This window comes from Gavia stellata, chromosome 3, assembly GCF_030936135.1.
Source record: "Gavia stellata isolate bGavSte3 chromosome 3, bGavSte3.hap2, whole genome shotgun sequence".
Taxonomy (NCBI): domain Eukaryota; kingdom Metazoa; phylum Chordata; class Aves; order Gaviiformes; family Gaviidae; genus Gavia; species Gavia stellata.
Window position 1 is genome coordinate 26,467,843 of NC_082596.1, and position 144,179 is coordinate 26,612,021.

Below are 144,179 nucleotides of genomic sequence, written 5' to 3' on the forward strand. Positions count from 1 at the left end.
TGCGGGGCCAGAGGCGGTGGCGGGCGGGACTCAGCGCGGTGAGCCCCGCTCACCTCCGCTTTAGCTGGCGCGGGGGTCGCGGCTTGGCGCTGCCCACACCCCCGGGAGGGAACCTGGCGGAAGAACAGCCTGACCTTCTTCCGAAATCGGTGGGAGCGTGGGATGGTGCCACCTCCACCGTGGCGCTGGCTACCCTCGTCAGCGGCTCCCCTGATCAGCCCCAGCACCACCGCAGCCTTCCCTCCACCTGCGTGTCCACCCTGTCCCCACAGGGGCATCCCCTGTGAGCCCCGAGGCCCAGCCCCAGCTGAAGAGGTGGCGCTTACCACCCACCCTCACAACCGCAGCCCACAGGCCACGGGCTCGTAAATCCTCCCTTGCCTTGCCTCTCCCTCCTTCCCTTCCCCTGCTGCTGCTTAATGAAGTAATGGTAAATACATTTTTTAATTTGTGGTGACTAGCAGGTATCTAGAGAAGAGGGCAAGAAGGGAGTCACCCAAGTGACTAGTGACAGGACTAGAGGAAATGGCCTCAAGTTGCACCAGGGGAGGTTCAGGTTGGATATTAGGAAAAAGTTCTTTACTGAGAGAGTGGTGAAACATTGGAACAGGCTGCCCAGGGAGGTGGTAGAGTCACCCTCCCTGGAGATATTCAAGGAGCGTGTGGATGTGGCATTGTGGGATGTAGCTTGATGGACATGGTGCTGTGTGGTGTTGGGTGGGTTGTGGCTTGTTGTTGTTGTGTGGTGGGTTTTGGTGGGTTTTTTTTTTTTTTTCCCAGGTTGGACTTGATGATCTTACAGGTCTTTTCCAACCGTAGTGATTCTGTGATTCTGTGATTCTGAGTGCTGGGCCCTTCCAGTGGTCAGAGCGGTCTCCTGCAGCCCAGCCTAACGTAAAATGGCTAATCCTCCATCCTCCTCCTGCCCATGCACACCTTAATGCCTTAAGAAAAGGCAAAGAAATTAAGAGCTTTATCCATGAAGAAGGGCAGATTCAAATCAAGTGGCAGAAGCAGCTGCTTGCTTTCAGCAGTGACTTCCACTGGTACAAAGATGCCCACATTTACATAGTCTGTATCCATCTACGCCACTCTAAGCTGCAACTAGCCAGCAGCTGGTTCTCAAGCTTTTCAGATATCCCTGTTCCTAGGATGCCAATGTCTGGGGGAGAAGCAGGATGGCTAGCAGAAGCTTTTAACTATTTCAGTCATTTCACAGAGTCACAGAATCACAGAATCACTAAGGTTGGAAAAGACCTGTAAGATCATCAAGTCCAACCATTAAAAAAAAAAACCAAAAAAAACCCCCACACCACCATGCCCATCAAGCCACGTCCCACAATGCCACATCCACATGCTCCTTGAATACCTCCAGGGAGGGTGACTCCACCACCTCCCTGGGCAGCCTGTTCCATTGTGTTACCACTCTCTCAGTAAAGAAATTTTTCCTAATATCCAGCCTGAACCTCCCCTGGTGCAACTTGAGGCCATTTCCTCTTGTCCTGTCACTCGTCACTTGGGAGAAGAGACCAACACCCACCTCTCTGCAACCCCCTTTCAGGTAGTTGTAGAGAGCGATGAGGTCTCCCCTCAGCCTCCTCTTCTCCAGACTGAACAACCCCAGTTCCCTCAGCCGCTCCTCAGAAGACTTGTGCTCCAGACCCCTCACCAGCTTCGTTGCCCTTCTCTGGACGCACTCCAGCACCTCAATGTCCTTCTTGTAGTGAGGGGCCCAAAACTGAACACAGGATTCGAGGTGCGGCCTCACCAGTGCCGAGTACAGGGGCACGATCACCTCCCTGCTCCTGCTGGCCACACCATTTCTGATACAGGCCAGGATGCCGTTGGCCTTCTTGGCCACCTGGGCACACTGCTGGCTCATCTTCAGCCGGCTGTCGACCAACACCCCCAGGTCCTTTTCTGCGGGGCAGCTTTCCAGCCACTCTTCCCCAAGCCTGTAGCGTTGCATGGGGTTGTTGTGACCCAAGTGCAGGACCCGGCACTTGGCCTTGTTGAACATCATACAATTGGCCTGGGCCCATCGATCCAGCCTGTCCAGATCCCTCTGCAGAGACTTCCTGCCCTCAAGCAGATCAACACTCCCACCCAACTTGGTGTCATCTGCAAACTTGCTGAGGGTGCACTCGATCCCCTCATCCAGATCATCAATAAATATATTAAGCAAGACCAGCCCCAAAACTGAGGCCTGAGGGACACCCCTTGTGACCAGCCACCAATTGGATTTCACTCCATTCACGACTCTCTGGGCTCGGCCATCCAGCCAGTTCTTTACCCAGCGAAGAGTGCACCTGTCTGAGCCACGAGTCGCCAGCTTCTCCAGGAGAATACTGTGGGAGACAGTGTCAAAGGCTTTGCTGAAGTCCAGGTAGACAACATTGACAGCCTTTCCCTCATCCACTAGGTGGGTCACCTGGTCATAGAAGGAGATCAGGTTGGTCAGGCAGGACCTGCCCTTCATGAACCCGTGCTGGCTGGGCCTGGTCCCTTGGTTGTCCTGCACGTGCCCTGTGAACGCCCTCAAGATGAACCTCTCCATAATCTTCCCCGGCACCGAGGTCAGGCTGACAGGCCTGTAGTTCCCTGGATCCTCCTTCCGGCCCTTCTTGTAGATGGGCATCACGTTGGCAAACCTCCAGTCATCCGGGACCTCCCCTGTTAACCAGGACTGTTGATAAATGATGGAGAGCGGCTTGGCAAGCTCCTCTGCCAGCTCCCTCAGCACCCTTGGGTGGATGCCATCAGGCCCCATAGACTTGTGGGTGTCCAGGTGGCACAGCAGGTCATTAACTGCTTCCTCCTGGATCATGGGGAGTTTCTTTTGCTCTCCATCCTTGTCTTCCAGCTCAGGGAGCTGAATACCCTGAGGATACCTGGTCTGGCTATTAAAGACTGAGGTAAAGAAGGCATTAAGTACCTCAGCCTTTTCCTCATCCTTGGTGACGATGTTCCCTCCTGCATCCAGTAAAGGATGGAGATTCTCCTTGGCTCTCTTTTTGTTGTTAATGTATTTATAGAAGCATTTTTTGTTCTCCTTTACGACTATGGCCAGACTGAGCTCTAGCTGGGCTTTTGCCTTTCTAATTCCCTCTCTGCATGACCTAATGAAGTCCTTGTACTCTTCTTCAGTTCCCTGCCCCTTCTTCCAAAGGTGATAAATTCTCTTTTTTTCCCTGAGTCTCAGCAAAAGCTCCTTGTTCAGCCAGGCCGGTCGTCTTCCCTGCCGGCTCTTCTTATGGGACATGGGGACTGCCTGCTCCTGCGCCTTCAAGATTTCCTTCTTGAAGAAGGTCCAGCCTTCCTGGGCCCTTTTGCCCTTCAGGACCATCTCCCAAGGGACCCTCTCAACCAGTGTTCTGAACAGGCCCAAGTCTGCCCTCCAGAAGTCCATCATAGTGGTGTTGCTGACCCCCCTCCTTACTTGGCCAAGAATTGAGAATTCTATCATTTCATGGTCACTAAGCCCAAGACGGCCTCCGACCTTCACTTCTCCCACCAGACCCTCTCTGTTTGTAAACAGCAGGTCAAGCAGGGCACCTCCCCTGGTAGGCTCACTTACCAGCTGCGTCAGGAAGTTATCTTCCACACACTCCAGGAACCTCCGGGACTGTTTCCTATCTGCTGTGTTATATTTCCAGCAGACATCTGGTAAGTTGAAGTCCCCCACAAGAACAAGGGCTTGCGATTGCAAGACTTCTGCCAGTTGTTTGCAGAATGCTTCATCGGCTTCTTCGCCCTGGTTGGGTGGTCTATAACAGACCCCCAGCAGGATATCCGCCTTGTTTGCCTTCCCCCTCATCCTTACCCATAGGCATTCAACCCTGTCATCATAATCATCGAGCTCTATACAATCAAAACACTCCTTGACGTACAGAGCCACCCCACCGCCTCTCCTTCCTTGCCTATCCCTCCTGAAGAGTTTATAGCCCTCCATCGCAGCACTCCAGTCATGCAAGTCATCCCACCATGTTTCTGTGATGGCGACTACGTCATAGCTGTCCTGCTGCACAATGGCTTCCAGCTCCTCCTGTTTGCTGCAATTTGGCTGAATTTCTCAAATATTTTACCAAGAGTTCACAAAGGCTGCACAGCAAGTTTTCAATGTAGATATACAAGGCAAATCTCTTTTGCCCCAGTCATTGCTATAAGCGACTACGCGGTTTTTCCTTTCCTACAGGACTGCAACTCATCTACTCAACAGCCATAACTTCTGCAGCAAGCAAAACAGGGGATACTGCATCAAACTAGTGCCCGGTATGGCCCTTTCTCAAGTCTCAGTCCATCTAATTATGTAGCTAGACAGTGACCTGCCAGCCGTAAACATTCTGCATTTTGCTATAAGTGACCCAAGGAGGCAGAAGACCTTTCCTCTTTCTCATCTGCCATGAGGACAGAAGTCCTTTACATGTCCTGACTACAATGAAATTTGTTATCTTCTGTTGTCCGTGTTACTTTGTGTCTTCAGTTATTTGAGGAAAAAAACCAACCTGCTGCCTCAGCTTTCCTGGGTTATTATTTAATGCATCCATATGTAAAACATTCAGCTTCAGAAAATGAATTACAAAATAATCTTCTGGGAGATCATAGCTGGCCTGTTATTTGTAGCACATTGTTCAAATTATTCCATTTTGGAAGACACAGTTTATCAACAATTATGCTAAGCTTTACTTGATACCAAGTTCAGAAGAGGCAACTTAATAAAGAGCAATAAAAATGTATATGCACTTCATGAAAATGTTCTAAGAGTTCAAGACTCGGAACAGTCACCTTACTGAAGTTCTGGGGCTCAGCAGTTTTCATTTGCAGCAACAACATATGTAATATCCCCAGATGTAAGAGATTTTGTAGTTTCTTACCACGCCATCTATCTTTAGAAAGCAGGAAAAATTTACATTAAGCAAGGTGTGGCTATATGTTAATATAGCTACAATATTTATTTTTCATGACTTTGTAAGAACGATCAATGCCCAGCCATGTGAGACTGGCATGAAGGAGTGGCTCGTACTGACTCTTTGCTCCAAATCTCAGTAATGAATATTGCTATTTTAGTATCATTTATATAAATAATTTTACTGAATGAATGCAGATTGTTTTATTCAGTTCCCATGGTGTTTTCATTCGATCATTTTTCAGTGTAAATTATACTTGTTCTAATAGTATCAAAGTCTTCCTTCTAGGTACAAAACTAATTTACATTTGCATTTTTTACGCCAAGTAAAATGATGAATAGTGATGAAAGATCTAATTTTAAAACAGTATTTATAAATCAAAGGAAGCATCAAGACTTCAATGAAAACCAAACATTGAGTATCATATGGTACTGGTAATTAAAGAAACACTGAGTAGAAAGCAATTTAAAAAACTTTAGCACTTCAGGGCTTTCAAGCACCCTGTAAGCATCTATTAACATTCACACACAGCATTGGGAGCTGCCCCTATTTCAGAGAGGTAAGAGAGAAAGGGAAAGAACAAGGTGATTTACCCGTGGTCACAGAGGTTAGTATTCAAGTCAATGTTAGATTTCAGAAGCTCCTGACTCCCTTTCCATGCTCAAACCACAGTCCTTTTTTGGGGAGTGGGAGTAGAAGGAGGCAAAAGGGAACAGGGTAGGTTTCCCCCATGCTTTCTGTTTTGAGGATCCCAATTTTTACAATTACTGTCCTGACTGAGGAAGAGCTCAGTTTCAACTTTTGCCTGGATGCCCTTCTAGATTCTCTTCACACCTGCTATCAGCTCTTCTGTTTTCCAGCTGCAGACTTTGAAGAAGGGTTCCATGTGAAAAGCAAAGTTGGAAATAAAAGATTACTGAATAGAAACTTTTCCCAGGACTTACACCCGCTTTTAAGAGTGTAAAATTGTCACACCAGCAAAGTGTTATTCACAGCTAGGATCTTCCCACTCTTTCCCCCTCTTTACAGGTAATTAGAAAAAGGGTCAGGCAGAAAAAGTCTCACACGGTTGGGCAGCCTGTAATAGTGAGTGAGGTGGTGTGTGTGATGTCAAGGGAGATTACAGTTTAGGAGGATGAGACAAAAGCTGACAAGAAAACCATAAATTTAAAATGTTTTATATTTAACATTTGTAATAATTCTTTCACAGTCTACAATGAATGCAATTTAAAAAAATGCCCTACCCATCGCCACCCACCTGATAGGATTCATATTAATACTATGGAGAAAATAATTCAAGTTCTTGTATCCAGGATAATTCTAGTAAGTCACTGTGGTCTACACAAATAAAAAGGGATATTGTAATGCTATTCTATACAAATCCTACATTCCCAAGTTTTCAAGAAAATTCATGCTTTAAAAGTCTTTGCACTTCTACCATTAAATAACTGTTTGTAGAGTGCATATAAAAAGACCATTCAGATTATCACTCCTGGGAAAAGTGAGTGTATCATACTACTGTAACTAAAAACTTGCATCAAGTAAGTTACTTGATGTAACTTATATAAAAAAGGGCATTTTTAAAAGTAGTGTCCATATGTCATGGCAATGTGTCAAGTTCCTTTAACTCCAGTTACAGTTCATTTGAGATCTTATAAAGTCCTTTAAGCTTGTCAAACTTTGACCCCCACTCCTGGAGGCAATCATAATTTAGATCTTCATCACCACTAATGGAGTCTAAGGAACTAAGGCTCCCTGCTAGAGAGCATTGCCCTTCTAAGCAGTAAAAATGAACAGTGTCAGCTGGAAGACTCTGTAGATCGTTGTCTGCATCCCAGATGATTTGAGAAACATATTCCTTAAAGTCTGGGACACTGGTAACAGCTGCTGTTGATTGGTTTTGATGTGCATGTTTTGGGAGTGAGTCTCTTTTTGGGCCAGTGGGTATCCTGGAGTGTGGAGCAGCTGCCCTCATGGAGAAGTGGGGAATGGTATGGAGAGGTTTCTTCAGTTCATCTATATCGTAAGCATTCTGGAAAAAAAAGAATGCAAATATCAGAGAGAAACAACGCAAAAAGAAACAGGCTCCAAAAAATGTTTTAAAACTCAGTGCAACACAAAACTGGATTCTGTGAGTTTTCTACAAACTGAAGAAAAGAGAGGGCCTAGTTCAGAGGGCTAAGTTCATTACCAAATCCCTTTGCGTAATGATGGTCTTCAGCTAAAGCAAGGGTGCTGTGTCCAGAGCAGCCCCCTCAAAGGCGGCCACAGATGACCAGCATGGTGAAAGGTACAGATCAGGTTGAAATAGAAGCCTCCCACTCAAGAATACTTCAGGTTTAAAAAAAAAAAAAAAAAAAAAAAAAGCCAATTTTGGATAAGAACAATAACTTAAATAAAAGATCTGGGAAAGAAAGGTGAGGAACGTGAGAATAGGTTGGATTTGCAAAGACTGGATTGATGCTGCATCATACCTGGTCACGTTCTCCACCTCCTTCTTCATTATAATTGAAGACATTTTCTCTAACATCCTCCCAGCTTTCACGCTCTTCAGGAATGTGGTAAATTCCTCCTTTCCGAAACCCTGAACTTCCCCACTGACTCCACACCGTGTAGGAGACCAAGAGTGCTGGAAGAAATAAAGACATGTATTTGTTACATGACATATGGCAAAGTATGATGCATGATAAACAAGTAGTTATATGACTCCTGAGATATTAAATCAACTCTTAATTTGAGAACCAAATTCCCAGGTAAGAAACGTGTAATTGTTAATATATAAACAACTTGTATTCAGGAATGTAAAGAATCATCTATGTATATTACATCATAAACTTCATTAAAAGGGTATTTCACTTACCTAAAGAAATCCATTTAAATAGAAGGCATTTTGGCCAATCTCTGGCCTTTCACCAGTCCTGAGTAAATAAGATACCCAAAGTAAGTAAACACTGTTTTAATGAAGGTTACAAGTGTAATATAATCATGGAGTCTTCACTATTCTGAGATGTGTATGCGGTTTATCAATATGAAAGCAGTTTTACGCTGTTAGTAACTTTTCAGCCAAAGTGCACCTGAAACTGGACACACTGTGAACATCTCTTTCTGCCCCACACACTTAATGAGGATTGCCTGTTAAGATCATAAACTTTCTAGAGGAAGATCTCTTCCTTCCTGATATGTGAATAGCAGGTACTAGCTGTAGGTCCTACCTATTACAAATGTATAAGGGCTCAGGGCAGGTGGGGGTGTCAGATGGATGTGGCTGCTCACAGATTTGCACACATAGATGGAACGCTCTTACTTAAGAAGGATTGAAAATAAGTGATTCTGAAAGAGAGAAGTCCTAAATTTGCTTGAACAGGCTTCAAAGCAAGTAAACTGTAACTATGTGCTGATGCCTGTCTCTTAGGATCCTCAAATGAACTCCTAACTGGTGATCTCCAGAAAAAATGAAACACTGATCACAACATCCAAGGGTAAAGCAGACTTGTGTCAATGGAACAAGATCAAAATGACAAAAAAAAAGTATTTGCTTTCCTACCTAGGAAGACAAGGAGGCACATGCTGATTGCCAGAATAGAGCCAGAGCTGAGTCCAACGGGTCTTCCAGCCTTCACCTGGCTAATTTCACACCATCTTCCCTTGTAACCTTCGGGGCACTGGCAGATAGTCTTGTCTTGGGATTGAGCCACACATGTACCCCCGTTCCTACAGGTCCAGTGTCCACAAGGTGATGAGGTACAGTGTCTGAGCCCTGTAAGGTTGTCAGTCACTTCTACTTTCCCAGCTGGACACCTGAACAACAAAAGCAGAAGATATCTTTCAGGCAAGCAAAGCACCTGGAGTTGTATGTTGTTTTGTGCAAAGTTTGTTACTATTTTTTTAAAGCCTTTTCAAGCAAACCACAAATTCACATTCAGAGTATGAAATACATGTAAAGTCTAACATAGTGAGCTAGTAGGCTTACGAAAACTTGAACATATGTTCTGCTTTCCCTAACTAGAAGATACGCAGAAGAGCTTCACTCCTTCCTTAAAAAAGGGATCCATCAATTTCTGAACAGACTAACCCTTTTTGTACAGACGTGTTCAAAACCCCTAGAAGGAAATTGATAGCTGAGATCAATGGGAAAATGGCTAGCAAGCACTTAGTATAAGCTTTGTAATGTTCATTTGGACCTTTGGGAGAGATGTCATTGACCTCCTCAGAATAACCCATCTTGTCTTTTAGGACTGCAGAGAAAGTGATTTCTTCTGATATGGAATTGGAGAGGCCATGGAGGAATACTGTGAGGGCAGAGGCCTGCTTTCTGCAATCCAAAGAAGAAATACGAGTGAATAACGGGAAGAGCCTTCATATTGTTCTTTCACAAGTAGACTGAAGAAAGGAGTGTCCCAAGACACGCTTAAGACCATCTCACAGCCTCTTTCAGCAATGAATCACCAGGCCTCAGAAGTGCCAAATTTTGGCTGAATTGAAGGAATTCAAGCGGCTTCCTCTCCCAGTGCTGCATGTAAGTATGTTTGGTTTTTTTAACAGAAATGCCTGTATTTTGATTTGCATATTTTAATATATATTTTGAAAAATTTCTTTAGAGTGGATCTTCTCCAAGGAACTAACTGTGTAGGATACCAGCTGGTGGGCTTTAGTTCTGACCCTGGGCAGCCAATTTTAGACTCCAGTTTTGTGACAGTCTAATTTTGAAAGTCTCACTGTTTCATAAAAAGTACAATTAATTTCAACTTATTTACAGAAAATATATGTAAATATATATTGTATATGCAATATATATTTTATACATATATATACACAATAAATATATGCTGTATAAGAACATATATATTTTCACACAGAGAAGGAGAGACCAAAGCTTTTGCAATCCACCTTTTATCAAAGGCCATTTCACTTCCTCACTGGCCTGTGATCTTCTCACCGTGGAAAAAAATGGTGGAGTAAATAGGTTCCATATCAGACTTGCAGGAAAAGGCAAGTTTGGTCCATGATGGGAGATGAGATGGAGAGCAGGATTTGTCCTTGGGATGCCCCTCTCTGGCGAGCAGCAGCAGGGAATTTCACTGTTAGAAGCAAGTTGCCTGAACTAAGGTGGAAAGAAAGAGCTTCCCAACCACCCCTGAATGAAAACAAAAGCTTAATGTACCGGCATTCATATTTTCTCCACAGGTCTACACAAAGGAAAGGGCTGTAACAGGGCTGGCTGCTGCAGGCACTGGAATGGCATCCCATCGTGACACCTTGCCGCCTCAGAATTAAGCCAAACTCTGTGCTTTTGCCTTCCACGAGAAGCGGCTGACCATTCAGCTGGACATCACGCATACAACCTGTGTCAAAGCAGGGGAGTATACCGAGAAATACATTGAGTTAGCAACTTCACCTCAAGCCTTGCCCCCAACACATATGCAGGAGACCTTACAGCATTGTAGAAAACTTAAGACATTTTACAAAAAGGTCCTTAAACTGCTTATCAGTTTTATTTTACAGGAAGAGCTACAGGACATGTGCCTATGTCCTCTGGCCAATCTACAGATCAACAATACTTCTCCAGGACAGCGTGGTTGTACCAATGCAATGATTTAGCAGAAATGTGCTATGAACCTGAACAGCTCCACTAAATTAATCCAGATTTAAAATATAATCTTAAAACTGGGGCTGAACAAGAAGCAACAGAATGGAAAAAGCTGTCTTCTTGTTGAGCCACAATCCCGAAGTCCCAGCACTCCACCCCAGGAAATGGAAAGAGCACCATGAATTGCCTTGCAAATCCCTCTCCTCCTACCGGGAGGTGTTGTATCTGTTCCTCAAACCCTTCTGAGGCAAAAGGGGAGTGAAGATCACAGCATGAGTTCCCTGCTTGGGGCCTTTGGCATGGGAAATAAAAATCTGAAGTGCTATTTTTTAATATATACAGGAAATCTCACATCTTCACTAGGACCAGATACAATGGCAAATAGAGAGTTCAACATCGGCTCTGAATTCCCTAGTAGAGGAGGTGGGATTTCATGGGCATAGTAGTCTCCATGGGAATTCCTACCTGTGTTTTAGACTCTCCAATACACTCAAAGATGCCACTTCTAGGACTTAATTCCCTCCTTTTAGGAACCCATCATTATCACTTACCTTGGAAATCGCTCTCTGAATGATTGGGAAGGTGATTTCCTAGCACAATGCTTGACCAATCCATTTCGAACCATCTATTCGTACCCAAGACAGAGGTCACTTCTTGATCACCTCCACCACTGTTAACACGCAGGGTAAATTCATTGTTGTAGCGCTCCATGGTCAGAAGAACCCACTGGCCATTGTTTATACGTAATGTCCTCATTCTCAGAAAGTGATTTTTGTCCCCCAAGCTGAAGTTAACGCTAAAGAAACCCTCAACCACCTAGAGGAAGATGATAAAAACCTTTAATAACAGAAATGCACTTCTAAAAGTTATTACACAGTCCTGCCTCAAGAAATGGACCTGAGTTTTTAAAATTAAAATGGCAGTCTTGTTTTTAAGTGCTTTATGCCCAGATAAAAATTACCACAAGAAAACTGCAGGTCCAGGAATTATCAACTCTTTTCTTTACAGGCCACTCTTCTAACTCACATGAACCTTTTTATCAGCCTTCTCCCTACTGATGTCTACCTCTAAGTCTTCCCAGCTGACCCTCCTGTTATAATTGGAATAATTAGCCTCTGCCTAGCTCATATAATCCAGACAGCTTTTTTCAACAGCAACAAAAACGTAGAGACAAGTTTTATAGCCAGAGACAGAAAAGGGAAAAGGCAAACAGGACAAAACAATCTTCCCCATTCCCGTGTATCACATGCACTCACCTGTACATTTTGCAGGCAGTGAAACAACTAGAATCTATGCTATGGACGTGTAATACTGAGGAGGACAACAAAAATGAGAGTAGTTACCCTCATGTGGAAAATGCTTGCTCTTTACTACATTACAGAATAGGTGTCCTTAATCGGAAACTGCATCCTTTTCTCTTTTTAGGTAATCCATGACAAATTAAGAGCACTGAAACAGAGTGGCTTTTGGACTGCTCACCTCCAGTCGGATGTATCCATTCCCATCTGCAGAGGCCAAGCTGAGAAGGGTGCTGTGGGAGATACGGGTGCGCACCATCAGCTGGATCTGAGTACTATGACTGCTGAGGATGCTTCTCGGCTCATAATGGATCCAACTGTCCCTTCCAAAAGCCCATTCTGGAAGAACTAAGCACAACACACACAAAACCAAAGCAAAAATCTCAGAAATTACTGCTCCCTCAGATCTCTGCTGTTTGAGAATTAACCAGTTCTGAACGTCAGAGTTTTAGTTCTTAAGAAATTTTGGCAACGTAATGAAGCATCATGGAAAGCACTCCCCCACTGCCAAGGGAATTAAGAGAAAAAAAACAAATCAAAGATACAGAATTTAGGCAGGAAGGGGACAATTAGATACTGTCTCTAACATGCTGCCTGTCACAAGCTACACATTCTACCCAATCACTCCTACACTAAGCCAAATAACTTTTTTTTTTTTTTTTAGATCTGAAACACATCTTCCAGTAAAGTAGTTGGTATTGATCTGAAGACCAAAAAAAAGGAAAGCCTCAGGACAGGCACAGAGTCAAGTGTCATGTATCTGTTTTTAATTACAAAGAGAGACTAAGTCAGTGTTTATTATTTTAACTAGGGAAAATGCACTGAAATTAATTCTTTCCCCATCATCCTGGGGAATCCATCTGAGAGTCGTCCAGCAGAGTTTGATGAAGTTGTACTGCACACTTCTGTGGAAATCAAAAACCACAAAACCACCCAGATCCTGGTGCTCTTACACAGCAGGCACCCATTTCAATCTCACTCCCTGACAGCAATCCTAGATCTCCTTGTTCTGGGCACAGCTTAGTTGAAAAAAGAAGTTTCTTCTTACCAAATAAAGACACAGTCCAAGTTAGTTATTAGACAGGAAGAACGCTGGGTCACCAACAGCTAATCTGAGGTCAGTGTCATGCAAGTAGAAATCCAAAGAGTGCCCAGCTCATCCTGGGGTATTTAATCTGGTTCCCAGGACATGAAATATCAAATGATCAAGAGACTTCATTTCTGCACTCTATTTTCCTCTCACTGTTTCTCCTCTCTCTTTTCTTTCTTGAAGCGTGTTTTCTTTTCTCCTCTAGCTTATTCCCCTCATATTATTCCTCTTAACCCACTGTTCTCTCTTGCTCACTCTCTCTGCAGCTACAGGCTCTAGCTGATGAGCAGCGATGGGTTTTCTCAGGACACCACAGTGACTCCTGTCCTCAGCTGTCTTCTCCTTGCTGTGAGCATGGCTCAGCCATTCATAAAGCACCAGCTGAACACCAGCATTTTGCAGCCCAATATATTAGAAGAAGCTGGAACTAATCAAAGTTTTCCTATAACATCAAGATATGACTTACGGATTTCGAGTAATTACTTTCTGAGCACTTGGTTTGTCCCACAGTGGTGAGGGGTAGGAGCCGGTACAGCAGTTGGGCTTGTGAACCAGCATGCCAAGATAATGCAAAACAGAGTAAGATGTAAATCTAGGCAGATGTTTATAAACCAGTATCATCTGTCTGCAAAACATTAATACAAATAACTGAACTATAGTAACCATTTCCGTGGTCATTATAAACACTTTAAACAGTGAAGGCTCCAGGCCTGGAGTATGCCAATTATGATTCCAGTCCTCACCCCGTCGGACAGAGCTTCCGCTGAGTAATTTACTGTTACACCTTTCAAGTCTTGTGTGGCAGATGGAGAAAGGAAGAGAGGGTCTGGCTGCCTGAACAGGGTATTATTGTTTTGTATACAAGAAGGAAAAGTAAGTGCATTGAGCTAAAAGGATATGTGTTATACACCACCAATCCTGCCTATTAATCACGACACATTGATTCAACGCTAGCTTGCGTGTGCTCCTTTCCAGCTGCTCACTGCTGCTCATCCTCACCTGTAGCTCATTCAAACTACAGGACTGAGGGGGCTAATTCTCTTCCAACACTACACAAAGCCCCCAAAGTTATGGGGCACTGGTGCTCATTATAGACTGTTATGATCAACCCCATCATTTGTGCCTTGTACCTAGAGGGAGAAGGCAGACACAGGGCAGGTAAAGTCCCAATAAACACCTGTAACTCACTTATGATTTCTGCTTCAGAGCAATGGCTGCTGAAGGTATTGAGATAGGCATGACAGAGCCAACTTCAAGTGTGTATCCCCTGTACCCTGAACACGGCTGTGGGCTACTAGGTGATAAATAATTTTTTTCCTAAATTTTTTAATTCTGCTAAAATTTTGCACTTTCTTACAATGTCTCTGAGGTTTTCATTATCCACCCTTGCATGCTTTTTTTCTCTGAGACATATTTCATGCTGATTTTGTAGGGGATAGCACATTTGCTAGAGCCAGCCTGATATTATGTCCCCACATGCACTCACTGCTGTGGTCTAGGGGCATTGCACGACCTTCAATTCATTCCAATGACAGACGCAAGTGCAATTATCCCCATTTTATAGATGGAAAATTGGGCCTGAGGATAACTTGAGGGTTATGCCCCCAGGTTTCATAGGGAGAGCATACCAAGCTGGCAACCTCATCACTCTTATAACCACTGGAAGGTGACAAATAGTACCATGTTCATTAAACTACATTTTATGATCAGTATGATCAGAGGAAGAAGGCACAATGCAGAACATTTCATCTTTCACCACTGAGAAACAAGATGGTGTGATGAAAAGGACAAAACAACCCATCTGACCACTTGCGTCCCCTGCAAAGTAAAGTAGGTCTCAACAAGACCCTCATCTGTGACATTATCTATATTCAACGAGAGTTAGAAGGACCTTTATATCGCTGCAGATCTAAATCATTCCCAGAGTACAGCATAGTCTTATTATGCTACTCGGTTCAAAGTCGTGGCAAATTTAGAGCAGTATGTTTGATGCTGTTCCCACAGATCCTCACCACTAATTTCTTCCTAGAACTTGCAGTACCTTTTTCACACGCTGGTCCAGCATATCCTGGGGAACAGTCACAGCGAAGGAAATCCCAACCACCAACACACTTGCCGTGGGTGCCACAGGAGGCCATCCCACCGCTCTGACACATTTCGTCCGTAAGGACACAGCCAGGAGCACTGTTCAAGGACTCTGCAGGGTGCTCTAAATCATAGACCTGGAAAAGGACAAAAAGAACCATCACATCAGGTGTCTACAGTTAACAGCAGTAAACCCAAGACTGGTCTTAGTAGTCCTACCTTAGTATCAACAATGACATTGCGTATGCAGCCAACAAACCCTCTGAAGCGCCTTTGTGAATTGTGGTAAGGCAAAGTGTTCTTAACTCCACCCAGCTGCAGGGGCTGATGGCCACTGAAGACCTTACCCATGCTGAAGGGAAGGGAGGGAAAGAAAGAATTAGTGGGATGCAAAATACAGCAACTTGGCTGATTTTTTTTCTCCCCCTTTTTCCTTAGCTCTTTTGAGTAATTATGTTTCCAGTTCTTGTTGGATTTTTTTTACCTTTGAGATCCCACAGTCTCTCCAGAGGCTTCACAGGCAGACAGATCCATTTGGGAGATCTTCTTAATGACACTGTCACTGTCTCTAACTGAGACATTTACACAGTGGTCAAGAATCAGCTTCACTTTCTAGAGAAAAGCATTATTTAAAACAATTGCATCCAGAGACGCGTCTACATTTTAATTACACATTTTCTTTCACTTAGCAGAAGGGAGAATAGTAAATAGCAATTACAGTGCAGGAAACTTTATTAAAATAATAAAGCACTTCCACATACTAATCTGGAAGGTTATTGCACATGGCATATAACTAAGGAGCCACACAAGAGAAAGATCTGACTCTACCATGACCATGCCAAGTCACTGACACAGTAGAGGGAAGATGGGATTTTCTTGGAGTTTTCTGCCAAATCAGAACCCAGAGAGACAATCTAGCAGAGTAGACGGTCTGCCAGACTCCCCATCCCAGATCCTGACGTGCCCCCCAGCTTGTCTTATGCAGCAGAGGAAGGGGGAGCCTAGCAGATGCCTTCACCAGTGTTATATCAGCAAGATGTTCCCCTTACACAAAAGCATATCTATCTCCTTTGTGCTGCATGTCTAAAGTCACTTGCTGGGACAAGGTTTCCCACTCAGAGAAATTAAGGATATTTCACTCCATCAGTCAAGGAAGCATTTCGCCCCTGGATTATCACAGCTCTGTAGTCTAAGCGATAGATAGGATCACTAAACAAAGAAAATAGCAGGGCCAGTTTTAAAATTGGTCAGACTTCTCCAGGCCTTGTTTGGCTTCACTGCTTCAAGACTAAGGGGACATCTGAGCTGACAAACTTCAATCCCTGCTGTTGCAGAGATGATGAAAGACTGATTGATAAAAGAGCTCTACAGAAGGGAGGAAGGATTTGGAAGGAATAACTAGGTATATGAATTAGTGCTTTCACAGGATTGTCCGTATTTACACTTGCCTTTCCATCAGTTATAATTTTAATATTGTGCCAGCGTCGATCCGCAACATTAACTTTTCGTGACAGCTGCAGGAAAAGCTCACCAGAGCTGTGGCTCATGGTCAGCGATGGGATGCCACCAGTGAGCTCTGCAAAGGAAAGAATCTTATTGGATATGCACTAACCATGTTCCCACTCAAACTCAGTTGAAACGACTGTTTCAGTTAGACTTTAGTTGGAGGAGTTCTTTAGACAGCTTAAAAAAATCCAACTTCTAACACAGTGACACAGGATACAAACTGGACATACTGGCGAATTGTTCTGCATTATCCTTATTCTCCAAAAGTAACCTTCTGAACCCTTTTTTTAAAAAAAACCTATCAACTCTAAGTAGAATCTCACCTTCACACAAACACAAAGAACAAATACTCTTTAAGGTGCTAACCTAAAGCGAGGAAATCTTCCCGTTCTCCAGGCTGCCCTCGCGCCACTGGTCCGTGGTACAACAGAAGGCCATCGCCGACTTCGGTGATAAATTCTAAGGAGATGCGGCTCTCAAAGCAAGGCTTAAGAGGAGGGAACCAGGCATAACCATGGCCTCTGAAGCTGTGTTTTGTCTGCTGGCAGTCTGGTCCGTGAAAATTTGCAGAACATTTGCATCTATTAAAAAAATACATAAAGGCAAAAATCCACCATCCAAGCAGAAGTCGCAAAGGGCTCTTCCCACAGCAGGACTCTCCACTTCAAACACAGGAGCCCATGTTGCCTAGGCCATAGCACGGGTTAAGCACTAGCAAAACTCCCCTCATAAAACATTCCCTGTTGACTTGTTTGTACAAACACAGTTTAGCTTTAGTTCTAAATGATAATATGTCTATGCAAGAATGTTCTGTGAATAAACAATGGAGCCATTGTAATATACAAAGCACATGAAAACATCTAATCTCTTCAGAAAAAAAAAAGAAACACGCTTTTCACTAGGCTTAGTTATCAGCTTGTTTAAAGACTTTATAATGTTGACAGGGAAAGCAAAGGAATCACAGAATCATAGAATCACAGAATACCAGGTTGGAAGGAACCTCAAGGATCATCTGGTCCAACCTTTCTTGGCAAAAGCACCCTGTCCAGCTGAATCTTAAAAATGTCCAATGTTGGGGAATCCACCACTTCCCTGGGGAGATTATTCCAATGGCTAATTGTTCTCATTGTGAAAAATTCTCCTCTTGTGTCCAGTTGTAATCTCCCCGGAAGGGTGTGGGAAGGTAATATCAGCTAGAAAAAGTGAGAAGAGGTGTGATGGCCGTAGATCTTAACACCTTCACTCTTATGGCAAGCTGGTTTATTTCCTTTACACTATCAAAAACAGATGCTTAGTGTTCTTTCCTTCATACTCTGGGGATTCTGTAGAAAAGAGTAATCACAGCATGACAATAACAAAACCTGTAAGGGGGAAACCAAAGGAGCAACAGAAATGGGCAGGAGGACAGGGAGGGTGACCAGGTGGGCCCCTATTTCTTAGTTTCTGCTTCCCATAGATTGCTAGTACCTGCTGAGAGCAGAACGACAGGGGCAGGATGCAGAAAAAGATCACTCACAAAACTACTGAAAATGGAACAGAGGCAAAGAAACCTCAGAGTTGACCAAACGATGGGTGGCAGAGCCTACCAAGGGTTACTGGGCAGCAAAATTTCCCTGGTTGATTACATCTGAGCAGCAATGTCAGACTCAGATCTTTACCATGACGAGGGCTTCTGCAGCTTCAGTCTGAGTCCTGTCACCCCTATCAAGGGGGCTCAGAAGAAGCTGGCCAGTTGTTTCTGCTTTCCTGTGTCGGGATGACCATTTTTAAGCAAACACGCTTAAGGCTTGCCTTCTGGAAGGGGACCAGGCTCATTCTGAGCTAGTATAGTCCCATCATTTTTTTCATCTTTATATTATTTTATCTATGAGATGTCATTTTTGGAGAAAAAATGAGGCAAGAAATGTGGGGAAGAGGTTATTAAGTGACGTAAGTGATGCGATTAAGATGTTTAACAGCATTAAGGTAGGCTACACAAAATAAGAGCATTTTGCAGGGTGGCATTAATGGAACTGGTGCAGCCTGCAAACTTCCCAAGGTTTTCCCAGAGACTATGAAAACCTAAGTACCTACCTGAAAATAGACGTTTGCTTGCAAGACCTGTGTGTCAAGTATAACAAAACTCAGATCTGCCACAGTGAGAAGACATGCAATGATGCCTCCTCAAGCTTCCAGTCATCCTCCTTACAGACTGAACTAGAAGCATTTTGTTTGCACACCAAAGCTTTACCAACCTGTAGCCCAAATCAGCATCCACACATGTGCCACCATTGAGACAAGGGTTTGTCTGGTATGAGGAGCAGGAAAGATGAGGACTCTCCCGAGCTGCACAGCCACACAGGGCACGACTCAGGACTGTCACAGATACCAGTGAAACACTTCCAGCTGTGGTTATTGTTGGCACATGACTCTGTTCATGCTTGCTGATGCAGCCACTGCTATGAGTGCAGTTTGCAGTCACGCATTCATCAATGCCAATCTGGGTGATATTTATATCCAAGATGTTTTCCAGCTGTGGAGAACAATTAGTTGCATTCATCTGACTTTTCCACAGAAAGGAAACTCACAAATGACAGCAATGAAAAGCCCAAGTCTTATTTATTTTCAAAACTGATTGCTGTGCCGCTTCCTTCCAACATCCACCTCACCCTATCCAGCCAAAGGAAGGTCAGTCTGGCATCTGTTAAGGCCAAAGCCTTGGTATAAGTCAATTGTAGCATGAGTAAGCACAAAGAGGACAAAAATATCATCATATTCATCATAAGCTGAGTGGGTAAATCTTAATCACCGATGGTTCTGATGGATTATTTAGATAGCATCTGAGCTGTATTTTTAATTTGGACTTCTGTCTTAAAAATACTGGGAAGGGTGGACATGCATTGGGCAATGAAGAAATACCTTTTCTGGCAAGAGTGAGTTAGTACTGCAGCACAGGTTCAAACATAACTCTTATTTCAGCCTCTCTGTACCAACAGACACGTTTCCAACAGAGCAAGTCATATAACTCTTGCTGATACTTTTATTGCAAGAGGGGCAGGAACTTTACTAAATTGTCAATGCACATTTCCAACCTGGTTTTCCACTGGAGAGTGGTTATTTTACTGCTTTGCCCTCTTAACTCTGGAAGTTGGAACTTTTAACTGGTTTGTGAGTTTCAGCTACAGAACATTTCTGTGTAGAGGACTAAAAATTGAAACATTAAGACACCACGTAGAAAGGCAACAGCCAAGCACATCCTTTATACAGAGTTTTACAGTCTTTTAAATAGGAAAAGCATGTTCACATTCCTAAAAGCTCACTGTGTTTGGGTGACTTAATGTGTATCTATAGACTGGCTTTTGAAACATTCATATTTGAAACTTTTAATATAAGTGCTAAAAGCTTGTTTCACTTCACTGATCAAAACTATCCATTTTTCTCACACATTACTCGCTCAGTCATTCTAAGTATGCGTATTCACTAGGCAATGGATATTATCTGAATAGACACAATGAGAACATGCTGTGGTTTCATACGTAGTATGGATACTTACCCATGCTCTGGAGGCTGCTACATTGCCATTAAGTTTTTCTGCTTTATAATAAGGTGGACCATAAACTGCAAACCAAACATCAACCCCTTGAGTTTGACTTGGGCTATTTAATACACTGAAAATGTGAACATTTTCCAGTTGGACTGATAAAATTTCTGAAAGCAGCTGCTTCATCTGGTAGTATTTACTCTGTTTTTCAGGGGATTGTGATATGAACTCCTCTGGAGTGATATCTGTAATAGAAGTTAAAAACCTGACAAACACATATCTTGCAACTGTTGTAGCAATAAAAGAGAGGAGCACCACAGAATAAATATTAAGGTTGCAGAAAATGGACTCAACTGCAAATTCAGGAGTATTTTCATTTTTAGGCTCTGAAATTTTCCATGCTGGCTTCTGCTCAGGGTTTGTGTTCTGAGGCTTTTTGACGCTTACTAATGTCTTTTTTTTTTCTTTAAAATCAGAAACATGTTTAAGAAGATTTTACTTTTCCACAAAGATTGAAACAATTTGGTGAATTTCAGGCAGACGCTTGTCCAAATAAAGTTTTTTTTTCCAAAATATAAATTGCTGGTTTTTTTAAAAACTTGGTGTAGAAATCTTTAAATGTTTCATCTTTGTCTTCTGCATCAGACAAGCATTTCTTGCTGTCTTTTTTCTCCATAGATGCTTGTTCACATGCAGTGTCAGAGGACCATGCAAACAAAGATGCATTTTCAAACCCTTACGTAGAAAACTATTAACTTTCATCCCATGTCTAAGACCATAAGAATTCTAAGTAATACAGCAGTAACATTAAAGAGGTAGATTTCAGTATTATTATCCTAACATACTGCATCACATTGCTTACCTTTTATTCGTATAGAACCAGCATTATGGAGGGCATCATCTTTGATTTCCTTCACTATAACCTTTACAGTTGAGACAACATCTGGCCAGACTCCATCAATGACTCTAACTCTTATGTTATATGTTCCTGGTGGGGTTCCTTCTTTAATAGTCAGCAAACCTGAGTTATCATTAAGGATAAAGTACCTGTAATAAGAGTTAAGCCAAGGAACAAACTATGAGAAGTTCAAAAGCTAAGGAGTAATTATCATCACTGATGGTGTTTCTGATCCACTTTATTTTGGGAAAGCTATCAAAGAAAGCAGATGTGTTCCCTCATGAAGGGACAGGGCAGAACAGAACTTTTTTACATTGCCTTCTGTTGGCTCCTAATGACTCTTCACCAGTATATCAAGAAGGTTACTTCCTGCTTCTATGCCATAGAAACTGTGTAGGAAGACTCAGGTTACTATAGCCGTAACTTTGGAAACAGTGCAAACTTCTAGCTTAGATACATTCATTGAGAGTGACACCTCTGTCAAAATCCCTGTATGGCACATATATGTCTCAACCCCGGTCACAATCCAGACGCTTTGGTGTGAACACATCCAATACAAGTAAGGTCTTAAAACCAGTAGTGACACGGAAACACCAACTTTCCAGGAGCCTGGATGAAGGAGGATGGAATTTAGTGGGTATTTTTTCTGTAGTGGCTCACTGATACTGATTATGGGTATGACTGTGAACAGGAATTTAGAATGGTGTTCTAGCCCATCAGGCAATGGGAAGCGGACAGGTTTGGCATGCAGTGTTATTTACTGCAGCCTCATACTCAGAAGGGCTTTTGGAGAGCTACACACAAGCGTTTAACCAACAAAATGCTTTTACACCCTTGTTTTCAAAACAAAGGCAGTTTAAATATTTTTTATGGTTTTGTTTGTGGGCAAGTTTTCCATACATTTCACCCAACTCCCATTTTTCTCTCCAAATACCTTGATGTTTTCCCTTCAAATTGGTAGATTTTGTGATCCCAATCGTCATCATCAGGGGCACGGACCTGGCCCAGTACAGTCATGGGGAGGATACCTAAAAAAAAATAGCATATAAGTGGCACAGTCGGACCTCTCACACATACACAAACAGGTTGGCCATTCAAGTTTCACTGGTTTGCCTTAAGCCTAAAACCTCTACAAAAACAGTTGCGATTGTTCTCGACAGAAGATGTGCACCAGTTTGCAAATACCACATGGTGTCCTGCTTACTGGGTGTTTGCTGTATGGCTACATAGATTTAATTCAACAGGTGGCTGCAATGAAAAGCAACAGGAAGGAAAAAAGAAAAGCCACCTCTGAGGAAAGATGTAAGAGAGACTCAGAATTACTCTTTTTCACTATTTTGGCTGCAGTATCCAACCAACTTACAGAGTGGTTTAGACAGGGATTGGGGTTTGGCAGAATAAACAACCAAAATGCTGACTGGGTTATAAAGGGCGAAAGACAATAGCAATTTGGAGGAAATGACAGCAAGATAGAGACGATGTCCAAAATACAGTAACCAGGCTTATTTTGGGTAGATGGGGAGACTTTGGGGTGAGATGGAAAGCAGCATGTATTCTGTTGGTTTCACATCCTCTCAGCAAGGCTCAAAAACTGGTATTTTTTTGTCTTACAAAAGCTATTTCTGAAGGAAAGGTCCACAGGTATCTGAATTCATAGATCTACTGAGTAAAGAATCAAGGCTACGCAAAGAAGAGGAAAAAATGTGGGATTTCACCTTGTGAAAAGGAACAGCACAAACCCTGACAGCTGAGGGACTGTATGCAAAAAGGAGAGAAAAACTGTACTTCTCCTGCAACTGTGGCAACATTCATTGGATATTTTGCAGGAGACAGTATACAGGATGCCCTGGTGTTTGACTCCCACATTATATGAATGTAACATACAACATGATTCTAGCCTTTGGATTCTGTCTCTCCTTAATATTTTAAATAACCAAAGATATGAAGACTTGAATAGTCCCTCCCAGAAATTAACAGTACAGATTAGTTTAACCTTTAAAGAGGCAACTAAAAGGGAATTCAGGCTTAATGGTACTTAGGCTACAAGCAGAGTTTCTCAGCAAATAGCAACCAGACTTGGTTTCAACTTTACAATAAGCTGAACTTCAGACTGAGCACACAACAGGCAGAACAACGTTTCAGTACAAATAAATGGTCAACAGCATCTACACAGAAGTAGTTTCTAGTGGGCCCACGATAGACAATCTATTTAACGTGCTGTCAAACCATAGGATACACAGTGGAGTAGAAAAGGAAGGAATGACCTGAGCCTACATGGATGCAAGCAACCCAAAATCTTTCTACCTGCGTGGTTTATTTTGCTGATGGGCTTATTATGTGGGGACAGTGGACCACAAGAAAACTGCTAGCTAATTGCCAAAGCAAGAAGGGAAAGGGCTTCTCTCGCACTGCCTGCAGCCAACATTCACAGAAAATTCCCCCATAACAGCATTTGTCAGGCTTATACGAATGTCTCAGGCAGTTTATACATGAGTTCAAGCTTAAATGTATTCACTAAAACTCAATTCAGTCTGGAGGAGGAAAAACGTTTAAGGAGGAGGAAGAACGTTCTCAGCATTCAGACTCATCACTTCTCACCAACATCATGAATTTTGTTAATTTTTTTTGCCTGAAATGTTAATGGTGCTGGAAAACTGCATCTGAAAACAAGAGACCATTACTCAAGTTTGATAGAAACATGCATAGAATAGCAACCAGCTATGCTCCTCCTTCAAGGCTGGCTCAGTTTCTTTCACAAACCAAGTGGCCCAGAGTCCTGTGCCCCACACACCTACTGCTCTCTGGGGATGCTTAAGCAAACTTCAGTAGCACCTCTTCTAAGACCTTAGCTTATGTGAAACAGGACAGAGTCCTCTTGTGAATCTCACAGCTGCTCCTTTGGCCTTACTGTCACACTTGGAAGCAAGCATCAGGGAGTGATTTACCATCATAGCTGTAAATGAGACATTCCATGTAGCCAGCAGAATGCGGGTGGTCATTTTGGTCCCCGATATTCACAGTCAGTGTGTTGGTGGAGCTCATCGGCGGGATCCCGCTGTCTGTGATCAGGATGGGCAGGTAGAACACCTTGTGCACTTCCCTGTCAAAGGTACGCAGCGCGGTGAGCAAGGCACTTCCATTGTGGAAGTCCTGCAAGTTGAAGTTAGTCAGACTATCGAAATCACTGAGAAGGTGAAAGGAGAAAGGTGCTCCGTTAGCAGCAGTGTCTCGGTCCTTAGCATACAGCAAAGTAGAGGTCTCATTCATTTGGACGACCTGTGGAGAAGCCGTGTTTTCCCAGACCACTGGGTTATAATGAGCCTCAAACTCTGGCCCGTTGTCATTTACATCCTGCAGAGTCACTAAAACAGTGGCACTGCCTGTCAGAGGGGGCTGCCCCATATCAGTGGCAATGACAATGAGCCGGTACTGTGTCACTGCCTCATGATCCAACAGTCCTGCAACCACCACCCACCCATCACTAGCCACAGAGAACTGGCCACCTGGGTCAGACTTGTTTAGCAGGTGGAAAGAAAACCTTCCGTTCAGGCCAGAATCCAAGTCAACAGCAGAAACCTGAACAACTTTGGTGCCAACAGGCACATCTTCCCCCAGTGCAGCCACTTCATAGAACTGGGGGTAGAAGACAGGAGCATGGTCATTGGAGTCCTCCACATAGATCACGCAGTGAGCGATGCTGAAGAAATCCATGTCCTCTGCCTTCACAGTCAAATTGAACACCCTCTCATGAGGCTTCTCAAAGTCAATCCGCTTTCGCAGCCGGATAAACCCACAGTTGTTGACTTCATCTGTCTCTATGGAGAACTTGCGGTCGTTGTCCCCATCAAGGATGCTGAACGTCACCATGGCATTTTCTCCCTCATCTCTGTCCACAGCAGAGACCACTGCCACCTCAGTGTTAATACTTGCATTCTCAGAGACAAATGCCGTGTAGATCCTTTGCAGGAAGACTGGAGCATGATCATTTACATCAGTCACCAAAATAGTGGCGGTGCCAGTCCCAGTGAGCCCTCCTCCATCTCTGGCCTCAACCACTACTAGGTACTTGTCTTCCTTCTCCCGATCCAGGGACCCGAGCACTGTATAGATGGTGCCGCTAACTGAGTCAATTGAGAACAAGTTCAGATTAATTTCATTCTGGACATTCTGAATGATGCTGTATGTTAGTACAGCATTCGTACCAGCCTTTGGGTCATCGAGGTCCACTGCTGTAATTTCCATGACAGGAGTGTCTGCCGGAGAATCCTCGGGGACGTGGCCCATGAAACAGCTATCCAGCACACAGAGGAAAAGGGGTGCGTTGTCATTCACATCCCTCACGTCTATGATCACATCTGCAAAGCCAGTCAGTCCTTCTCCGCTCTCATCCGTTGCAAGAACAAGAAAGCGCCATGTTGATCGCTTCTCACGGTCTAACCTTTTATTTGCACTGATCTCACCTGTGTTCTCATTGATGCTGAATTCACTATCGACCCCCTGTCCGTGCAGGGAATAGTTAATGGCGTTTTGATCAGCCGCTTGGTCGGGGTCTGTTGCAGAAACCTGGAACAAGCCACAGCAGGTAAGTGTTTATGTAAAAGAAAAAGGGAAATCACTATTCTTTTATTGATGGCAGTTGATATTGTGCAGACTAAATAAATGGCATGCATTTTAACAGCAAAGATGTATTGGTTTGAGTCATTCAGGTCAAGTACTCTTTCAATAAACATCATGCACAGCCTAGAGAAACAAAAAGATCACGTTTAGACAGACTAATATATTGTGTATATTATCACACAATATTCACAGTGTATTTTGGAAAGAGGAAATAACTGCAGGAAGAACCAAGTGGAACTAATAACAGATCTGCTAAGCAAAAGTTTCTTATGAAACTCTTCGGAGCTGGAATACAAAGGCAAACAGGGGCTGTTTCTCTCCAAGTGAACAGCAGGCTGCAAAAACAGGGTGGCCGTACACCCAAGCTGATTATCAGCACAAGCCAGAGAGAACGTCCAGCTCCTGATTTGCATCCAGGGATCGTTTGGGAGACTGCTAGTTGGGCCAACCAAGCAGTCTTCATTCCAGGGACTGCTCTAGCAACAAAACAATGAAGATGATCGAGTTCCAGAGTCAAAGAACAATCCCTGGTAAGGTTTATTTGGTAGTATAAATATAGCCAAAGAGTCTGTGACGTCAGTGCATGAGGTACATGTACCAAACACGCTATGCTTATACAGTTACTCAAAATATGCTAACTCTGCTTTGTAAAGGAGAGCCATGACATTTTTCAACATTTAGAATCATGGAATCGTTTAGGTTGGAAAAGACCCTTAAGATCATCAAGTCCAACTGTTATTTATGCTGGTCAAGGGAGCAAGTCCATCACACAAATTGCATTAGGCTTTCTTTATTCTCTTCTTTACAGAAAGTTGCTAGCTAAATCATAATACCAGGGCTCACCCACCCTAAAGAAACTATCTTTTTTGATTTGTGTGAATGGATGGGATTGAGCTGAACAAAAAGTCAGGTTATGCCCTGCTTTGTGTAAACTGTTTTACCTTTAGGACAAGTACAGGCAGATCTGTGAGCTCCTCCAAGACACTGCCCTGATATTCGTTCTGAGTGAAGACTGGTGCTTCGTCATTCTTATTGATGACATTGATGATGATAAGAGTGTGGTTTTCCCATTTTCCATCAGAAGCTACAAGCCGGAGCTCATAACGTTGTTCTTGTTCGTAATCCAGAGGCTGAGCGATGAAGACAGTTCCAACCTCAGGTTCTACATCAAAAACTCCTTTCATATTTCCTGATGTGATCTGATACCTTAGTTTGGCATTTGCACCTACAAGAGAAAGCAAATGACCATTGCCTGTCCACTCTCTGAATGCTCAATCCAGCTATGTACAGTGGACACATCTCCAAGACAAACCTTATTTGCCTGGACCAGAGTAGGCTGTTACAGTGTGTGTGGGAGATAAAACATAGACACAGCCACAAACAGGATGATCCATGTATGTAATTTGAAGGGGTTGTGTATGGTAGATTGGGGGGTGGGTCTGCATTTATATTCACAAATATAATTTCCAGTCACAGACAAGCACCTGTTTATTGGTAACGAAGCAATTGTGCACCTGTAATCTATTGTGCATTCCTTTGCCAATAATAAAAAAGTAACACATTGTTAAAACACTAGAAGCTATTTTTGATTAATGTTTCCTAAATGTCCCATTTCAAATGCCAATATTCCTTAACTTTTTTTTTTAACCACTGGATGGTGCTAATATATAACAGAAGTCCTCTATTTTGAGCAAGAATTCACCTCAGAAGAACAGTCCACCTGTACAACAGCAGGTTGATTGCTGCAAAACATGTAGGAATAATAAAAAAAATTGTTTGGCACTTCATGCTTACTTATTTGAAAAGGAAAAAAAAATACATGCAGTCCAGGACAGAAAGTAACTTCCCAAATTTAATAGGTGAACTGCTAGGTGTAGACAGAGCATTCAGCATTTTAAGTTGTAAGTCAACTGTGGATGAGAAGACGAGAGCAATATGGATGGCAAGAAAGTGAAAAAGCTGTGCTCAACATTGTTTAGTGCTTGGAAGAGCACAGAGAGTGCTCTGCAGCCTGCCTTTCAGCATCACTTGCTAGCTGCTTTTGTCAAATCCTCTGTGCAGCAGTTGGGTTTAAATGACCTCTTCACTTCTCCATCACCGGCACCAAGAGGCACAGGCATTACAGCACTGCCACCGAAAGGAGTGGTCAACTCCCACCTGCTCCCAGCAACACGTTCCTCGGTGCTCGTTTGGGCTCTGTCACCAACACACCAGCTTGCTTTCTTTTTTACCCATGGGTTTGTTTTCCTCCAGCGAGTTGAGCTGGACCAACTCATGAAAGGAGCAAAAAAGCCCCAGCAGAAGCAAAAATGGGAACTGGCTGGTGGTGCATGCTGTTGGACTGGCTCAGCCCATCTGGTCTCACCACACTGCAGGGGCAATTTCACACCATCAGAACTAAGGTAACAGTGTGAGCCCCAAAAGAAGGTCTGGCTTTCCCTTTTTTTTCCTGCCTTATTCCTGCCTTCTCCCTGCCTGCATTGCTGGCCATGTCATTCCACATTTTCCACTCTGACAAATTCTTCCACAAGCCGATTCAACTCATTAATTCACTGAAAAGCACACAGGTTTGGTTTTCTTGCAATAGTAATAAGTAAAACTGTCTCACAGGCAGCTCTGGGAAAGCACAGGAGTCAGCACAAAGCAAGCACATGCTCAGGAGTGAGTTTTTATGTTACTTCTTGTGATGTTACAGTAGGGTTGTGACTCCAGGTGATTTCATTCTACCCCAAAGAGGTTGCCAGCTAGCTTAACATTTGCACCGTGAACCTAAGCACCTAATAAAAAAAAATGCTGCCGTGTGCCCAGAACTTGTCTCCTCATTTTTAAAAATGCTTAATCATCTCCTGAATGCAGAGATTTGTTTGCCCAAGAAGGAAGTAGCCCTACACACAGCACACAGTAATACTAAGGGGACTTAGAGAGAAAGCCATGCAGAGCAGGTCCACTCACCCTCATCTTCATCATCAGCCGTTGCTGTCACAACAGGACTTCCAACATCCCTGTCCTCATCTACGCTGACCTCATACACTGACCGAGGAAATGCTGGAGCGTTGTCATTCACATCACTGACAAAAATCCTTACGTAGGCTGTGTCTAAGGAGGAGATGCAAGAGGAACATGAAGATTAGAAATGGCAGAGGTGGAATACCTTGTCGTATTCCAGAAAGCTCACAGATCTCTGAAGTCTAGAAAAGTTAAGGAACCCAATCTCTGATATCTTTTACCCAATATATAATTCCTTACTAGTTTTACCTGTGTTGGGCTGCCCATGAACGCCAGGTCTAGCAGATTCTGAAGAGTCCTGAGACTGAACTTCAATCAAGTAAGAGGCTCTTTTCTCTCTGTCAAAAGATGCATGGGTGGAAATAATTCCTGTCTCAGGCTCAATGGTGAAGAACTGGTAATCCTCACTAGCATCTTTCAATATTAAGTAGTGAACCTAAAAAGGAAATAGTTAAGAGAGGTTGCATTTTCCACCTTCATCTGTATGTCCAAGTGCTGTGACCTCCCCCTTCCCCAGTAGCCTCCTGGGGCTGTCTGCAAAGTAGCAACAGTCTAAGGAAAGACAGTTCTAAGTCTTTCCTCATTTTTCTAAGTCTTTCACCCATTTTCATATAAAAAAACCAGAATTCTCAAACAGAAGAACATCTGTACCAGTGATATCAAGGCCCATCAAGCCCAGTATCTAATCTCCAACAGTGGCCAGTAGGAGCAGTTAAGAAAGATCATGAATAACAGAAGGACAGAGAATGTATGAAATGACATCTTCCCTGGTGTCTCCCCAGCTTCTAGCAACCCACTGTGCTTCTGATCTCAAAAAAAATGGGGCTGAGAGTTTGGGTTCCATTCAACAGGACCGAACAGATGAAAACCTCCACTGATGAAAGCTATCCAAATTTTTCCCTTTAAGAAAGGTTTGGCTTCCTCCTCTGAAAAAAAACATTTCCATCCCCACCCCCAAGTCATGCCCAGAGCACCTCCAGGCAGTTCCACCACACAGGTTGCTCTTCAGAAGTTGCAAAATGATAGTCACAGAACAGCAGATTTCTACTAGCCAGAGTTCCCTCCAGAAGAGCTAGTAGGATTTTTGGAAAAGGCTCAGGAAAATGCACAGAAAATGAGCAGTTTCCTTCATAACAGTGCTTTTTCCTAGGGTTGGGTCATTATGACAATGATGGTCAAATGTTGGTTTGATCAGCCATTTGACCAATGATGGTGAAATGAAATGTTATTTAACTGACTATATTTAAATGACCATGTTCAACTGACCGTAATCACTGATGGTCAATTAAGTAATGAGCTGAAGAGGCAAGAGTTTGGAAACATGTTCTGCAGCCACCTCCACTTGTCTTGTCATGTGAGCAACCCTGAGAATCACGCAGCAGTGCTTTGTCACGGTTGCTGGATCAGGATGAGCTGCTATGATGCAGCATCCCAAGATCATGAACAGCATCTTCTCTGCCTGCATCCCATATTATGCACATTAGGCATATGCTAGACAAATGCTTGACAAGTGCTGTAAGAAGTGTTTGTGGCCCATTACCCTGTCATCTGCTGCCTGTGCACGCTCAGTAATTACAATACTAAAACTTGCCTATTGGGAGGAAAAGAATTGGATGTAAGGTCAAACCTCTCCATGTAGGCCAGAATCCAAGTCCATAGCCAACACCTGAACCACAGATGTGCCAACATCAGCTCCTTCTGGCACAGACACCTCGTAGTTAGAAGACATGAAGAATGGAACATTATCATTGACATCTGCAAAAGGAGGTGATGGACACCATGGTGAGAAAATGTTTGAAGACTTTTTTTTACTGTATTTTTTTCCACAGTCATAATTTTGCTCGGAGAAAGAACTCACATTGTTCATAGTAAGAAGCAATCCTGCTTTGGGTCTTCCCATTTTCATGGCAGCTGTCAGGAAGTATTTTATACACATTGAGCAGTTTCTGGGAGACAGTGGCCTAATCTCAGCTAAGATACTAGCTAACAGTTTGACCACTGATCTTCTCATAGGAAGTCCATGAAGGCCAGGACCAGGAGGCCTTTCATTCACAGTCTGTAAAGAGCCAGTTATCTACAGCAGTAGTTAATTTCAGCATTTTATTAAGGGAACAAAGGAAATTAAAATTGCAGAGTCTATAGAGTTGACAAAGAAGGTGTAGAAGACAGTCTTGCTTGGCCTTTGCAGGGCAGTATAGCCAGAGTTATGTTAGGCTCTAAGACCTAATGATTATTTAGGACGCAGTTGCACATTAGCCTCCCCTCATCTAACTACTGGCCAATGTCCAAAGGAAGCATCTTCCCACTCTTCTCCTCCTCCGGCCACGGGATCCCCCTTCCCACAAGCTGGATCATGTGGCCCCGTGCCAAGAGCACTCATTTTGTTGCTCTGAGAGAAGACTGACTTTCTGGAGAGAATGGGGCTAGCTGATCTGCCATGCTCCGCAGCTGTGTAATCGCCAGATCCAATGCAAGGGACGTGGTGGGATTGTGCAGCTGAAGGAAAGGAAGGGCTGCCCCGGTAGCGGTCATCTGCAGTTGGGTCAGATTAGGCACAGGGCAAAGCCACATTAATCTTATATCAGTGCTGGTCTTGCTTGTCTTCCTTGCCTGACCCCTGTAGAGACCTAAACTGGAAAAAATATGTCCCGTTTCTGACACGTTTTCTCCCTGGAACTGCTGTGTAGGACCAGGTGAGCACAAGGGTCGGGCAGGATAACTATGGCAGCACTGACTCAGATCCGTTTAAACTGCTCTGGAATCACGTCCTCCTGCTCAACCCATGACAAATCAGGCCGGTCTTCCTCTTTGTAAGACGACTAAACTCAGAAATGCTGCACAGTCCCCTATATCTTTTTGCACTTTTCACAGTTTAACAGCCACATTTTAAGAAAGTCATTTTCCTGTGTTGTGGCACAGTGCCAAAACAGAGGAACTGCAATTACAGTTCCTTGGATCCATCTGTCTTTATGAAGAGCAGACAAAATTCTTAATATCTCATTCTGCAAACCCTTAAGCACACACTTAGTTTTACTACTGCCACATGACTCCATTGTTTCTGACACATAACTATTTGCAGGACCAATGTCTTAAATTACTTTTTTTTTTAAGTTGTCGGTGTGGAGTCCCATAAATCCCAATTTTCTTTCTCTCTTATATGCAAAATTGTCTGTGAAAACTTCTTTTCTAACAGGCTTTTTAAAAAATATTTTGTAGAAGAGAATATTTCTTGTTAGAGGTAAGTTTCAGCAAATTCACTGAGCAAGGTAAAGAAAATAAGATGCTATAAAAGAGTTCTGTGTGCTTATACATAAATAAAGGACAATTCTGCATATGAAACTTTCTGGCAATTATTTCTCTCTTAAAGGTGTTTAACTTGCTTTTTTCTCCCACTAATGCATACACCTGTGTGTAAACCTTTTTTTTGTATGAAATACTAAGTTATTGAAAAAGGATTTTTGCTCGTGAGTAAAAAGAAGTTTCTGACAAATTCTGATACCAATAACTGCACTGTAGGAAAAATCCTTTGGGACGGGGTCCATAATCTACAGCGAGGCTCAGCCCCTGACTTGAAGCACTTTTGCTCTACAAACCTGAAGGGTTTTTGCACTGGTGGACTGTGGAAGACAGGACAATGCTTTGATAAAGTGAAGCAGGGAAGTTGGGTTCCCATTCAAATTGCCACTTAGGTGTCCCATTTCCATGGTGGTGAGCGAGACAAATGTTTTTGCTGGAGACTTCACTTATTCATATTTTCATCTAAATGACTGCATATCAAAAGTAACTCCACTAATGCTTCAAAAAGCAGGGATTAAAATCAGATTTATAGTTTTACGTGGATCTATAGTAGAGCCTTACAAAAAGATCCTGCTATAAGGAGGGTTGGATCAAATCTTTGAAAACTGTACCTATTGTCAGGACCCTTGAATATTCGTTTCTACAGTTTTAACCTCAATGTCAAATAGAAAATTCTGAATGTAACAACAACCGCTAAACAGATTGGGCTTCTATTTGATATCTATCTGAGCTGTTTCTACAGCACAGAACATTTCTAGTAATACTCGTCTCCTTTCAATAGCTTGGGGACATTTACTAGATTTTTCCTCCTATCAAAAGAAAATCTTTGCAATTACACTTATAAAAGCAGGCACTAGCATTCCGTAAACATTCACACAGCCCATTTTTGCATTACCACATTTTCATATTTTATAGTTGCACTTAAAAATTGTCTGAAACGGACCTTTTTAAAGACTGCACAACTTCCTTTTACAGTGTAAAAACATACAAAGCATTCTTAGGTGGCTTGGCATTTCACGGATGTTACCTTAATTCATGGTGTTATACTAAAAATAACAAGAATATTGAGCTGTTCTAACAGCAGCACAGCTTACCTGTTACGTTCACACAAACAGTGGTAAAGGAAGCTAAAGGAGTCATTGCTACATTTTGTGCCCGGACTGTCAGGGTGAAAAACTTAGTTGTCTCAAAGTCAAGTGGTTCAGCGACTAGAAGAGAAGCAGATCCATCAGCTCTGTTTGGCTTCAGATAGAAACGAACTGGCATGTTAGTCTCTGGAACTTGACCCTCCTCCAGATTATACGTAACCCTGGGATCACCAAGAGGGGATGTGGCTTTGATGGTCTGAAGAAGAAAAGAGCCACCACATATGTTCATGAAGCACAGGGTTGCAAGTGTTAAATGGCAAGTGTTTGATGGCAAGAACATACATGCGTGCATGTTCTCCAAGAACATACGTGGCTGCATGACTTGGATAACAGACAAAAGAGAAACAGTTTACAGAGCTGAGTTTCATTTTACAACATTTAGGTTTGATGCAGGTTCTTTAATCAGCAGTAAATTTACCCGCCTGTAAATGTGCCAAGCAAGAACTGCATCAGTGGCTAAAGGAAATCCCTCCTCTCTCCTCCTTCCAAAACAAAAGCAATCCAAAAAGACACCGTTTCTCCACTGAGCGGTACATTTTACCAGGCAAGATACAGACCAAACCTAAATTGTTTGCAAGTGTTTGGATGTTACATGCAGGAGGATGAAGGCAGGAATTATCTGGCAATTTACAGAAGAGACTGTCCTTAAAGACTAAGTCTATACAGGTTAAAAAGGAATTGGTTTGGGTTAGAAGAGCCTAAAGCAAACTACAACTGTTCCATGCTGTAGTGCTAAACTGAGAAAAGCTGTAGGAAAGATGCAGACAGGTAGCACGGTCCACTGAGGATGGAGGGGTGAGGAGCTGGCCCTTGGTGGGAACACTCAAGGGTTTCTCACACAGGCAGGGCATGGGTCTTGCTTCTGCGGGAGCACACCCTGACAGCCGCTGGTGTAAGAAGTCACTGGGAAAACTGCTGCCAGCTGAAATGCCAGCCTATCCTGCAACAGGTACTTCTGACAAACACTAACGGGGTACACAGCTGTGAAGGCTGATAGGGAAACTGCACAACGCGGTAAGGTTGCAGAGTGGGCATCCACGTGCTTTTGACGTGGAGACAGAGCACAACACAGGAAGAAGTTGAAACAAAAAGAAGAGGGAGGGAAGTAATTGCACTTTTAACATACCACTATCTTGGTGTCACGAATGGTGTTTTCGGGGATGGTTACCCAGTATCTGCTCTGCTCCCACCGGGGTGGCTGGCTGAGTGCATTAGTGACAGTTACTGTCAGCTCCACAGCGCTGCTTCTGTTCCCTCCATCTGTCGCTACGATATAGCGACTAATGCGCGTTGTCTATGAAACGAAGAAGATCGAGGATATTTGCAAACCATTTTGTACAAATCGAGAGATTGCAATTAACCTTCTGCAATGGATTTTGAGGGGTTGGAGGTCGCTTTCTTCCAAGCAGAGTCGCTTTACCTGGGATAGTGGGCGGTTCACATATACCCAGCCTGTGCTGGGGTTGATCTGGAAGTATTCCAGCTCATCCTCTGACATGGAGTATGTGACAGCAGCATTCACACCTTGGTCACTGTCATGAGCTGCAACACGGAGAAAACTCATCCCCACAGGAGTGTCTTCGCTGAGGAAGTCTTTGAAAAGACAAAGGTATTGTCAGCAGGTCTTGCTCTGGTTTACCAGGCTGCGTGTAATAGAAATACGCCTGAAAAACCTCATAGTCCCCTTCATGGGAGATTAAATGTTTCTGTAATGAGGCAGGTTATAAACTACCATCGCTAACAGAGTGCCTACAGTCTTCTTTCAGCTTCCCCCTCCCTTTCCCCTGACAGGCTGGGTTGTTAAGCGAGCTGCTGGTGAAGTAGGTTTACTGACCACGCTGCGGCCGGCACTCCTGCCTCTCCATGGCAGCGCTGGCAAACCCTGCAGTCACCCGCACGCCCGCTGCTTCAGATCACAGCCCAGGCTGCTTGGCTCAGCTGCTGATAAAAGCAGGTTGGCATCAAAAGGAATTCTGTGTGAATTGAATTAACGCTGGATGTGAGTGGCGGCGGCAGCATTGCCAGCGGGAGGCAGCAGGTAATCACAAATCATGAAGGCTCAGGTCACAGTGAAGATGCCCCCAACACCCCAGTGTTCTGGAGAAGCTGCCCAGGGCAAGGGCAATGATCTTTTTATACATGCCCCGTTCCTTAGGTCTCACCCCCTGTTCCCAGCAATCCACCTGAGACAGAGGTTGTGTCTTTGTGCCCATAGTCCTAGACAGACCAATCCTTCTTTGAACCTGCTTTTATCATCTAAAAATCTGGTGGCAAAGAGTCACACAATTGAAGTACCCGTTGCACAGAAGAGTTAATAGTTTTGTCTTCCTAAAGCCTGATTCCCGGCAGGGACACCCAATAAAATTGTGGGAAATCATGAGCAGTCATTTCCTACTCCCCTCCTCTCTGCGAGGCACAGTTTTATATAAAGCTATCGCATCCCTGCTGGCTACCCCCCTTCCACACCCCAGTCTTTAGATTGCTCTCATCTGACTTTGGTCCTGCTCTTCCCACCATCCTCAGCCATACAGGGCCAGTTCCTCCTCCAAGTAGCCATGGGTGCTTGCCTGATCATGTTTTTGAGCCACTTCCATGCACGAAGACTCCATCAGCTCAGTATATTGAAATGGCCCTGGCAGTGGGAAGGCTGTCGCTGTTAGGTTTAGACAACCCAGTCAGTCTATTTAAGCACTTCTTGTTCAGAAACCATTTCGTATCTTTGATCTCTCTTGTATGTGTCTCCTTTAGCATTTCCGAGGTGGGACAATCAGAATTGCATATTATTTACAAAGTGGACTGGTGGTGTTTTCTGTTCTGGTTTTCTCCCTTAACATCTACAGTCTGTGGCAGAGGGGCAGTAAAACCTTAAACCACCACAACCACTTGCTCCATGATCAACAATCTGAGCTTTAATTAGCTTCCCTCATCCCCCAGGACATTTAATTGGCCCAGGATTCATGTCCCTGGTATGTCAGCAACAGCCAAAGCTACTCTCAGAAGAGATTTACTGGTACTAAAAGAGATTAATGAAAATGGAATTTATTGCTAAGAAACACTGTAAAATATCCTGTTTTGTGTTTAAATTTATGTTTTTATAGTCAATCCTTTTAAATCACATTGTAAGAAAAAATACAAAATTACTTGGAAGGGCCGTATTCTCTCATTTCGTGTACTTCTGCTTGCTGCTGGCATAACTCTAACACTTACTATACCATCCCTACCGCATGGAGTTAAGCATTTCTTTAATGTCTGTTTTGCAGGCAGATGATAAAATGCATGGCTTAAATCGGGGATTTGACCAACATCCTAGTGCAGAGGAATAAAGAACCAGCAGTTTCCAGGAAGAATAGAAACCTATGACTAATGGCGTTTGATCTTGTTAGAGAAGAAGCTATTTTTAATTCTGTGACGTGCAAACATTGATTACTTATGTATAGATGCTGGAAAAGTGCTACGCATAAAGTGACCTCATTATCTGCAGTTTCCACATCCCAAAGGGCTGCCTTTGCTGGTACCCTGTGTTCATGAAAAAAGAAAAAAATCTGCCCATTCCTCAGAAGTGCCAAAGTCACTATAATTACCAAATGCAAACTCTCAGCTTCACTACTTTTGAAAAAAATAATCCCGGGCAGTTTCACTTGAAAGACATGTTTGAAGGTAGAGTAGAAAGGTTCATCGTTGCACAAACACTACCTTTATATCAAGGACTTCTCTGCTCTGTCTGAAAATATTTCTCTCCAGTAAGATCACTCCCACCTGATTCCTCAGCGCTGCTTTGGCCAGGTTTGCAGGAACCACTTGTAGGAATGCAGAAACGACTATTCCCAATTTGCACATTTTAACCAATTTGCCACTTGGAGGTGGTCACTATAAGATACTCTAAAAGGTGTAACACAATTTTCTTTCTGTCCTTGGGCATAAGTCTGAAGTGTAGATGTATAGATTATTTCCTAGCAGGTCACTTCTCCTCCTTGTTAAAATCCTGCTGTGCAAGCACCCAACCTCTTTTTGAATCTTGCTAAAATGCTGGCCTCTGTGATCCTAAATACGACTTAAGTATGAGTCATCTTCATTTTAATAAGGCATTGGTCACTATTTTGCCCTACATGAGATTTCCATAGAACTGGCAAAACATCTCCAAAATGGAGTTGTTGTGACATGCATCACCAACCATTTTTTGCCGTTTTGAGGCAGTCACGCAAGGAAGGGCTTGTTCTAGTCCAGCAACTAGGGAGTATGCTCGTCACTTGTGGGTGACATCAAATGTAGAGGGTCCAAGTGTACTGAAGTGCAGGATTCTACTGGAGAAGCATCAAGTAAAATGAAATGAAAGACGGACGAAAAGCACATCATGTGAGGATGAAAAAGGGAATGGCATGAGGGCAAATGGGAAAAGCTAGCTCAGCAGCACAGTTACAGGAGCCATCGGGGCTCCCAGCCAAACGCAGGCTAGAAGCCAAGGATTTCGGGTTGTTTGACAAGAGATAAATACCACTCCAGCCTATTCAAACAGAGGCGCTATGTTAAAGAGACACAGATCACAACTGCTCTTCCAGTCAGGGTTGATGAATTCCCAGCTAGGATGTCATGTTTTGTTTTGGGACATCGAATAAAAACTCAGTGTGCAGAAAAGCTGGGCTGGGAAAAGCTGCAAAGGGAGGGGATCAGATCTGCCTCATCTGTAGGAGTGAAGACTGTCAGTGTTTTTAAGAGTATTGCAATGAATAAAGAAGACTGATCAATGCTGCATATTTCCACTGACGGTGGATTAAGCAGCAACTGGCTTAGTGGGCCGGAAAGGAAGACTGGTCACCTAAAAAGCTGACCACTGTTACAAAGAACTACTAACCAGGTTCATGTTGTGGTACTGGGACAGGTAGTTAAGAAACACTCACACTGATAGCGACTGTTCTCAAACTTGGGATCGTTGTCATTGACATCAGCAATAAGGACGGTGATCTGACACACGCTGATCAGCGGTTCCTGTGCCTGGTCGGTAGCAGTCACAGACAGCGTATACTCCCTCTGCTTCTCCCGGTCAAAACTCTGTGTGGTTGTGATGACTCCTGGGAACACAGACACATCCTGTTCTGCATGTCACAGCCTCGGGACTGTATTTGCAGAAAGGGACCTGCACATCTCCTGCACAAGAGGAAGCTCTGACCTCACGCAGCACAACCATAAAGCTTAATCCACACCAACCCTGCAATGTGTGTCTTGGACAAGACCAACTCCAATTTCCCTTTCTCTCCTCTCCTCACATGTCACGTGCTGCCAGCAGTCAACAGCTTTCTCTCCTGCTGCCCTGATATGGAGCTTCAGTCTGAGTACCTTGTTATCTCACTCCTCACGGAGCACAGAAGGGCTTTCTCCTCCTCATTGAGAGTCCTCTCTTAGGTTTACTCCAGTGATAGTCCAAGTAACTGAATATTTCAAAGACAGCTCATTATTAGTTTGGGGAAGAGTCACCCCACAGAAGGCACAAGTGATGTGATCAAAGTCATCTCTACTACTGGACCTGGAGGCTGCCTCATTGAACAGATTAAAATTGGGTAGAATCACGTAGCTCAGTTAACAAATTGAACAATTTTCTCCAAATCTTCAGTTTTTCCTCTCTAGTAACCAAGTCTCTCCCCATCTCAGCTCTATCCTTCTGGTTGGGAAACTTTAAACTGGCCTTCTTGAGGCCACTTCCAGACCTATGTCTCTACTATACTAGGGACCAGGATTCGGCTGCTCTGCTGTGGGCCCTCCCAGTCTCCTGCACAGTCCTGGACATGCAAATATACCATTCTCCTGTTTTGATTACAGAAATATCAACAACTTTTATAACTTTTTAATCTGAAATGCCTCAAGACTGTCTGTCACTGCCCGGTTCTGGTATGAGGGTTTTGCCTCTACACGCACTGCACTGGACACACTCATACAGTGGCATTCTCATTACAATACAATGGCATTTTCATTTTATCTCAGTTACCTGAAAGCTACTGACCTGTGTCTGGGTCAATGCTGAAGCCTAGGGAAGCTCCGTCTCGGTGCATGAGCCCATACTTCACCTCTCCGTTGACGCCAAGGTCTGCATCGTAGGCTTCTACCTGTAGCACGTACGTGCCTGGAGGCTGATTCTCCAGAATCCAGGTGCTGTCGCTGTAGTAAGCGCACTAAAAATACACCCAAACATCCAACCCTATATATTACACAGAGCCACATGAATTTGCTGCACAGTGTCAATATTTTTTCCAGCACGTCTGAGAAGAACTCAGAAGAAAATCACTGCTATTACTTATACTCACAAAGAAATCAAGCTCTAAGGGAGAGGAAGGAAAAAAGGAGAATATAGACTTTAGACTTTAAGTATGAAGAAAGCTGACTGCGTGTTCACTTACAGATTCATTCTGCTCTGCCAACCCAGTCCCTTCAGCCTGCTGGCCATCACCAGTAGCCAAGAGGGGTTTATAACCCCAGTTACGGATGGGAAGAGTATCTGCAGAAAGACATCCTACCTCTCTGAAGACAGGCTTGTTGTTATTAATGTCGTTAACTCCAACGATAACCTCAGCAAAACTGCTGAGAGGGGTGGGTCCCCCGGAGGCATTGTCATCTATCGCAGTGATGTTCAGTGTGTATCGTGGCCCTTTCAGGTTGGGTGGTGGGTTTCTGCGGAGTTTAATGATACCTAAATTTGGAAGCATAAAGTGTCATTTTATTTTACCATGTAAACAAACAAAATCAAGTGAGCATCACATTTCTCTGCTGTTGTATTATTGGTTCAGCTTGTATTTTGGTTGCAAAGCATAGGAATCAGTCATCTTAAACTGCACAGTCCTTGGACAGGATCCCAAGTTTTGGATTATATTTGGAGAATGACCATCATATCAAAGAGCTAATTCTCACTGATACAAATCATCCCCATTTGCAGATTATAAAAATATGGTGCTTTCTTCTGGTTTTTGACACACAGGTGAAGCAGAGTCAATACAGATTAGACAGTAAATAACTGTGTTCTAAAACCTTGTTCCTTACCTTTCTGACTATCCAGTTCAAAGTTGCCCTCCTCATTGCCTCCTGTAATCAGATACAGCAGCCCATCTCCATCAGGGTCCTTTGCCCTAACAGTAGCCACTAAGGTACTGGGACCAGCATCTTCCGAAAGGAAAGTTCTGTAACTGATGGACATAAGGGAGCAATGGCAGCACATTCAGTATCAGAACAGCCATCACCATGTTAACCATCAGCCAAGGATTTTAAATTCATTATGAATGTGATTTTTTCTAAGCTTTGGGCATGCAATCATGGAACCTTTAAATCACTTTAAGACAAGAATTTGACCATCTTTGTTTGGCACAGGGTATGTATTTTAGGATCGTAATCCTGCATTTTTGGTATACGTAATTTCCAAGGATCTTTTGGAAGACAGCAATATGCACCGTACTACATTGCACTACAAACCAGGATCACTTATCTCCTAAAGATGAGAAAAAGGACTAGTATCTGTCATGCAGTGTTTCTTATGTCCCTATATACTAATGGACAGCATCAGATACTGCAGAGATTAATGTAAAACAGTATTTCATTTTGTAAATAAATGTATGTACATTTTGTATTTAAAACACGTTCACACTCTAAACTTGTGCAAAAAATAGAAATTATATTCATTCAGGAAAGGAAAGAAGGCATTTTAAACAAGCAGGGCCTCATGAAATTAGCTTATAATACAATCTGCTGATGATAAAATTGAGTTTTAATGTTTGCTAACTACCATCTTTTTCTGTCATATATTTGTACACGGACAATCACTCTGAGACCTAGAAGTCAACACAGTCAAAATAATTCTCTATAGTTAGGTCTTCTATTCATTCTGTTCTTTCTCTATAAATAGAAGGTCAATAAGCTGGTGTCACAACTGGTGTAATTTTTTTGATACATTCTAGAAAAGAAAGGCTGACTTCTAAAGCCTTTCTTCATACAAATTACCCCTCAATTTCACTGGTACTTATAGTTGCACAAAACAACAAGTACCGTTTAGCCAAGTGTTATTACGGTTACACATACGAACAGCATCTGTGAAAACCAAAGCAGGCGTTCAAGCTGGCTTACACAGACTGGGAGAAGACAGGGGCCTCGTCATTCACGTTGGCCATTCGAATCCGCACAGACGCCGTCCCTGTCCGAGGGGGATGTCCTTTATCGACAGCTATCACCACAAACTCATACATATGGTTTACTCGCTCAAAGTTCAGCCTCTGGTTAGAATTGATGACCCCATGACGCGTGATGGAAAAATCAGTGCTTTGGATGAAGTAAGTGATCTCGGAGTTGGAGCCAGAGTCGCAGTCTGTTGCAAGCACTATTAGAGAACACATTTAACAGAACGGTCATGCTGCAGAAGAGGTTTGGTCATGCTATTTCCTACCAAGTCAACTTCAGATACTTGTTTTTTCTGAGAACAGACGTCACCTAAATCTGTTTTATCCATAAAAGCCTTATTTTTGTGGTAGGAGTCTGGGAACTCGGCAGGAGGGTGGGAGTAAAAAAGCAAAACAACTCTTCCCCCTGCTCCAGCCCAGCCTCAGTGATCGCAGCAAGGTGAATTTGCAAGACAGCTGTGATCCCAATACTACACAACATGCTTTATATAAATAGCAGTCAACACTGGTAATTACCACACAATCAATATGCCCGTTGGTGGAACATTATCAGTCATAAACTGTGTCCTCACTCTCTCCGGGGATGCCATTCAAATTTAATTAGCTCCCAGCTATGTTATAGCTAAAGTACTTTTTAATTACCTGGCACTTCAAGGTACAAAGAGTGATTAAACATTCCACCCCAGCAAGTGTTTATTCAGTATGTTGGGTATCCCATCTGCTCAGAAGCAGCAAATCAGCAGAACAAAGAGCTACATCTCACAGCGTAGTATCAAAAGTGATTTTTAAGAGCAGGAGCTCACCTCTTTAATTACCCTGCCATTTTTCTAGCCAAACAATGAGGCTTCACATCATACCCACACTGGTATTAAACAAAATCCTTATTCTACCAGGAGGATACAGATGCAGCCATTGTGGTAGCACACAGCCTTTTGGAAGTGATTTCAGTGCCCATGACAAGCATGTGGACACCCTGGCAGACAGCTACAGCATCATCCAAAAATGAGATGAAGAAACAACGACCTGTCACTATCAGCATATTAACTCACAACAGGAAACGGGAAGAGAAAGATTTCAAAAAGCACAATGAAGTGCTGTGCTACTTAGCGGCAAAAAACTACCTCTGCCTGTGGAAAGTTACTCATCTCGGTTTAAAAGGACATTTAGGGTGGTTGTAACATTTTGTTTAACATCTCTCAAAATCCTGCTCTGAATAGATATTTGGGTGTGTTACAGGCTACAAAAGCAAGAGCTTTAGAGTTAATCACTCTCTTGCTGTACTGAAAGATGAAATATATTAAAAACTCAAGAAAGATTGAAATGACAGTGACATAAAACTATTAAATTTAGCGGTCAGTTATTGTTTTCAGAAAGACATGTAGAAAGTGATAAACATATTTGATTTGAAAAGTTCTGATTTAAACTAAAGTCATTACCAAGACATTGTAACCATTCACAAAAATACATTTTATGTGCTTAACAATAATTTTTTTTTTTCCCCAGATATTTTCTGGCAAATAGGGAACGTGACACCTACTTGTATGTGACAAAGACATGCCTTACTTCCCAATAGCAACTGGGAATTCCATTCCCCTTCCATTTCATTCCATCCTGCAAACTGATCTGCATTGCAAAGGTATTTCAAGGAGCATAGAGCAACCACAAGCAGCTCTATGCTAGTTCTACCCATGCTCTAAGCTAGCTTACTGCAAGCTAACTCCAGTTCAAAGCCTCGTATGTTAGCTAAAGGAGTACACTAACGCCTGCTGAAAGCATCCCTCCATGCTTTTCAGATCATAGCTTATTTGCAGCCAGACATCTTAAAGCACATGCAGCGAGTATAAAGCTGCCTGTAATGACTAAGTAGACAGACTGACTCAGCTAGTGTAGCACCAGCCCTACAAACGAGATACAAGCCAGACTTTGAGTATGTTAAAATAAAAATGGTTGATGACTAAAACCTACATTTACATCATGCACAGTTTTAACAAATGGCATGTATCACACTATCTTTTTCACTACCATCGATAGCAACCCGGTCTGTCACAGAATGGCAAAGGTTTTCTTGAATTTGCATTTCTTTTCTTTTTGTTTGTGGGACATCCAGAGGTTGCAAACTTCCCACCTCTCAAGGAGCTATAGCCAGGCAGCTGTAAAAAGAGCTGCTTTTCCCCCCCGCCCCGAGATGATACTTGCTTTGGCAGTCAGAGTTAGTGGCACAGCACCCATCCAGCACAGGGTGACTGCACATACCACTTCCTTGCAGCCACTACCAATGCTGCTCAGCCCTCCAACACCAAGTGAGCGTTCACCCACCCATTTTCACTGACTGTCACTATACCTCCACCTCACATTTCCTTTTTGCAGAGGGCTCTTTCTCTTGAAATGTACCCCACATGGCGAGACAACCAAACAGGATGCACTTGCAAACCACACAGCACAGCTTTGCTGTTCTGCTTGCTTTGGACATGGGGCATACTTTTCTTCCCCACAACTGGGTGAGTTTTGGTCAGCTTTACAAGTCTCCTGGAGACAAGAGCATTCATATTTTTAAGGAAAATCACATGCTGAGGAATTTTTAGGAGTTGATCATTCCAATCAACTTATTTCTTCCCAAGAGCCATTAAACCAAAAAATGAGCCACAGCAAGCTCTGAACTCTCTTGATAAGTGTTTAAAGAAAGCAGACCCTGCAGCCCTGTTATCAGCATGTGGCTATGCAAGGGAAGCTAAGCTTCTTATCGCCACTGTGTCCTGCATGCGTTCAGCTTCAAATTTGGGGAATTTACATCGTTGTCTTCAAAAGACTCGTCTTAGGCATGTCAATTTTTGCTAAGTCTTGCCTTGGCACTAACCCATTTCTCACATGGTTCATAACCCCTCTGAGGTCTCAGCCCATGTTCCCCTTACTACCCCAGTACCTGCCCCTACTTAGAGTTTGAATACTGACAGCGAGCCTGTAAGCATTCTCCTAGTTTTAGACAGAACACTTCTGTGGCATGTATCACATCATGACTGACTACATCAGATCTCGAGACATCTTTGCAGGCATTTAACTGACACCAGTAAAACAGGTTGGAGAATGGACTTTAATTCCTTGTCTGTTGGACTCCGTAGACTGAGACAAAAGATGCAGCATCATCCAAGTTCAATCCTTATTTATGCAACCACAGTATTTTGGGAGTGACCTTGAAGTTTTGCTTGGAATTTGGGGCTTAAAATTATTTGCAACAGCTCTAATCTTTCAACAGGATACTATTCAAGCCTCTAAAAATGTCATCTGTGCGCTCAGGGTTTATGGGCAAGTGATATCTGGCCATCTTAAACACAATAAACTTGGAACAATGACTGGTAAGCCACAACCATAAATATAAAAGTTCACAGGCTTTCCAAAGGTTTCTCCTTTAGCACTTTGTAAGTCAATCATACAGCGTTAATACCTATTTGAAAAAAACTAGCTGCCCATTTAAAAAAATGGGATTTTTTCCTAACACATTAAGAAAAGAAAAACTAGTTGCAGTTGCTTGCAGGACACAAAAAGATGACCAAGCTGAGTTAAAAGACAGCCACAAGATTTAAAAGAAACAAGTTATGGCAATGCAGTAAGTCACTGCCTGTCTCAGCTGCCTTAAGTGCTGTTGGGATACCACAGGATCCCTCTTTGGGCACAGCTGTGTGACCCAGCGTGGTGGTCCTCACCTGAAGACACTCCCAATTCTACTTCCAGGATACCTACAAGCCATCTATAGCTCTCCAGGAAGGGGACCATCCACATCTTGTAAAGGCAGTGCTCGCTGTGGAAGAGACAGCACTTCCTCATGGTAAGAACATGAACATGTAACACAAACTAGCTGGTCCATGGCAAGACTGAAACAAAAGGTACTAGGATGGTCCTCACCCTGCAGTAGAGACGTGCCGACAGGAATGGTTTCGGGAATGCTGTCTCTGCTGTAAATGGAGTGCTGGAATTCGGGAGAACAGTCGTTTTCGTCGGTGATATGGACAATGACCTGAGACAAAAAGACATGCTGAGAGGAGATTTTAGTTTCTACACTTAGGGAAATGGGAACCTCTTTCTGGACACTGCCTGGGCAGTCACTGCTTTTGCTGCTGTCCTGTCCTTACACCTCTGATGCTAAACTTTTTCTCACACTACTCCTGTAACACATAGAAGTATTATCTCCTCCGCTTCCAAGCAGATGGGAGGCAAAGCCTCAGAGAAATAACAAGAGGTATTTTGCAGAGCCTAAACCTGAGCCCAGATCAGAGCCCAGCCTTCTGCCTGCACCATAAGGCCTCCTCCCTCCTGAGCACCTTCACAAGTTTTCTAGGCTATCCCTGTGCATAACTGGCCCCGCTGACGAGGTAATGAAGATTGCAGGGACAGTGGGTAGGAAGCAAAGTGATCCACGTACCTCAGTCACGCTGCTAAGAGTGCTCTCAACTTCCATGGCTTTCAGTAAGACATGATAGAGGTGGTGCTCGCTCTCGTAGTCCACGGGGTGGGTCAGGCTGAGCTCTCCGCTCTCCTGCCTCACCCTGAAGAGCCCACTGGGGTTCGTCAGCAGAGTGTATGAAAGAGGTTGGCTCTGGAAAGAAACAGCCTCAACAACGGCTACTCTGTAAAGAATGAGAGAATAACGCTTTGCTTCAAAACAACAACAACAAAAGCTGTCTCCTGAGCACCTAGAAGAGGAAGATGAAGATGACGAAAGGTGAATTGCTCACTTTGTCAATGCTGGGCTCAGCTTCGTATTCAGACTGGAAATCCCTGTGCTACAGGCAGCCCACCCACCCTCTCTTCTCTCACCAAACTGATCCCCTGATATAGCAGGGCTGGGACAACAACCCATTTCAACCCCCTACTAACATGAAAACACCTTTTTCTTCCCTTTTGTACCCTTCCAAATACTTGACAGCAGTTAATGGATTAGCTTCAGTTACAGAGAAAACTGAGCTACTATACTTTTGACTTTCTTTGAAGCTGTACATCCAGAAAAGGAACGGGTTCAGAGATGGACGGGGAACCCACAAAGCACAGGACCTTTCCAGACCCCGCTGTCCCACTTGTCAGGACATGAAATGAACGTTTGCCTCCCTACCGTGACTTATGCTTTGAAGCTCCATCTCCCACAGCAGTCTCTGGCCAGCGTGACAATATACTTTAAGCCCATCTCAGTGAAAGCTCCAGGGAGGGAGACAAATTGCCTTCCTCCTCCTCATTCAGTCTCTTTTAAGGAGTAAGTGGCACATCTCCAGCAATTTTTCCTACTTCTCCAGCTTATTTTGAGGTTTCCTACTCCTTAGAGGCTCTATGGCACTGCTCCACCTGCTACTTGATGCCTTAAAAGCCCATGCTGCTCTCAAGCAGCTGAACAGTGACAATAAAACCAGAGCCAGCTCGGCAGCATCTCCCCACTGTGGCTTAGCTTAGCTGCTCTTCACACGATGGCAGAGCCCCTCAGAGACTTAGCTGTATCTATTTGTGCTTCACACGGGCATTGTTATCTCAAGAGTCTGGCAACGACTTGCCTTTCTAAAAATTGAAATATAAGTCAAACGGGATACAAGCAACTCCAAATCTGGTTAATTAAAAGACAGTATTTTTCAAGCACTCATTTATATCTGAAGTGTTCCAGAAGATGCATAGCCAGGAGTCTGGCTGTTTTAATTCACGATGCAATGCAATAAGACCCAAGAGCGTTAAAATAATAATTTCAGCAGCATTCCAGAATCCCAGACACTACACCATGTGCCACACTGGAGACTCTCAAACACCAGAAAAGGCATAATTTCTTTCAGAAAACACAATGTTATTTTTAAAGTGTAATAGGCAAACACATATGCATAGCCCTGAGAAGCAACAACACAAAAATTTCAGTTCATTGTGCTCTGTGAAGTTCCTCTCAGACTGCAGGGAGGGAGCTCACCTAACAAAGCACAACTTACTTTTCTCCTGCTGGAGTATTTTCAGGGACAAACACACTGTAGGACATGTTAGTGAACTGCGGAGGTCGGGAGCCCGCCAGGATGGAAATGGAGGCGTAGGGGCTTTTGTTGCCATACTCATCGGTGGCTTCCACAGTAACCACGTACTCCTTGTTCCACATCAAAGGCAAGCCAGTTGTCATGATAATGCCAGTATCCTTATCCACTCGGAATCGCTCTTCACCACCTACCAATATATGCACAAAGCTGGTCTGAAAATGCCCCACAGCAAGAACGTTTGCATCTTCACTATTTCAAGGCAAGCTATCCTCAAATCATCTACCTATGTCCTTGAATGCACTTCTTTTTTCCTCTCCAGTTGTGCACCTTATCTTTCACTCACACCGTGCTCTGTTGACTAGTGCAGCGTAAAAGAGATGAGAACAGGGGAGAAATGGAGCTTTAAGCTAACGGTAAGGCTGCAATTGATTTAAAAATAGAAGTAAAGCAAAGAAAGTGGCAGGAAGAAAGATTCCCATCCACATAACTGTTTCACTTAAAGCACCTCCAGCTTCTACTTGCTGTACCTGCTGTATCTTTAAGGATTCCCCAAGGGAAAAATCTATCAACAAAATGATAAAATGGGAAATTGTTAAGAAAAATCTGCAACTTAACAGAATTTTACCCTTTTTTTCAGAATAGACCTACCTGCAATGAGTGCGTAAGTTATCCCAGCACTGGTGTTTTCATTGTTACCGTAATATGCGAGAAGCTGGTAGATGACAGTGCCTTTTCGGGCGTCTGGATCGACACGTGCAAGGTAGGGGTATGGGTGCATGCCCCAGGACAGAAGTTCCTCTTCTGGGGCAAGGAGTGTCACATGGCAGAGGTACCAGTCGTTATCTGCAAAAGATGCACAGATTTCTAGACAGCTTGCTCACAAACTTTAGTTGGGAATGTTTAAGATCTTACACAAGCTGAATTGCCCATCACATTCATCCTATTGCACGCACAAAAAATTGAGTACAGATGCGGACTTTGGCAGTTGGATGTGCATTAAGTGTGCATTAACAACTAATTAAAAATACTTTCAATAATAGCTTTTAATCACTTAGATACGCTTATTAAATACTATGCCAGTTACACCACTTGCCATGACACAGTTTTAAGTGTGTACTTATCCAAACTCGGGTGAAATTTGGCCTTTTTATTTTCAACAAATTCAGCATAAATCTTGCCAGTTTTACCAAATCAGGCTTAGGGCTTATTAAAATATTTATCTTAAAAATCAGTGGAAGTGGTAAGCAAGCAAAACTCCCTAAAATTCTTCCTGCTCCAACTAATCTGTTTAGTTTTCTCAAACCACTGGATATTCAAGGAAATATTCCCCTCCTGCTCCCAGCATCCCATCTGCTTGCATCTCAGGTGAGTGAAACGCCAGCTTCGAAATGGAACCCCCACAAAGCAAAGTGCTGGGCTTTGCTTCTGCAGGGAGAGCGCAAGCCCTATGTACTGGCAGGGGAAGCACAGCACAAACTGCTCTCCACCGGGCATGGAGGATCTGGGGTTGGGAGCAAGCACCTCTACCTGAATCTCTGGAGAAAAATGGCACATACATTGACTGCGCCTGTATTGTTTGTGGCTAAGAAGTGAACTCCGATACCTAAAACAATGGGTGCAGATAATTGCATCTGCCCAACTTGGGGCTGTCAGACTTGGGAGCAGCCTGGAAGGACGCACACCACTGAGTGTCTGACCTAGATCCCCTCTGATCTCCAACCGGTGCGTTCAGGTAGCGGGGTTGACTATTAGCAGGACAACTCCTGGGATCACCCCAGATCTGCTCCCAGGGTGGCTGTGCCACCACTAGTGCCAGCCCAAGAAAAGGGGTGAACCCCTGATGTGCAGAAGGGCTGTCCACAGAGAGAAAAGGGAAGGAACCTTCTACTGCAAAGAACCCGTAGAGGTGTAATCATAGTGTTTTTACCTCTTGGTAGACCTAAATTCAAACCTTTTGAACTCAAAGCAACTTGCTAACAAATGCTAAAGGTACATATGAGCTTCTTGAAGAAATTTTCCTAAGCACATTCGTGTTCCAGAGATGGCCTTGAGATTGACTTCAAATCAAAACAAATATATTATTGAATATATAAAATAAGTTCAAATAAAAAAAAAAAAGAAACTAAATGTAGAAAGGGGGGGAAGTAGAAAAGTACGTATGAGAAATGTACATTGTCTGCCTGATAAAGTATGATCGCATACTTGAACAAACTGCACTGAGGTTGCAGGTCTGTTAAGGGCTACACCACTATCAAAAGACACACCCACCTGGGTGTACGTATGTCTCATACAGGAAACCCTTGATCTCTGCCTTCAGGAAGACCACATTTCACATAGGATGGAAGAGGACAGCAGCATGTGGGCAAACAAGCACCAAAGGCAAGAAGTAAGCTAGAAATTCCAAATAAATTTTAACCGTAGACCTCAGGGATCCGATACTAAATAAAAGACTACCCACAGATAGAGACATCCATTGACACAAAAGACCTGTATTTTTGAGCAGCCTTACCCCACAGTAAAAATATGTGCTGGACAGATTTACCAGAGGTAATCATTCCCAGGAGGGAAAAGACTTCATTGAAGTTTTGTGGGTTTTTTAAAGTATTTAACATCATTTAAGACAGGTCTTTAGCTAGAGGAAATTCTTAGATTACATGGTTTCTGGTTTTCTAATGTACCAACATTGCATACACGGGAACATTTATTACACACGCTCCTCTAAGAATTTTTTTCTCTGTATTGCTCGGTGTAACACAAGGCACAACCCTCAGCCACTAGCTTGTTAGCGGCTCACAAGAGCAACTGTAGTGGTCAGTATTTTATCCATAACAAAGAGGGAGGGCTGAGAAACACACATCTCAATTAACCCAGCTATAGACAGTGTCATTTTGCTAGGGCCAAGTAAGAGAATGAAAACTTGTAGGCACAGGGCATTAAAAAATATTTTTGTTCATTCATTGGTCTAATTCAGGCAGTTCTAATACCTGCACAGATGAATATCTAGTCGAGCATTTTTCCCATTTAGTGAAACCTAGAGAATGATTCCATAGAATTATAATTATGCAGCTTATTCCTTAATATTGTCCCATGTAGGTGATCCAAGTGTTAAATATCGATCAGTAAAGAAGTCCTAATCCTGCTGTAAGAATTTTAAAAACCACCACCATGTCAAAATGTCAGCCCTAAACCAGAGCTTTAAGCTTTAAAAGAGACAGACAAGGGAATAAATTTCACGGAGTTCAGGACATCATATCAGGGGAAATATCTGTGTTGTTCAAATTAACGATATTTTTCTGGACTTTTACGAAAACTTCACCTCCCTCCTCTCTGAAACACGTAATTAAATAGACTTGTAGAATCATAGAATCATTTAGGTTGGAAAGGACCTTTAAGATCATCGACTCCAACTGTTAACCTACCACTGCCAAGTCCACCACTAAACCATGACCTCCTCCAGGGATGGTGACTCAGCCACTTCCCTGGGCAGCCTGTTCCAGTGCTTGACAAACTTTTGGCGAGGAAGTGTTTCCTAATATCCAATCTAAACCTCCCCTGATGCAACTTGAGGCCATTTTCTCTCATCCTATCACTTGTTACTTGGGAAAAGAGACCGACATGCACCTCTCTACAACCTCCTTTCAGGTAATTGTAGAGAGCGATAAGGTCTCCCCTCAGCCTCTCCAGACTGAACAACCCCAGTTCCCTCAGCCGCTCCTCATAAGACTTGTGCTCCAGACCCCTCACCAGCTTCGTCGCCCTTCTCTGGACACGCTCCAGCACCTCAATGTCCTTCTTGGAGTGAGGGGCCCAAAACTCAACACAGGATTCGAGGTGCGGCCTCACCAGCGCCGAGTACAGGGGCACGATCACCTCCCTACTCCTGCTGGCCACACTATTTCTGATACAAGCCAGGATGCCGTTGGCCTTCTTGGCCACCTGGGCACACTGCTGGCTCATCTTCAGCCCTCACTGAACCTTGGTAAAATTATGACACTAGCAAAGCCTCAAATCACAGACTCGCAGGATGGTTGAGGTTGGCAGGGACCTCTGGAGGCCATCTGGTCCAACCACCCTGCTCAAGCAGGTCTACCTAGAGCGGCTTGCTCAGGACCCTGTCCACATGGCTTTTGAATATCTCCAAGGAGGGAGGCTCCACAACCTCCCTGGGTAACCTGTTCCAGTGAAGTAAAGTTCTGGGAACTGGATTTCAAGAAAGATGCGGACCAGCTGGCAAGTGTCCAGATAAGAGCAAAGAACACAACCAGAAAACACGGCCTGTCAAGAAAGGTGGAAAGACCTGAAGATTTTCAGGAGACTGCAAGGGACATACTAACAGTGCTATAATCACAGAATCACAGAATTATTAAGGTTGGAAAAGACCTATAAGACCATCAAGGCCAACCATCAACCCAACACCACCATGCCCACTAAACCATGTCCCGCAATGCCACGTCTACGTTTTTTTTGAACATCTCCAGTGATGGTGACTCCACCACCTTGCTAGGCAGCCTGTTCCAATGTTTGACCACTCTCTCAGTAAAGAAATGTTTCCTAATATCCAGCCTAAACCTCCCTTGGTGCAACTTGAGGCCATGTCCTCTTGTCCTATCAAAGATGCCGAAGGACTGATGTATGCAGTCAGTCAGCTGTTCCCTATGCCACAAAAGTAACAAACTCTCATTCCCAAGGAAAAAAATTGTGTTAGATGTTGGGGGTGGAATCCCCCAGCAATTTTTTAATTATAAGGATAATGGAGCACTTGATAGCAGCTGGAGGGGTGAAAGATCATCCATCAATGAGATCTTTAAGACCTGACTAGACAAATATCTGCCAGTAATCACTTTGTTATAGCAAAGCCTGCCTCTAGGCAGGGACACAGCACCAGCAAGACTGTTAAATCCTTTCCATCATACTTTAATCCCCCCGCCCTTCAGCTTTTGCATCTCATTGATTTCTGAAGCTTACATATTCACATCTCACTCGTTCCCCAGCAGCCTGAGGGAATTTCTATCACAAACATTCTTTGGACCTTGTGTTTTTCTTTGCTGTTTGCATAAAGGTAAGATGTGAGGGAAGGAGTGAACACCACTCTAGAAACAGACAGCACCACGCATGAAAGGAAAAACACAGGATGAGGCCAAACCTGGAGGGCCGTGATACAGCAGCAGGTGGTAATAAACTTCAGGTATCAGGTGGAACGTCCTTCTGCAACTGAGACCTGGCTCATGCCTTCAGCCCCTCAGCATTTATTTCTGTTTTTAAGGCTTGAAGGAGCAGAGCTGTTCTCTCTGTGCCAGTAAACAAAACTTAAACTGAAGCAACCTGCAAGCATGCTGAGAAAACAGCCCAGGTTATCTGCATACAGAGATCAGAGCTCTAATTCTGGCAGGGATTGAATGGAAGTAGTGAGGTGGATGTCAGTATCTTCTTCCAAATAACAAGTGATAGGATGAGAGAAAATGGCCTCCAGTTGCACCAGGGGAGGTTTAGATTGGATATTAGGAAAAATTTCTTCACCAAAAGGGTTGTCAAGCACTGGAATGGGCTGCTCAGGGAAGTGGTGGAGTCACCATCCCTGGAGGTATTTAAAAGACGTGTAGATGTGGTGCTTAGGGACGTGGTTTAGTGGTGGACTTGGCAGTGATAGGTTAACAGTTGTACTCAATGATCTTAAGGGTCTTTTCCAACCTAAATGATTCTATGATTCTGTGAAGAAAAGAATGTTATAAAGGTCAGGTCTAAGTTAGAGCAAGTCCCAAACTCTAAAAAAAGCAGTGTTGAACAGGCACGGGAGACTAACTGGAGGCCAGTCAAACAGCACTACTCTGCCCTGTCATTTAGAAAAAGCTGCTCAGAAGCACCACTTTGAGCCTTCGTTACTCAGGAGCACAAACATTTCTGTTCTGGTAGCTGTCTCCTCTTTGCACAGACACCAGGCGTGAGAAATTCAAGGATTTTAAGGTGTTACAGACACATGGCAATCAAATACTGTGGAAAATTATGGCATTGACTTGAAACAAGTCAGTGAAACAAAAAGAGTCTTGATAAAGTAGGGTTTTTTTTCCAGCAATGCATTGGTTTTTCAACTGTCATAACTGCAAAGGCATTAACAGATCAAGCCTCTGAAATCAATAATGTTTTATTTTGTTCCACTGACACAACCGCAGCATCCTATTAAATCAAAATGCAACATCACCCAGTGATGTTGCAGCTCACCCATTTTGTCAATATGAATCATCCACTGAAAGGAAGGAAATAATCCGGAAACCAGGCTCTATAGCCTGTGAAACGACTATCAACAGTATAAAAGACCTGGCCTCTGCACCACGCATTTGAAAGAGTCTTGGTGTGGTCAACCAAGAAGAGAATATTAAGGGGCTGGTTTTGCTTGAGATACCAGTATATGCCCAAGGCTTCAGCTCTACCCCTTGTTTGCACATAAGAAAGGTATGTCAGGGATGGCACAAAAGGGATCTCAACCACCAGCCAAGAGGAGCCTAAGTAAAAGGGTTAGGACGTAGCAAGTGCAAAGATGGGGGAACTCACCACGTGGCCATCCATGCAATCAAGAGCTGATAACTTTCTGTCTTTGAGGGCTAAACACACTTCAACGGATCAGAGCAGATATACCTGCGCCATCCTTGGACAAGAGCATGAAAGCAAAGAAAGAACTGGGAAAGGATTTTAAACTGCAAGTGGCTATTCTTGCAAGCTTGTATCAATTCTGTCTTCCTTTAATCATTTATTTTCCTCCCTCAATGGAAGGAAGAAATGTGATAGAAGTAATTTTCTTTTCCCAAGGTGAGAATTAGAGCTGCACTGACTGATGTGGGTTTGATAGGACTAATGTTGGGAAGCTGAGAAGTAAAAAATTTGCATAAAAAATGGTAGTTTGTGTTTCGCTTATATCCCCTCTAGCAAAATGAATCATTTGAATGTGAAAGAGACAGCATGGTATGCGAAGACATTTCTGAAGTACCCAGCTTGAAATAGGACATCAAGGCGGGATGCCTACACAGCCCCTCATTGTGCTGCCAAGCCACACTGTTACCCCTCAGTGGCAGGGCAAGACAACAGGACCTTTGGCTTGCTACTGAACCCTCACCAGGAAATCCGCACCTGAGAAATGGTTGCTATCACAGCTAAGAAACCCTTGTCATCTTCAGGACTGAAACACAAAATTATTTTCAAATGACCTGTATTTCCTCAAATTAAAAAGAATGTAATTGCCAGAAAACACCTGATGCACTGAATAAGTTAATAAGTTAATAAATTTCTATCTCAAATATCATCCAAAATTATATTTGAGATAGAAAATATCTTGTTTATATATATATGTATAAATATAACTTGTCCTAGAAGTCCTATAAATGCTTGTCCTATAAATTTGCAATTTTCCTTAAAAATTACGATTTTCGAGAGTAATTTTCTTTAAATGCAATCGGATATATGCAAGACTATGAAAAGTGTGTTTCTGTAGAAGCAAAAAGAAAAAAAAAGGACTAATTTGTTTAGGCTTAAGTTGCCTTCAGGCCCCAGAGCCCCTGCAGACAGGGCAGGTTTGGAGGCAGCAGGGTAAAATGCTTCGCAGGCAGCAGCTTGCACAAAACATGACAGCAGGCAGCAACCATCCCAATGAACACCACCGACGTGATGTGTTCCCATGTTAACACGGCACTTTAGTGTGAAGATGGGGGAACCATCACCTCTGTCTGAGATCTATAGCAGAGACCAGACTCTCTGCTTGCCACAAGAAATGTTTTTCATTTTTTTTACATTTAATGTTACAGTCACCAGGGGTTACAATGTGCAGCTCACGCTCCAGTCTCCCAAACATATGACAGATCTGAGGAGCCTCGGGAAAGATCAAGGGAAGGAAAACAAAGGGGATTTGTGCAGGAAGATGAGAGAAAACACAAGAGTAATCAGAAACTGTACTCCTTGGAGTTTAAGGATACTACACCTCACACTCCTCCCCAACAGAGCGCGATTTAAAGATAAGCCACTGACAGTGATGAATACGTCCCTTCCCTTCCCTTCGGTAGCAGCCCCATCCCCTTGAGGCTCCAGCGAAGAGGGCAGGGAGACAAGGCTGCCTGCTCTTCTGGGGGAGCAGAGAAAAAGCCCTGGCTGTCATCACTGACATCTGTGCAAGTCAACAGGGCTAGAACAGGGGTGAAACCACCCGGCTGAGTTATTTAAACCACAGGTGCGATGGCCGAAGCACTGAGAAGCAGCTTTTATGCCCCTCTCAAAAGCTATAGACAACAAGTTCTCCCTACTGTCATCTAATACTGGCATAATATTACATGAAAATGTCACCTTGTTTTGGTTGTTTTTTCTTGGGGTTTTAGTTTTGGTTTGTTCGTTTTTTTCTTTCAAGCACTGTACACTTCTCTCACTTGGATTTTGTAAGACAGCTTCCCATAAACCACCTTGCAGATCATAGACGTCAGTTCATCAGCCTTTTTCATAACTAGATGCTCTATGATTGCAAGACGCACTGGTGCCCCAGTTTCTAACCCTCATCCTTGACTAACAACACATATTTTTAAAATTCAAGCTGCTTTTGAACATTCCAATCTTTATTTTGTAGTTATGGTCAGTCACATACTCCAGCACTACCTGAGGATCAAACAAGACTGGGTCACTGTGTTAAACTCATAAACTAACTCTAAAATAACCCTGTCCTCAAAGCACCTGCAATCCAGTCCTCATCCACTACACGGTATCCTACAAACACTTAAGTATTGAATCTGAAAAAAAATTAAAATACATATGGACATGCCTCATGAAAACTCTTCCACGTGTATTTTTGTGCCTTTCAGAAATTTCCCCAAAACTAAAGTATACGTAGGAATAACCTACTTAAGAGTATTTAAACTTCTAACAAAATGTCTTATAGCAGTAATTAATCTTTAACCAGAGTTCATCATCACTGTTAGAAGTGCCTTTTAGCCTAAAGAACTGATATTTACACAGTCATGCTGTCCGCTGTGCCCCCTCTCTCCTGCCCAAGTGGCTTTTGAGTCTGGTGGCCAGTTTATTCCTACAAGCTTTATGGAAGTCAGCAGCTGGCCAGAAGATGGGGGTCCCAAATAAGGGTGCCCACTGAGGGAAAGGAAAAAGGAAAGCAGCTTTTGCTTGGTCTCGATGAGCAGACCGGTCAGCAATGCCTACAACGCTCATGCATCTGCCCCAGCTACCGCACGTGCCGTCATCCCTCCTGGGAGAAGCGTTGGGGCGAGGAGGAGCTCTCACAGTGGGGAGAGCCTTCATGGCACAGGTCACCCCTTCAGAACTAAAGCCTTAATTTTCTGCATTTCTTTTCTCCAACTCCCTTAAGAAATGTGGTACAGGGCAGCTTTGGTACAGCTAGTTTGCTGTCATGAAAATGATGGGTCAGATCCAGCCCAAACACTGATGAGAGATTCCTGAGGGTGAAGTTTCTGTTAATTAACAGATTCGGTTTCTCAAAAATACTCCTAAGGTTTGGATACAATGCTCAGTGGTATCACATCCCCTTGTAACACACTACTGTACCAGCTGGACTCTGCTAGACTAAGTAGAGGCGGCCATGTCTTGAAGGCAGGGTAATATCCTCACTATCCCAGTTACAGAAATAGGTCTCTTCACTCCCTCGAAAGCCCACAAACCACTACATTAGTTTGTGGATGAACAGCCCACAGCCACAGAACAGCTGGCTGTGCAATGCAACTGTACCAACTGTCTGACCTAAAGCTATGTCAGCAGGTTTCAATTTTCCCTCCGTGGTTAACCACAGCCAGCAAGCTCGCCAGATCAGCCTGCAGAGATCCCTTTGCATTATTTTCATGACATATTTCTTCATATACACCAGCACTTGGACATGCTTTCTACTCATACACCACCTCTCCAATTTTAGGAGGCAAGGTCTTGCTCACCTCAATACTACCTGTAGACTTACCCAGTGGGACCATCAGAGCTAAAAGGCAAGTGCAGGTGCTACTGCACACACAGGCAGCAAAGACAAATCTTCAGCCAATTTTTCACTTTTTGTGGGAATGCAAAGCTACAGCGGGTACCTCCACCGCACTGGGTATCTGAGACAGCTACGGCATTTGTTGGGCAGCAAAGACATCTCCACAGGCAGATGTCCGTGCATCACAGGAAAAGCTGCAGGCAGGTGCAGGAACAGGACTGCAAAATCCATCGTATGTTTTCTGCTACCACATCATCCCACCCTAGCCTTTAAAGCTTGACTGTGGTGTCATCCTCTAGTTTTTAAAATGTTTCAATTTTTTTGTTTGTTTCCAGAGGAAGGCCCTGAAGCACTGTTAGATCTGTGATTACAGAAGCAGCATCTTTGCCTCCACCATTAAATCTACTGTATCTGCCAACAGCTGTCCATTACCACCCAACCACGAGGATTAGAAAACCTTCACAGCACCGCAGAAGAGGTGGGAAGTACAGGATCTCAAAAGCTTCCAGATGACAGGACTCTTCATAAAACAAGTTTTTTACTACAGCTTGCCACGTTAACAGCCTGCTAATCACCATTAAAAGATGCTATTAAATACTATACAATCCATAATTATTTGCAGGCACGTCAGCTGGTGAGGAAGTCAGACCATAGCTGAGGAGTCAGCAGCACAGAGGACATTTGGGGGATTTTTTAATCTTTTTTCTTTACAGAAGGAAAGTGCTGTAAGACACAGCTGCAATCTTGGCATTTAAAAGTTGCTTCTCTTTGCAGATCATTCAGCTTTTACTGATGATAGGAAGGAGAGGCACGTTCTTTGGGTTTGTTTCCATCCCTCACAACTTCATCTTCCACCCTCTGGTCAATATTTCACAAAGCAAGGGAAACGATACAGACAAAATAGACATTTGTGTGGTACAGCACACTCCAAGACTGTACTTACGCCACTGAAGTGAAATTACCTGCAAGGTCTCTTGTCCGCCAACAAAAAAAGAGGCTTAAAATGTATAGTTACAAATTCTAGGAAGATTCTTCAACATTTTTGTAAGGGCAGCATCATTAAAGAAAGCCAACATCCTTCGAGGAGCCTACAACCGGACAAGCTCCCATCGCCACCTCTGCCTTCACGCCATCCCACGGAACACAGCACCTACTCTTCCTCATTAAAGTGGCACTTATTAAGTATAAAGTACTTTGTGTGGGGCATAAGAGACCCTCTTCCTGAGAGGCAGAATTTGATTGCTGCAGTGGTTAGGAATCACCTCACTTCCAGTCCCAGTCTTCCTGCAGAAAAGCTACGGGCATTTGTTCTTGTGTCAACATTGCCCTTTAACATAAGTAAGTCTCTTCTTGAGGCTTGTTCAAATGGTTTTAAAATAAAAAGTTGCTTGCTGAGGCTTTATGCAATAAGAGCTGTTCCTGTGACCATACTGACCATAAGCAGAAGTGTATTAACTTATTTCCAAACACTTAAAAAGTTATCGTCACCAGAAAAATACCAGGGGTTTTTTTCAGCAGCAATAGTGTGTTTTATCCGTATAAAGAGATGCCAAAAAAAGTTGTAGCAATATTTCCTGTTAACACCATTGGAGGCAACTGTAAGAGATGCACCTCAAACCCAGCAGCACATGCACCTTTGGTAAAGGTGGACAGGGGCATTTAGAGGTGCGTTTGGATTAACCAGAGCAGCAGCCTCCAAAGGAGCAGTGTGCCAGTTCCTGTGCTGTGTCCTAAGAAATGAAAAGGTAGTCAATAGCCCACCTTCCACTTCTCCTTATATACTGAATTTCTGAACAGATCCTCTTCCCCTTCCATAGACATATCCCTCACCACTTCGCTACCGCTCTCTCATGAAGCAGACGTCTATTCCATATGTATAGCGTTTGTTTACTCACTCAAAAGCTCAGCCAACCCATCTGACATAAAGCAAGTGCATCCGTAGTCGTATGCGCAAACCACTCCTTCCTCTGCTGTCACCAAGCACTGCTTTTAGGTCCTTCCATCAACAACGCGCAAGACAGGGAAAAGCGTATAGTTACGGAGGCAGAATCCCAAGTCCTTTCCATCAAGGAAAGGTCAAGCATTTAAAGGCTTTTCTTAAACTTTCTGCTTAAATTTCTCTTAAATTTGGAACGGTTTCCCCTAGCACACCAACCCCTCTGCCCAGGCTAAAACTCCAGTCCTGTTGTGATACGCCTTAGTCAGGGTCTGACTGCTTTAGCAACAAAACACTAATGCCAGCACCGAAATGCCTGCTGAGAAGCCACCACCACTCTCCAGCAAGGACAGCTTTTAAAGCCCATTGGAGACATATGAACAGGAACAAGTTCAATTCCACTTCAGAGTCGTATTCCCAAACGAGAAGGCTACGTGCACGCCTGCCTAGGGATGCTTATATGAACAAACTGCTTGTGCAAACATGGTATGAGTGAATTTTGGGCCTCCCATGTATAATGCAGGTGTGAAAAGGCAGCCACAGAGCAGCCAGCTCTTGCCTGTACACAAAAATTAAACCCTGCCGCACACCACACAGTGCTTTTGGAGTGTGAGACAGCACTGGGAGCATGCCATGGTGCAGCTTTGATCTGGGTCTAAACCAGATTTTTAAATGCCTTCCTGCTGTTGTAATGTAATGAAAACTCAGAAATATGAAATCATAGGCTGTATAAAAGGATTTAAGATGTTAACATTAAGAATAAAGGGCTGAATATTCTATTTTGAAGGTCTCCCGTTGCTTTTCTCTTCAACCTGTTACAATAAAGGCTTTCTCATCATTTAAATAGCTTCTTATGTACCTTACTAAGAATACTTGTTACATAAACCTTACATTTACCTCTTCAGTTTTTAAGCTTTTTGTTGGTTTCTCAGCTATAGACTTTATCAGACATTCTTACCACTTATTTATTGCCTCTGGGTCATTACATATTTTTACATCAATTTTTTTTACAGTAAGATTCTTCTAAAGAAACATACAGACATGGTAACACAATAACCTTCATCCTGGAGCTTGTTGTTTCGTCTAATGATCTCTGGCCACTAAAATGGTTTCACGGTTTAAGTGAAGCAAGCTTTTTCTCTGTTGGCACCTGAATTTGAAGGCATAGCAATGGTATCCACAGATGGTTTTAATCAGTCTGACACCAGGAGGAAAAAAAAAAAGCAGCATATAGCATGACCTCCAAACCTGATTGCCAGGTCAGATTTCTGTTTCTGGAGTCCGATTTATTTTCTTCGAAAAATATCAGGGGGTGCCGGGCCATTTCTGGCTCCATTAAAAAAAAGACAACCCTAAGCTATACCTTGATTTGAAATCATAACCAGCAACATATACGGATTACTTGTTAATTTTTACAGAAGCTGTATTATGTGGCTTGAAATGCTTTCCTCAGTAGGCATACTGGTGGAAGTTTTTAAAAAAGTGCTAGGGACTCAAACCACGTAATTTTTCCAGGTGCAGTCTAGGCTGTATTTTCAGGAATTTCAAGATTTGACAGATGCCTTTTTAAAATGTAGTTTGCTTCCAGTGAGTCATAAGGGTTCAATACTGATCATAGTCTACCGTAAGACACTATACCCGAGGAACAGCATTATGCTACAGCCTCCTCAGTTAGATTTAAGATCTATCTCCTTGGAATTCCGTTACAGTAGTAAATAGTTGTTATCCCCCTTGAAGAGAACAGGGGACGAGAGATCCATCTCAATTCCAAAACATGGAAATACTGAACAGCCTTACAACTGTTTTACTCATTTCAGTCGTAAACTAACTGCTGTTTACCTCACTTCAATGTCTTGAGGCATCCCAGATTTAAAGGGTTGCTAGCCTCAAGCCTACTCTTCAGAGCACTGCAGACCTGCTGGAGGGGGAAGAGATTTGTCTTGCTGGGCTTTCGAGTCTCCCTTGCTGTTAAAGAAAAATAACCTTTGTAGATTATGGAGTGACTTCTTACCACGGGTGTTTTCAGTCTGATAGCATGCGGGCTGGATCTGCGGTGTCAGCGTGTGCAGGAGCACGGAAATCACCCGGTGGGTCTCACTATTGCAAGCCAATGCAGCGTCTGCTCTATAAGCCCTTTGTGGTAGGCTCTTAAAATTAAAAAAACGAAACACAGCTGAAAGTCTGCTAGAGTCAAAGCACAGGGTAAGAAATTGTGTTCCTTCACTTTTTGAAACACGATAGACAAAGTCCTAAACATAAAGCTTCTATGCAGGGTGCACCAGTACGTACTCCCAGCTACAGAAAGGACAGCCATCGGTGGAGGAAGAGGAAACAGTTGTGTAACTGCACGTGTCCCACCCTGTGTAAGTCGGTAACAAGTATGAGAACCTACATAGGTACTTGCAGGTGTGGGCAGGTGCGCATGAACAGAGGCAGACTTGGAAGGGAAAGGGCGCTACAGCCCTTTCAACCCTCCCTCACCATCCCCAGCCCTTCCACGCTGAGGCTATGTGCTGTTCCTCTGCCTTCTGATGGCAAAGTCAGTGTTTCCAGGATGTTAAATGTCCCAGAAGAAAATGTGGATGAGGAAAGGGCAGGTTGGTAGCTCCTATCTTTGTGTAAGAGTCTTGTCTGAACTCCAGGTCCCAATCCCACAACTACACTCATGCAGAGCCCAGAACAGTAAGGCTTTGAGAGATGGAGGCAACCTGCCAGATTCCTAAAGAAGATGCTAACTGCTTCGTGTAGGTAAATAAGACTACACAGAGGCTAAGCAAACCTCTTTGCAATGCACAGTCCATGTACCAAGTGTATATTCAATGGGAGAAGAACTGTATTTTCACAGTTCCAGCTGAGGATCGGCAAAGAACAGACAGCAGCCCCATATACAGCCCTGCTACAAGTACAACTGAGCAACAGGTAGGATTCAGAGAGTTATCGTACTCTATGCTCAGTTTATTTCAGTATTTCAACCATGTACATGAATACCTTGTCTTCCTAGGACTACAGCTGCAAGAAACAGTGCTCTAAGTTACTATCTGACCTCTTTTTTTTTTTTTTTTTTTGAAGTGCCAGAAAAGCTTTGCTTTTCTTGAAGGAAAAAAAAAACAAAACAAAACCCCAAGACGCACACTTCACTGGAGAAGCAGCACCTGTGAAACGCCCAAGTCCATTCATGACTTTTACATAAGAGATGGCAATTAATAAGGGTCCAATAGTTTTGGTTTTCAATTAATGAGAGGATTAAAAGTTTGGCACATGTTCCATAATATTGATTACTATGTGACCCACTGTTAATTATATTTAGTAAGAGGCACAAGGAGAAATGAGGAGCAAACCAAAGTTAATTCTGTTCGGCTTTAGACAGTTCACCAGGTTTCTTCAGACAAAAAAAATGGATGCTCAAAGCCCACCACTGCTTCATCATCTTCCTGTAAAATAAGTAGCTAGAAAAAGATCCCAAGTTTGTTACTGTACAAAGTTTTGATTTTGATTTTAAAAGTAGCTTAAAGGAGTGTCTGAATGACCTTGTCCCACTTCATCATCGAATTCCTTTCTCCCTGAGGCTCGTCTCTTGTCAATACATTATCAGTGTATAGACAGTGGTAAAAACATGTTGTACAGCACCAGATTGGAGAGGACAACATGATTAATCGTTTATACAACACTGCTCACAAGGTTGTTTGCTTTCATTATAAATAAGCAAGACAGTCAAGCAACACGTCACCTTTCCAACTCCATCTTTAGCTTGAATGAGAAGTTCTGCTTTCAGTGTCGGGTGATTAAAGTTAATACCTAGAAATACTGTGCAGCATTTTTATTACGCTAAATGTTTCTCACTTGCGTAACACAGCCCATTCCTGCAAGAATAAGTCTCTCAGGCGACTCTGGAGTTCTCAGACTGCACACAGTGCAGGATGGTAAAGGAGATCACAGGCCCCAGTATGCTTCAACACATTTGTTTTCCTCCCAGCTCTATGTTTCGCATTTCCTGAGCATTAGGCTATAAAAATCATTTACAGAAAACTGTAAATATTCTGCCTGCAATGAAGGTGCAAACATCTAAGAAAAAACCAAAACCAACAAAATACAAGCAAATGATAACCAGCAACATTATCGGAGACCTGAGCTACAGTTACAAAGACACTATCAAACCTAATCTGAATGAGATGAAAGTAACGCATGGAAAGGTGGCTTTAGCAGCCATAACGTACCTCAAGCTTAACGTGGTTTAAGAAGTTTAACACGTCTAGCCATTCTCTTTGCTGGTATTAGGAGAAGCACATAGAGTATACAAGCTGTTGATGCATTGAGGATTTACACAGTGGTATAACGGTATCTCCACTTTGTTCTCTACACCGACTCCTATGATTCCAGATTCAGGGATTTTTTTTTATTTTTTGCTTGTCCTAAGCCCACTGACATCTATTGCACAACAGCTTCTTTCCCCTCCCGTGCACTGCCATTGCTGTAGCTGACTTCCAGCGTCACTTCAGCGGGGTTCAGCAAACTTTCGCAGAAGGATCTCCAAGCGCAGCGGGCTGTAGCTGTAAGCCCACATCCCCAGGGCAACGTCACCTCTCCCTTCCCAGGTCACGAAGGACGACAGTGAACTGAAGAGGTTCTCTAGTAACTCCATGACTCTATGAACTCGCCCCGCTACAAGACAAGCTGTCTGTTGTGGTGTGCCCCCTTTTTTAACAAGCTTTAACCCACGAACAGACCCCTCTGCTCCGACAAAAGTGAACCTGCAGTGACAGGAATTCCTCACAAGACAACATGACCAAAACACCGTTACCCACGTTTTCATCTATTCCTTCAAAGACAGGAGAGGAAGTCTGTGCAGGCGGTTCCAGAGAAGAGCCGGCACGTCCGCACGTCACCAAACCCAGCCTGGGGGGCAGCTCCCACAGCCGCCCGCGGCTCCCCGCACCCCACGGAGGCCAGCATCAGCGCGGCCGCATCTCCTCGGGTGACAAGTGCCCCTCACGGCCGTGCCCGCTCAGCGTCCCCCCTGCCGCGGGGCGACCCTCCATCCCCTCCCGGCCCTCCGGCGGCCGTCCCGTCCCGCCCCAGCCGGGGCAGCGCCCCGCGGGGATGCGCCCCCAGCCGTCCCCGCCGCCCGGCCCGGCCCGGCCCGGCCCCCTACCTCGTCCGCCGCCGCGGTGCACCTTGACCAGCACCTCCGCCCGGCCGCCCGCTCGCAGCTCCCGCCGGAGGTAGAGCCGCCCCGACGCCCTGTCGACCCCCACGGGGGTGGTGCCGGGAGACGCCAGCTCGAACCAGCCGCCCGCCGCCCGCTCGCGGCTCGGCGGGACGGTGAAGACGGTGTCGCCCACCCGCGCCCCGGGGGGCAGGCGGGCCGTGTAGCGCCGGGAGCCGCGTCCCGGCGGCCGCTCGGGCGGCGGCAGCGAGCGCGCCCGCCGCCGCCTCCCCGCGCCGGCCGCCGCCCGCCGGCCGCGCACGGCCAGGCGCAGGCACCGCGCGGGGCTGCGCAGCGGCCGCGGCCGGCCGTGGTCGTGAGCCGCGACGCAGAGGCGGAGCCGGCGCCGCCCCAGCAGCGAGCCCACGGTCAGCACCTGCCCGCTGCGGGGCACCACGAAGAGCAGGCGGCTGCGGGCGCCCGGCGGCCAGGGGCGGTAGGTGAGACGCGCGTTGGCGCCCTCGTCGCCGTCCGAGGCGCGGAGCCGGGCCACCTCCGTGCCCAGCGGGGCCAGCTCGTCCACCTCCAGCGGCCGCGCCGGCGGCAGGCGCGGCCGGTGGTCGTTGCGGTCCAGGACCCGGACCCGCAGCAGCGCCTCCCGGGGGGCCCCTCCCGCCCGCCGCCGCCGCAGCCGGAGCCCGTACTCGGGCTGCGCCTCCCGGTCCAGGCGCTGGGCCGTGCGGAGCAGCAGCAGCCCCCGCCCGCCTCCCGCCCGCCGCTGGAGGGAGAAGCGGGAGGCGCCGTCGCCCTCCAGCGCCCACTCCCCGGCCGGCTCCCCGGGGCCCAGCAGCCTCCGCAGCGGCACCCGCAAGCCCCGCACCCGCGTCCCCGCCGGGCTGTTCTCGGGCACCTGCCCGGAGAAACGGAGCAGGCGGGGAGCGCCGCCGCGCCCCGGCCCCGCCGCCCCGCACAGCAGGGAGAGCAGCGGGAGCAGAGACAGCAGGGCCGGGAGCCGCCCGCAGCCGCTCCGCCGCGCCCGGCCCATCCCGCCGAGCGGAGCGGAGCGGAGAGCAGCCGAGCACCCCACGGAGCGGCACTGCACCGCACTCCCGCCGCGCACACCCGCGCCACGTGAAGACCCGGCCCGCCCCCGCCGCCGCGGCCACTCAGAGCCAGGGGCGGGCACGGGGCGCGCCCGCTTCCCCGTGGGGGGGCGCGGAGCCCCGTCCGCGGCACAGTGTGTAGCAATTCCGGGCAAATTCCTAATTTTCCCCACTTCCAGAGCTTTCTTTCCGGGCTCCTCTGCCGCTTGCGTGTAACGTGTCTCGATGCTCCCTCCCGCTCCTCCGCAAGGGAGGCGGACACAGGAGGAGGAGCAGTGCTTCCCGGGGGGGTGACTTGGGGAAAACGGGCAACCTCCTGCTTTCCTGAGCGCGTGTGACAAACTCCAGCCAAGCTAAAAGAGCAATCAGTAAAAGAAACAGATGAGAAAACACCATTGCATAAAGGAGATCGGGCCTTGGGATACCTGAATCGTTGAAATACAGTTGTGACCAAGCAGACGTATTTTTCTGATGTGAGCTGGGCTTGTCTTGGAAGCGTGGCCTCTCGGGAGTGCACATACAGGTGGCTGCTCCTTCAGGGAAGATGCATTTTTGGCAGAAGGGGGAAGAGCAAAACGTGTCTCAGCATATTACATGAACAATAGCACCAATTATCACATTTAAAATATTTTTGTGTGTGCTGCTCTTGAGAGCAACACTGAAATGGTCCTTCTGAATTAGGCAAGTAAATGCATCAGTCTTGCTAAACATGCGTAAAATAATCTGGGCATGGGAATGATTGCACTGGCTATAACGTGATCAATGGAAGCATGAATCCAAGCCAGACCACTCCAATGCCAATCACTCCCCACTACGCGTCAAACCAAACATTACTCATTTTCTCATTGCTCCAAGCACAAGTCCCAGCATCTTCCATGCCTGCTAATAAACAAGAACAACAATACATCCCTTCACATAGTGCCGGTAACAGCTTAGGAACAGCCTTTTGCCGAGCCTCTGCACCCAGCTGGCCAAACCATGTTAATATTTTTCCATGAGAAATGCTCCCTTTTGCTGTTTTGAACACAGGTTTGCTAGTTTTAGTGGAAGGCTGTTAGCAAGGCAGGGGTGTTTGTTGCCAGCTGCGTTGTAACTTCAGTGGTAACGTATCTAGGCTGGAAGCTTTGCTCAAGAAAGCCAGAAACCATTTCAATCAGCTTTAGTCAAATATTACGGGCAACAGTCAAAGGTGACAACCAACTGCTAGATCTGCACCTCTGCCACCTGGGGAGTTGCCAGTTTTAAGGAGAGATGATCACTGGGTGATCACGTTATTACAAGCTGTCAGGCTTTATTTTTACCCTAGGAAGGTGAAGGGATGATCGTTTCTAAAAACCACCATGATGTGAGACCTCAGATTGAGAAGGCAAAAAGTAAACCCAACTATTTTTAAGGAATGGTTTACCAGTAACAACAGGAAAGTCACCATCAAGATCCATCCATGGTTAACATGCTGTAGCAAGCTTTGAGTGTGTTATCTTTACTCTTTGTGCCATACACACAAATAAAATGTGAATAATTCCCTGCCTCAGAAAGGCACTAGAAAGCTTATTAACTTACAGCACTTAATGAGCCAGCCCAACCACCTGAACGAGCATTCAGTTTAGGACAAGTTTAGATCAGTACTGAGACAGAGCGCAACATACCCTCTTCTGAAATGCGTTGCATCCTACTGGCCTTACACAAACTCTCAACAAGCAAATTAAATTCTCTCAATATCAAGTGCTCAATTTTAACCTACGTTACCAGATGCGCTACCCTTTCTATTCTCTTATATTCACACACACGCATTTAGAAACATCTGGTTTTCTCTACAGCCTGTCAAGACACGAGCTGGATTTTATTCACAGTACTCCCTCACACATAGGAACCCACGTATTATTAACATGCTCGTTAACACATCGTTTTGGTGATGTAAATTTAGGTTGCTGCTGCACATCACTCCCATTGACAGCATTCAGTGCCCACCTTACAGCGACAACCTTGCCACTGTGCATACTGACCATAGCACAACTGCGTTACTGTCAACATCCAATTGCACAAAACCTGCGCTGTGACAAAACAAATATATTCTCTAGGTCCACCTGCTCTGGCAGGGGGGTTGGACTAGACGATCTCCAGAGATCCCTTCCAACCCCTATCATTCTGTGTGATTCTGTGATATCTGTATATATTTGTGGACACACATCCCACCCTACAGTTTAAAGAGACTGGAACACAGTTGAGGTATGTCTGACTGTGATTACCAGCTCTAAAATTACATGACTGCATCTCAGCCAGGCACAGCTGAAATACTGCTCTCACTGGTGTCTGGCAGTTGTATATGCATTAAATAAATCTTTTGAAATAGTAAAAGTTATTTATAATGGGCTGTTCAGATGTTTTTTCAAGCTGCAACAAAAGGACCAAACTGCATTATTTTGTGGGAAGTACAAAAGTATTGATGAAAAGACTAAACATCTCAATCAGTCTTTTCAATGAAAACCATTTTTCTTCTGGAATTGAGGGTGAGGAGGGAGCTCCAGTTCAGCTGACGGGGATTTGGGAAGTTATAGCACAGGCTTGTGTTTGGGTCTCCATAGGGTCAGCAGGTGATATTCTGTCCTAGTAACTACTTTGCAAACCAGGAAAAAAATTTTCCACTGTTCACAGTTGACTCTACATGCTCATCAGGGATCAACAGGCAGCTAAACATTTTAAGGAATGGTAAGCAATTCTCAAAAGCTGTATTACGTATGTATACGTATACAGTAAATATTGAAATGCTCCAAGACTGACCATTCCAGAGCAACCTCACTTCCTTCTCAGGACACTGCCAAGAAAATGGTATGGCTCTTCCCATGTAGCCATATTTTCCAAAGGAACTTGACTCTTCCTGTGAAACTGAAGCAGAAACCACAGAGAGGCTGATACAGTGTTCATCTAAGAGACAACCTAAGTAAGGATAGCAGAGATGGCTCTTGGCTCTGATAGGAAACAACAGAGAAGAAATAAATAAAAATTAATTAAATAAGCTCCTTAGGTATCTTCAGGACACTGACAGCTTCTATTGTCAAAGGACCATAGTGAAATTTATTTTTAGGATTCTTCTCCAGCAAACCTTATTTGGTGAACTGAGGACTGTGAATTGCAACCACTAAATCTAGGAATTGCTATTCTGAGGCCAAACCGTCAGCAAGCCCAACAGCCTTCCTCTGGCGCTCTCTCGCAGCTGGGACAAGTCCCTAGAATGCAACCAGCAGTTCAGACTACAGCTCAGATCATCATAAAATGGGCCAAATTGGGAGGAGAAAAAAAAGAAGGAAAAAAAAAAAAGCAGCAGCATTTATCCAGGTGTTTATAATGCAGAAATAGATGCAAATTACGCTGTTAGTGTGTGTTTCAGAAATAAGTTTTCATGATGAAATGAAAACAAGACTTGATTTTAATGTACCTTTCTAAAATTGCATAAACAGGACAATCGCTTCTGCAGCAATGATTTTTCTATCATTATCCAGAGCTCAAGTTAGATCAACCAAGGAAACCACACACACTCTTTCCAGCATCCAACAATTACTCCGGGGAGACCACAGCTTCTGTGCTCAGGGTCTCACAGACAGCGCAACACAACGCAGTGAAGAGAAGGCGTCTGCATTCTTGCCCATCCTTTGTCAAATTTCTTCAGAGGGGAGAATGGCTTAGGGCGTCATTTTATAGTCACCCTCATCTTACAGAATCTGCTAGTATTTATTGCCACCATGTAAAAAAAAAAAAAAGTCAGTGTTAACATGTTTTTGGTCCTTCTATAACCAGTCAGCATAGTACCATCAGGAGTCAAGGCTTGACAGCAGACATTACAGTCAAAACTTTGAAACAAGCAGAAATTCCAAAGCATTGAGAAACTGCTCAAATTTCTGAAGGTAAATATATATACTGCTGGTCTGTTATAACGTACTGAATAGTTCAGTATTACTCTATATTGCTTTATGTTTGTATATTTGGTATATGCAATTTAATTCAGAATGAGATGCAACTCTTCTCATTACTATTAAAAAATGTCTATCACATTTGTTACCTAAGCAATCTGAAAGCATACAGGAACTGAAGTATGCTAGTCTGGGTCACAGCAAAAATTGGAAAATCTGGGAAACTAGGTCCTAGAAACAGATTACAGAGCTACTATTTAGGGGGGAAAAAAAGCCCCAAACCAACAGTAATTTTATGTAAGACCTCTCAAACATTGATTATAATCAGAATATATATTTTATACAGAGATATATACACACATAAAATACATATACACATTTTTCTATACCTATTTATATACACACATAACAATAAATTCTATTATATATAATAGAATATTCTGTATTTCACAGCTGGTAACCATCCTCTCAGTTTTGGATAAAGACATGGAAGAGTACACAAACACCAACATATATTTCATGGTGCCAGGAAGCTCAATTCCCATTTCAGCAAAAATCACAAAGCCTGGGTCCTTGAAGAATTCATGGAGAAACTTGAATGCTCCAACATTGCTGCATTTCATCTTTCTAAAATTAAGCTTGTTTCCTGACTGGTGTAGAAGGAAGCAGTTTGATGAATTGCTCAAACCCATTAAGAATTAAAAATGTAAGTACATATTTTTTAGGTGCTGTATGATTGATTTTTGGAGAAGCACTTTATTGGATATTTCTAACATCTTTAGAATTTAACTAAAATAATGCCAAGGTTTTCATATCATTATATGGTGAATTATTACAAAAGTAGTCTGCATTCAAAGATTTCACTCCTACTAATAATATTTTGTAAAATGATAGAAGGCTCCAATAAATGTAATCATAATCTGTAAAAATTCAAAACAGATGATACATTAGCTAATTAAAAAAAATAATCAGTAAGCATTTGATGTTGCATAGCAATTTATTTCTAGGTAACATGCTTGCTGTAGGAGTACCTTTAGGGAGAAAGCTGGAATTCAGTAATTCCCTATGAAGCACCTCATATTTTGCTGCTCATCCTCATACCAGTATGTCTCAACAGGTAGTCACAGTCAGCGTGACATATGGAACCAGTCTGAGCAAGCTGCTAATCCTCAAGAGCTGTAGGGGTATTTATGATGCCTTGTCAAGACAGATATTTGAGCTATGCTGTACAGTCCTCACTTGACTGAAAATTGCATATGCAAATAATACAACAGAATACAAAAATAATTTTATTACTGCCACAAAGGAAGGAGGTTAATTCATTATGAACAACATGTTTCTTGTGAAAGGGTATCAGACTTCTCAAAAGAAAGTATAAAATTGTTTGTGCCCCAAACAATCCATATTTGCTGGACTTGGCTTTTATTACAATTTTATTTTTTTTTTTTTCACATAAAAAGTTTGTCACAAGAGAAAAATATTTACTGTGTATACATTATTTTGATAAAAAACTGTCCAAGACAACAAACAGGATAATAGGAATTGGATTCCTTAGATCTGTTATTAAATACCTGCACATAGGTATGTCCATACGCCATAAACACTACTGCTAAATGTCACTGTTAACAAGTAAAGCACCACCAGTAATTCTTCTGCATTACTGAAGTAACAAAGTTTGAAACTTTGAAAGGCATTAAACACCCACCTCTTTTCCATCAAATAAATAGGTAACCTTAAACATCACTTGAAAGGCAGAATGACATACGGTTAACTGCGCTGAAGTCGAAAACATTGCCAGATTAATTATGCATTTAAACATCCAGTTGAAGTACCAAACAATTCAGAAGACCTTTAGGCATTGCTAGCCCTGCATTTGGCATAGTAAGAGTGCAGCCATATAATGGTGATATTTTCTTTTAGCTGTACGGATGATGTAGAAATGATTACTAAAATAGCACACACTGCACGTTTCAGAATTTTCACTTCCCCCCCAAAGTTAAGTTTTAAAAAGAGTACTAAAGGCATGATTATACAGATTTATGTTGAGGTATTTTTTTCTCATGAAATATTGCTTGTGTTGGAATAAAATCAGCTTTTCTTTCATCTCTAATACCATAGTACTCTAAAGTCCACCTGCCTGTCAATATTTAGGAGATTTATAGATTCAACCACCATTAGCAATAATAGAAGTTACTCATTACATCTCCAAATTACAATAGTAGAACAGACACCTCTAAATGCAAATACAACACGCATGCCCACGCATTCACACAAACAGCCTACGCTTTCTCCTGTTAGACTTTTGGTTAAAGGATAGGTTATATTGGTTAAAGGATAAGTTATATGTAGTTAACAGCAGTCATTAAGAAGTGTTTCAATGACAGCTTACAATCCCTACGACCTGATCTTGCAGCTCCTATTCATGTGAATTGCATGGGAAAGCTGATGAAGGGTCACAAGATTTGGACATTTGCAGATGACTTAGTAAAATTAAGGTGGTAAGAACAAGATTTGGTCCTTAACCTTCTACCTTCCAGTAAATGGTAATGCTAGCAGAGCCAATACTTCGAAGAATTTTCAATGCCTGTTAATCTTTGTGGTTGTCTTTCATCCATATTCGTGCATCTCCTCCTTACCCGCCCCCCCCCGCCCCCCCCCCCCCCCCCCCATGGAAATTGTATTTAAGATTGTATTGCATTTCCATTTACTTTGGAAGAAATAAAACCAGTATTTGTTTAAATAATATGAATAGAACCTTATGTTCTGAAATGCCTTTACTTAATCAGTCTCAAATATCTCCTGGCAAATCTATCAACTGAGTTCAAGTATATGGTAATTCAGGAAGTGAAAGAGCGTTTTTTTAAGATTAAGACAAAACTGTACATGTCAGTTTAGCTGTGACTTGATTAAACTTTAATCCACAAGTCTAATGGTAACAGGTGAGTGCCTGTTATAATACTATACTCAATTTATTCTTTCACGGTAACTTTTTTGCATTTACTAAGATCAAGTATATCAGAAATTTGAAATGTGAAGGAGGAAATAAGCCAGCAAAATAGCAACTTAAATTGCTATGCAAATTCTTATTCTTCCCAGTGAACAGCTATTAATTAGATGGCTGGCAGACATCCTAGCTGCAACACTTACTACACAAGCATCCTCAGAGGCTGGGGTATTAAGACACAATGGAAGTGCTAGAATTCAGACGGGCAGGAATTTTAAAAAAAAAATTGTCACAAAAAGAAACACCAATTGAATTTTTTGTTTGTTTAATAAAAGCTTGCAAGGCACATGTTTCAACTGAATTGCAACACCTACAGCAAAGCAGATCAAAATTTGCAAAACATTCCTGCAGCCCTTTCAGGGAGTTAAACCTGTGACCTGGTTGGAAACCAAGCTAGGGTTGCGTGTACAAGTCCGATGTAATTATGCCCTATTGTTGTCCTGCTGAGGGATATCATGAAACTTACTGTTTCTTTTTCACAAAAGGTGGAGATTAGAATAGACAATAATATTTTTGCTAATCCATAGCTGGGTAATAAATTCAAGCTTACAATTTGCTTTGCAAGATATCATTCTTCCAGTCACGCATTTTAAAAATGATGCCTTTTTACTGGAACAAGAACAATGTTCCTCCCACATAAAAGGCTCTTTCTACTACTTAAGGCTGCTGTGTCAATGGTGCTGCAATACAATTTTCTCTAATATAAAAAGCAAGGTAAAAATCTTAAGTGATTCTCCTAAAGCAGAATCAATCGAAGTATCAAGAATACATCTTAAAAACTATGACAAAACTAATAATAACAACTGTGTCACAGTTCAAATAAAGTTCAACATGTTTGTTTAAACATGTATAAAGGTCAACGTGCTACAAGATAGTTTTCTTTAGATGTACGGATGGCCTCGTTTGTGTTTTTCTTAACGTGTGCTTTTCATGTAAGCATTCAAAACTATGTTTTATGTGTTACAGCATTGAGGTAAAACAGAACAGGCAGTCAAGGATAGTTAAATATTGCATCTTGGCTTGGCAGTCTAAGGCATGAAGCCGTAAGCTGTGCAACTTCATCCACACAAGTGCAGTTGTAACCCTGAAGTTTGCTACCCGGAATGCCTTATTGCTGAAATGGTATTCATGAATTATTAACTTCAAGCGAGTAAATAACTGACACACAGACATGTTAACTCCTTGACAGTGATTCAAACAAATTTAAATTGTTAATAAAGGAACTCTAAACTTACTTCTAAATATCACATCTAAATCCATACTAGCACATACAGAGAAGGTTCCTGCAGGCCTGCCATAGCTCAGATGAATACACTGTTATATGGTAATTGAAAACTCTGAAACAGCCCAGTACAGTAAAACACATGCATTTGTGCATAAGCAAATAAATGCAGACTGCATTTGACCAGAGACGCACATATGCGCTATCCTCAACACTGTATCCCCAGAAAGGATATTTACTTTTAACTTGTAACTCAGATGTACTGATAAATGTTTTGCTCGAGGATCACATCCAGTATATTCGATGGATTTATCTGAACATTGGTTTCAACTAAAATGGATAATTTAACATCTTGTCAAGACTCATAGGCCTAAAAATATAACTGAAAGTAAAAAATAGATTACAGACATGTTGACTTTTACAACAACAAAGCTTTTTTCTTTTAAATCACTCCAATAGTGATAACAGGTTTTAAAAAAATCTCAGCACTACCTGTTAGTGTAAAGTAAGCAAATGTATCTGCATAGAGCAGATAGGAATCACACATATGCACCAACATGCTGCAGTTCCTAATAATTTCAGAGTTAAAATCTCTGAATTTGCATCTTATCAACAAGTGTGGTAAGGATCGTTTTGCAGCTTTCATTTGCAGAATGGTTTGCAGATTTTTCAGTTGCACGTTCATTCTATTATGCCAGATCCTTCACGAAAGAATCTGGGCTCCAAAGAATCATTCCCACACGCCTGATAGACTGGTCTCTGGGCCAGGTGTTACAAGAATCCGTAACTGCAGGTAACTCCTAATTGGTGAATAACCTCTTCCAAAACTTACATCCTGGCTTTTTGTCCAGCTACATCTATATAAGCAAAGTTACCATTACCTTTTATTGCATTTTCCATTCACACCACCAGCATTAGGCCCAGAGTTGGAATTAAAGCATCATTCATTCTCTTGAAAGTATATCAGCCAGCAACAAACAGGATGAACAGATGATTTGTTAAGAAAAATAGTTGTAGAGGCAAAGGGGGTCATACAAGGAAGACAAATTTTAGAGGGAAGCAATATTGCAGAGTACTTTCCCAATTTTTCAAAGAATCTCAGTGCAGTTGCATAATTAATATAAAAATAGCTATGAACAACTGTACCATTATTTATTAATGGTGGTGACTGTAGTGCTTTAAATTACAGTTATGGCACTATCTTAATATAACTATTACATAATAAGTTGAATGAAATGAGTATCACCCATCCCTCCCCATACACACACACATATATATACCAGCACGCACACAGAGGGAGTGAAACAGAAGTGCAGAAGTCTCAGTAGCAAACCTAGTTGTCCTCCTACACTTGTCTAAAAACAAGTATGGCATACTCTTGTATACTGGCCCATCCTGATGGCTGCTAAGACACACATATGCATACATACGTACACATTTAAGCATTGAAAAATCCTAAAGACAAGTTCTTTCCAAACTGAAGATCTGACCTTGTCAACTCCTACTACTAGGTCTAAGTCCAAACATTTTCACCAACATGTCTCCAACAATGTAGAGATCAGTGCCTTCATCTATGGAAGTGTTTAAATAAAATTTTCCTTATTTGATTTTTACAAACTATAGCTACACATAAGATGTATGAATGTGTGTTTGATAAACATGGAAATGTTTATAGTGGAAGACAGGAAGAATTAAAACAACAGAAAACCAAAAAACCCAAACACTTGAAAAGACTCAGGATACCGATTGCTTTCTTGCTAGAAAAACACAAGCTATACAACGTAAATGAGCTCTCTAATTAATTTTCCACATTTACTGAAGTCTACCCACATCAGCTCTCTAACACTAAAGTTAGAAATCTCATTTACATGAAGATTAAGATGATTTATAATGGGAAGAAAATTGGAAAACCAAGGAAGACTGTCATACTTTGTAGAGACTGTAAAATCGACAAATTTTCCCATTTCCTTCAAGGATGGTATCTGTGTTTGTTGATCTGTAGTTCAAAGAATTCCAGTTTGGTAAAATAAAAGTTGTCAATACACTGCTTGTGCGCACAGGTATCTCCAAAAATAACTTCCTTGATCAAAAGGAACTTTCCCAACTGAATTTCATTCACAATCAATCCTCAGATAGAAGCTTGTATGCTTTTTCATGACTGGAAGGATATCACAGTGTTGATTCTATATACAAAGTAGGATCTATTCCAGTATACCCGAGTAAAATAATTCACATATGGAGAATAGTTCATTTTGATTTCATGACAAAATCGTCCATATTTTGAGTAGGCATAACTGTCGCCTTCCTCACAAACCACCTGTTAGAAAAGAAGAAGATCTAATTAAAATACCAAAGATAAGTGGTTACAGAACGTAATTCTGTACATTTAATTTACTTCTGTATTCCGTAAATTTCATTCACAATAGGCATTTAATTTCCGTACTCTACGATTCCAATAAGCTGAAAACATATTCCCCTATAATTTGTTTAACCATCTAAAATAGCCTTTGTGAATTAATACCTTTGTCAGGATAGCAGACATTAAACCCAGTGTATTTTACTCATCCAATAAAGAGAAACAGCAGTGGAAATTATCTACATGCCCCGTTTACCCAGCACTTCAAACCTGACCTGCACATAGTATACCACCTATGTAGAGAAGGAAATTCTCAATTACCTTTTCCAGGCCAAGTAAGTTTGATTTACCTAATAAAGACTGAAGACACACACACGTAACACCCTATAAATTCCAACCAATTGACTTGGAAGCAAATTGCTTGTGCATTTTAGCATCTACTATCTGATATCCTTGAAGAAATCCCTTCGCTAGTCCTTCTGATGACACAAGCTTACATGAGTTTAAAAAAGGTGTTAGGACAAATTCATGGAGAAAAATCTATCGGTGGCTACCAAACACAAAGATATTTCCCCTGAGCTACAGTCCTTCAGCAACAGACTGCTGTTTCGCCATTTCAATAATCATATGCTCTCAGCCAGTGTTAGAAACAAGATATCGGACTAGGAATATACGACGTAGTCCAAGCTAGAAAGTAGTACTTATCTTCTTAAACACAGCAATTTGGAAAACACATCCATAGACCTGTCAACAGCATAACAGCTTGTCCACTGTCTCACTTACTTTGGGAGTAAGTAAATGCTGTAGCTTCCATGAGTTTGGAAATATGACTTAGACAATTTTTGTTAGCAAGCAAACAGAGTTTTGTTTCAAAGCTTCCTAAGACAACACACTATATAAACTTTCAGGAACAAACTAAGTCAACTTTCTGAAAAAATACTTTATTCCTGTTGGCCGTTCCAATATTTTTTCTACAACTATCATTTTTAGCATCCAACCCAGTATGGACTCAGCCACAGACAGGAAGCATAAGTGATGTTCATTACTAGCCAACCAATCTTTTTCTAAAAATATTGAACACTCAGTTGTCTGCATTTAAATGTATATACCAGTTGTTTTGTCACAGATTTACATTACAGACATTCAGCAGAACAGATTTTAACTGAAACTCTTGTCATGAACCTTCTTTTCCCCTTCTTGATCTCTCCACTATAAATAGGATAACCCTTATCACTTCGACAATCCTAATTACACAAAAATAGTAAATGACTGGTTTTGTGTACTGACAGTGCTGTGTATGGCATTTATCAAAGACAAGCTCCTCACATTGGATACTGTCTTTTGATGTTTTTTTCCCCCCTTTGACTGAAATTATCATTGCAAGCAAGAGCCGCTCTGAAAATTACTGGGAAGTGTTCCTGGGAACTGCTGAATAACTGAGTGTTAGGAATTAAAGGAGGAAGAAACTCATTCTGATGTATGTATCAAACGAAAACTTAAAAACCTGACAGTAAAACCATGCTGCTGAAGTTAGGATGAGATCAGGATTACGTGTGAGAGAGAAGCATGCAGGAAGCATGGAGATAAGACATGAAGGAGTATGAGGGAATGGAATCCTGAAATTGTGGTTATTTGTTCCAGCTGACATCCTACGTGTGAAGAAGGAACAGGAACTTACTCATGCGAAAACAGATCTGAGAAGAAACTGAGAGATAACATGTGCTGATTATCAATGATGGAGGTTATTCATACACACACACTCTGTTATGGTATAGTATATTAGTTACAACATGGAATAATCATGGCATACATGATTTTAGCAGCAAGGCAAAGAAAGGAAAAGGATGGATTTCAGCAGTGGTAAGGAAGTTAATAGAAAAACAGAGACAATATCCCCCATGGATAAACTGGCCAGGAAACCCACAAGTGAAACTGACACCAGTCGTAGATTCCTGGGGAAATCAAAGAGCAAGCCCCTAAAAACATATCACCCCTATAATTATTACAGAAATAAAATGCTTGCATTGCAAGTTCTTTTGAAATGTGTGTCATCGAAAGTAGAGCTTATAAAATACCTAACACAGATGAACAGCTTGGATTTTTTTCCCCAAGAATGGAATATAAGACTATATACAAGAAACATAGGTATATTATTATGATTCCGTTAAAACAAAACAAAAAAACCCCCACATTCAGACCAAGGGTTAACTTAGTATAGTTAATATACAACAGGCTGTAATGTCCAACAGATGCTTAAGTTCTTTTTCTTAGTCAGGAAACAAACTAAATTAAGCTAACCTGTGATTGCTTAGGAGTAACTGGTGACTCCCTCTCTCCTGTTGACCTGAGAATAAGCAACCAGACCCTAAGTAAGTTTACAGCCACTCCTGCCTTTATAAAGTCAAAACTTTTGCTGGATTCCCAGGAAGCAAGCGATCAAGTGGTAATGAGATCACTTTATAAACCCCATCCCATTCCCTACTTCAGCAGCAAGAGCAGCACTATCAGCATTCAGAGCAGACACAGCATGACAATGGCTGAAATAGCATTCATGGATATCTTCACAACTCTACAGTTTATTCAACTAATCTTTCTACACGCTGTGGCTTAAACTATCTATTGGGGTGCTAACCTGTCTGCAAGACTGAACCGAATAGACTTGTAACCTCATCAGTACCAAACAGGCTGTACTGAACTGAATGCAGGCTGGTCCTCATCCCAGGCAGAGTTTTAGAAGAACTGAGTTTATTAATTTCAAAATTTCATCTTTAAAGCTAGTAAAGAATGCCCTCTGGGGTCTTTAATGATTGGCAGAAAAGCAGCACAGCTAGATACTAATGTATTAGGAGGGATTAGGGCTGTTAAAGAATAGTATGGGGTAAGATTACAGGTATATAAGAAACAGACAAACCAAAACTTAATGGATCACTTTTAAAATTTCTAAGTCTTTGCCTACATGTGAATTACAATCAGAAAAATAAGATCAGCATTATAAGAAGATTTCTTCTTAATGAATTATTTTTGCATTCAAACATTTATTTTTTCTTACTGTTACTTACATGACCATTAGCAATATCCAATAGATCTTTAACTCTACATCCTCTTACAGGTCCCACTTCATTGCAAATTGAATCTTCAATAATGAGAAAATTGGCTTTGTAAGATGTGAGTATCTTATAAATATCCTCTGCTGACCTCTTTGAATAGATCTGATAAATCTATAAATTAAGAAAACACAATCATGCAATGCAAAAATCAGTGATAAATTAAATACTTGGGGGGGGCAGTATTTGGAATGCCACTAACACGTAGTGGGAGCGGCACCAAACAAATAATTTGCATTGCCAGGTGACCTGGGGGTCACAGAAGAGCAACGCAAATGTGTTTGTCATGAGGAATGTTACAAGGTCATCTTCTCTGGAGCATTAACATTTACAGTACTCCCACACATCTCAATCAGGCACTTCAGTCTTACATGACGGAACAGTCTATAAATCACCGATAATACACACACATTTATTGAATTGGATACTCACATTTTCATTTCTTCTTAGAAGATCATCATCATTATATAAAGGCAAGCTCGACACCATCCATCCAGTACAAAGCTTAATCACACCCATTAACTGTGGGCTGCCTGCAAACACAGCAGCCACAGGAGCCTGTCGTCTGCAAAAGCAACATCAACACACTCGTCTGAGTACAGGATGCATTTCTCAAAACAATGTTTTTAATTTTAAACACTTTGTGAATCTTTTAAGGTGCTAAGGTATGAATTGGAGTGCATGAAGGTATCACAGAATCATTAAGATTGGAAAAGACCTGTAAGATCATCAAGGCCAACCATCAACCCAACACCACCATGCCCACTAAACCATGTCCCACAGTGCCACGTCTGCATGTTTTTTGAACACCTCCAGGGATGGTGACTCCACCACCTCCCTGGGCAGCCTGTTCCAATGCTTCACCACTCTCTCAGTAAAGAAATTTTTCCTAATATGCACTCTAAACCTCCCCTGGTGCAACTTGAGGCCATTTCGTCTCAGTCTATCGCTAGTTACATGGGAGAAGAGACCAACACCCACCTCACTACAACCCCCTTTCAGGTAGTTGTAGAGAGTGATGAGGTCTCCCCTCAGCCTCCTCTTCCCCAGACTGAACAACCCCAGTTCCCTCAGCTGCTCCTTATAAGGCTTGTGCTCCAGACCCCTCACCAGCTTTGTTGCCCTTCTCTGGACACACTTCAGCAACTCAGTGTCCTTCTTGTAGTGAGGGGCCCAAAACTGAACACAGGATTCGAGGTGCCACCTCACCAGCGCCAAGTACAGGGGCACAATCACCTCCCTACTCCTGCTGGCCACACTGTTTCTGATACAGGCCAGGATGCTGTTGGCCTTCTTGGCCACCTGGGCACACTGCTGGCTCATACTCAGCCAGCTGTCAACCAGCACCCCCAGGTCCTTTTCCACCATCATTGGGGGTCTAATTACAATTGGTGTTAATGCTGCACTGGCAGTAGTTTCCTTGTCAGGAAAAGCTCAGATCTGCAGCAACAGGGAGTTTGCAAGGAAGGCCTCCTGCAAGGGCTGATGGCTGTTCTCCTTGGAATCCATGAAGCATCATTCAGAGTGGTCCTGGAATGGATCAAACTATTGCTTTTCTGAATGGTTGCTAACTTATGACAAAACAAGCTTCGGAGGGAGGGTAGGTAGAAGGAGAAACAACATGATGTTATCTTGTAAGGAAAAGATTTGTGATTATTTTCACTTGATCTCTAGCAGCATGTATTTCATCATCTATGAGTAAATAGTGTCATGATACAGAATAATGCCTACAGTAATTATGTTTCTGCGTTTGGTTTAATCTTTTGACTATTCGTATTCCTGCATTAGTGAAAGAAAACAATCATTGTCATATTTTATTACAGACTTTGGGCAACTTTTCCTGCAGAGAAAATTCAAAATAAATTCATTTTTTCAGAGAGAAAATTTAAAGAAAATATACTACAATAATGACATTCAATTAAAATTCCAATATGGCTATCTAAGTATATCTTTAAGAATAATAAAACCCCCCAACTTAGTTTCATTAAAAATATGAACAGCTGCTACAAATAAGGGTAGTTAAATTGCTCTTAGCTGAGTGACTCTCAATGCAATTCACCATGATTAATTATGTACTTGAAGTGTACTATATGCAGACTAATGTAAAAGCCATTAGGTACTTGGCGTTATTCCACTTGCTGCCTTGAAGAGCTACAGCAGTTACAAACAACATACACTACTATTAACAGAAAGAAGAATTTGCTGGAACACCATAATTGCCAGCCTTGTCTTTTTTGAAGATGAACAGGTTGACATTAAAGCCTACATAAATACAGAAAATAATATTCTAAAAAAAAAAAAATACAGTTAAAAGTAAGTAAGTTATCTGAACACAGGAGATCTAATTTTCAGAGAAGTGCAGTTCCTAACGACGTAGTTCAAAGTTAGATTGAACAAGGCCAGAATCCAGTTCTGAAACTTTTGGTGAGAAGAAAAATACATCTGTGAAAATAACTTGACTCAGTATTAGCTATGTATATGGCTCAGTATGAACTATGTAACATAGCTCAGTATTTGCTATGCCCTGCCTAGCCAGATAGATAAGAACCTTTCCAGCCTTCTGGTCAAAGGGGAAGTTTGAATCATACATGTTGCACTGCATGTTTTTTGACTGAAGTCTCTAAATCCTTATATTCAGGTATTTCATTTTACTGGCTCATGCACACAAGAATTTCAGTGTTTCTGTCCCCTGTGGAATTACCATCAACATGAATCCTCTAACCTCCTGAAAAGTTCGTGCACAAGGGACCAAGTACTAAGATGTCCACCTTTATTTGCAAATTAGGTCTAGTAATGATATTAAACATGATTTGCTTGCGTGTTTCAGGATCTTCTCCTCTTATAATCAACAATAAATTCCTGCTCCTTTCCATAGGAGTAATACCAAACATAAAATACACATTTCTCCTCGCATCTCCCTCTACATGACATATGACTTGGCAAGGGAAAACTCAGATTAATAGAGGTAGCTCCACAAAATGCTGAGATAAAAATACTCTGATGTAAAGAAGGAAAATAGAAACGTAGGACTTCATACTTACTTTATCCATGTCATGAGTTCTACTGTATCAGGATCATAGAATTCTTGTAGTTCTGAAAGCTCTGTCATTATCCTAGGGAAAAACTGATGGAAACACATTTTTGGTTACTTACAGTTAAAAAAAGGAATCTATAGAGCATCTCATTGTATTAAGGCCTTAAATAACACAAAAGAAATGTGTTTCATCTGAGTTTTCCCTCCTGATTGGTATTTTTGTTTGAACATTTTGTGAAACACGCTGCTTATACTTACCTGACAGCAGGAGACCTTCGCCAAAATATGTATGTTAAACACAAGTTCTCATCTCTAATCCTATTTTATTAGAATACTTATAAAAAAAAAAATTAAAAAACCCCAAGAAACTATGTGGCAACAACATTAATCAACTTCAACTGGCCTTAAACGCATCAAAACCATAGTTCGCATTTGCATATGCAAATACATATAAATAAGGGCACTGAACCAAGAAGTTGAGAAATCTCTCATGGTAAACTTGCTTGAACAGGGCGGGGTTGGACTGTTGTGACTTGATGGAAAGGTGCTATGCAAGCAGGAGAGACGAAATTTCCTAGAAGAGCATTATATGGGTAATCTGCCCTGGACTTTCCTCTGACTTTTACCTCAATTACTGCAGTGAAGGAAATTACACTATATTGTAGGAAGTAGAATATCTCAGTTTATGCTCTTGAAAAACATTTTGGGAGCCATTTTGAGCATTTATCTGAAGAAGGTATGGCTAGAAGCTGGCCAGCGCTGAGGGGCTGGAGCATGCTGTTGTAAATAGTAAGTGAAAGCTACTGGCTGCCAGCTCTGGAAAGGATAAAGTTTACGGGTTATGCCAGACTAAAGGGACAAGTTTGGGACAACTTTGGGACAGCCATAGCGGACAGACAGCTGGAAATGGGAGCCTGCTTTTAACTGAGGAGTTTCCACCCCCATTACCTGGACAATTCAGCTGACAAGTGATAGCAGTCTACAGCCAGAGATATTAGGGTAGCACAAGAACAGCTGCCATATGTTCATATCAGGGCTGAAAGCTGTAGCAGTGCTGTTATACATATACCTGAACCGTCCCCAGAACAACAGACAGACAGAAAGAGAAACCGCTACTGCCACCCCAAGGAGAACCAGCTTCTCTTATCAATCAGAGCCCTCAGAAAAATCTCATTAGATGAAGGACTATGCCAGACTGAGTCAGAAGGCAGCCAAGCAGAAAGATGCTGAGCTGTACACTCAGCCATTTATAGCCACGATAACAGATGAAGAGCTTCAAGGCATTTGCACTGTCCCATTACTATTATTCAAAGTTTCCAAGCTTAGGGACGAGTTATGAACCTGGAGAGCAAACTGTTCACCACTGCTTCAAAGCAAAAGCTGGATCTGCAATGGATGAAGCCCTCTAGAGTCCAACCCCCCACACTGCTTTTATTAAAAGAATCTGAAAAACAGTTCTTTGGTCTACTAACCTAGCTTCCTCTATTGTAGCAGATTTCATAACTCTTTTGAGCAACTTTAGCTTTTTTTCAGGAGAGTATCTATTGCTCTGGCAGAAATGTGTGAAGAGTCGGATTACATTGCAACCAAAATTTCTATTACAAGGTAGATGTTACAAAATCTGTTAAAATACTGTTGGTCAAGACTGGCTTTTATATTTGAATGCTTTTAAAAAAAGTAATTATTTGAATTCTTATAAAACCATTTTGAAGCTATGTCGTTATAGTAGAGGGTTACACTTTATGGGATATTTCCCATATTTTTTGCACTTGTGGAAGTTTAAAAAATAATTTCCAAATAGTCTTCCTCCCAGCCTGTCTGTGACTTGCAATAAAGAATTATTTATTTTAAACATGGAAACATCTGTAGCTTTTCTTCCCTGTACTGTAGTATATACATAACCTCTACACACTGCTCTGCATGAAGGATTTGACTCCATTATAATCTGATGGGAGCTTTTCAGACTATTTGCATATGGCCTCCCGTAATTTTACTTCCATCTAACCTCACTCCCTCTCACTAAAACCAAGATTGAGGCAACACAGTTTTCAATATCCCGAGTTTTCATTTGGCAATATTTTCTTTGTTGAGTCAGTTTATATATTCAAAGCATAATAACTGAATATAATGAAGTCTTCATTTAAATTTAAACACTTCTTAATTACAATAAGCAATCATTAACAAATTAGATTGTCAAATACCTCATACTGAAAAATGTAAACAGTTTTGTTTAAACAAAACACATTTTCAGTAGATGACAGCTTTTATTTCATCATATATATTTCATTTCACCAAGTATATTTCATTGTATTCACTCATCATTCTGATTGATATTGTGCCTACATACAAAACAAAACACACAAAGGTACTTTCTTACCTCTTTCCACAAACTGAATCCAATTATCGTGGGAACTGCCATACTCAGAGTAAGAGCCTAGAAAATATGTGTTAGAAGAAATGGATTATGGACCGTTCTCCATTCTTCAGCCTTGGACTATCTGTTGATTCTGCTCATATAGTAGGCTACATTTATGCCTGAAACCTTGGAGTGACAGTAGGTGAAACTTTGTGGTTCTCTACCAGTCAAAAAACTCCCCGCAAACAAGAATTTGCCTAATTTAGCACCGAAGAACTTATTTGACCCATAGTAACTTTACCACCAATATTAGGGATGGTTAATTACTGCTCCAATAACAATGATGCAATGTGCACATGATGTAGGGAACAGAAGAAAAGTAAACACTTCTCACATACAAATGAAAATGAGATAATCTGAGAAAGGGAAAAAAAGTACAAAACAAGCATTTCAAACCTCTGAGCTTGTTGATACTTTTGTTCAGATTAACAATATTGATACGCAAAACCCAGAAACCCATTCTTCAGCACACCATCACTCTAGCTGATATAATTTTCACTTGGCGAAAAGGAGAAAATAGCTTGCGTGGTACAGGAAACATTTGGTAAGGAGTGCACACAAGGCATCCTCTTGATAATAAGGTATTAACACATCTACTGTGTTAATAGCAATAAAGCAGGTCTATATAGAAGAAAACATGAGATATATAAAGGAATGTGTTTACCATGTACATGAACATATTGTTACTCCTTGATTGGAAGAACATTGTCAATGTTTCCAATGTATCAGTGTACAGCATTTTCACAATATAGTGAATCTCTGTTTAAGTATAAAATGTTTATTCCCACAAGCGTCTTGAAATTAAGGTAAGTAATATCATATCCTTATTTTATTAATAAAACAAATACAGAAAGCTGCCAAAAATTGCACAAAGCAACTCTTGGCATATTAAGAATAAAGCTACAGTTGGAAGTGGGGGAGTTGTTTGCACTGTAGCACAAGCTCATCTTCAGTCACAACACTTCCCTGTAATGGCCACACATGAACAAATCTTATGCAAAGGAATTCCACATACCATTTCTTATGAAGCAGTTTTACTCTCAGCAATTAAATACACCTAACTACTACATTTTTAGCCCCGTTTCCTAGTGAAACGAGGCTTACATCAATGCTTGCCTGCATGCCTGTACTTTTTCTCCTGCACTCCTCCTACAGAGCGCTTGACCTTCTTGATCAATCTCAACTAAATACGACAGAGGGCTTGAGGTCTCTAAGATTTGTTAAAAGAAATTAAACAGATGAGCAAAAGAGAGAGAGATGAAGACAGCTCTGCTTCTTATGAGGAAAGGCTGTAGTGTGAACACAACTTTATCGCCAGGTACCAGAGAACATGTGAAAGTGTGACATTAAGAATGAAAGACACAGAAAAAGCAGACTATATGAGATCCACTGTTCACAGAACTACATGTTCTTTTAATGGGTTGTTCTATAGGTCTTAGGTCATTGTTGTTTGAAAAGTTATATGCTTTCTAGCTGTAATTCCCGAGACATTGACAACAGCAACTCACCAGCAATATCGGGTGCACAGCTTTCAGTCGAAGCCACTTGAAAAGTGTCATCCAAAGTTCGGGAGAGCACACACCAAATGCAGCAAGCATGCAAACATAAGGTGTCCATAGATATTTCATTCTGAAAAACAGTGCAATAACTTAGTTGGGACTCTGCACATGCCTCTGTTTTCAAGCTATTTATAAAAACATTCAGATTTTTTTCATCTGTCAAACTGGTCTGGATGTTCAAGCAATCTGAGATCAAATTTGATGGCACTGAAGGGTAAACCAAGGAAATCTCTAGCAGAAGAGCAGGCACTTGATTATCTGCTGCAAGATGTAGGAGCAAGATCCAAGGTCAATGATGACAAAATCCTCCACAGAGTTCAGGGGAGGATGAAAGAAAAACAAAGAGACTAGTAAAGTCACTTGGCTGTTGTGGTTTTCCAGCCAAGCAAGGATAAAAAGCAGCTATTCAGCAAAGCTGTACAGATACTGTACTATAAAGGAGTTCCTGAAGAAAGGAAAGGAAAATATTTAATAAACAATTTACAATTTGCTGGTATTGTCTGCCTCTTAAGGGTAGACAAGTCAAGACAACTACATGGTAACACAACAGTCTGCTCACTTTAAGAATTTGTGAATATTCAGATTTTAGGATGATGAGCATAATACAAACACAGGTCTACCACTTTCAAGCTGATTTAGCTGAGAGCCTAGATTAGAAGAACAACATCTTCCCAACATTAGCTTCTGTAGTTCTAAAGACTAACACAATATCTTTGAAAACAGCTTTGCTACTGCTTTAGCATATCAAGCAAAGGTATACTTCATGCTAGTCTAGACACAAGAAGATGGACAAGAAATCTTCCACGTCTCAATATTCCCGAACATACACTGTTCATGAAAACACTATGCAAGATCTCACTAGAATACAATATTAAAAGAATTACAGTGCAGTTCTACACTTAAATACCATAAATAAAGTAATTAAAATTTGCTTCAATTAATGTCTCAGATTTTGGCTGCATTAAAGCTTGGAAAACATGTTAAAGAAACCAAGCACAGTTCATCATACACCTGTATCCAATTTATAGTTAAAATTATCTTTGCTATCTCCCCTACTAACTAGTACCACTATATGCCAAATACATTTCTGAAAAGGGGTGAATTTCAAAGAGTGAATGGTGTATCATGTCCAGTTAGGAACTCTCTGTTGCTTTCAAAAAAGATACATCAAAATCAGACTTACCCTTCCAAACACATCGCTAGACAACCAAGTAAAATTGTGTGAATTACATGATAAACTATTTCTGGCCTCTCTCCAATTCGACCATCCTCAAGTTTAACTGTCTCTTTCAGTGGTTCACCACTGCAGTTGGAGAAAATGAGACATCACTTAATTCAGACATTATCTCAGGCAAAGGTGCCAATAAAAATACTTTTATGATTGTTAAGTCAGCAGTACACTGAGATCATTCCTTGTCATATTATACAATATTGTTGCACTGCTTTGTTTTTTTTTTTTTTTTGTACTTCATCAATGATCTATCAGTACCCGCTGTCCCTTGTTTTAGACTGTAACCTCTCTGGAGCAATGGCTGTGAATTAATACAATGGAATCACTGCCTATGACTGTAAATCCTATTTTAAGGTAATTCAGCAACAAGAGACAGTCTAATTTAAAAAACTGCACACTCTGCAAGCATTTAGATGAATCATGTGGTACATGCATTCTAACTAAGTTTCTTCATATCACTAGCTTGGTGAAGAATTATGGAATCTGTAGGACAATAATTGTGTATGGAATGTGTATACCATTTTATGACAAAGTAAGACACCAAAACCAGCTTTTAGTCACATTATCATAGATTCCAGTAATATATTATAAATGAAAATCATAACCAAATTCTTAAAACAAATGTTTTTCTACAAACAAGATAGCAAGGCACACAATAGATGACATTTTCTTCTACCATGATATGATTTTCCTCACGACAAATGGAAAAATATTTGAGATTTTTTTTTTAATTTTGAAATGGTTAATAATTGAGAGGGTAGAAGGTTTATTTTAAACTTTTCTTTAAAAAGCTGTTGGACATACTGGAGTCACTGCTCATTACAAAGTAGTAAACAGCTATTTCAACACTAGCAAAAAATTAAGAGTTTGTTTCATTGTTTTGAATATACTATCATACATCCACCCTGACGAACATTTTCATTTATAGCAGTATAATCTTTATCTGTTAGAAGTCTTAGCCCTTGAAAAAAATCTATTAATTTTTGCTGCAGACAAGTGAGAAATTTGCCCTAATACCTGAGCAGTTACACCATTCGTTTTCTACCAGGAAGAGATAATTTCCTAGCCATTGAGTTTCCAAGACAAGTTACGCTAGGATCTACAGTCTTGCTATTTTTAGTCTGTAAGCAGAGAGCTCCACTACCCCTTCTCTCAAGGGAACTGTGAAACTAAACATGATTGAGTCAGTTTTACTTCAGCTCTGTTCTGAGCAGCAAAGGCTGATTGACCTTACCACAGTAAAAAAGAATTGGGGGGAAAAAAAAAAAAACCAAAACCACAGTGAAGCATTAGAAATCTGAAATTCTCTCAACTCCACCCATCTCATCCTTCACAGTTTGTAAACTTGGAAAAAAAACCCAACCAACCAACCAACCACCCAAAACAGAGAAACAAATCCTGTAGCAACAATCAGATAACCTTGCTGTTGGAAGGGGAAAACACACAAAATTTCTTTCTCCCTTGCAATGGAGAGAAACATAAACATATCACAAAACACTAGCCAGAGCTCTGCAGGGATTGCACCTATGGGAAAACAAAGTAATGACAACTCCCTGTCTTGACTGGAGGGATGCTCAAGAAGCTCGTCACTAAAGGTCTTTCTTTAGGAGCCTCTGGTGGGCCTTTCCACTGGTGCTCACACCCTCGCAAGCTCAATGGTGCAACAAACTTTGGAGCAACAAACATGATGACCATTCACTTAGACATCCATGAACCTCTTATTTTTAACTTTTTATTTTTCAGTATAAGTTACTTACCAAATTCTCCTAAAAATGACCTGAGTTACAGAAAAAAGGCAGATAATTAATACTAAAATATAGAAAGGCAACAGTGATGACTGTGTTAGTCGCAAAAAAAAGTCTTGGGAGGGTGCCTGAAGAGATTCTTGACAAAGGAGCCAATTCATGGTAAAATTCCTAGTAAGGCAAAAACATCCCATTAAAAACAATAACAATGCCCCACAGATTAGAAAAAAGCCCAGCACACAACCAATCACAGTTTAACCTATTCATGTCATAGGAAACTATTTGAAATTCGTCTTTGAAAACTTATCATGTTATCATTTGAAATTGCTTTGCAAGTACTCTTTAGAGTAACTGTCAAAAGCTTATCTTCCAAAAAAGAATCTGTGATCTGAAGAGACCAGACAACTCTTATTAAATCACAAAAACCCAGCCTCCCATATAACTCCATTATGGGGACCACAAGGCACTTTGTTGTCACAGTGGATTAATATTTTAGAGATATTGATGCAAGAAGGTATGCTTGTCCTCATTCCAAACAGGGAGATGAAGAAAGGAAAGTGGTCATCTGAGATCACAAACAAGCCTGAGGCACTGCCAAGAATAGAATCCTTAATGCTGAAATTCTAGTTCTGTAGCTGAACCCACTCAATCATTCTTCTTTCTCAATTAATGAGCAGAACGATTATATACTCTGCCAAGCAGCACTATCAATGTGTATTCTCAACTGGAATTGGTGCAGCATGTGATGCCATGAATGCATTCTTGTCTTATTTCATTTCGCTTTCCTCCCTCTTTTCTTTTCCCCAAAGGGAAGACTAGAAAACTGAACCACTTTCAATTAGACAGAATCAGTTTAAAGATTAACAGCTGGGCATGTCCAAACTGGCCTTAAAAGACAGATCTTGAAGCTGTTGTGCCGCAAACCATAATTCCAACCCACAGTTACACAATTTTCTAGGCGTAGTTGCACCTAGTTTGCCTCAATCACTGGCTTCATCGCAGAGTTTGACAGCCTGGAAAGTAACATGTAGCAAGTCCCCGGGGGAAAAAAAAAATAAAATCCGTAATACCTGGTAGCTGAATAAACCGAAATCCTGACCAGAAACAGTCCTTTCTTTTCTTGCAAAACACTTAAGAACGTGCATGTATGTATGTTAAACAATGCATCTTAGTCAATGTCATTACAGCTTGTCTTCCAAAAATTCCCCAACAATTTCAATTATGTGTGATGTCATTTTCCACTTCTTCCCCTGAAAGGCTGTGAAGTAGTTTTGTAAGAGATACAGTTCCCAGGAGAGAGTCCCAATTCCTGCACAGAACTGCAAGTCTTGGCCTGGGTCCAGGAGGTGTCTCAGTCCTTACCAATACTCCATTCAAAGTTTTCCAGAAAAACTATGGCCATGATGTCTTCTTCTTGTAGACCAACATTCAACTCTTTTACAGATGCAAACAGTTTTTCTTAGAATCACAACAATTCCCTCCGACTTTTAAGTTGTTTCTTGTCCTAATTTCTTCCAAAACATTCAGGTGGTTTTTGGGGGGTCTTACTCTTACAAAACTAAAAATAAAACGCCACAACCCAACCCTGTTTTGATAGTTCGTGACTCTTTTTGGAGCCCTTTCTTTTCCAGGCTATAAAAAGTTAGTACCACCACCTTTACCCTATTACATTTGCTTTCAAGTCTTATTAGAAACACTAGGCAGGGTACAGAAAGTTTTTGCTCTTCAACATCAAAAGAAAACAAAAATCTATGAAACGCTTTCACCCCAAGCCATGAAAAATATTGAGGTGCCTCGGAAACCTCAAAATCCTAAGTAAATTCTGTATATGCATCCTTTTTTTAATTCAATCTTAAAACCAGGCGACAAACAGAAAGTGTTTCCTTAACTCCTCTATAAAATTCTCACAAGCCACTGAAATTTTATACTTCTCAGAGCAGTTTCAGAAGTTCGGCTATCTTAGAAGGTGTAAAGAGATTAAAAACTTACTTAGTTGTGTTTAAGCCAAGTTTTACTTCAATGAACTTCAGCAAATGCTCGTTTTCTTTATGAGGAACAAACATCTGAAAATTAATTTAGCAGAGAAAAATCTTTACCAAGTGCTGGAAGCAGCTTTCACATAGTCAATTCATTCAGATTACAAAATGGCAGGGAACAATCAAGTATTCAAGATCTAGTTAAAACTAACAAATTGGATTAAGTGTGCCAATTAAGGTACTGGTATAGTATTGTAAATCTTCACTTAAATAAATCTATCTTTAGGGTTTCCTTGAGAATATAATTCCCTTCATTTCATTCATGTATGCCAACAGGAGGGCAAGTGAAAAGCTGTCAATAAGTTGTCAAAAGACTACCGAGCGGTGTAAAAAGGATCGTGAAAAACAGACATTGACTTACCCCCAAGCAAGCCAAAGAACATTGCGTTTGGCTCCACTAAACAATAGGACTGAAGCCTAGCAAAAGTTATGAGCATTTGTAATTTTCACATAAATTGTTTGAGCAGCCAAAAGTTGTGTGTACTCTCTATGTAACTTAACTCGTATTTTTCAAGGTTAGGTTTTATTTTCCTGGAGATACAGCAAGGCTAGCCAGTGTGAATGGCACAACAAAACAATCAGATCTGAGCATTGTCTCAAACTTTTTAGGGTTCACTAGCTTTTTATTTTTAAGTCGACACTGTTAATTAAGACAACCAGGGTTGAGACATAGAGGAAAAGCACAATAAATTATGTAAAAGACTAGAGCCAGCAAGAGGGAGTTGCTAATCAAAATATAAGACCAGCCTAAAATCCCATTGTGTAATCTCAACTCCTAGTTGACTCCTACACTAACTGAAGGTCTCTGTTCCCATGTTCTAGTTGAAATTTAACTGAAAATTAACATCTACCTTGAGACTACTCATACCTGTTCCGGGCTACCAGGTCTTCTCCATGCACAAGAATATTGTTTTAATATTCAGACCAGTTTGTAGATGCCATCCAAGTTATAACAAAAACCACATTTATGAAACAGCTAAAGTGTGATTTAGAGAGTATTTCTATACTATGCTTTAACCTCAACCCAAAAGACCAAAACCCCAACAAAAACCAGCTGCTTGAGTTGTTAAAGACTTTTTATATAGATACAAAATGACTCAATTTTTAGTACTCCAATTTGTTATGAATTAAGCTATGAACTCTCAGATCAATAAGATAAGCAACACTTCAAAAGCTTTTTCCAAGATACATTTGCAACTTTCCATTTAGATTTTGACAATTAAAATAATTTTTTACAGAGGAATCTTACCTTTAGTAAGAAGTTTAGTGTCACTGTTATTGTAAGTACCAAATAAATGTACATTATTTTCAGCAATCTTGACATAAATGTACCTTTTTTCATATTCATCTGCAAAAATATTTTAAGAATGCCGTATCATTTGGAGTTCAGTTTAAATAGTAATAACTACACTCAGAGTCAGAGGAGAGTCTAGTTACCTGAAGGCATTTAGAGAGCATTAAAGCTGCTACAAGACTCAGTAATGGTGACACTAGTAAGGCTGAATTTTCAAACTGCAAAAGGTACCCCAAGAAGAGAGAAAACAAGTAGATTTTGTATACTTCATGCACCTGTTGAAGAAACAAAATAAAACACAATAAAATAAAATTACTGTGGATATATGTCTTGCTTTTTAAAGCAGTAGATAGCTCACTCCATTCCTCTGTTACTCAGGGGATTAATGGATCTCTATTCTCCAAATCATGAATCTAGCAGAGTCCCATTTGTCTCTGGAAAGTATTTCACATCAAAATGATCCTGGTCAGCCTCAGTAACTAGTGCACAATTACTTCACAAGAATTCTGTAAAAATGCCAAAAGTAGTAGTATTTTGCAAGCTCTCCCCATTCTGTAACACCTCACTGTGACGCAGCATGAAGCAGTAACCACAATGCAACAGTATGAAAACACACAATTTGTGTGAGAGCTGACTACTGTAAACATGCGCTTTCCTTGCCCTCACAATAACTTGTTCATTTAACCTATCTCAGGAATACATAGACTGTTACTGTTACTTTCTGTTATTTACTAATTGATAAGCATATCTTGTAAACCCTGATTCTTTATTCTTTAGACTTCTACTAAAACACTAATCTTCTCCCTTATATTTTAAGGGCCTTGCTTTCAACTAAAATAGATCAAACATTTCCCACTGCTGAGGAACAGGAAAAAATGCAATTGAAAGAGGAGGTGATGGATTAGTATTACATGCAGTTTGAAACAGAAGTTACATCTAATAAAACTAGAAGGCACACATGTACAAAGTAGCATACATACCATTGCAACAGGCAGAGTAAAAATGCCTTGTTATTGCAACATTTCTAAGAACCATTTTGCAGAATAAATTCAAATGCTTTCTTGTATTGAAAAATCAATTGGCTTTCAGCATCTGTCTAGCCTATTTATTGACTAAATCAGTACTGGGTGGGCACTCAGAGTGAAAATGAGCCCCTTAACTGCACAGAGCCAACAGAGCAGTTTTTTGGTCAGCCCCACCCTGCTGTGAATAGGGAAAGGAAATGAAGTGGCAGCTAGGCCAAAAAGGATGCATGACTGAGTATCATTCATCACTCTTTCAACTCTCCAAGGATGTTTCAGGTCTCACAAGCTTCATTTAGCTTCTGACCCTTTTGTCAGGAGCGCTGTTCCAAACACAGTAGTCCAAAAGAGAATGAGTTTAAAGCTATTTTATTCTTCCGATGGACATGACATGCACCTCAGCTGGACCCAGGCTGCAAGACACTCAAGTCATCACTCAGTCTGTGCCCTTTGGAGCTTCTAAGCAGCATGTATGGCAGGCACTTCTGAGGCTGTATTTAAGTCCCCAACTATCAGTAGGTTGAAGAGTTTAATACCTTCTCTGTCTGTGCCAGAGCAAAGCTGTCTAGCAGAAAAAGAGAAACAGCCTGGACAAACAGGAGATAATGACTGTATTCCCACATCATCATGAAGGTATATGTCGAAGCACTCACCAAAAGGTAACAAAACTTCTAGAGAAAAAAAAAAACAAAAAAAGCATTAATTTCATACCTACGCATCTCTATCACTAGTAACTGAGGGGTCATTAAAACAGAAACTATGGAAACTAATTATTATTTTAGGAAATAATTAAAACATGGACTTCAGTCGTATTTAATATGTTCTCAGATGGAAGAAAGTAATTACTGAAACATTCAAAAACATTTAAAGCCAATCAGAAGAAACATCTTTGACAGACAGGGAAAGGAAGTTACCACCATCTTCTCCGAGCAACAGGAAGAGTGACAAAATAGTTTACATAGTGAGAAAAATTCTGCATCAGTTTATTTTAAAAAGACAGCACACAGCTCATTATGACACTGTTCTCTCTGAACCCTCATGGGGGCATAACAGGGCAGGGCACGAGTCACTTAGCAAAAACTGCACATGCCTAGGTGAAATCCAAGTGGTTGTTTTGAAAAGAGCAACAAAACATCTACTGTTTTCTTCCTAGCAGGGCAATAGTGACAGAGGTAACTACTCTAGAGCACAATTCTACCAGCAACCCTTTATTAAGAAATTAATTTTGCTTTACCTCAGCAGAACAATTTAGGGTTTTTTTTAAATAGCCTGTGAGAGCTGCTACTTGACATGCAAAATATGGCAAAGCCCAATTTTCCCTTGATGGTATGGAGTAATCAATTCTTGTTGTATCTGTCCTAGAATAAAGTACAGACAAACAAAATCATTAAAAGATTTATGGAACAAAAATATCAAGGAACGCCTAAATGTCACTTCTAGTTATCAGTGTGGCCTTGCAAGCAAACTATTCCTGTATTAGGTGTAAAGTAACACTGACACAATTTCGCTGCTGATACAGGTCACAAATTTAATAACAGCATAGAAGGTCCAAATCTTTACTCACTTGTTCAGCGGGTCTCCTTACTAGGTGGCATTTAAAGGACTGAAGCCAAAAAGCATCTGCCTCCAGCCTTTTCTAACCCACCACAACACTGTGTGAGCCAGACTCATCACACACTGCTTCTGCCAACCTGCACGGTGATAACGCAGCCTTCTTCGTCCACAAGCAGTGCTAAATGGTCTTATGTCCATAGGCAGGATACCACTGCCATAACAGCAGCTTTTCACATTACGATGAAAATTAGCTCATAGCTGCGAGAAAAGACTCCTTTCAGTTCTCAATCAATATGTTTTAAATAAGTTATTTAGGTGGTCGAGCACAACATACTTAGAATCCAAAGTAGTGCTCCCTCATAGCAACAGCACCAGCAGATCCTCTGTCTACAGGGAAAATTCTGCCCAACAAAACAAGAGATTAAAGACAGATGGGGAGCATGGGCCAAAACAGCAGCAGGGCCTTCTCATGGAATGACTTGAAAGTATCTGCACAATTAGAGCTGTAGGATAAAGTTTTAAGAAGTGCCAAGTGACTTAGCAGCACAAGTCACACTTTCAAATGAGATCAAAGGCATGAGTTTCAGAGGTACATAGTCGTCTTTGTGTCTACTATGCTTTTGAAAAGAAGCCTCAATCTCCTTTATCATTCAGATATTTGAAAGCATCACCTTTCATTTTTGCCTCTGAAGCCTCTTACAGAGGCGTATTTGGAGCTTTTTTACCTACTGGACCTTTCAATTTGTTGACGTTTAATCTTCTTTGCTGTTGAAAAAAAATACAGATTTATCCAGCATTTTTCCTACCTTCCACCGTTCAGACCAGCTTGATGAACAGTATTTTTAGCTACTAATCATAGATTCAGTCATGATGACTTCACACTCCTAAAAGATGCTTCCCAACAGTTCAACTTTAAAGGTGTATCTCTAACATTTTGCTCCTCCATAGCTCTTTTCTTTCAAGTGCTCTCAAGTTCACAGAAAGCCCCAGAGCTACTTGGTGACAAACCAGGAACCTGAACACAAGTTCTCATTGCCCAAATGAGGCTCCCTACTATTGGGGTGTTTCATAAAGGGAAGGGACAATATCCTGCAAGTGAAACGTTTTTAAATAAAAAAATCTTGATATAGGATCATCTAAGAAGATGCCACTTCACACAAAAACCCACTGCAAAAAGCAAATTAAAAAAAAAAAAAAATCAAAGACTCTTTACAAGAAAGACTCTTTACAAGAAAAATGCACTTGGTCATTTCCTTCTAAGCATCACAATATTTAGAGCTGGCTACAGAAAGCAATTCTGTTTACAGCAACTTCAGATATTTGTTTTCATTCCTCACTAGCACAAAACCAAAACCTTCCAAGGAACGTTTCTGCAAAATGGAGTTGTGTGAGAATACTCCTGTATTCACACTCATACATAAAATCAGTTCAGCTGGCAGTGTGGATGGTTTGGACAACAGGAGGCCTTTCCTTTAATAAAGCATCATGAGAATCAGTGCATCTCTGGAAGATGTTTTGTATTCAGCATAAGAGCTTGCTCTCACAATGAGAACACCAAGTTTAATAGAAAGCATTTCAATCCACTCTAATATTTTAAAATGCTTTATTGACAAACTAGATTGTATAAAGATGTTTTTCTTACCTGTTAATAATGAACCATGCTACAGTCAGCATTCCTGCCAGCCAAGTCCCACTCATAACCCAACTGGTTACAAACAATGCAGTCACATAAATTCCCTGCAGTCCAAAAACTATACCAATGTAGAAATACACTGGTTCAATAACTTCCTGAAATTACAAATAAAAATGAAGAGACATAGCGGCAACTGAGCTGAAGCTGGAAACGATTACTATTTACTATTTGCATACTGCTAACAGTGTGCTAGGTGCTTTACAAACAGGTAAGAGATGGACCCTATTCAGAAAAGTGTTGAGCATGCTTTTATTTTGGGCTCAAGGAGAATAAAGCAGTGTGAATTAAGAGCACACTTCAGGACTCAGCTTACTAGTGCCATGATTTTTGTATTTGCTTTAGCATGAACATTGTATGTGTCAGATTTAATAAGTCTACACTGCATTGAGATATAAAGCTTACAGGACTACTGGAAGAAGTTATGCAGGGGAGGAACTTGGAGTGGTAAAGATGTGGCAAAAAAGGTTCCAAACACAGATAAGCATATATAAAATAAAATAAATAACAAAAAAAGAAAGATAAATGAGAAAGGACACAAGTATGCAGCGTAAGCAGAACAAAGCCCAAGTAGGGCAGAAAGAGACAAAAGGTTTATCTACGGAAGTGTTTTCCCCTTTTATCTATACAGGAATGGGTAGAGACAGGTACCACTGTAACAGGCTTCTGTACTCTGAAGGAGCTAACTTTCCTGTTTTTAATGGATAGCACAGATACTCTCCACATTTTAAGTGGTTTGTAGAAGTAAAGAATAACAGCCAGAAAAGTTTAGTGCATATAAACCCCAAAATCCCATGCCAGAGACTGATCAGAATTGAGGAGAACCTGGACCTGGTAAGAGGCTTAGCTCAATTCATTCAACAAAAATTGCATGTATTTATTGTATACAGCATATAAAGTCTCATACACACACATACACAACCATAATAAAAGCACAAAAAGTAGGAGAAGTGCACATACTTCGCTACCAGATGCTTGATATAAAACACTAGCAATCAACTCTGGGTACAAAGTCATTTGCTGGACTGCATTTATCATCTTCAGTGATACTGTCTTGTTGTTGTGTGTCAACTCATAAACACCTATAGACAAAAAAATGTATTATTCTTGCAATCACTTACTATTGCTGTTCTTAAAAGAGGTGAAAGTGTACTCAAAGGCAGGGGGAAAACACATTTGATCATTAAAGCTACTGACTGATTCACCACTCCTAATTTTAAAGGAAGGAGAAATTTCTGAGCCAGATGCCATTGTACCCTACTGATTTAGCAACAAAGTTGTTATCATTTTTTGATCTAGTCTTTAAATAGAAGGCCCAAAACTAACCAGCTGAAGCGTAGTCTTTTCAGTAACATACTGATGCAGCCCTGGAACCAGCCACCTACAGATCACCTTCACAGGACAAAGATCTAACAGGTATGAGCAGGATGTATTAAACCTCTCTCCACAAAAAGGTCAGATATGATGGCCTCGTCACCCTTTTCAGCCTTGAGCTTCTGAGACTTCTAAGAATCACTCACTTAACACAATATGCCTTTGTATGGGATTGAGATGAAACTGAAGCTGGCATACTTGGAGGATACGTCATTCTGAGATATTATAATTTTAAAAAGTGACGTCATTACTTAGGACAATAGAGGGAAGAAGAAAAATAACCCGAATTAGAGAAAGAAAAAAAAAAGAACAAAAACCCCAACAACAATGCAACAGCCAACCAAGATTACTGTTTCCAGCTCTCAGCATATCTTGGTGTGTGGTCTGCAACTGGTTTTCTCCAGGCCAAACCAGGTCTTGCAGGACTTATAACTGGGTTCAGCACAGCTATGATAGACCTTTGAAAACTGTGTGCCCCCATAATACCTAGTAGACACATGAATCTTTCTGTTTGCAGAGGCAGCATGCCTGAATGAGGCAGTCCATCTATCCACAGCATGGGTAATCTCCCCAGAAATAATGAGGAACTGACTGTACCAAAGACCTGTTATATATTGCTGAAGAGCTACACATCAGCTGGGAAACTGTTCAACCAATAAAACTATACCTACAAAGTTTAACTGGCTATGGATGAGGTTTCACAAGGGGACTCAATTAGTTCAACAGCAAGACAGGGCTGTTCACTCCCTCTTCTCTCCTGGAGTTCTCGCCTTTTCCCCATGCTAGCCCAGGCAGCCTTCTGAATTCACTAAATGAGCACAAAAGTGTTCCACCTTCTTTTCATTGCTTTAGCTTTCTGCTGGTTTAGGGACCTGGGGTCAGTGAGCTCCAGAGCCAGTGCAGGATAAAGAGCAGGAGCGCAAAGGGAGGAGAGACCATTGCCACCCAGCTTCTTCTCCTTCCTATTGGTTCCTGTCCCCATTGCTCAATGCTCGACATCTATTCATCATAGCTGACAGGAGTAGAAACCTCCAGCAGGGACAAGATCAACTCTTGATAAAAACTGTTCCATCTTCTGACAAAGTATGGAAAACAGTCATTTCCATCCCCCATTCCCAAATTAAAGATCAATTATGCATATATGGCAAAAAATCCCCTATGTAGCACACGCAAACCTAATGATAACCTCCATATGGGACAATATGAGAGTACTATTAATCCTATTCCAGAGTATTGATTAAAGGCAATCCGCTGGAATACAGGATAGTTAAATACTGTTTTTTAAAAGGCACTGAAAAGCTAGGTCAGCATGCAGTTTTTAATTAATCTGACTGATATACCTATATAAGAGCATAAGATCAGTCTCCCTAGTCTGCAGGAGATTTTTACCGTCTCCAAAAGGAACGGGACTTTTCAAGGTTAATAAAACAAACAGGTTTTGTACCTCTTTCAAACGAAGGAGCCTTTAGCAGTTCTTTATAGAATGAGTAATAAATGGCGCTGTCACCCTGAAATGTAATTTCTCGTTCAAGTTCCTAGGAAAAAAAAAAAAAAATTTCACCTCCTGCAATCTCTTCCCATAGAAGACTATATATATTCAGATAGACTGGTTTTGTAATACAGCACATGGTTATGACTCCACTGTACATCTTCAAAGTATTCCACAAAACATTAATCTTCACAGCACCTCTGTCAAGTATATAACGCTCTCTATAACTTCGCAAACATGCTCAGAATCAGAGCAACTCAAATCCACATCATAAGTCAGCACAAGATCCACAAGATCCTTTCATAGTCACAAACCTAAATTTCATTCAACTTCCCATACTTCACTAAATAATACAGTCCTTAAAAAAAAAAAAAACAAACAAAATGAAACGCTCCTGTTGTTTAGCTTATGCAATCCCAGTATGCTTCAGTTTCTTCTCCAAATTTTAGAAAGGTATTTCAATGATAAAGGATGGCACGGAAAAACATATAAAATCATGACAAGACAAGACTACTATTAGTAAGAGAAACACTTTAAAAAAAAAAAAAAGACAAAGAAAAAAAGCAGAAAAAAAGAGAGACTGTATCAAAGACAGAGGACTGACTAGAACGACATGGGATTCTGCAAGCAAGTAGTTCCAACCTGACATGGATCAGCTTTGATTTCAAGGGCACAATTCAGCTTTTGTTTTAGTAGTTTAACTTTTTTCTTTACCTGCCTGCTGGAAAACCAGAATTTCCGTTCATGATATGTTGAGAGGTACACAGCATACATCATTCCACTAGTGACTGCCGCAAGACAGCCAAAGAAAAGTTTTGCAAAACGCTGAATTAACATATCTGAAAAGGGACAGATATTAACATATCTGAAAATAGTCCAGAGGACTGAGAAAAAAACAGTATACCCCAAATATGACTCATTTCTGAACAGCAGGTAAACTTACTGGCATCAGAATTATCATACCATCATCAGCACAGATACATCGAGAACTGGTTTGTTATTCCTGTCCTGCAGAGTTTTCTTTCCCAGTTGTTACCACTGCTTCACAGGACTCAGACAAAATACTCACACACTACACTGCAAATTTCTCTCCATTCTAGTAAGCTTCATTGTGAAAGGAATTCCAAGAAGGAAAACTGTCTTCCAAATAAACAAAGCGTACTCTAGATTTTACCTGAAACACCACAAACTTCTCAAAGACATTAACAGAAAGAGGTGGCAATACCACATCTAACATCAATACTGAGATATTCTATTCTTGGTTCTGTTTACAAATATAAGAGAAAGGAACTAATCTGAATTTTACCAAACCCATTCAATGGGTGTCTACTTCACCTGTAGCTCCCTCGAGTTAGTGTGAACTTTTAACATAAAAGTTTTTGGTAGCTTGGTAAGCACTTGCCTAAAATTACACCTGGTTTTAGTTCTGTTTCTTGAAAAGCTGTAAGGACTTTTTGTCTGTTCTTGTTTCAGTACTATTACTTCATGCCTTTCAGCTTCCCAACCGAAAGATCATTCCAGACACTATTAAAATATTTATTTGTACTCAAATAGTAACAACAGTAAGATTCTTAACCCCTCTGCCTCTCCCCCTTCCTCTCCCCCCTAACCTGAAACAATCCAGGACTACCATTTTATTCTGCAATACATAAAATGTTATTATTAAAGAATTCTAATGTGCATGCCTGTTTTTTCTTGAAACATTCAAGAACCTAATTCAAAATAAGTCTGTTATAAATTACTGTGCTACAAATATCTTCCCATAAAATGTAAAAGAATAATGAAAAAAAAAAAATCATAAGTTGGCTAAAAATTCTGTAGCTTACATTTTGGCGATCTTCCCAGCTTTGAGTTTTCTTTGTTTCTCTCCTCTGGAGCCATTTTGTCAGATTCTGTGCAGTTTTGCTTCTTTCTCTGTCGCAGGTCTGGTGCCCCTGAAGACATTTTTTTGAAGTTATTGCAACACAATACCTAAAAATCACGCTCTGAGAAATCCACACAGCAGCTGGCAACAGCCAGTTATTGCTACTAATTGAGTCTGTTTGTCAAATGTATTTCATATGCCTAACTAAAATAACAATATAACAATACAGAAATCAATTCCTATGTTATTCCTTAGGAAATCCAATAGTTTTCTCTTGAGGCCATACTCTGGGATTACTCAGAACCCAAACTGGAAGGTAACTGGTTTATTCCATGGCGAATGTATTACACAAATGAAGGAAAGCAGTAGTTTAGATAAGTTGATACAGACACTGGGAGAAATTAGTGCCAACTCCATTCTACTGTCATCCTGGTTTTACGTTGCTATAGTACAGTACTGTACTAGGCACATTACTATAATACAAAAATTGGGCTAGTCCATTATTTTTAAATTGAGCTGCCTGTTATTCATATGGTGAAAGCCTTTATAAAGTAAATATAATATCACTTTTTTCCTGCTTCCAGATCTAGTGGAACTAAACAGACCTACGAATTTTTAGTCTAACATATAATTAAAAAGCCCAGTCTGCTAGGCCACGTAGATCACATCACAAAACTGAGGGCTTCTTTGGCTTCTGTTAAGTTTTGTGTAAACAACAGCGGTTTGAAGCCCTGGCCCATTTATTTTGGAGTCTGAAAGGCAACACGGCTAATTCACAGAGTGCAAGTCTCCATACAAAAAGCCTCATTGCAAAAAAAAGTTGTTATAATTACTATATTAAAGACGACATCCATGTGTGATGAAAACGTTTAACTGTAACTCATGCTCCAGAATTTTTAGCTATCCAGTTTAATCTACTGTCCAACACTGCTTGAAATTTTATACTCACTGATTCCTTCTGGACTTAAACCACCTCTTCCATAAAGCCATTCAACTTCAAACTTGAAGTGTCAATCTTCACATCCCACAATAAAGCTTTTAATTACTCTGGTTGTATATTACCACAAGTCTAAATCGGTCTACTTTTACCTCCCAACTATTAGCTTTAAAAGTTAGAAACTAGAGATAGTAATATAAATAAACCTTTAAAGTGGTGTCTGCCTGTAGCAGGACACCTGTATTTGTGTTTTAACAGGATTTTCAAAGCAATTTATGAATTATTCTGAGCAAATCAAGATTCCAATAATAACATTTTTCATGGAATGAACAGAAAATGTCTACCTTCTTAGACAAGACAAGAATTGGAAAGATATTAAACAAAACAAGGTTTAGGGTGTTCAATATCACATTTATCATTATGTCAATCCAAAATGAAATATACACCAGTATCTCTTCCTGTCATGTATATTAAGTTAATCAGCAATGCAAACACCAAGTGCACTGCAATTAAAAACCACTTGTACCACACAAAACGAGGGGAAAAAAAATTAGATCACCAGAGTGGGCAGATAGGTGCTTGGAAAGACAACTGTCTGCCCTTGTCTTCCTAGTTATGACCAAAGCAACAGCAGTAAGAACACTGGAGGAAAAGGCATTTATTATGTTTTTCTGGCAGATAAGTGATCCACATTAGAAATGTAACACACTTACAAAATCTAGAGTTAGCAGCAGTAATAGAAAACTCCCAAAGAAAGAACAATTTAAAATTCTAATTCTGAAACAACTACATCTCTGTTGGCAAATGATCTTCACCTCATTTTTGAAGACTGCTCAAGAGATTCCCCCGCAAAGCAATAATAAAGACCCAAGCATGCTACTTCTGTTTCTCTTGCAGATGCCTCAAACAAGAAAAACGCTGTTTCCACCTCTATGAATCCTTTAAATGGGGTGAAATGAAAGTCAAACGAGGTGACAACTAAAAATAACCTAGGATTCTGAATTGATGACACAGCCTTTAGTACCTCTCTATCCAGCAAGCAATTTTTCATCCGAGATTGCTTTCTAGTTCTCTGTAAGTTCCCAGTATATTTTTTTCAACTCTTGTTCACACAACGTGCATTCCATTTATTTTTGTTATCTATTGGAGAAAAGCATAACTCATTGCTCCTGTGTGTGATTATATGAATACATTTTTCTTCTGCAAATTGAGCACCATCTGCAATGCTTGTCCTCTCATCTAAAGAAGGATAAAGTAGAACTGGGAAACGTTCAGAGATGGGCCACGAAGATGATCAAAGGTGTGCAATGGCTCCCATACAAGGAATGAGGAAGCAAGTTGAGGGTGCCTCAATCTGGAAAAGAAGACGACCAACAGAAACATGCCAGAGGTCTACAAGCTAGTGAAATGCACAAACAGGCTGAATAGAACAGTGATTCACCTTCTTTTCTAACACTGGAACAAGAAGTTATCAAACAAACCCAGTGAGTCAGGCTAAAAGGAACCAGTTCATCGCACATCACCTTCACGTAGGTCACTCCTACCCAAAGAATGTTCTGCAAACGAAGAGTTTACATAGATTCAAGGGAAGAAGAGTGCATTCATGGAGGACAAACAGCCGAAGACTACTAAATACACAGAAACCACATCCAGCTCAGAAAGTCCCCCAGCTGTGAACAGTTGGGAGGCTGGAATATGCCATAGGACAGTATTGCATACACTTATTTTGCTCTTGCATTTCTGTGGGTGCCTGCTTACAGTCATATTTCTGTTGATTTCCCCAAGAAAACTAAATGCCGTCTCCTAGTCCCCACAAAGCGGGTTAGCACAAAAGAGACCTGGAGAAAAATGATTGTATGGGAGGCTAAAAGTGAAATGGGAGAGGAGACAGACTAACACATACAAACGGGGAAACGGAAGGGATGCCAAAGAAAAAGCACACTCACAGAGGCATCCACAGAGCCGACGGATGCTGCCCCGGGGTGCAATGCCGGGTGAGGGAAGAGAAACAGACCCCAAGTTTCTGGGCTCCCATCCACCCAGCTTCCTCCCGCTTGGTGCTGCGAACGACGGGCCGCCCTGGGCGGGGAAGAGGAGGCCTCGCCAGCGGGGCCAGAGGGGGCCGCCGAGGAGGGATCGGTCTGGCCTGAGCCGGCACTGCCACCAGCCGCTGCAGCGGCGGGACCAGCACTGCCGGGGGAGGCCGACTCGCTCTCCTGCAGGCGAGTGCTCTGCCTTCGTACGTGCGTTGCTATCCCGGCGCGTACCCGACACAAAAGCGCGAGCCCCAGCCGCAGCCCCACTGCCGACCTGCGCCAGGGGAAGCGGCGGCGGCGGCGGCGGCGGCGGCGGCCCCGGCCCCGGCCCCGGCCCCCGGCCCCGGCCCCGGCCCCCGGCCCCGGCCCCCGGCCCCGGCACAGCACAGCAGGCGCCGGTCGGGGCCACACAGACCTCCCTCCCTCCCCGCCCGCCAGCTCCGCGGCCTGAGGCGGCGGCGGCCCCGCCGGGCCGGCCGCTGGGCGCGCGCCCCCTCACACGGTACCGCGGGACGGGACGGGGCAGCTCGCAGTCCCGCCCGCCCCGCCGGCGGCGGCGGAGGGGTATAAGGGTGACACACGCGCCGCCGCCCCCCTCACCTTCCTCCATCGCCAGCCTGAGGCCGCCGCCCGCCACCAGAGCCCCCCGCCGCTCTCCCCGGGGCGACACCACCCCACCCGCGCTCCTGCCGCCGTCGCCCGCCTCTCGTCGGCCCCGGGGGCGGGAGCACTCTCGCATAACACGGCGAGCGGAGCGCAGCGGCCCCTCACTTCCTGCCGCCCCGCCGTTGCTCCCGCCGTCGGGCGCCTTCTCCGGCGGAACTGTGGTGGCGGAGCGAGGGGGGAGGCCGGAGGGCAGCCGAGGCGTACCGAGGCGCAGGCGGCCGGCTGGCCCGCGCTTCCGGCGGGGTGGTGGGGAGAGGGTCGGTCCCTGCAGCCGGCGCCGGCCCGCTCGGGAGGCGTGGAGCTGCGGGCTCCTGTCAGCCCACCCCGCCTCGCAGCCTCCGAATTAACATCACACGGGCAGTGAGGTGCAGTTCCCTGCCGCCCCCGCCTACCAGCCCGGCTCCAGAGCCGGCGTGTCTCCGGGCCGGGCAATGCTGACCCGTCAGAGGGCCCCCCCCAGGCCGCGGGGCCCTAATCAGAGCATCTCCTGTGGGTGCTGCTTGCTCGGCACCCCACCTCCCTCTGCGAAGAGCCCCCCTCCGCGGGAGGGGAGGTCTCCCTCCTGGCGCGCCGCTCAGGCTGTAGCATCAGAGCTTCACCCTCCGTGCCCAGCGTAACCCTGCAGGTTTTTAGCTGCCAAATTCAGCTGCACAGCATTACCTGGAGAGTCCAGGCCGTGCACAAAACTCTGGGCCAGCCGCAAGGACCTGGTGAGAGAAGTGGTTGGTTGAGCTTTGACGTACGCCTGCTTTGGGCTCCGTTTTGCATCGTGAACTACCTGAGCACGGTACCAGCACCCCACGGTGACAAAGGCTGTACAAATGCAGGACAAAAGGATGCCCCCACCCCCAATGAAGTTACAGCCTGCTTTTGGGAAAATGGGCTGTGTTTGGATAGAGGAAGGCTGGTGAAAGAGCGAGCGTAAGGAAGAGATGAAACATCCTTAAGCAGTGGAATAGGTGGGCATCTCAGCATACCAGCCACCTGATGATTATCGTGGTTATTAGCACCCTGGCAAAAAAAGGATTTAGAGGGATGAGGCGATTTTGTGAATGTGAGCTGAGCATGCTTTCAAAGCATGAAGGATAGCATGGAAAAGTGTTTTCTGTAACTTAACAAAAGAGCTGGGGAAACCGGCATGTTCACTGATGAATGCAATTACAGATAGTAGCTAAGTTACGAGGACAGGACTGGTGACGAAGGATCTTTAAGATGAAGATATGTAGTTTATGCTTGAAATGACAACAGATGGGTGTCCAAGGAAGAGATGCAAAGAATGGGGTAATGTGGCTACAATGACATTCATCTCTACATAGTTTATTGTAGGAGCCCTTATGGGCTCCCCCAGTCAAGACCTTGCCATTTTGGGGAGTCTCTGAAGCACAGTGTTTGGTTGTACTAATCCACAAGTAGTGATGCTGCAAGAAAGAGCGTATTTCATCCCAAAGCAGTAGCAGCTTGGATTTTTGGTGGTGGAAGTCCCGAGTTCTGACCACAACAATAAACTGAGCTGATTATATACATGGAGCTGAGTGTGTTGCAGTATGACAATCCCCTGATTTTGCAGCTATGGCAACGTAAGGTACTTCTGTGCTGACGTGGGATGCCAGGCTAGGGCAAAGGCTGGCACCTTCCCTGACCACTGCCTGGGGAGGACCTCAGGAGGTCCCACTAAGAAGGAGTCTTGCTGATACAGATTGCATTTGCCACTGCAGACACCCTTGATTCTTGGGTTAGGATTATCAAAGACAGAAGTTCTCACCCTGCTGTGCCCCAAATCTGCTTGCAGATCTCTGTGGTGATCACCAGCTCAGGGCTGAGGGGCCTGCTTGGACCACGGAGGGAATTTGTGTTTTGGTGGCTGGCCACAGCCCTGGGGAGGACCTCCAAGTCTTGCCCAAACCTTCTGTGCAGAAAGAAGATCGATACAGCTAGTGCAGGACCCAACCCAGGGGGAAAGGTGCTCCCAAGCAGCATGTCTTCCAAGGAGCACCATGTTGCCTCCTTCCCAATGACTTGCTACAGCTCTAGGGGATGGACTGCGCACAGGCACGGGCTTGGGTTGGCAGGCAGCCATTCAACAGACCACAGCTGTACTACAGGCTAGCCTTCTGTGGGGGATTTACCACTGCTCATCATCAGATGGTCAGGGTGAGTTCTTTAATAGGTGGTGTATAAGGTCCCATGCATTAAAAGTATGCTGAGAAGCTCCAGAGTCTATAGGACCACGGTGTTGGGAGAGATAGTCTAGCAAAAGCTGGAGCGCTGGGGCAAGATCTGATGCTTAGCTAAATCGGCTTAGATTTTTCTGTCTTAGATCAGACTTCTAATGTCAAAGGTTGGGGATCTCTCTCTAATGATCCGGGGCATGTGTGTAGAGATGCACTGAGGTTCATTACCAGGGCGCAGACATCGTTCGCCATGTAAGTGCTCTGGACTAAATTCTGCCGCCATTTGAGGGAGTCTTGCCCTGAACATGAACTGTCAGATTAGGATCGTCACCTCTGTGAGCAGGGTGGTATTGACCAAATATTGAAAGATTGCTGAAGGCACTTGGACATTTACTAACTAATAGTTTAGAAATAACCAGAATGAAATAACTGAGAGGTGGCCAGGATCTGTGCTGTTTGCATCTCACTCTGTGTGTGTGTGTGTGTGTGTGTGGAGGGAGTTCCCCAGGCACGGTCTGCTGAGGGTCGCGCTGCCTGGGCTCGATTTTGGGTGGGGAGGCTGTGACCCCAGCAGCTCTTCGCAGCCAACCCTGTCCGCTGCAGCAGTGCGTTGCTGAGTAGAGCAGCTGGGCTTATTTAAACCTCTCAGAAGCAAACCGTTGGAGAAGCTGTCTAAGAGGTTTGTGGAAATCGCCCCTTGGGGACCGCATGTCTTCTGACATGCCTTCTGACATGCAGTCAGGCCAATGGCTGATCAACTGCTGGAAAACTGATTTGGTTACTTGTCTAGCAGCTGCAAGGAAAAACTAAACCAATTTGTGTGTCCTACTGGAGCGTAAAATGAGATTTATAAGTTTCCTGGATTTTTTAATAAAATCTAAAATACTTCTGCAATTGTTGATTTATTGGATAGTTAAAAGAGTTGCTTATGTTTTTAATGATCCATAAATTATCCATTGCATTTTTAATGTAATTGGGTTTGATCTGGTTTATTTTTTTCATAACTTGATTCTGTTGTAAGTTACCGGAATAAGCACAAATAATCATTGCAATCAAAACAATAATAATAATTTTAAATATTTGTACTCAGACCACCAATACATGGATGGAAATAAAAAAAATGACTGCTCAGTTATGCTCTAAATTTTGTTTTTCTTAAGTCTTCTTTGTACCTGCTGTTTCATACTGTACCTTGTTACGTTTCTTGTGCAACTCCAGTTTTCTACTGATGCTCCAGCATGTGGATCATTCTACACCTTGAATTCAGTAGAACTATAAATGCACATCAAGTTATTTACATGCACAAATGTACAGATAGCAGAGAAAGGAAAAATCCAGCCTGCTCACTTGGTTTTCATTTTTTTCCAAGGTCTTTTGTAGAAAAATTGCACATTTGAAGGTGGGAGAACCAAAAATCATCTTTCATGCAAGTTTCTTTCTCCCAGAATGAATATGCTGAAATGATTTTTAGAGTAATGTTGAAAATGTTATTACTGCTGCACTTCAATCTTCCAAAATGTTTTATGTAACTAATATTATATGAAAGTTATTTCATTTGGCAGCTTATAATGTGCCTTAAACATTGTGCTGTAATACATTACAATGAATAAATACAGGGATGTTGTGTTCTTTTTCCAAGCGTTCTCCGTAGAAACATGCATCATGTATCTCCATGATGGCATTCATTCTCTATTTACATATTATTTCTAAGCCCTACAGACATAACTTTCCTTTTTGTTTACAAGTCCATGATACTGATGCTTTCTAGTTTAACAATCTTTTTTTCTCTCTTTTAGAGATCTCAGGAGGCAAACAGACACAGATGTGCCATAGTAGAAAGCATTAATACTGGGCATATTTGTCATTACTCAAAAGTAAAGAATGTGTACTTGTTTATTTTGTAAACAAACCAAGTTATATTTTTTGTATGTTAAAGATCCCATGCCTGAAAATTTTTGTAAAGTTCAGCTTCAGTAATCAGGTAACGACTGCGGATATTTCACCCAATCTCCTAATTTCAGCCGTTTGTGGGGTTAATTTTCTGGCTTCTGACTTATGTTTCTGGATTATCGGTATCCCAAGGTTTTGCTTATTTTAATTATTTCAGACCCTTCCCTCCCCAAATCTGTGTATGTTCTACCAGGATGTAAAAAATATTGCCTACATAAGTGTTTGTGGGACCAAAGTTCTGCACTATGCTCTCCCACCTGATACGGGGAATGCAAGGAAATAAGTGAGGGGATGCTGGGGGATAATGACATTATGGAAGCATTACTTAAAACTGGACTTAAGAAGTCAGAAAATTAAACTACATAAACTGTATAGAACCATATAGAACCTTTGGGATTTTTCCACCTATTTAATTCTCTTCCTACTGTATTTCAGCACAACTTCCAGTGCTTTTGATCGCTTCAGCTCCTGCCTGCCTTGCCCAGGATATAAGTGAGTCAGGTTCTATTGTCACCTGCTTCATTGTAAAACTAAGTTAATATCCATTAAATCAATGGAGCTGATTTAGATTTGTGCACTGAAACTGAGTTGGGGACATGGAAAATGCTTTGGCTCTGTTCTCTCTTTGCGTCAATCCTCCGCTGGTAAATCTGTTTTGATTTTTGCTGGGGCCTTTGTAATTTTTTTATCCCTTTTAGCAGCTCCCCCCAAAACAGAAGACACTGCTGATGTGATTACTATGACCACCTTCCTCTTCTGTCTTCTACCCTGTGTCCTGTAATTACCATGTCTTCAATGATACATTTTCCAATACTGTCCCTGAAGCAGCATGAGAACCTGTATGTTCTTTTTCTTTACTTCTTCCCATCACTCCTGATGCTTCCCTGTAATCTAGAACTAACTCATAAATCAGCATGTGTTTAGATTTGCGTGATGCTGTACAGCCTCTCATCTTGTCCACTTTCTCTTCTACTTCCCTCTAACAGTCCCATCATCTTCCCCTTCCCTTTTTTGTACCACCTTAAATAGTTCCTCACCCCTCTTTGTGTTTTCACCTTCCAAAAATGCATTGATCCTTATCACAGTTGCCTTTATCTGATCTGTAATTTTCTATATTAGTTTCTCGCTTTTCAACTTTCTTCATAAGACCATGCCATGTCAGCTGGCTAATTGCTATATTGCTCCTCCAGCACAAGTGCCTGCAGAGCACTATATCGGTAATAAAGTCATGGTAAAAAGACTACAGGAGAAAAAACTTGCTATCTATTTCTTTGTTTGTTTGTTTAAACACACACCCCCACCCTTAGTGAAGTGACTCGCTTTCTGTACCATTTCCCTCTTTCTACTCTTGCTCTAGTTCTTGTTTGTGCTGTAGATTAAGTTCCCCAGGGCAGGAGCCTGACCCTTGTATTTGTAAAACATGCAGTGTATTATGTGCGCGACCAGAAATAGCTGTAAGGGAGCGTAACTGGCCGATAGCAGCTTTGCCCTCTACTTGGCCTCTGCTCTGCAAGGAGGCCCAGTGCTCTGCCATTGCCTCTGTTCTTTCCTGCACTCCTTTCTTCTCCCTGAGCTGTCTCTTTGACTTTTATCCAAGGATAAAGCCCTTTGAGGTGGATGACTCACAGCTCACCACTTCCTTTGACTCACACTTTGCCACCTAGGACATCGGTCAGCTCTTACTAAACCACAATTTGTTTCATTATTGCTTATGACGACATTCCTTGCAGCTCATGTCTCTGATTTCACTATCACTTCTGCCGGGTCAGGGCTGTGTTTGTTTTTCTATGGTTGGTCAAAGCTGCATTTTCCCCCTGTCTCCCTCCCCTTGGGCTTGATGACCTTTCATTTTTTAACCATGTCCTGCAGATTTCAGAGTCTGGAGGCTCTCTTGTTTTTGGAGCCCGGCTGTTGGGGCTGTATTTCTGAGGAAGAAGGTGTTGCTTCCTGCCACAGCCTGCCCTGCCAACATGGAAAGGCAGCCTGGCCCCTCACCTCCCCTTGCAGCATCATCACCGTTCATCAGCTGCTTGGCTGCGAGCAGCGCAGCCTCCCTGGCTCCCGGTGGCGTCCCTGGTGACGCTTGTGCAATGACAGTGCAGTTGGTGGCATTGCACAGGTGCTGATGATGAGGGCTTAGCAAACACCTCAGCTGTTAGAGTGCAGCACAAGCGCTAGAATCCAGGTCACTTCCCAGGCACCGTGTTGTCCCTGCAGGGCAGGGCTAGCATGACTGGAAGTCACTGAAGCCCCGTCCCTGGCACTGACATCAGCAGGAATGACTGATCACATCCAGGAAATTGCTCTTGGAGTATCATGCTGGCCTTTCTTTATATAAGTACTTTTCAGAGAAGTGGTGCAATGCCATCTTTAATGTATTTATGCCTTAGTGTCTTACTAAATGCACTAGTCGGACACATCTCCCCTTCCCAACAGAGTGACTCCCACCCTCAGCCCCATGTTCTTGTCCGTCCATGTTACTGCTGGCAGAAGGAAGGGCAATATCTCTGCTTTTGATAGGTTTCCAACTTTAAGCAGGAAGGAGTTTGGCCTTATGCTTGAAGATTATAAATCAGGAATACAACTCATAGCCCTAACACTAAGCAGACACTAGATCCCTCCTCAAGGGATCTGTGTCCAGTGTTATTAAAACGTCTTGGACTCAAGCAGCTCTCTGCAGCTGATGCTGCTTTTCAGTGGAGTGAGTAGAAACAGACTCCAACATAGGCAAAGCACGCTCCAACCAGGCAGATTAGCTATTACCAAGCTACCGAACTGTTTGTTGTCTGCTAGGACTTCCTAGACAGCAGGAAAAGAAGTGGATGGGACTATACATTGCTCTTAATGTAGGGTGCAACTTCAATCTGACGTGCGGATTCTCGACTCCCAGGCAGCTCTGAAAATCCCAGCGGCAATTTTCTGACAAGCAAACGTAAGCCAGGCAGTTTGTTACAGAGGGATGTGATTTCTTTAGGAAGGGAAGTTCTGTTCCCTGAGCTTTTCTTGACTCACAGTTGGCATTGCTGGGCTTTGACTTCATTCCCAGAACTGATGCTCCCCAAGCCTGGAGTTGTCTGAATTAAACTGCCGTGTTTGAAATTATTACTTTTACTGGCACCTACATCAGTCCATATAACTGCTTTTATGAGACATGGGGCATTATGAAAAACACATGGAACAAATAGACATAACATGTAAGCAGAACATGCATCACTATGTAATTATGCATAACTATACAGTTACATAAATGCTTTTCTTGGGGAATCACCAGTGACGGCAGCAAGCTTTGCCTATCGTGTTTGGGCTAGTTAAAGCACTGATTCATCATACTTTGAATACTTTGTTTCCTGCTTGTTCTACAGTATATGGATTACTGCCTGCAATTTCAATAGTAATTAATGACGATGAGAGATTGATCCAGTAATAAAACTGGGTCGTCTGAAGAAGAGGAATGATTTTCCCCATGTGTCAAAGCTCACAACGTTACTAGAATATCACTAGCTTGTTTGCAGATCGACTCTTCCTCTTCCTGACAGATGCATTTCTATCAGCTGGCGTAACAAAACTAAGCATATGAGCCATGATTTTTCTCTTTTGTTCCTCCTCCATCTGAAGTCTCCCCATCCTTCTATTTATGCCACTCACTTTGGACTCATTTTTGCAGTTGTGTATTTCTTCTTGAACTGTCCTACCATCCAATACGCATCAAATTCGTCAAGCCTTGGGTGCAGAAAGCAGCACAGCTGCATTGCTACAATGCTTGCTGCACTCAAATTTGTGCTCTGCTTCCAGCGAAAGTCATTGTACCACTTCTGGTACTCCTGATAGCTTGTTTAGCTTATTCAGCTAGCTCTGGATGAAATCTTATTGCATAAAATGAATGTGCCTAGATGGAGACGGGAGCAAAAGGGAGCAACGCCATGAGAGAGAGGAGCTGGTTAGGCAGGGATCTCAGCTTGTTGCATTCAAATGGAAACTCTGGAGGAGATGCCCACACTGATTTTTTAAAGCACAGTGTGATCCACAGAGGAAAGGCACTATATTAGTGCAAGATATTTATTATTAGTGGTATTATTACCAGTGTTATAGTGGCTGTTACTGTAATACCTTATTGCAATGCTTACACAAGAAGCAAATATACATTGGCAGGTGGAGGGAGGGAAGGAAACCTATGGGTTTGCTTCAAGCAAAAAGTGGCTAAACTTGACATTTGATCTGAATACAGTCATCTCAAAACAAAAGCAGATTCTTTGCTTCCTCGTAAATCTTTCTGGGCATTTTTGAGTTGACGATGCAAGTGCTTTCTGCACAGGTAAAACAGACAGCCTGGATGGTAGGTGGATGAGAGATCTATCATTAATGAGTAATTTATGAAGAGATTCATTTACGGACAGTTCAGATGAGCAAACATTCAACATGTTGGTGCATATTGCTAGTGAAAGTGCCAAATGGTTATATCGTTTCTGTGATGGGAGAATCTGGGGAAACCAGGCTTTGTGGTTGAGCTTAGTTGGCTGTGCTACAGCCAACTGTGTACTACCCTGTGTACATCATGTTAGAGTCATTTGTTAAATATCCTCCCAGTTTTACGTAACTCTGACCTTACAGGTGAAGAGTTTGGTCCTGCCCTAGGAATTGCAAAGAGAATGATGTTTGTTGATGGAGGCAGATAATACGTTCCTCTTCAGTGAGTCGGGATGTCAACAGAACAACTTGGACAGGAATTGACAGGAAATTCAGATTTAGTCCTTGAACTCGTCATTTTTGGCAGAGATGTGAAGGAACAAAGCACAAAGAGACAGAGGGGGAAACCTGGATTCCCTCCCAGAGAGAAAGTTTACTTGAATTGCTTGGTCATGGACTAGCTCGTTTCATTCACAGAAAACATTACGGATGGTCTCTAGAGAGACCACGGTATCCATTCTGTTGACATCAGGGACCCTGAGAAGCAGAAATCATGTAACCCTTCCCTGGAATATACTTCAGGAGGGTATAATTAATTGCTGTAAGTGCCCAATGTGGCTTCACTGAATTCAAATAGTCCCACAAATATCACTGAAACTTCTCTGGTGAGTTTTGTAAACAGGATTTGACTATAAATTAAAACCAAACGTAGATGGTGAGTATTCAAAATGTCAGTTAATTTTATCCTGAAACAATTTCTTAGATGCTAGAGTTTGAATTTTCATTAGTTCAAAGAATGGACTTTTTTTTTTGGTTCATGTCTTCCAGATGTGCAGGGTTGCAAATCAATAGCCAGTCCCCTGCAATAAATTTTCATTTAGACACTTTATGGCCAGGGCAAAGAGTATGTATATAAATGGGGAGAAAACTGATAGACTGCTAGAAAACGAGTATGCCTGCCTTTCCTTAGAAAGGTTAATGGAAGTATTGGCCTGCGGGTATTACATTTGCTTGTGGAGTTTTCTTCCCTCCTCCTCCTCACCCCTGTTTTTGCAGTTGGCATTTGGAGAAGTATCGAACTAAATCCAAGCTAATGTGTATGTCACATAACTCTGCTGAACTGAATGGAGGGACAAGAGGCTGATGGGATCAGTCCTGGGAGATTCTGGCTGCCATTTGTGCCTGCAGTAGGGAGCAGTGGAGGGAGTTCAGGGACTTATGAGAGCAGAGTCTAAATTAAGGCAGGCTCTGGCATGCGCAGTGGCAGGGAAATGCAATTTGATAGAGACATTGGAGCTCCGAGGTGAGCAAATGCCACCTACACCGCTCCCAGGAGGCTCCTGTTTCTTGGAAATGTTATGGCAACATGTTGCAACCTAGAAATTAGTTGTACTTTTCAGTTTGCTTTGTCATTTTGATCAGTAGCTTTTACTCTGTAACAAAAACATACTAGTATGTGGTAATGTAATCATATTAATATGAACACGCGTTTTCAATGACTTGAAAGAAGTGGGCAGCATTCTGGCGCGCACCCTTGCAGTTTCCAGGCTTGATTGCAGTGAGCAGTTCTTACCCTAAATACTGAATTTCCATCATTACAAAGAAAGGATTCTCAGTAAATACAAAATTGTTAAGTGCACCAATAATATGTAGCATTTTTCCATTGGATTAGACATACAGAAATTGTCAGGACTCATAACTTGCTGGCCAGGTTCAAAGGTAAATAAGCCAAGAAAGCAAATTCAGATACATTAAAAAAAAAAAAAATCCTACTTCTACAGCACTGACCAATGAATATTTCTCACCCTGTGAAATGTTCAGTGATGAGGTGGATATTTTCCTTCAATGGACCCTGCTGAACAGACACGCATCGGAAGGCTTATTTATAGCTCACATGTACATAAGATGCTGTTCTCCTGTTTGCCAGCGCTCTGCTGCTCTCATTTGACCTCATCCCTAGAAGGCTGAAACTTTATTACTGTAATGAATCTTTGTTTCTCCTTCCCTGCACCTGGGGGATTTAAACGTGCTTGTGCCAGCACGCCATCTCCTTGCTTGGCAGTATATAATCTAGGATACATGCAAGTTGATTTCATATGGGAATTAGAGAGGATGGAAGAGATTTGTCACAAGACATTTGTGACCCTTGTTACATCAGCCTTTGGGAACACAGTATATCAGCCAAGATAAAGACTTGCCCCATGAAATAGGTCATTAGCACTGATAAACAAGGCTTCAAGAAAGAAGGAGTTGAGGGTCAAGGTAGTAGTCTGAAATACTGAAGTCATTTGGGATGTTGAATTAATGTGTTTACCCACAAACAAGTTCAGGGTGGAGAAGGACAGGGCAGCCTTTCTTACCTAGCAAATGCCATGCACCGTCTGATGCCAACCTTTGTGGGAGAACTTTGACCTTCGTTGAATCCTCATTAGCCCTCAAATTGCCACTTAATTTGTATTAAGCTGATCAGTGCAGAATTCAGCCAGTCTTGTGCTCTTTTCTGTTTATTCCCAATAGCAGCGGCCTTCAATTTGTTAATGATTTATTGATTTAATGACTCTTGTCAGATCTGATTCAATGCCCCGTGGCAGTGATCACAAAACGTGTTTCCCGTGGAAGCTCTGCTCTCTGAAGGGGAGTGAACCCCTTCACTTTTACACTGCTCTGTAAATGTGGGCCACTTAAGGTGAGACACAAATGAGTATTTCTGCCCCATTTTTAGAGCTTGGATTAAATGCTTTGCATGCTCCCAGTGGAATCAGATTTCTTCTTTGGTTGTTATGGTTCCTCCTTTTCCTCCCCGGATGTGTAATCCTGGGAAAAGGGGCTGGATTCCTCTCCCCTATGTTGAGCCATCTGAATGCCTGGCATGCCGCTCCAGCTCATCATCCCAGCTCCAGCTGAGGGAAATGGACAGAGAGAGACATCTCCTGGGGGCCACTCATCCCATCCTGAGAGAGCTGGCTAGGAGAGGTGTGAGGAATCACACCTGGCAAGTGCCGGTTGCTGGAGTTGGGATTATTGCCGTAGCCACGCTGAGAGCTGGAGGCGCATGAGATGAATTGTGCCCGAGCAGCAAACCTGTGGGGCTTAGAGAGAAAGAGCTTAGCACCAAGAAGCACAGATTGAAGGTAATGGATGACCAGAGGAAAAAAAGGAGATTTTACACTGTGGATCATCTAGTATGTCATTAATAAAAAAAGTCCACAAAACTTCTACTAACATCTTCTCAGTAGTTTATTTTTAAGATATTAATTGTGTTTTATTACAATATATTTTAAAATTTAATATATAATATAAATAAATGTAAATTTGTAAAATTTTTCTGTAATTTTTCTTTTCTTCAAGCTAATATTTATTTCATTTGAAACCCTTCTTTCATTTTTTTCCAGAAAACCTCTTTTTTTTGTATTTTCAATTAAAATAGGTAAATCACAACTTTACCAACAAGCCCCATAAAAACCTCCCAGGAAAGCTAACAGATAAATCTGTGTGACTCCCTTTGCATCTCAAAAGTTTTCAGCAACCAGAGGCCAATACTTCCACCTCCACCTGTAGCACCCTTCATGCATTATTAACTCTCGTCCTTTTCAAAACACGTCACTATGCCCATTTGCTGTATGTAAATACAGAGTTTGATATTTATTTACGCCACATAGTACGCAGAGTTAAAGAGCTTTTAAAGCGCATGTATATTAAACGTAGTTTCTCAGAAAATTACTTAGTTTATGTTTTAAAATCTGGACCAAACCTACAGCGTAGATTGTCTGTCACAATCCTTATTTGCTATGTGACCTCAGAGTTTATTTACTTGTGCAACACAATAAATGACATACACAAATCAGTCTTTGCAGTGGTTCTGCTTCTCATGACTTCTAAAGCTTTATATTTGTTTTATGTTTTGCTTTTAACTCACATTCCAGAAGTCACATGCCTGGGGAAGAATCTCAGTTATCTTTCTGGTTTGCTTTGGTTTCTTTTAAAAAAAGCAAATTCCCAACTTTCATGATTAGATAGAAACTTGGAAGGACTCAAAAACATGAAGGCAAATGTATCCCCAATATATTACTCTCATGACTTCTGAGTTAATCTCCTGATGTGAGGTTTGTTAGTGCATGGGAGGCTCCATGCTATGCTTTAGCTTATGAAACCCATACTGCCGCATGAGTAAGCAAAGAAACAACAATCACAGTCAGGATTTGGGGAGGAGGTGTCAGGTTGCTTTCTATGAAGGCTGCGAGGTTGTTTTAACTGGGGAAAAGGGAAAGGATACAGAAGTCAAGAAGCAGAACTGATGAAGAAAATAGGGGTTGGAACAAGGCTCCTTATTTTCCTTTTGCAGTGTGCTTCAGCAGTTGGTAATCTTAACGCAGGGCCTGCCTAGGCTTTGTGGAGAAGGATGCTCAGGGCTTGTCAGCGGGTGATGTACTGACCGGTACAAGTGCGGGGTTGTCCCGTGCGTGCTCCTACCTCACTCCAGGAAAGGTATTGGCAAAGCGGAGAGCATCCCACTGCATACCAAAGGGATGTTTAAATCCTCTGATTGCATCTGAAGCATCAGTAGCTGCTTTGTTATTGGAAAGAAGAAAATGAAAACAATAACATTCAAGCTGTAAATTAAAAGCCCACTGCAGATGTAGATTTCATGAGCAAAGTTATTAAAAGCATTAGTATGCATATTAGAAGTAATTAAAAACAAGCAAACAGGAAGAATGCTAGGCGAGAACACGCAGGTTGGAGGAGAATTCTCCACTCAATTACACAAGTGCAAATGAGTATCTTGTAAATAAATCCACCATCATTTCCATGGGTGAAGTTACAGTCATGCTGTTTATAAGTAGCTTAACCATAAGCACTGGAAACCAAAACAACAGCATACCATTTACAATAACAAGAAGATAAGAACGAAATGGAAAACAAAACCAACTTGTCTGTCTGTTCTCAGCGGTGCCCTGGAAATAAGGTTATCCTCTCTGAGGATGCTGATAATTTGCTGAGGTCTTTGCAGGGCTAGGACCTGTCCAATTTTTTCTGAGTAATATCATAATTGGTCGGTTGCTTGAAGATAATTGTCTGAGAAGCCTTCTCTGATACTGTTACTGGTTTTTAAAATGTTGTTTATAGTTATAGTTGCTCATTCTATTTCATTGATGAACTTCTTCCCTTTTGAGTATGCATAGTGGTCCCTATTTTCTCTACATAAATTCCATATTTGCGAGTGCTCTGCGAGTAATTCCGAGAATAACTTCTCATTTCATGCGATGTTAAGAAATTCTTTATTCCCTACGTTTTATAGTTAAGCTATAAAATGCATCATTGTACTTGCTCCTGACTGGAAAATGAAAACCTTTTAAAACCAGGTATAATCAAAAACAATGCTGTTTTGATTAAAATGAGTAAAGGGTTTAGAAGTACTTTCAAGAAGTACTTTCAAGAAGTATTTTCAAGAAGTGTTTTAGTATCTGAAAGTTGTCCAGCTAGTCAAATAAAAGATGACTCATAGATCCCACTAGGAAGAAAAATATCCATCTTGTTTGCCCAAATGCCAGCCAATCTTTTAATCCTCTTCAGATTAGTTTACTTGTGTGACATCGATATTTCAAGGTGCTGCGGTACCTGCCAGAACAAATAATTTACTAACCAAGCTGGGCTCTGTAGAGTTTCTGCATTCCATCAGGTTCCACAAGGAGCCTCGACTGGTCTGTGCCGACTGGGGGAATTAAGGCCAGCTGAAATGCCAAGTTCCTTAGCTCATCTGCTGCAGAGAACAGGTCTGCAGTGTGCCTGCTCGAGTCTTGTTACGGGAATAAATCCGACGTGCCTCTCTTACTAGGTCAGAAAGAGTCTGCAGTGTCTTGATACGCAATATGCCACAATATCGTATGTGTCACAGAAGCTGAAAACATCATTGGGTTGCAAAGGAAAACACTTGAAAGTTAAGAATGCCAGAATTAAGGATGCTCACTCAACCGTCATTTGTCTCCCAGTGGCAAACGATTTATGATACAATCTTTAGCCACATAATCATCCACTGTTGTCTTCCCCTCCTCTGGTGCCCAAGATGAGCAGTTTGTTTACTCTGTATTGAGTGTGCCCAGCCCATGTTTACTGTACACTCTTCAAACCCTGCTTTGAAAACAGAGCTATTTATTCTTACGTGTTTTTTTTCATATGATCGTATTGCTGGAGTATCTCAGAAAAATGGAAGATGTGCAGGGAGTCCCAGGCATTTCCCATCTGCGGAAGTTTGACCTGGCAATTGCAATAACATTCCTGAGGGGGAGGAGGGTGAGGGTTTCACCCACGCAGGGGAGTGGGGAAAACAAACCAAGGGCAATTCCCTCGGGCACTATTGCAGTGAAGCCCACCCGACTCACCAGCAAAATTCAAAGTGTCCTGTACAGACACTCCATCTCCATCTGCAATTCCTTGCCCCTGTGTAAACCTCCTCTCCCTCCTTCCTGCAATTTATCCTGCCTATATCCTATAAATCGTGCCCTAAACTTCCCACAGCTCTGCATTCAAATCGGGCAACTACTTCTTCACGGCTGCATTCACAGGTCACGTTAGGGACCTAAAATGACCATTTCCCTTAGTTCTGGCATCTAGCCCTCACTGGACTGACAGCACATCCCACCTGTAACTGCAGGTAAAGTCACGGCCATCTCGGGCTGGAGCACCCTGAGAAATTAGGTGTGATGCACTAGCATCTCAACTGGCTACGTGCTGATTTATTTTTCTCCCAGAGAATGTAATTTACCATATTTTTCTAATTTTACTATGAAATTGCAAGAAGTAGATCTGCAAGAAGTTGATCGCCAAAAAGAAGTAATGCTGCCATGAGACTTCTGAGTACAGAGAAATTAGGCTTCCTCAAAGAAAAAGTTGGTGGTGTCTTATTTTAACACAGGTGGAGTGATGTCTTTTCCTCTAGCCTCACAGGTGGACACAGCTGCACTGATCTGCCTGAAATTTTCCACAGTAATTCAACAGGAGACAGAGATGTGGAATGAAAAATTTTGGTTCAAGTTTGACAAAATCACAAACAACAGAAAACAAGGCTCTTAATGGGACATGCTGGAGACCTTAATAACAGATGCTGTCAGCAGCTCTGCTTATAATAAGCTGTGGGAATTAATGGCGTTCATTTTAAAATCATTTTCACATTTAAATTTTGATGGGACTCATTGGTCAGACACTGTGTGCAGGGCAGATAAAGCAAATAGATTTGCTAAGTCATCAGCAGTCCTGCAGGAGTATTTCAGACAAAACTCCCTTTGCATTTAAGAGGAGGATGGGGTTTGTCTCCATCACAGCTGCAGATTCGGGGCACACAGGTCTGTTTTCTCACACAACCATTTTAGTGCCTCGCTCAGAATGGCCCTTGTTGCTGTCCCACATATGATGCACTCCTGTGCTCCATACTTGCCCTTTCAGAGACCAGTCCCCACATGGTATATAGGCTTACTGTACAGGCTTGGGCTTTCTCAGCATGCTGGTCCCTAAGGTGCTGGTTAGGACGCCCCAGTACCCCAGCTGGAGTGACTGATGGGCATTTTCAGTTGCCTGTCTGGGCAAACCCAGGCTTCTCTTCAGTGGTTGGAAGAGGGTTATAAACAATTAGGAAGTGACCTCAGCTGACGAGTATATCATGTTCTTTCATTCCATTCACTTACAGCATTTACAACATCTCCCCATTACCGTTTAGACTTTTACAACTCTTAATGACCCTTTTATCAGAGCAGCAATAACCAATAAATACCATTTGTCATTTATTGCCCCGTCTCTAATACATAAAAGCCCCAATTTATAACACCTCATGAACGCTGAAGATTATTTTTCAAACTTCTAGTACTGTAAAACTTCTTCAAATCTCACTACAAAAATAAATGCTCTGATAAAGGCCTTGTTTCTGTGGTTTGCTTGGCATCAGCCCTAAATGAAATTCAGCCACAACCCACAATAAACTCTGTGAACTGGGTGCTGTATGGTAGAGAGAAACCAGAAGGCCAAAATGCCTTCCCTGTGGGGAGATGTCCCATTCCATGCCTGTCTCCCACCAGGAGCGGTTTTGTCCTTAGCTGCCAGGAGGGGTTTCAGGCCCAGACACATTCAGCAGCAGCTCTGGGGACAGGGGACACAGCTTTCATTGCCAACAGCCATCACAGACAGTACTGGTGGGGCTCGTACACCTGATGTGGTCCACTCAGAAGTCAGGTAACTGAAATCAGTTGGCTGGGCTTTGTCTGAAAATGGTGGAGAGAAACAGGCACCACCAGGAGAGGCTTCATCCCACCCTATGCAAGATGCCCAAGAGGGACACCTCCGAGGTGTCCGGTCCCAGCTGCCTTACTTCCTTTGACACAGGTGGAGCTATGCCCCTGGTTGACAACAGTCATCTAACTTGAAAACAGCTAAAATTAGATGTCACAAATCTCTAGGTCTTCATTTGCAGCGATAACAACATAACTTTGAAGTTATCACTCTGTTATCACAGGCAGGGACCAGACTCCAAAGGTACCTCGTTTACTCATCCTTGTAATTTTTGCCCAACACCCAGTAATGCCCTGCACTCCCTGTAGGACATTTAATGAATTACCATTAGCACCATTTGAAAGCATGCCTTGGCTTGATTTATCTGCAGGTACAACACATACAGCCACGGGACCCTGCAGAAAGGAGCAGGATCTCTGCTCCCCCCTTGCTGAAACCCTCCCCTGCACTTCCAAACCCCAGCAATCAGAGCACAGCAAATTAGTCCTTAGGAATCATTTAAAACTGAACTGTTAATGAAGGCAACCCAAGGATACTATGTGTTCCTGGCAACACTTTCAGTTTTGCTAACTCTATTTCTAGACGCCAGACTTGGGCTTGATTCAAAGCCCAGCGCCGGGAAGACTTGACGTCAGTGGATTTTGGACAGGCCCGTAGATATTTCTATGGGGCGAATGCAATGCTGTGTAAAGACACCCAGGCTAGGTCTGAAAGTGAGCTACTGCCAGGGCTGGAGGTTGGTATCGCTGTGCTGGTGAGACACTGCATCCCATCTAATTAGCCTTGATGAGAAACTGCCTATTTTGACCTGGGCAGCGAGCTTGGTTAAGGCAGTGTTTTCCCTCCTGACGTGAGCTAGCCCAAGCATCTCTGTGCCATGTGACGATGATTTCAGTGCCCAGTGCAGTTGGGTCTGTGCCGGAGAGAGCAGACGTGCTCAAGTCATCTTGTTTCCCACCTCCTTGGCTGCCTGTTCATTGCTCTTCCCTGCTCTACCCAGATCTCTTGCCAGGTCCTCTCACTACTCTCATTTTTCTCCTGTCTCCTGCTGACCTTCTTCTCCTCTGCAGAACTATAAACCCAACGGGTCCCTAAAGAACTTTTCATTAATGTAATTTATTAGTCAAATCATTCCTCTGACCTATTTCCCGTTCAAGTAGCATGTCTCCCTGTCCACTCAACATAATTGGTACAGCACCTGAACTCAGCTGCCGGGGTTTAAATGGCCTGACATATATCACCAAGTCACAGGATATTAAGAGAAAGGTGAGAGGATTATTGGCGTGCTGCCACTGGGATCAGATTGGATTTCTTCTCCAACCACTGAAACATGTGGTTGTATAAAGAGGGTTGACGCAGGCTTAGTTGGTCCTTGCTCAAAGCTTGACTGCTTGCTTGAAAACAACATGGGAGTTTCACTAAGAACTGGGGACTTGGCCATGTAAGGAAGCCCTCCTTGTATGCATTGTCCTCTTGATTTTTGGAAGGGGATGGTCTGCATGAGGCTCAGCAGGATGGGGCTGGCAAGGAGAGCTGCAATGACCTGCTCTCTCTAGAGCTGGAGTCGCATCAGTGCTCTTCTACTGCCTGGCCATTGTAAGAGCCGGTACAGGCAGCCTGGCCTTGCCTGCCAGCCCGTATGTGGCCCCAGGCGCTCCCATCGCTGTGATTTCTTCTTCAGCATCGTGTTCTCTTCCCCACTGATCCTCTTGTTTCTAAGTCTTGGGAAGTATTAAACACTGGGCTGTAGGTTTTCACTGATGATTAATTTTGGTGCGCAGCCTTTTTCCCCTTTTGAATTACAAAACATCAAAGGGCGCAAAACACAGCCACTGTCTTTGCCAAGAGACATCCATTCTGCCTTTTTGTTCTTTTTCCCGGGAAAAAAACCTGTCGATGTCATCTGCCTTGTTCAAGATCTTTGCAATTGGCTCCTCCTTCCCTCCCCTCATCTTCCCATGTCCCCCACCCCATACTGAGGGGTAACCAGGGAAACCAGAAACCATGGCAACCCAAAGCAGCATAATTTGTCTCCGAGGAAAAAAATATAAGCATGCAAAATCCCTTTAATGTTTATACCAGGCGACTGGGTCCAAATCTTCTCTTTTCCCTCCTCTTTGGGGCAAGGAAGCAATGGGCCTGCCTCCTTTTTGCTGGGGCTGCTGGTGCCGCGAGCCCTGGGCGATGCTCACCTCCCGCCACTTGCTTTGCCTGGCCAAAGCCCTCAGCTCCTTGTGTCCCTGCAAAGCCAATGCGGCAGCAAGGTCTCAGTTCCCATCGACATGGTGGTCCTGTCCCACTGAGAGCTAGCAAAGCAACTGGACACGCTAGGATGGCTCCCCCCACAGCATCTTGCTCCCTGTTATTATCACAGGGACTTGGTTGCCCCATCACTGAGTGCTTCTCAGTTTTGAATGAATCTCTTGACAGGACTGTTGTGGTGTAGGGAAGTGCTTTTATTGCCAACCGGAGGCGGAGAGCTCGGGCATGGAAGGAAGGTTTAGGGTCAGGTTTTCAAAGGAAGAGCCAACTGAGAGCTTCTCTGTAACTCTGGACATCTTGTCCTTGTCACAAAGTGAGTCTGCAGTGGAGGAGAGAAAAGTGGGTCTTCCCAGTCCCCCTGTCATTCATCCTCAGGTTCCAAACTCTCTGGATGAGGGATGAGGGTTTCTCCCTGCCAGGCAAGGCCAAAGGCACAGAAGTCCAGAACACAGAATACGTGTTGTTATTACTGTTTACCATAAACTAATGATGGCTTTGGAGCGGTGGTATCGTCACTGCTCCTCCAAAAAGTGGGAAGGGAAGGTGGCTGGGGAGGGAAGAACGTACGGCTTCCTTCTCTCTCTCCCCTACAACAACACTTTTCCTTTCCCCCCAAAACTGGGAGTGGGGTGACACTGCTGTTAGTACCCATCAGTGGGGTCATCGGTGGGGAGAGGAGGCGAGGGCTCTGCCACCCTGTCCAGGACGGCATTCCCCTGGGGCAAGGCGCTGGGGGCTCAGCCCCTGCTCCCCATCCCCTCTCCCTGCAGCCAGACCAGTCTCCTCAGGGCATGATAAGATGGTAAGATCCCAGCCCCTTGGAAACTCCACAGCCACTCCTTCTCCAAAGGGATACCGCAAATGCTGTTCTTGGTGGGGTACAGGAGGTTTTTGGTATCATCTGTGGAAGCATCAGGCAGCATTGCCCAGCACTGCTCAGAAGCCAAGTTAGCAAAGAAATAACTGGCAGGTTTTCACTACCCTAAAGGAGTGCAAGAGACAAACTGCTTGACTTCTAGCTTATTTCCAAAATAGAACGATGACTATAAGTTGCCTTCTTTAGGAGAAGAACGATGACAGTAGTAATAAATTGTACACATTTATTTTTGAGTTTGCAGATGGGTGAATGTCGAGCAATGGTTGGGAAGAAAACAAACAAACCCTGGCAAGCAGCTATTTTTATAGGATAGTTTTGTGTTGAAATTTCTATAAGTTGGCAACAGAGCCGTCATGAGACCTTTTATCCAGATAAGACCATGCCAAAATCTTCAGGAAACATCTTGCGCATTTAATTTTTTATTTACAAAAACAGGGGGAGGGAGGGGAATGAAGACTCGGGGGAACGTTTGCAGATGTACAGTGTCTGCTCTGTAAGGCACCAAATACTTTTTATTCTGTGGATGTAAATGGGACTTTTTCCAAACCTGCCACTTGCTAAGTTCAAATCTGGGGTAGCTCCAAGTCAGGCCTTGCAGCGGATTTGCTTGCAGGCTGGGGAGGGAGATGTCACCAGGCAGAGTAAGCAAAGTTCACAAACCTTAAGGACCAGTCTGCGATATCTCACCTTTAAGGTCAATGAGCCTGTTGAGAGAAGACTGGCTCTCCAGTCTCTCCAAGCACAGTTGTTTTAAAAAGTCAAAACTTTGCCGGTCATGTTGTCCCTGCCTCCTGCCTCGCTGCCAGCACCCAAACAAGGTCTGTTCATGAGAAGCATTGAGCCAAGAGGACGTCTGCTCCCTCCACGACTGCAGCTCCAGGCCCAGTCCTCTGGGAAGTGACTTCTTTATCAATGTTTGCTGTTTGTGTTTAATGGTTAGGAAGTGTCTGGACTTTCTTAGACTTCACGCTATGTCATGAAAGTGTTGCTGTGTGCCTGCAGGCATGTGTCCATCCCTAAAATCTGCACCATGAAGAAAACATTTTAGAATTAAATGTTGGTTCATAAAGTATTTTATGCTAAAAAAAAAAAAATCTATAGCCCTCAATGCTGACCCAGATAGTTTCTGCTTTATAAGGCATGTCAAAATTCTGTTTATTAGGGTTGTTCTGTTGAAATCTGTCATTTAGTCTGCCTGCTGAGGGGAGGAAAGGGTTACCTACTCTGCGAGAATGGAAATCTAAGACGGGAGCTTTATAAATGGCTCTGTGATGTGAACATTAGATAGTAATGTCTCAAAACTAAACTATTTAAGCAGCTCCAGTTTCTATGTTAAATTGACTTTAGCATGTTTGTAACCAAAGGGACAGCTGCTTACCGAAGAACCTTTCTTAACATTCATAACGATTAACTGGTTTTGTGTTGAGATTATTGAGATCATCTTGATGGATTTATTTGATTTTGATTTGTTGTCTCATTTTCTTTGTAATGTTAAAAACTTAGCCTTAGGAGTATCTTTTCCTTGATTTTATTCCCTTTGTTTAAGCTCAGTTTCTTTTAGTAAATAGGGGCCAGAAAGGGGGTCAGAAATGGAGGCCAGTTGGCCATCTGAAAGCTTCACCACCGCCTCCAAATTTGCCCACAGTTCCCTCTCTAAAGATTCATAGTGAATTCCACAATTTTCACGCACGTGTGCAATCGCAATTAGTTCACCGATGTTCCCAATGGAATTTGTTGCAAGTTGGAGCACTGAGGGAAATCTTCAAAACAGTTTGCGAGTAGTGCCTAAGCCTTCTGAGTATTTCAGAGGTTGTTTGCAGAGGTCACGCCTGCGCCTGAGCAGCAGGTTGGTCTCCACTGAAGAGCTCTCAAAGGACCCCACATGCTCACCCAAAAGCATGTGCCTTATTTACATTCAAGGCATGGCTGCACCACGAGGTTCAAATTAAAACCCTGAGGCATCAGCCACTAATTAGCTTCTGTGCTCATTGCATACCCATGGAGCCCACTCTAGGCAGATGAAAGACATATGCCAAGCACTTCAGAGAATGAGGGAGAGGGAGAGAGAACAGGGAGAACAAAAGTTGGGGCAAGACAGGAAGAAGGAACATTATTTATAGCCAGGCCCAGGATGGGGAGCGGTCAGGAGCCCTGAAGGAGGAAAAAAGGCTGTCTGAAATGATCAGCAACCACTAACAACCACCACAACCCTGTCCAGAGTGAAGGGCCATAGAGAGCAGGTGAAGAAAAAGAGGAGGACCAGACAAAGAGCCTTAGGAGATGCCCATGTGCTCCACCAAGGAGCCAAAGAGGGTCCCACTTGAGCTTGGTGCTAGGGAGTCTTGCAGTGCGGCTCCCTTCTGGACAACAAGGTTCACATGCAAGGCACTGGGGTAGCACTTACCCTGTCTCTTTCTTCTCAGGACAAGAGGACTCCTTTGACAACCTGACTTCCAGCTTACACAACAGATCTTCAGATGAAGCTTCATAGCTCCAGTGGAATGACGCCAAGAGATAGTTTCATTTTGTGACACAGGACTCAGCTGCCTCTGATGGACTCGTGTTTTAGCATCATATGTGTCCTCCCAAGTACCTCTGCTTGTTTTCTTCAGGATGTCTGAACTTCTTCCTTTGAGGCTCCATTTCCCTTACAATCTCCTAATTCCATTATAAAATATATCTAATCATTCCTTAGGCTGCTGATACTGCTTGCAACCAGATATAATGTATTTACATTATGTATCTAGGTACAACCGGCTGAGATACACGTGTCTATCCATTAGCCGGTGTGTGTAATCATTGGCTGGGTGTTTCTGCCATATAGAGAAGACACGGGTGTTTCCCATGCAAAGGGCTCAAGTGCATGCTCCCGATGAGGAGGAGGAATTCATCCCCTGATGAGAACTCCTGGAGGTTTGGTGCTGGAGCTGGAAGGCGTGAGAAACGATAAGACATTGATTAGGTTTCTGAGTCAGAGGCAGACGCACCCTCGCCACATTGCCAACTGGCCTATTCGCTCTCCCACTTGTTTGTTCCCTAACTTACCTCCTTGACTCATCCCAAACCCAGCTGATACCAGAGATAGGCAAACTACACACCATGGCCCCTTCGTCAGCCTGTGGTGCACCTTCTGCTGCCCTAACTCTCGCATCAGGAATAAAAACACGGCAATGAACTTTTCTTTGCCAAATCGGAAGAAAAAAAAGCTGAAAACATTGGGAGTGTAATGAGGAGAGGGGATCCTGGAGAGGAAGTGAGTGAGTTATGAGAGCTCCTGCAAGAGGAAGAGGGTTTTTTTAAAAGAGATGTTTCCCTTTCATGTACTTGCGCTAAAAATGTGTCACGTTGGCACCAGTCCCGTGTTTCAGAGATGGTGATATGTTCACCATGAGTGAAGCAGCAACCTCTGTAGCAGCAAGGTCATAATATGCTGTACAATCTTTCAGCTCTCTCTGGATATGACTGGGTTCCATCAATGCTTACTTTTTTTTGTTCGTTTTGATGCCAGCTTGACATTTCACAGTGCCTGATTAGAGCAAAAGGACCAGCATGGTGCACACAGGCACCCCAGTCCCGGACGTCTGTGAGCATCCCATTGCAGCCAGTTCCTGCTCCTCACTGGTTCTAAGCTCAACCGTTTGAACCCAAAGTAGTCTCCTTAGCTCCTCTGCAGCAATTGCTTTTCAACTAATGTGCTGTGAGGTTGGTGCAGCTGTAGTGGGTACGGAGATAAAAAGGAACTTGGGGAAGGGTGCAGAACACTTCCATCTTCTGCTCTGGGATCAGGTAGCCTCAAACTGTCATGGGCAACTGTGAAAAATCAAATAATTTCCCTCTTTCCCTGAATTTGCAAGGGGAAAACAAGAGAGAGGCTGTGTGCTGCTGGTTGAGAGTAACATGGGGAGCAGATCTCAGCTCCCAGCACATGCTGCAGGAGCCCAGGGGGATTCCAATCAGGTCCAGGGAGGCCGCAACAGGAGATCGCGTGGGCTTTGGTGGTATATGACAGCAGATGGAGGTGGGGATGGGGTTGATTCAGGTTTGATGGACATGAGGGAGCTGGAACTGGGACAGAAATGTCCTAGGGGAGATGAGTGGCAGGAGAATAAGAGCTGTGGATCTGGGACCCTTCACGGGAAATCAGGATGTGCGGTGGGAAGATGGGGGTAGGGGATTAAGATATTAGTGATGGGGGTGGAAAGCAAAAACATAGTAAAGGAGGGCAAGGTGGACAGTGTGGGTGTACCTCCTCCTATGCGCACACACACTGGCTTGCAAAGAGATCACCAGAACCCCTCCTTTTTCTCCAAGGGACCCTGAGCTTTCCTTCGCGCCTTGGCCTGAGGACCCTGGGGCAGTGGCACCTCTCATGGACCCACCAGCTCTCCTGGAAAGAGTGTCTATGCTGTGGTCACTAGCTGTAACGAAGCCAGCAGAGAACTGATGTGCTCCAGGATGTTGTCTTGGTGGGGAAGAGTGAGGCCATTCGCAGGCTGTGGGGTGCCTGGTGGGACCTGCCCCATGGTCACTGGCCCTGCCCCATGGTCACTGGCCCTGCCCCACACTCACCTGCTGGTGTCACACACAAACCATCAGCAAAATGCCTACTGCTAATAGCGCCTAATCCCTAATAACCCTAATCCCAAATAATGCCTTGCAGTCTCTACTTTCTAAGCTAAATCCAGTGTCTGAGCCTCGTGCTGCCTCCAGGCCTCACTTGGGGTAGCGTCATGTACAACTGCCAAGACTTCTTCTCTCCGATGGTCTCTTCTGCCTTCAGACAGGTACGAGGGGTGAGTCCGTTCTCCAGGAGGGTGACAGGCTCTGCTGGAGTGGGCTGCAGAGGTGCATCATCCCATAAACAAAGGAGGATTACAGCTCTGACCTGGAGATGTGGACTATATCTACTCTGCTTGTTCGATATCCAGGCTAGTCTTGCTGCTTGCTGTGAATTCAGCAGCTCCAGGTTTTAATTCTCGGTGCAGTGTTCCCGCCTGCTTTGTGAAGTCCCAGTAGCCTGTCTGAGAAAGGCATCTGGTGATCTCCAAAATGGCATCCCAGTGCTTATGAGGAGCTTTGCTGGTGACTGAGGTGTTTGTTCAGCAGCACTTGCTCTCAGAAGCAAGGAGGGCTGCCAGAGCAGACCTCCCTCCTCTAATTAGCAACCCCCAGCGTTTTATACCAGGTGTAGCATGGATGTCAGTCTGTTCCTTCTGGTCTTCATTTTTCTCGCCTAGGGACAAGCCCACAAATCTTTTCTTGCCCAGAAGTCTCCTTCATGTTTGAGCTTTGACAAGGACATCCTCAGCAGTGTCTGTTTGAGGCAGCTCCCCTCTCCTGCCGCTGTGGCAGTTGTGGTGCTGATACAAAGTGCACATGAAAGGCCCAGCCTGCTGCTATTGCACATTTGGAAACTGAATTAATTGCAAAGCTGAGAGACTCATGGAGAAAGATACCCGCTTTCATTTTTGCCCCCCACTGCTGCTCTTGGAGGCAGAGACATTCATCTGAGTTGAACCAGCTGCAGGAGGCGTAGCTGGAAGGCTGCAGACTTTCCTGCTTACCACCTCGCAAACACGGGCACGGGCTTTCATGTCACAGGCTCTGCCCGGGCTGGTGGAAGCTGGTGCTGGCTGGGCACAGGTGAAATTTCAACTTCACCTGCTGTTAAGGCACATGAGCTCTGCTTTATGCTTTGTGGCTTCTGAAAACGAAGAGAAATCTCTTGTTGTTCAATGTCATTCCTGCTGCAGTCAGTGGAGGTTGAAGATCCCTGATTAAAAACAACTGGAAGGGTCTTGTAGCTCTGTGATCTTAGACCCTTGACTTTACCACCCTGGATTTGCAAACTTTACCTTTATCTCTTTTTTTCTTTCTTTACCTTTCCAGCCATATGAGAAAGCCCCCATTTTTCAACACCCTTTACAGCTGAAGGCACACAGGAATTCCTATGAATAAATATTCCGGACACTATTTAAATAGTCAGCTATATCTTGGAGATCATTTGCTTTGCTATGTTGCAAATGTTGCATTTTGTATTGTGTAGTGTGTGTTGTGGATATGTGTTGCATAGAGTCTGGGATAGGCCCCTACTTGTCATAGATGGCAAGATAAAATCACACTGGACCAGATTTACTTCTCCCAATTCCTCAGCAGGGCTGGATTTGTTTGTGAAAGCAGTAAATTTGCACATTATTCCCAATTACAGGGATATCTGACCTAGAGCCAGAAAAGAAGTTGTCATGATGATTGCTAAACTTCAACCTCAGTCTTTTTATATAATGAGGTTGAAAGAGAAGCACTTAGATGGCTGTAGCCCACCCTATTCCTTATCACCTGCTCGGCTGTATTGGCAAACTAACCAGATGGATCCAAACTATCCTACAGCCTAGTGTGAAGGAACATGCAAAACTCCAAATCCAGATTCCAATCTGTTTACAAACGACAAGTTTATGTAGTAAAATGCCAAACTAAACCCTTGCATTCAAACAACCCTTCCACTTGGATGTTCAAAATCCTGGTCCAAACCAAAGCCAAGTGCTGAGGCACTGAGCAGCACTGCGGTATTTCCAGAAGCTACTCAAGGAACCTTCCTCCAGAGCCTGAACCCACTAGCTGGGAGCTGCATCTGTTTGGCCAGCTCTTGGTGTGAACCCCTGCTTGGTGGGATGAATTAGGCCCTTAATGGCTACAGAAAGACTTTGGAAATAAAAGTTTATATTTACATAGTACATTTCATCCCAAAGGACCCTAAATCACACTGCACAAACTTTACATAAACAACAGAACTGAAATGCAGCCGCATCAGGAATGGAGGGTGGCAGCCAGCTGGCACACGTTAGCAGGACAAAAATAAGAGAAGTGACTATTTTTGGCCAAGGACACCAGGGCAAACCCCTCTATTGCGAAAGTGTCTTCAAAACTTCAAAGTTCAGTTTTACTCTAAATAGTGATTGTGGATAAATAGATCTTTTGTAGTCAATCGACTTGTTCCCAGGCACATCTGGGGAATTCACTCACTAAAATAAGGTTTTGCTACATTTTGTGCCTGCTAAGGCTGCAGAACTTCCTCACCCAAGATAGCACATTTCTACTCCAACTGCAGACCCATTTGCAGACTTGTAAGCCTTTCTTACGCAGCCCTCACTGCTGAGGGTGGGAAATCCAGAAAAAGCTGCTTTGGCTTTCGCAGCTGATCTTACCCAGAGCTGGCAAGTCTGGAAATGCACATTTTCAGTTGTCAGCTGGGCAAATCTGTGAGTTGATTAGAAAGACAAATTTCTACCATGCCCGTCAAGGTAACTTTTCGGAATACAGCTGACCTTTAAATATCAGCATGGAGCAGCCAGGACATTTGAAGGTCTTGCCCCAAAGCCGCTCACGGAACAGGCTGTGCAGCATCTCTTGGGTCTCTTTGGGCTACACAGACACTTCACAATACTGAAAAGCACAGTTCCTTACAGCAATGTCACTGATGAAATGCACGGTATTTTTACAGACACATACTTACTTTGAGGCCGGGGGCGTTTCTATACCTACAGAGCGCATCGCATCTCAGAGAACCCTGAATAACCCTTCAGAATAAGTTGCCTCGTGGCAGCCGGTGGCTCCCTGTGGGCCTCCTCCCATACCTCCATGTTGTGTTGCAGCTGATCCTTGGCAGCTGGATCCTTGCATGTGAGCCATCCCCTGCTCTGGCATCCACCCTCCCGAGCCATCCCATCGTACTGTCGTGCCATTTAAGTGCTACTAGAGCACTCCCTGGCATGATTTTGGCTCCAGACTACGGTCCAGCCCAGTTTGGGGGCTATGAACAATACAGGGACCATTCCCCAAGAGGCAGGATGGATGAGGAGAATTTAGTCGTGGCACTTGCCCTTAGGTCCAAGGAAGAATCCCCCAGCCATTTGATTTATTAACATGCCTGTGGTCTTTGAGAACAGAGCACCCCTTTGGCAGCACACTGCACAGTGGATGGACAACGAAGGAAGAAATTGTCCAGGATCCAGATGTCTTTCAAGGAGCTTTCCAAGCTGGGACACAACTCTGCTGGGCCTCAATCTGACGTAATTTGGGGCTGCAGCCATCCTCCCTGTCTCCCACCCCTGGCACCAGCACTGGCACCAGTGCAACCTCACAGTGACTGGGTAAGGGAGCTGATTTGTCTGAGGACTCATCATTTTTACCCCATGGTGTTAGCTTTCAACCAGCTCAGCTCCCTGTGCTGGCTCCCTGCCAGCCCTGGGTGTGCAAGGCCAGCACAGCTATGGCTGGAGAGAAGGATGAACCCCATGGCAGCCCCATTTTAGATTGGTTTATGCCGCTGTGGAACAACCCCACATTACAAGCTCCCTCCCTACAAACATGGGATGCAAAAGGGAGCCTGCCTGCCTCAGATCCAGCTCCCCATCCTCTTCCCTGCCTCCCCTTCCCACCACCCAGTCACCATGGTCAATCCTCATACAGCCCGTTTGCCTGCCAGCCAGCCCACCTTTGCCAGTGCAAAACCATATAAAACTCAGATGAGCATTTCCTATTGCTAACAATTTTGAAGTGGCGTTTCTCTATCAGAAGAACTGTAGGAAGTCCGAGTAGGACATACACTGCAGAGTGCTATTAGTATGACTTCAATACGGTTAGTTCAGCTAGTCTTCAAATTCATCACAAAGCAGTGTTAAAGGCCGCTGGGACTCAGAGCTGGGCTGCAAGGGAAGTAGATGGGTTTTCAGATGCCCAACTGCGGAGCTCCTGGCTGCCTCCCCTGGGATCCCAAATTCCTGGCTATCTCATACCAGCCAAGCAGAACATCAGCCAAGCCCTTCTTGTGATCTGACAGAAATATGGATCTCAGTGGGTTTCCCCCAACCTTTGTAGAAACCCACTTTTCTTGTCCTCTCGTGATTCGTTTGTCCTGCAGCTCAGTCTGTACTGCAGCCCCATGCAGCTGGACTGCAGCCAGCACATTGCCTATGGCAGAGGTGGCTGTCCCTTCCCCATGACGGCTGTGGATCCTGCTCTGAGCTCTGAAATCACGTGGGAGGAGAGGTGGGAAGGGTTTACCATTTCATGAGTCTCCCAAAAGTGGGGCAAGGCTCCAAGGGTGGCACCTGAGAGTGGGGCAGCGAGTCCTTTCCCTTAACTCGGATGCTGTGGGGAAGGGACAAAGTCTGCCCATAACTTCTCTGGCACTACCAGATCTGTGCTTGAAGCGTCCTGAGAGGACCTGGCAGCGAAGAAAGGGAAAAACAAAGAAGGAAATGTTTGGTGACCTCATTTGAGCTCTGAGAAATGTGGAAATGCGCAGGACAGGAGCGTGATGCTCTGGGAGGAGCAGAGGCCAGGGAATGCAAGACAGCTCTCTTCCTGATCAAAGAACTGGTGCAAAAATGGTTCATGGAGGTGGATCCACCTTTGATGTTGTGAGCAGATTACAAAGCCATGCCACACCAGTTCCCAAGATTCCTAGATAGGGAAAGCTGGTCACACACACTGGAAGACTCTCCACAATGTGCCAAGAGCTCTCAGTTCTGTATACCGAAATCTCCCTTGTCCTTTAATTTAGCCCCCTTGCCCTTGTTCTGTTTGCACAGCATTAAAGCATTGCACTTTCCATGAGAAAAAAAGTTTTGTCTAGTATTTGTCTTCATTTTTTTAAAGGCACCAGCATTATCCAACGTGTAGTCCAATATAGAAAATTGATCATGACCGAGAAAAGGCCTACAAAGCTTGTGGAAGTACGCTGCAGGCTGGGAGGGAAGCCCCACAGGCCAGCAGTTAGGCACTCAAACTGGTTATGCATAAGGTCCACAATTTTGTACATTCCATTCATGAGCGTACTCAGGCACTCAGAAAAAAAATCTCACCGAGGAATAACACAGAGCCTACCCCTCTTCTCCACCCCCTTCCTCCCAACACAGGGCCCTACAGGGAAATGCGGTGTGCTACTGTTGACTTTTCCCCTGAGCAGACTCACATCCATGACGGTATGAAAAATTGATAAAGGAGTACAAAGTGCACTAACAAACGCTGACATATCTCCCACAGTTAATTGATAGCCACCATTCTATTTAAAATGAATAAAGGCTTGCCGAGCATGCAGCATTCGCACCTCATAGCAAAGGAAATGTCCCACACACATCAGCAGGTCATGTCACCATATCAGTGATGCTATGTACCACATGACAAATATTCCTAGTATTATGTCAGGCCTGTATCCAAGGTGTTGCTCTCAGCATCAGTGTAGGAGGGCTGTCTGACGCATGCTCTGGAAATTGCCCCTCTAATGGGTGCACGACATGGGCTGCTAAGACAGCCTAGAAGCATCTGAGCCTCTCCTCTCCAGCTGAGGGGCGTCCCTCTTTCTTTCTGGTGCAGCGAGGGAGCAGCTGTAGCTGTGGACCGATGGCGCTTAGCTCATGAAGCCCAGCTGATGTCTCCGTACAGCCTGTGATGATGGGGAGCTGCACTGCACTGCTGTCCTGTCACTGCTCCTGAAGTCGTTAAACAGACTTTTCTATGATCCAGATGTCCCACCAACGTCTTACTCAGCCGTGCAGAGAGGGTGCAGACAGGACCTTCTCAAAACTGAAGAAGAAACCCTGGCACTGCTAATGACACTCTTAAGTGGGATGGCAGTCCTCTTTGTTTTCCAGCAGTGGAGGCGGGTGACAATCTGGTGAATTGCCTACACTGTAAAGACCAAGACCTCTCTAAGCTTTTCCCAAGGCCTGAAGTAAAGCAGGCAACCCCCAGATGTAGTTTTACTAGAAAGCTATGGGGCTTGAGGTACCGCCAGTAGCGTAGCCCAAGATGGGACTGGCCCAGGTGGGCAGGAGTGATCCTGTACTTGTGCGGTCTGCCCCATCGAGGCCAGGGCTGCACCCAGTTACAGGTACCTGCTTGTATTTATTAACTCCAAGCCTCGGTTCAGTGATAACAACAGCAAGGGCTGTGCTGCCAGCCAAGCCAGTGAAATTAGGGAGCCTCATAGGTGACACTAACAACACCCCAGGACCTGGGGACTTTCACATGCTGCCCTGATGACACCTTTCTGGATGGTGATGGCTGTCTGCTTTTGAGTAGGCAGGCTGATGCAGTGGCTCTCAGGTGAACTGCATGTGGAAAAATGCCTCTTCTCACCTTGAAGCAGGCCCTGTGGGCCAGCGGTGGCCCTCGGCATACTCCTCTCCCACTGGGGATGGAAAGCGCGTGATGAGGAGGGAAGACATTTGCCAGGCAGTTCTTCCAGGAGAGCACCTTGCTCAGCCCTATTGAGCTCCTTCTGCTCCTTCTCTGCATCCTCATTCTTCTGGCACTGCTGTCGGCGAGGAAGAGGAAGCCGGAAAAATGGCAGCCAAAATTGTGTGTGAGAGTTGTGCCTGGTTGGAAAACTTGCAGCTGTCCAGCACTGACGCGCCTAATATCCCTACACTGATTGCCACCTACGCCCAGTTACCAGCCCAGTTACCTCTGGGAGAGCTGGTTTGTTCGTAGTGATTTGTTGAGAACTTGAATAATGATACCACCCAAAAGGTGAATGACAGGGGTTTGACAGTGTGAACATCTGGGTGGGAATCAGTGACTTCTGGCTACGCTCTGTCACCTGCTCCACCAGGTGCCACGGGAGCCATCCCACAGCCCAGCAGCTCCACCGGGTACTGTGGGGTCCCAGCTCACTGTACAGGCTGAAGTATCCTCCCTCCCTTTCTCCAAGCGGAAACGACGACTCGGGAAGTAAAAGCTGGGTGTTCATTTGGAGACTGCTCCTGCATGCTAGTTTATATGAAGCAATTAGATTGCGACACCACACTTCAAAGTAAACTCCTTTGTGTAGCCAGCTCTGAAAAGGGAAAAGAGCTTCTCCTCACACCTCTGCTGAGATTTGGACCCGTGCTTCTGAGGGAGCTACCAACTCTTTTCATTTAGGCCGTGGAGCTACCTCCTTGAAAAAGGTACCAAGCCCCACTTTGATTTTCAGTTTCTAGTCTCTACACAGGGGCTGAATCAAAGTAAGTTAAATCGTGGCTTTGATTCATGTTCCCAGAGCTGGCTTAAGATGTAGTTTCATGGGCTTCCTGCTAATTGTTATCATCTGCTTGCGGGAGATTCATACCTTCCCGGCAGAGCTGGTGGACCTGGATGTGTGTGTGTGCATCTCTGGGCTTTGATGTTCACAGCTTCCCAAGAGACTATTGAAACGCAAGCACTTGTGATCAGGAATAATGGTGAGAGCTGATGAATTAACATATGCCTTGAAATGCTCTCATTCTGTTCTCCAGGATAACACCCTGGTTTAGCAATGTTTACACATACCCCTATGCAGTTATTTGCATCATACTTGGTAACTACCCACACAGAGCTGTTTGGTTGTTTCTGGGGATGATGTAATCTTTGCTTGTACTGCTTTGCTCACACAGTTCGCTGTATTGAAGGCCTTTGGAATACTTCCTCCGGTGTTTTTATTTCACTGGCTCGTTAGAAAAAGCCATAGCTATTTTCTCATCCAGCAGTGCCCAGAACTTTTGTCTCAGGGAAGAATATGGGGACAGCTGACTTCCTGCTATTAAAGAAGCCTCTCATTGTACAACTGGAGTTGAGACAGATTAATTCAATCTACACTTGCTACAAAATAGGTTGGATCTTCAGCTGAGCTAATGCACTGCTTAGTCTGAAAAAGTGAGGGGACAAAGGTTTAAACAAACCTTTAGGCCCCACCTTCAGCTATCTTATTTCTCAGAGGTCATGGGGGCTTCCGTTGTAGCCCTTGTGTAATGTTGCATGAGTTTAACCGAAGATGCCATGTTAGCCTGAGATGGATAAACTGGTGTGTCTCAAAGCTTGGATGCATCCCATCATACTTCTCTGGGGTGGGTGTACGAGTGCAAGCAGGATCATATAAGGCCCCTTGTGCATGATCTGGGTGGTGGAAGGGGGCCTAGGCAGGGACAGGACAGGTTCGGTTCAAATCTGATGACTGGCCAAGGGATGGGAGGAAGATGCAAGCGTTTAACTATGGTCTGTCTCTGCCAGAGAGGCTCTTAGTTGGAGGCACTATCGTGAAGTGAGTGGGTCACTGGAAAGGGTCTAAGGTGACCTTTTTTCCCAGTTCTGTCATTTGCTTGTGAGGTGGCCTTCAGCAAATCAACCACCTACTCAATGCTGTCGGTGCAGTGTCTATGCAATGGGTGTAAAACTATCTACCTCCAAAACCACTTTGAGATCCACCACCAGGATGTGATATCTAAGATCTCTCTTTGCTCTTTCTGCCTGAATCTTGATTTATTTCTTATCAGCAGAGAATAAACCATGGGATGAGATGGAGACTGTCCTCTTCTTCTCCAGCTATTCCGCAGCCATGTGGCTTGGGCATGCTGCTGGGGTGTGGGAGAGGAGGGTTTGAACTCCCTGGGGCTGTGGAAGCCGCTGTGCTGACTGACAAAGGCTGACAACCCTCGCTGCTATGTTCAAGGAGTCCCCACCCCAGGTGTTTACTCAGCCCTTGTGCTGGTCATCATCATCCTGCAGTGAGCTGGCAGAACCAAACCTCCCTGTGCCTCATCTCCTCTGGAGCGAAAGTCCAGCGTCCTCCCACAAGTGGCTGATGGAGGCAGGTGCATGGGAAACTGCCCAGTTTTTGCACAAGAGCAGCTGAGATGAGCAGTCGTGGTGAGGGCCACCAGCTCTGCTGGGAGAGACAGACCTCTGGCAGAGGGATGGGAACAGAGAACTAAGAACCTGTGAAACCACACCTTGAACTGGCTCTGGGAATGCAAATCAAAGCCATGATATAAGTTAAATTGGTGCAGCTTCTGTGTTCAGATGAGCCCTCTAATCTTCGAGTTGCCAAAGCCCTTGAGGGACCATTACGTTAGGTAAATGTTACCAAAGGGCAGGTTGTTCCAGCCTCTTCTTGCCCTCAGCAGGTGGGAAGAGACTGCACGGGGATGGCAGGGATGTCTCTGGCTCCCTTCTATGAGGGGCGCCTTCGGATGAACCATAGAGGCAGCTTTCTGACCCTTTTCTTCCATCAAAATGGCACAGAGGAGCTCCATGGGGACCAAAAGCTCACCTGGGCTTTTTTTTAACTTTTAGAAGGATTAACACAGATTTACATTTGAGAAATCAGGCTAATTCCAGTGTAAAGTGCAGGACAATTCCCCCACAGTTCCCAGGAGGGTAACATCATAACCCATTATTAGCTGTGCCAGTTACAGTTATTTCCTTCCCACATTTCCTTTCAGGTGTCAGACTAGAATGCGATTGCTTTTCTTCCTGAGAGCACTATTTTTAAAACTGAAGAATTGAATGTTAATAATATAGTAGTTGTTGTACTGTGCAGCCCATTCTATAATGGGGTGTTTATAGCGCCGATGCTCTTACCCAGTCCATTCGTAATCAGAAGTAATAGTACCACTTCACCACTTGCTCTGCTTGAGGATGCTGCAATAAATCCTGATGAGGCATAGCTTGGCTGCAGCTGGCGGGTGATGTAGAAGCTTTGTGCATTTTTACTTCTTTAATGTTTATAGCTCTTTTACATTATATGAATATTGCCAGTCCCAAGGATTCAGCCATCATGAATCAAGCCTCAAAAAATAATGAGATTTTACAAAATGTGTACATTTGAAGCATGTTTTATGGGCCTTCAAATGCTTCAGCCTTTGTGTCATGCTGTCAGGCTCCCCTCGTTTTCCTGCCATGAGCTTACTTTAAGAAAGGAAAAAAGAAAGCTGAGATTCACATATGATCATCTGATTCCAACAGCTGGCCCCTACCAACATCACCTGATATCACGAAACTTGAGATAATGTTGTAAGAGCAGTCAGTACAGTCAAACAGATCCTCATCTGCCTGATGGGCCAACGTAGCTTAGCTAAAACAATGTCACATAGAGCTTATTCACCCCTGGTTTTCTGTGGGAATAAAAGCTTTCACCTCCTGCTGCTTGCTCCCTTGAACTCCCCGTGTGGAAGAAGGAACGAAGGGTACATTTTTGAGGTGTTAGCAACAGAAGCCACTGGCCAGCATGTCACAGGCTGAGCAGAGCAGAGCACATGAGTATGCCACCCTTGTCTTGCTGGCAAGGAAGGTTTAGCAGCACACACTCCCCAGCCACCAGCTCATTGCCGTTGCCTGCTCCACCGGTGCAAGTGTCCATGAGGTTGCAGCATGAAGTGGGTAAGGGAATTGATCCAGGTTAAAAATAACCGTGCCTCTCCCTCCCTCTCTCCCCTTCTCCTCCCAATTTTAAAGCATTACTTTAAACCTGGAGCAGTTGCCTGCTCCTGCTCGGCGGTTGCCACTGCAGCAGTAGCGATGACACAGCTGAACGGGTAGTGTGGTTGCAGAGCGTTGTGAGTGTGAGGCATCACTCTGAGTATCAAAGAGCTTTCTTAGGACCGACTAAAGACTGAAGGGTGCATGTGAAATGGAAAGAAAGGAGAAAAACTGAGAGAAGGGGTGATGTGTTGTCTCTGGTGGAAGTAAGGAAGAAACTTAGAGTTGGGAGTGGTGTTTGTTGGAAAGGCAGGCTTGGCTTTCTTGCAGTGCTCAGGGAGACGTGACTTGGAAGAGCTATTTTGTAAAGCAGGAAGACTGCACCTAAGAAACGCCTGACCCTGGCATCAGTTCCTCTTAAAACCCAAACATAGCCCCAGATTTAGTTTGGGACTTCACTGAAATGAAGGACAAATGGATTTGACTCTGTATTTTGCACATTTCTTAGCACCGGGGTGTAGGACTGCTGGGATTGAGACTGGTGGCCTTAGGAGCAACTACTCTAAGAGGAGACCTAACAAAAGGGTGCTGATGTGGAAGCAGCGTGGGAGGGGGCAGCAGCATCGTCTTCTGTCCTTGCTCCGGTAGTGTCCCTACCTCAGTTCCAGTGGTCACCGGTTCCCTTCTGATGCCTCTAGAGCTCCTGAGCCAAACATTTACATGTTTAAAACTTTGGCTATTTTTCACTCTTTTCCTAAACTACCAATGGCAGTTGCCTCTGCTTTATGCTGCTCTTCTCCTAACTCCGCATCCTGTCATCTCCCCATGCTAGCATTCTCGATTGATATATTTTTCCATTCCTATTGCATTCACCTTTCTTTCTGTTCCTTCTTTATACCCATCTCTCTTAGTTTTCTTATCCCCTTACTGATTAGCCCTTTCCCCCCCTCTATAACTTCTACTCTGATAAGCCTTTTCTGACTCAAAAACTTGATTTCTAAACAAGACACAACCAACAGCATGTAGTGATAGGACAAGGGGCAATGGCTTTAAACTGAAGGAGGGTCGATTTAGATTAGATAGAAGGAAGAAATTCTTCACCATGAGGGTGGTGAGGCACTGGAACAGGTTGCCCAGAGAAGTTGTGGATGCCCCATCCCTGGAAGCGTTCAAGGCCAGGTTGGACGGGGCTTTGAGCAACCTGTTCTAGTGGAAGGTGTCCCTGCCCATGGCAGGGAGGTTGGAACTGGATGAACTTTAATGCCCCTTCCAACCCAAACCATTCTATGATTTTATGATTCTGTGAAGCAGGGAAGCTAAGATTAACAATTCTGCTATGAGTGTATTTCCCTGGGTATGATCTATAAGGGTGTGCAAGAGCTCTCATCGTTACCTTGGTACATGTTTGTAAAACAGAGTATTACTTTCCCCCAGGCTCCATCTCCTTTATCTTTTAAAAGTGTCCCCTAGTGACAGAGACTATATTTCCCTATCAGTATGTACAATTTCTAGCATGTCTGATCGCTCCTGCAATATAAATGCTGCGTGATCATCCAAATAATAAATAAAGCCCTCATTGCCTGCAATCTTAGGATGTCTGGAGTTGTGCATTTCATAAGCGTCTCCCTCTAATGAGCGCCCGCTTACCTAGCACTACGGAACTTGGAGCATCCTCCAGAAGTGACAAGGTGCTCTTATCCTCATACCACACATGAGCTACAGTGACATGCCACAGGACAGGTAATGTGTCCGTACGGGCAGGTGAGGGGAGAACCAATGTCTACTGAACCCCTGTGCTATGCTTTGAACGTTTGGCCTCATTCTCCTTCCCACACAGCAGTGGGAACTGGGACGTGACTTCAGAGAGGAGTGGAACCAGAGCCTCTGTGGGCCAAATGATTTTATGAGTCCCCTGAATGCAGCCACAGCACTTGATGGACTGGAAAGGGGAAAATGAGAAGGGAATAATATAAAGTCCACCTCTGTTTGCTGACATCCTTTATTTCTTTTGTAAATAGTGCTCTCAGCCAGTGTTTCCCAAGGGGGAATCTGCAGGGAATCACCATCTCCACACGGGCTCATGTAAGAAAGGAAGCAGCTGGTCCCTGACATTTATTGCTGTACTTCAGCTTGAAAACTTTGGTTGAAACACTGCACAAAACCATGGTTTTTTGGGTTATTTTCATTCTCCCTCATTGTGTTCAATTAAGTAATTAATACTTCAAGAAAAAAAAAAATCCTCTGGGAGTTCATTTCATCCAGGACGGGGAGTGCCAGAGCATAAGTGGAGGTAAGGTTGAGGTGCTGTCAGACACAGGTTTATTCCTGTTCTTATTTTAGCTGAACCAGTTCACCCTCCCCAGTAAATAGGTGATAAGGCGATGTGTTTATAGCAAGCATGCCGTGCGGCACAGCTGTACTATGGATTAGGTAAAGTCACTGACTCACCACAGAGCTATTGGGCCACCTCATCCCTTCCCTTGCCAGGGCAACAGTCTTCACTGTGTACACACTGATGGACTTTGCATGCACTAATTAAGCTTCACAGCTTTTCTGTGATGTTAGGTGTAATTATAAGCATTTTTCAGACGTAGGGACAGAGAAACAAATCTTCCTCCCAGAGACGTCAAGTTGTTTCCTCTGATTTTCTCTACGGGTGCTGAAAACTCCTTTCAAAGAATCAAACCCTCACAGGTTCAAGCAGGAATTATCATTCGGTATCGCCACACCTAGGGAGTTCCTGGCCAAAACTTCGATACTTACATTGGATATTGGGCACCTAGATCCAAAACAAGCCAAAACTGAGTGAGATTTTAGTAATCCTGCTGTAAGCATGAGCTACACGCCTAAAGGGCCCATTGTGTTAATCCCCAGGTGTGGCCCTCCTTCCATCGTTTTGGAGAGTTGTTCTCCATTCTGGTTTAATGCAAGTGGGGTTTTAATGGATGTACTGACCTACCCAGATGAGCAAGTCCATGATGGCTTTTAGAGGAGCCAGCATGGGACTTTCTCTGCACAACTGCTAAAACTACACAAGCACGGAGTATGTGGCCAAGCACAGGGAAGAGGAGGGCTGAATGCTCGCTTTCAGCGGACATGTCACAGGCATCCAGTGCTTTTTTCCCAACCTGTGTTCTCAGCTGAGCCAGATGCACAGGAGCCTCTATCAGCCACAGATTTTTTTTTCCTGTGGTACAGACTGAAGGGACTTACTTTCGTATTATTTTACATCATCCCTAGTCACAGCAGAGACCAATAGCTGCTCTTGTAGAATATCAATAATCACATAAAGCTGGTGAATAAGCCAGGAAATGGGAAAAACTCTACGGGTTGCTATCCAAATGGCCTTCTAGTACCCACTCCGAATGCCCTCAGACGGGAGCTTCATAAACAACATTTAAACTCAGGCGAGTTACTCTAAATGCAATTCCATTGAAATCATGGGAAAAAAATGCTTACTGATTTCACTCTCAGTGAGATTTGGGGTTGCAATAGGGGGACTAATTATCGTTCATTGAAGCCAATGGAAAGAACTGTAATAACCTGAGCCCATGATTTGGTTTCTGGTGTCAGTACCACTTTGGACTGGCTAAAGCAGTTGCTGTTTACCCTCTCCCCATCAGCTGATCACTCGTGCCTCCCTACGGCCTCCCAAGTTGCACGATCCCGACCATTTGTGTAACCATGCAGTAAACCGCCTTAGGAAATAACCCAGCAAAACGATACGTGTTTCCCGGTGCAGTTCACCTCCTGGCTGCACAAACAGCTGTGCCAGCCCAACAGAGAGGTGGCACAGGGTCCAGAACAAGTAGGGAGAAGCAGCTGCTTAACACTGCTTCTGAGATGTTCCCCTTAGAAGATGCTCCCAGGCCGGTCATGCAAAGGGGCTGAGCTACGTCAGCAGGCACTGTGAAGAGGGTCTTTGCTCCAGTCATTTTGCTTGCGTTGGCTCTAGCATTTGGAGGCTTCACCGGAGTCACTGAGCTCACTAACCTGGCAGAAAACTAGGCTGAATGAAAAAAAAGGGGGCTAGTTTTCTACAGGGTTGTTAGATGGTTTAGCTCTCTTGTATGATCTCAACACCAGTGATCAGATCCTTGACCCATGTTACTTATACAAGGACACATGGTGGTATCCGCGGCTCTCCCCATGCTTGATGGAGACGATCCACGTTTATAATGGAAATACCTGAAAGCAGAAGTCAAGAACGTGGTGACTAATTATATTCCTTCATCATTACTATATTAGTAT

The 144,179-nt window shown here is 43.2% G+C and overlaps 3 protein-coding genes across 3 annotated transcripts; all 3 read right to left on the reverse strand.

Moving 5' to 3' along the window:
- Positions 1-6,540: 6,540 nt before the first annotated feature.
- On the reverse strand, positions 6,541-64,359 carry LOC104250445 (neural-cadherin). Its single transcript, XM_059815470.1, has 33 exons — positions 64,140-64,359; positions 47,742-47,936; positions 47,055-47,280; positions 45,521-45,725; positions 45,004-45,115; positions 41,057-41,306; positions 39,983-40,125; positions 39,463-39,635; positions 38,952-39,120; positions 37,855-38,025; positions 34,380-34,552; positions 34,086-34,253; positions 32,906-33,155; positions 30,142-30,269; positions 28,764-28,950; positions 28,461-28,604; positions 26,450-26,733; positions 23,837-25,454; positions 21,826-21,919; positions 20,856-21,040; positions 20,006-20,238; positions 18,708-18,985; positions 16,840-17,054; positions 16,416-16,543; positions 15,452-15,579; positions 15,187-15,319; positions 14,924-15,104; positions 11,974-12,140; positions 11,046-11,310; positions 10,069-10,249; positions 8,452-8,705; positions 7,382-7,536; positions 6,541-6,939 (listed from the first exon to the last, which is right to left on the reverse strand). The coding sequence occupies exons 2-33, from the start codon at positions 47,869-47,871 to the stop codon at positions 6,541-6,543; spliced, it is 7,527 nt and encodes a 2,508-aa protein (XP_059671453.1). The 5' UTR covers positions 47,872-47,936; positions 64,140-64,359.
- On the reverse strand, positions 63,940-65,178 carry LOC132322113 (protocadherin-8-like). The gene has a single exon (XM_059836349.1). The coding sequence runs from the start codon at positions 65,176-65,178 to the stop codon at positions 63,940-63,942; it is 1,239 nt and encodes a 412-aa protein (XP_059692332.1).
- Positions 65,179-75,512: 10,334 nt separating this feature from the next.
- On the reverse strand, positions 75,513-104,847 carry DPY19L4 (dpy-19 like 4). Its single transcript, XM_059836149.1, has 19 exons — positions 104,709-104,847; positions 101,098-101,205; positions 99,986-100,110; positions 99,227-99,317; positions 97,369-97,490; positions 96,361-96,506; positions 94,399-94,522; positions 93,701-93,835; positions 92,286-92,417; positions 92,098-92,196; positions 90,802-90,875; positions 88,825-88,983; positions 87,020-87,139; positions 85,786-85,906; positions 84,239-84,295; positions 81,869-81,951; positions 79,260-79,392; positions 78,783-78,941; positions 75,513-75,684 (listed from the first exon to the last, which is right to left on the reverse strand). Exons 1-19 carry the CDS (start codon positions 104,845-104,847, stop codon positions 75,520-75,522), a joined length of 2,292 nt encoding a protein of 763 aa, XP_059692132.1. The 3' UTR covers positions 75,513-75,519.
- Between the last annotated feature and the right edge of the window lie 39,332 nt (positions 104,848-144,179).

Excerpts from the sequence above, each read along its gene's own strand:
- LOC104250445 (XM_059815470.1), bottom strand. The coding sequence starts at position 47,871 with ATGCACCCATACCCCTACCTTGCACGTGTCGATCCAGACGCCCGAAAA. Across the intron at positions 21,920-23,836 it reads TCTCATTTACAGCTATGATG|GTATCCTCCCCATGACTGTA; the intron begins GTAAATCACTCC and ends ATTTTTTTTTAG. Across the intron at positions 17,055-18,707 it reads GATGCTGATTTGGGCTACAG|ATGCAAATGTTCTGCAAATT; the intron begins GTTGGTAAAGCT and ends TTTTTTTAATAG.
- LOC132322113 (XM_059836349.1), bottom strand. The coding sequence starts at position 65,178 with ATGGGCCGGGCGCGGCGGAGCGGCTGCGGGCGGCTCCCGGCCCTGCTG.
- DPY19L4 (XM_059836149.1), bottom strand. The coding sequence starts at position 104,847 with ATGCGAGAGTGCTCCCGCCCCCGGGGCCGACGAGAGGCGGGCGACGGC. Across the intron at positions 94,523-96,360 it reads GCATGGTTCATTATTAACAG|GACAGATACAACAAGAATTG; the intron begins GTAAGAAAAACA and ends ACTTTATTCTAG. Across the intron at positions 78,942-79,259 it reads TTCTAAGAAGAAATGAAAAT|ATTTATCAGATCTATTCAAA; the intron begins GTGAGTATCCAA and ends CTTAATTTATAG.